The sequence below is a fragment of the Heptranchias perlo genome, chromosome 13 (genome assembly GCF_035084215.1).
Source record: "Heptranchias perlo isolate sHepPer1 chromosome 13, sHepPer1.hap1, whole genome shotgun sequence".
Taxonomy (NCBI): Eukaryota; Metazoa; Chordata; class Chondrichthyes; order Hexanchiformes; family Hexanchidae; genus Heptranchias; species Heptranchias perlo.
Window position 1 is genome coordinate 24,236,951 of NC_090337.1, and position 144,179 is coordinate 24,381,129.

General features: G+C 40.1%; 3 protein-coding genes and 9 long non-coding RNA genes across 14 annotated transcripts; all 12 read right to left on the minus strand.

Annotated features, from left to right (window-relative positions):
• Positions 1 to 4,405: 4,405 nt before the first annotated feature.
• Positions 4,406 to 9,428, minus strand: LOC137331407 (uncharacterized). The gene is made up of 3 exons (XR_010965465.1): positions 9,373 to 9,428; positions 7,171 to 7,296; positions 4,406 to 4,527 (listed from the first exon to the last, which is right to left on the minus strand). It is a non-coding gene; the product is annotated as an uncharacterized lncRNA (long non-coding RNA).
• A 275-nt stretch (positions 9,429 to 9,703) lies between these two features.
• LOC137331107 (uncharacterized) lies at positions 9,704 to 44,923 on the minus strand. Its single transcript, XM_067994712.1, has 21 exons — positions 44,887 to 44,923; positions 44,454 to 44,546; positions 43,958 to 44,065; positions 43,201 to 43,338; positions 42,568 to 42,675; positions 41,811 to 41,909; positions 40,398 to 40,484; positions 38,652 to 38,747; positions 36,198 to 36,302; positions 35,679 to 35,750; positions 31,201 to 31,389; positions 28,322 to 28,576; positions 27,062 to 27,337; positions 25,620 to 25,757; positions 21,494 to 21,616; positions 19,544 to 19,669; positions 17,331 to 17,441; positions 16,360 to 16,473; positions 14,565 to 14,675; positions 14,106 to 14,219; positions 9,704 to 9,759 (listed from the first exon to the last, which is right to left on the minus strand). The coding sequence occupies exons 1-21, from the start codon at positions 44,921 to 44,923 to the stop codon at positions 9,704 to 9,706; spliced, it is 2,556 nt and encodes an 851-aa protein (XP_067850813.1).
• Positions 44,924 to 45,214: 291 nt separating this feature from the next.
• On the minus strand, positions 45,215 to 46,580 carry LOC137331408 (uncharacterized). The gene is made up of 3 exons (XR_010965466.1): positions 46,470 to 46,580; positions 45,713 to 45,811; positions 45,215 to 45,316 (listed from the first exon to the last, which is right to left on the minus strand). It is a non-coding gene; the product is annotated as an uncharacterized lncRNA (long non-coding RNA).
• A 2,413-nt stretch (positions 46,581 to 48,993) lies between these two features.
• LOC137331404 (uncharacterized) lies at positions 48,994 to 50,852 on the minus strand. The gene is made up of 4 exons (XR_010965461.1): positions 50,753 to 50,852; positions 50,249 to 50,356; positions 49,492 to 49,590; positions 48,994 to 49,095 (listed from the first exon to the last, which is right to left on the minus strand). It is a non-coding gene; the product is annotated as an uncharacterized lncRNA (long non-coding RNA).
• Positions 50,853 to 62,664: 11,812 nt separating this feature from the next.
• LOC137331108 (uncharacterized) lies at positions 62,665 to 66,124 on the minus strand. Its single transcript, XM_067994713.1, has 7 exons — positions 66,112 to 66,124; positions 65,739 to 65,876; positions 65,235 to 65,342; positions 64,481 to 64,570; positions 63,971 to 64,078; positions 63,248 to 63,346; positions 62,665 to 62,876 (listed from the first exon to the last, which is right to left on the minus strand). The coding sequence occupies exons 1-7, from the start codon at positions 66,122 to 66,124 to the stop codon at positions 62,665 to 62,667; spliced, it is 768 nt and encodes a 255-aa protein (XP_067850814.1).
• A 1,641-nt stretch (positions 66,125 to 67,765) lies between these two features.
• LOC137331406 (uncharacterized) lies at positions 67,766 to 72,730 on the minus strand. The gene is made up of 4 exons (XR_010965464.1): positions 72,631 to 72,730; positions 71,539 to 71,646; positions 70,782 to 70,880; positions 67,766 to 67,867 (listed from the first exon to the last, which is right to left on the minus strand). It is a non-coding gene; the product is annotated as an uncharacterized lncRNA (long non-coding RNA).
• Positions 72,731 to 73,392: 662 nt separating this feature from the next.
• Positions 73,393 to 75,185, minus strand: LOC137331397 (uncharacterized). Its single transcript, XR_010965453.1, has 4 exons — positions 75,099 to 75,185; positions 74,589 to 74,696; positions 73,866 to 73,964; positions 73,393 to 73,494 (listed from the first exon to the last, which is right to left on the minus strand). It is a non-coding gene; the product is annotated as an uncharacterized lncRNA (long non-coding RNA).
• A 673-nt stretch (positions 75,186 to 75,858) lies between these two features.
• Positions 75,859 to 77,653, minus strand: LOC137331400 (uncharacterized). Of its 2 annotated transcripts, none has more exons than XR_010965458.1 (4): positions 77,564 to 77,653; positions 77,055 to 77,162; positions 76,332 to 76,427; positions 75,859 to 75,960 (listed from the first exon to the last, which is right to left on the minus strand). It is a non-coding gene; the product is annotated as an uncharacterized lncRNA (long non-coding RNA). The 2 variants fall into 2 exon arrangements; XR_010965457.1 differs by having other exon boundaries at positions 76,332 to 76,430.
• A 681-nt stretch (positions 77,654 to 78,334) lies between these two features.
• Positions 78,335 to 80,773, minus strand: LOC137331403 (uncharacterized). The gene is made up of 4 exons (XR_010965460.1): positions 80,674 to 80,773; positions 80,170 to 80,277; positions 79,416 to 79,505; positions 78,335 to 78,425 (listed from the first exon to the last, which is right to left on the minus strand). It is a non-coding gene; the product is annotated as an uncharacterized lncRNA (long non-coding RNA).
• Positions 80,774 to 84,547: 3,774 nt separating this feature from the next.
• On the minus strand, positions 84,548 to 86,341 carry LOC137331398 (uncharacterized). Of its 2 annotated transcripts, none has more exons than XR_010965455.1 (4): positions 86,245 to 86,341; positions 85,744 to 85,851; positions 85,021 to 85,116; positions 84,548 to 84,649 (listed from the first exon to the last, which is right to left on the minus strand). It is a non-coding gene; the product is annotated as an uncharacterized lncRNA (long non-coding RNA). The 2 variants fall into 2 exon arrangements; XR_010965454.1 differs by having other exon boundaries at positions 85,021 to 85,119.
• A 662-nt stretch (positions 86,342 to 87,003) lies between these two features.
• Positions 87,004 to 88,816, minus strand: LOC137331399 (uncharacterized). Its single transcript, XR_010965456.1, has 4 exons — positions 88,725 to 88,816; positions 88,215 to 88,328; positions 87,501 to 87,599; positions 87,004 to 87,108 (listed from the first exon to the last, which is right to left on the minus strand). It is a non-coding gene; the product is annotated as an uncharacterized lncRNA (long non-coding RNA).
• A 504-nt stretch (positions 88,817 to 89,320) lies between these two features.
• On the minus strand, positions 89,321 to 112,241 carry LOC137331109 (uncharacterized). The gene is made up of 12 exons (XM_067994714.1): positions 112,066 to 112,241; positions 95,686 to 95,799; positions 94,899 to 94,994; positions 94,396 to 94,503; positions 93,680 to 93,778; positions 93,177 to 93,284; positions 92,461 to 92,553; positions 91,958 to 92,065; positions 91,221 to 91,316; positions 90,718 to 90,828; positions 89,965 to 90,060; positions 89,321 to 89,571 (listed from the first exon to the last, which is right to left on the minus strand). The coding sequence occupies exons 1-12, from the start codon at positions 112,148 to 112,150 to the stop codon at positions 89,321 to 89,323; spliced, it is 1,365 nt and encodes a 454-aa protein (XP_067850815.1). The 5' UTR covers positions 112,151 to 112,241.
• Between the last annotated feature and the right edge of the window lie 31,938 nt (positions 112,242 to 144,179).

The window sequence follows — 144,179 nt, forward strand, 5'->3', positions numbered from 1 at the left end:
GCACATTTTTTGCAAGATGACTCTTAGCCCACAGGTCCTGCTAAAAAGAAAATTGCAGTAACTTAGGATCAAGTGAGAAACAGGACTAAACTCTGCCCAGTTGATTTCCTGATTTCTCTACAACCAATCCATACCAACTCGACCGGTCATTAAATCTATCCTTAGATCCTATTCGCAGATCCCTTTCATGCCTCCTATACTATTTTCTGCCACAAAGGTAAAGATAAAGGTACCTTCTATGACAATCCACTCCTGGCATAAAACTTCACATGCCAGGAGCACACATCAGGAGTCCTAAGTTGGCCCAAGTCACTTTCACCCCTTGTTGACCTACATTGGCTCCCGGTGCGGCAACGCCTCAATTTTAAAATTCTCATCCTTGTTTTCAAATCCCTCCATGGCCTCACCCCTCCCTATTTCTGTAACCTCCTCCAGCCCTACAAACCTCCGAGATCTCTGCGCTCCTCCAATTCTTGCCTCTTGTGCATCTTCGATTTTAATCACTCCACATTGGCGGCCATTCCTTCAGCTGCCCAGGCACTAAGCCCTGGAATTCTCTCTCTAAACCACTCAGCCTCTCCATCCTCCTTTAAGTCACTCCTTAAAACCTACCTCTTTGACCAAGCTTTTGGTCATCCACCCTAATATCTCCTTATGTGGCTTGGTGTCAAATTTTGATTGATAACACTCCTTTGAAGCGCCTTGGGATATTTTACTATGTTAAAGGCGCTATATAAATGCAAGTCGTTGTTGTTAATATTTGCCAAGAGTGCAAATCTGTAAAATCTACACTATGGTGTATTTGGTGTACAAATTTCTAGTTTGTGGAGGCTGATCTCTTGCGAGTGAGGGGGTCAGTTTGCACTGGAATGTGCAGAGTGTTGCTCAAACCTGACGTTGGTGTCAATTTGGAGGTAGTGGATCAGGATGGACTGTGTAAAGTGGAATTTTTCAGTCAGCCGTTGAATGGTCAATATTCGACTCTTGTGGAGAAGCTGGCCTTTTTTGATAAGGACTCTGTTTTGCCAGGTTCCAAATCTACTCTAGGCGAATGACTCTGAGAGTTCCTTGTCATGTCAAGGTGGGGCTGAGATACTTTAGGGTTCAGGATTGTGCCGGCCTCATTCTGGACTGGTTGCATTTAGACCTCTGCTGACACTTTGAGGGTCTATGAAGGGCAAGTTGCACAGGTGAACAGACAGGGAAGCTTTCGTTTTCAAGCTTGGCCTAGAAAAAAATCTAAATTTCACTTTGAATAGAAAAAGGTTATTTAAATTATCTTATACTAGCAAAAGCTTTGAAATTCAACATAAAGAACTTGATTAGTTTTTGAAATGGTAACATTTCTCAAGCATATGTACACAATCGGAATAGCAATGGAAAGCTGTAATAAGTTTCAAATTATAACGGCTTTATTGATTCATATATCCTCAGATAGTTATAAAAGCTAATTCTGTAACAAATATGAAATCTTATCCTCTATACCTGGTAGCAAATGGATCCTATTCCTCTTGTCAAGTCTGCATCATCCCAGAAAACAGCAATCATTGGTGGAGTCCCCCGATAAAAGTAGCGACTGAAACTCCAGAATGGATTTGAGTATATATACTGCAGGTAATCGTTGTGTCTTTGAAATATAATCAGTCCATTATCTGAAAACTATATGAAGATAGTTCATTATACAATTCTGTTGTTATAGTTTTAATAAAAGGAAAATCATTGGCTGTGTGCTTGTGATTTCTCGAAATGTGCTTCCTGCAGAATTAACAGCAGTGCTGTTGCCTGGAATAATGACAGGACAAACTTATATTGCTATGGGAGCTATTTTCACCCTACCCGTCTGGCAGATACTGGACGGTTGGGCAGTTAAAATCCACTAAGTTACTTATTCACCCTGGAGCCACCAGGTTCCAATTTTCACCTGCTCAGGATATCCGCCTATCGCCCCCGATGACATCAACGAGGCCCGAATGCAGTTTTTACTCGGCGGCCTAAGCGGGAAGTGGCTGCGAGTTTCCTACTAGGTCAACCCAGTGAGGAACCAGTTTTGAGCCAGAAGAGGCCCAAAAAGGTAAGTTTTAATATTTTTTTTTACTTTCCTTGTGGGGCTAGGAGGATCAGGATTGCTCTTCCGAGCCCCGCAAGAAAATCTTTGGCCCTCCCCTGCCACAATCTCCTCCTCATCCCCTCCCGATTGCGGGGACAGCCCAGCAGCCGATCCAGCCACTTACCTCCTGTTGGCAAGTGGCCTTTAACCATGATTTTCCACCACTTCCCTACGATTCTTGCCTGGAAGGTTTGGGAAGTCGGCTGGCGGGATTTAAATGAGGTCCAAGAGTTAAAATCCTGGGTCTCATTTTTGGAGCTGTGGGTCAGTTTTTAACTCCCACTGTTGCTCACCCACCCTAAACTAGATCAGAGTTAAAATCGGGGCTTATATCTGTTAGTGTTAGCTTACAAAATGTAACAATTAATTAGAAAGAGCAAAAATTACATTATTGTGCATAGTAAATGGAGAATATTCTTTCAAAATCCTGCTATAATTAACCTTAACTCATAGGCCCAAAAATGGCTGCCCATCTTAGCACCAGGCTGGAGACTCCATCCCAAATCCCAGGGAGAGTCATTTGCATGGCCAGGGTGGACCCTCAGCACCTGCAAGCTCATAGTTAGCATACAAAACAGCCAAGACATTAAACCCATACACCTCTTCATTTCTTTCTGAACAACATCATAGTTGGTCTGCACTGAGGGCTACTTCAAACTAAGGGTAAATTTCTTTGTAACAGTTGACTTGACACATGTAAAAGCTACCTACTAATCATTAAATTAAAATTAAGTTGCTTGCAATAAATCCTTGTTTTGAAGATTCTGGAGTCAATTTTAACACTGCCCGTCCAGCGGAAAACAGGCGGTGGACAGTTAAAAATGAACAGGTACTCACCCACTCAGATCTAACCATTTCCAACACTAACCTTTGGGGTTTTGCAGGCAGACGAGCTGCTCACCTCAAGCCGGTGGGCACCTCATAAATTTATGCAAATTAGGGTCCTATTAAATCAATAATTTTAGCCCGGGCCTGGGTGAGGAAGCCACTGCAGCTTTCCCACCAGGCAGAAGCAAGTTGCAGCTGATCTGCAGACAGAAGAAGCCCTCCAGGTGAGTATAAAACTTTCCTTTGTGGGGCCAGGAAAAGCAGGCTTCCCCGCCCCAAATTTTCCCCTCCCTTCTTTCCGCGAAATCCCCTTCCCCCTACTTACCTGGAAGCTGCTCTGCACCCTCTTCACGCCCGCTCTGGACTGGAACTGGACTTTAAATGAGGCCCAGCGATTAAAATCAGGAAACCCACTCTGAGCTAAAATCCATCCCTTTGTTTTTTTTTTCCTCCTTTCAATTTACTCCCCTCTTCTTGTCCTCTGACAGCACTGGGCTACAATTTTAAAGATGCTGCCTTTCTTTGAAACCTTACCTCTAAATGGCTAATTCTTGGCTGTGAGAGTTTTGGGAGATTTAATAGAGTTGTTCAAAATTATGAGAGGTTTTGATAAGAATAGATACGGAGAAACTGTTTCCACTGGCAGGAGGGTCGATAACCAGAGGACACAGATTTAAGATAATTGGCAAAAAATCCAGGGGGGAAAAGAGGAGAATTTTTTTTTTACGAGTTGTTATGATCTGGAATGCACTGCCTAAATAAATAGCGGAAGCAGATTCAGTAGTAACTTTCTAAAGGATATTGGATTTATACTTGAAAAGGAGAAATTTGCAGGGCTATGGGGAAAGAGCAGGGGAGTGGGACTAAGTGGATAGCTCTTTCAAAGAGCTGGCACAGACACGATGGGCTGAATGGCCTCCTTCTATGTTGTACGATTCTATGTCAGATTAGACAGTGAGTGTCGGCAGGCTGAACGCAGTGTGTCCTTACTCAGTTTTCACATGCATGCACTTTCCAACAAAAGTCATTAGTGTTCAGGAGTGGAAGCCCTGGCTGATTTTTCTTCTTCTTGGCCTGGGATGCTCAAACCGATGATTGGTGTCCCTTTCCTCACCCTCTGCACCGATCGTGGATCAAACCTACGCCCTGTGTGGTCAGTATGGCTCAATTCCAGATAAATCAGTGCACGTATTAAATGGATCACTGGGTAAACTTGATCCTCCACATTTTAAATATGGTTAACATCGTTAAACCCATGTATTAAAAGGGAAAATAGTAATTATGCTGTGAAATTAATTTTTCAAACTGTTTCATAATTAAATTTGATTTTCATTGAAATTGCAGAATATGTTCACTGAGTACGGTTTAAATAAACATCCTGGAAAGGCTTATGCCAGTGAGTGCTAAAGCAGGTTTTACTGTAAAGTTAACAGTTAAAAATAAAAATCTTAAACATACGTATAATCTGTAGTAAAATGCATCATCAAAGGGAAAGCCAAGTGGGATGTTGATGATTGGAGAGTTAAAGTCACGTGTTCTTCTGTGGAGTTTTATATCTCCAAATTCACCTCCATAGTTAAACAGCCGTTTCTCTATATTAAAAAACATTAGCACATCTGTCATTTAAAATCAAATGCAGTTAAGTAATTGTTACAAAATCACATTGAACAGTAAACCCTCATTTTATGCTAACATTTTTAATTGTTGGCAGCCTTAACTGGTAACTGCTAGGTAGAGAAACGAAGAGGAGGCCACTTAATAAAGAAATAAAGAGCAGTGTTCGAAGGGGATTACGAGAATGAGCGTTTTGCAACTGCTATTTAATAATCTTTTCCTGGTACTTTATTCCACAAATCTTTGTGCAGAAAAGTTTCACTTGACTTCCGTTCTTACTCCTAACTTTTAACTTTCATCCCTTTTGTATTTGAATTCTTTGGCATAGACAGGTTAGAAGAATATGGAATGCAAAGTGATACATTTTGGGGAAAACATCAATGGAACCACAATCTAAATGGTAAGATTCTTAACAGTGGGGCAAGCAGAGAGGACTAGGGATAGACTGTATAGATTTTTAAACACAACTATGCAGGTAAAAATACCCTAAAAAGGCAAATGGGATTTTGGGTTTTATACATAGGGAATTGAATATAAAAGCAAAGAAATGATATTGGATTTATGCCAGATTTTAAGACCACAGTTGGAGTATTGCATGCAGTACTGGGCACTTCTAGATAGGGAAGATATTAGAGCCATGGAAAGATTAGGGCAAAGAATCACTGGAATGATACCAGAAATGAGAAGTTACAGTTATGATGAAGAAAGGCTCTAAAAATTGGAATGTGACAACCTGGAATGACCCCTATCCAAAGACGTTCAATGCACAGGGATAGCTGCTCTTGCCATGGATTGTGGCATGAGGTTGTCCCTCCAGGGCACAAAGCTTCCTTATCACCTCCCAGTTAAAACAAAACCTTTGAAAGCACTTCGCCTCAGTAAGGTCTAAAAATGTTCTACTGGTCTGACAATCCCTGGATATAGGTAACATGGGTTCTCAAGTGATGCATAACCTCGCTGGCATCCAAAACTTGTTCCTCCTCCTTCTCTTCCTTCCCCAAATAAGCTAGGTTACAGTGGAATTCCAAAAGGTACCTCCACTGTGCTCTGCAACTGCAAACCTCTCCCACAGGATAGATTCAGGATTGAAAGTTGCTCACCTCCAACCAGAAAGCAAAAATCTTTTACAGTAAAATCAGCAAAATGCTCTGCTAATACTCTCTGGACAACTGCCATACACTTGCCCCAGAACTACACTGCAGGAAACCTGCACCCTCTTTTTACAGACAGACCTCACTCCTGACCTGTCAGCAATAGAAGTGTAGGGAAGCTGGTCGCAGGCAGGGGTCGCACCATTCGACCCCTATTTACATGTTATTTAAAAGGCTGCAATTATTTCAGGATCACCTAATCTCATGTGAAGCAGAGGCAGGTAGAAAAGTCAATCACAGCAAGGACAAAATGCAATTCTCCATCGTGGGTCAGCACTCAAATCTCCTGAAATTTATGCTCCTAAAATAGGCCCCACTGGAGCACAAGACCCAGCAAGCTCCAGCTGAAGAGCTGGCACCAGCACAGGCATGATGGGCCAATTAACCAAATGTGCTGTAATTTTAATTGGGGGTGAGGGGCAAGTGTGGAGCTGGCAGGGCAGACTCTCCCTGGCTAGCTGAGGTGAGGCACTGGTCATTTTAACTCCCGGGCTTCATTTAAATAAGTTAGGTCTGACTTGAAACTGTTGTCAGTGTCAATGGTGGACGGGAATGGGCAAGTGCAGCAGGAGGCCACTGGGGGGAACCCAAGGAAATGGTTTCTGGCATTGTATGAAGGGGGAGGGGGGAGGGAAGTCTCTGGGTGAATTCATATTTATTGAGTCCTTTCTTGGTCTTAGACTTTTATCCTGTACTGCATGTGGGCATAAAACACAATGGAGATTCATCCCTATCGATTACTCAATCTACTATGTAGATAATTAATATGTATGTACAATTATATTATGTTTAGGGCTCAATGTCTGGTGAATTTCAATATATTTGTAATTTTGGTAGCTGTTTCAACCTGAACAGCTCAGTAAAGATTAATTGTGAGAAATAGTGATTAAACACAATAATGTGATTTGAACCTTGAAAACACATGTTTACATTCACCATATTTAGAGTCAAAGATGGGTCAGTTTTTTAATTACTTACCTAATTATTAGTATATGTTTGGTGAATAATCATTCTATTGCCAGTATTTTTAAATTCAATTGTTACATTGAGGATAATCTTTTATAAATATATACCAATAAAAAGGAAGTCATATTTCACTCTAGGATTAATACAGGAATGTTATTGAACCAGTAAAATAATAGCAGATGGTTTCAAGACACATCCAATTTTAAAAATAATTAATAAAGATTAGTACATGAAAATTAACTGAACTATTTTAATCAGGACTTTTATTTTCTTGTTCTATTATTGCCGTCTATTTTTAGAGTTTTTTTTAGGATATACAACTTTCATAATTCATGATTCAAATGATCAATACCAAGGATTACTATTAAAATGTAATAAATTGCTTGTATGTTTTTTTATGTAAAGTTATTACAATGTATGCACAAAGATCTGAAATCACTGTACCGAATTGTGAATACAGTGCATTGCTATATTGATCGCATTAATTTTATAATGAAATTGTACCTTTGCAAGTGACGCCATCACCTTGATACCCTTTTTCACAGGAGCATATGTGGGATCCCATGGTATTATTACATATTCCAGCACGCCGGTCACAGTTGTGATTACCACGGGAACATTCATTCACATCTGAATCGGAAAGAAAAGTTTCAGAAATTTAAAAATGTTAAAATAAAATACCTTGATTTAACTGTCTGTTTAATCTATCTCTCTATTAATTAGCAACAAGCAACAAAAAAGCAATGTTCTAAAAATACTTGTTCTTTATTGCAACTATTCATATAAGGCACACATAGATAGATCGAGGGTAACAACTGTTAGCTTATATGAGAGCGAGCAATATGTCAAAGCAATCAAATTTGTTAGCAAACGTGATAAGAAGCTTTTTGGATAGAAGCATTGAAAAGAAACTCTTTCTCAAAGTACCAATTCTCTATTTCCTTCAGATCTATTCATGCTGTGCATTATTTTTTGTTGTAGAATGGTAGGGGTAGGTGCCTAACAGAGGCATGAGTGACAAATACTTTAATCTACCATTCCCTTCCCTTTGTCTGTGTGTGGAATAAATGCATTCTCCCCCTGGCCTCTACCCTGCCCCAAATGATAGAATTGGATTTAGGAACTCACCCATTCAAAATCCTGGCCACTAAACCTTCTTTATAAAACTCTCTGATACAATGGTCCCATTGGGGTAGAGAAGACACAAGTCTCATTTATGCCCAGTTTGGGGGAAGGGGGGGCCCAGAATATGGCTGGGAACCCAGATCCACCAGGATTCTGCCCCATTTAGACCGAACCTTTAAATTCTGGATGGGAGACTATAGGCGGATCTTCCACCTGCCTCCCCTACACAAGGGGGCATGTCAGGATTCCCAAGCTTCCCCGGGAAATTCCCCCCTTTACGCCCTTGAAAAGCCTCAGCAGAACTTGTACCACTTGAACCTGGAATGAGATTCCTTTGAGGCCTTCTGAAGGCTCCAAACGTTCATTAGAATAAGCTAATTGATCCTGGAGAGGATTGATTACCTGCTCTAGTTGGAGTGGCTCCAGTGTGAGCTGAAGAATTTGAATTATTTTTTTATCTCGGCCAATTTGGGCCTCAGGAAGGCTCCACTCCGCCTTCGAAGAGCGGATTGGCTCGCGCTGGGGTGACTGTCATTGATGCACTCTAGCATCACAGCCCAGCTATGCAAATGACCTTGCTCATGGGACTTGGGACGGGGTCACTGGCCTTGAGTGAGAGTGAGCAGGGGTTCTGCTCCGCTGCACTTACCCTAGTGGAGTATGAACCAAGGAACTGCCAAGCCAATGTGTTAGAACGCTAATTGTCAGCTTAACACATGACTCCTGAACAAGTTCTATTTCTGTACAGTTATTTCATAGTATCATAGTAGCACAGCACAGGAGGAGGCCATTCAGCCCACCGTGCCTGTGCTGGTTCTTTGAAAGAGCTATCCAATTAGTCCCATTCCTCTGCTCTTTCCCTACAGCCCTGTAAATTTTTTCCCTTCAAGTATTTGTTCAATTCCCTTTTGAAAGGTACTATTGAATCTGCTTCCAGCACCCTTTCAGGCAGTGCATTCCAGATCATTACAACTCGCTGTATAAAAAAAAATGTTCCCTCATTTTGCCTCTGGTTCTTTTGCTGCTCACCTCAAATCTGTGCCCTCTGGTTACTGGCCTTTCTGCCACTGGAAACAGTTTCTCCTTATTTACTCTGACAAAAACCGTTCGTGATTTTGAACACCTCTATCAAATCTCCCCTTATCCTTCTCTTTTATAAGGAGAACAACCCCAACTTCTCCAGTCTGCCCACATAACTGAAGACCCTCATGCCTGGTACCATTCTAGTAAATTTCTTCTAAACCCTCTCTAACATCCTTCCTAATGTGTGTTGCCCAGAATTGAACACAATACTCCAGCTGAGGTCTAACCAGTGTTTACAAAGGTTTAGCATAACTTCCTTATGCTTAATCGTTAAATAATGATTGGGAGTGCAAATTATAATTTTAAAAATGTGCTGTTTGATTGTTTATAAATAGCAAAAACAATTGTCATACATGGTAAAAATACACATCAACCATTTACTGATTTGCTTTAATATAATTCTCACTTTTTTTTGTTTCTTTGCCTTCCATGGTTTTATTTGTTTGCTTATAGTATTAAATGATATAAGAATAAAGTAAAATTATTTTCATACTGTACCAATATTGCAGTCTTTGCCTTCCCAGGTGACAGGACATATACAACTGTAGTTGTTAATGCGGTTGTGACAGAACCCATTATTTTGGCATGGCTTGCTGGCACAGTTATTAATTACTGTATTTAAACAAAGGAAAAGTTAATCATAGAATTACATAGAACGTACAACACAGAAAAAGGCCATTCAGCCCAAAAAGTCCCTTTAGTTGTTTATGCTGCACACCATCCTCCTCCCTCCCTACTTCATCCAACCCAAACAGCGTATCCTTCTATCCCTTTCTCCCTCATCTGTTTATTTGGTTCCCCTAAAATGCATCTATGCAAGTCAACTTAACTATTCCTTCTGGTAGCGAGTTCCATTTTCTGGGTAAAGAAGTTTCTCCTGAATTCCTGAATGGATTTATTAGTGACTATGTTATATTTATGGTCCCTAGTTCTGGTCTCCCACGCAATGGAAACATCGTCGTTGCATCTTCCCGATCAAACCCTTTCATAATCTTAAAGAATTCTATCAGATCACCTCTCAGTCGTCTCTTTTCTACAGAAAAGATCCCCAGCCTGCTAATTCTTTCCTGATAGGTATAACCTATTCTTTTTATATTCCTTGATAATTTACTTTCGTAGTTTCTCTTTGCTTTCCTAATTGTTTTTTTTTAACTTCTTTCCTAAACTTTTCATATTTCTTTTAGTCATCATCTCCTTTATTGTCTATGTACTTAATGTATGCCTTTTTGTTTAGTTTCAATTTTGTCCTTATTTCTTTATTCATCTATGGTGTATCATTACTGGCTAATTTGTTCTTGCTTTTTAATGGGATGTATTTCTCTTGGACTCTATTGATCACCATTTTAAATGTTTCACATTGCTGTTCTATTCCTTTGTTTATCAGTAAATATTTCCAGTTTATTTTCTCTAATTCCATTCTCATCCCCTGAAAATCAGCTTTTTTCCCATTTATTAATCAGACTGTTGTAATACAACAAAGGATTTGTTACGATTAACTTGCCAGCAAACTCGTTTTTTTCAGTGACTGGTATACCAATGCTTGAGAAGTTTACTTGAAATTCTTCTCTAGATCTTAACCACTGCTCCCATTTTCTCTTGGACATTGTGTAACCATTTACATCTCCTCTGGACCCATCTTTTGTTTCCACGTTTGTCACATTATCACCTCCTTTTGCCTTGCACCATCATTCCTTTGTAATTTAATCACTCCTGCCCTCCACCCTATCACAGATCTTTCCTGTTTGTTCTTTCCTTGTCCCCTCCTCCTTTCCCTGACTCTGTATTTGCTTACAAGCTGTTCATCTTGAGCATCTTCCAGTTCTGATGAAAGGTCATCGACCTGAAATGTTAACTCTGTTTCTCTCTCGACAGATGCTCCCCGACCTGCTGAGCGTTTCCAGCATTTTCTGTTTTTATTTCAGATTTACAGCATCTGCAGTATTTTGCTTTTATTTTAGGAAAGTGCAGGATGACAAAACAAATTGAATGTGCTGAAAAGACGTTTCTAGTTTCTACCTTATTGTTTCTTTCGGTTTTTAACTAAAATTTTCTAGTTTTTGGTCCCAAGATAAGCAAAACTTACAATATTAAATATATTGTTGATAATAGTAATGTTTCAAAATTCTTATTCAGGACAGTTAACAACTTTGTTTCCCAGGTATTGTTGATAGTACTGGAGACCTTTAGCCATCTATGCTAGATCAGAAGAATGACAAGGTACAAAGAAACTAATTCTCGACTTAAGTTGTAACGATTACAAAAAGATGGAGAAAAGATTAAAGTGTATAAAACAGCAACTAAACTGAATACCAACTGCCTTATGTTAGCAGCACTCTTGCCTCAGAGTTAGGAGGTTGTGAGATCGAGTCATGGCTTGAATACAATCTATGCTGGGAGAAAACTCCACTGTGTACTGAGGGAGGTGCTCTCCTTTTGGATGAGAACACCACGAGGACTGCAGTGGTTCAAGAAGAGGGCCTATCACTACTTTCTCATGGCAACTGGGAAGGACAATAAAATGTGGCCTTGTCAGAACTGCCCACATCCCAAGAACAAATTTTAAAATGGCTGGTCACTACACTTTAAATTAATTCATTGTCTGTGCAGAGTGTTGACACATTTGAGACTATTTATAATGGGCAACCTCAGTCTATTTTAAAGTTGTGCAACAACTTTAAGCTTGTACCATTAACTGGTTGATTGGATTCAGAATACATAATTCTGGGAGGAAAACACCACAGGAACACATCTTTCGCTCCTCTTCCCTTGATATTTATAAAACTTACAGGAAATGCCTGAATTAGCTTCAGTCTAAGTGCACCTACTAATCAATAGCCCATTATTCATCCACTACATTCTTTCAGTTTGCTCAGTAGAGCTGCCAGGACCACTGCTCTATAAGTGCTAACTATGCCTGCCTCCAAATGAGCTGATCTCGCATCATATTTTAAAGTGTTTGACATGTGTGGAGCAGCAAGGTTTGCGGACCTGAATGTCAGGCATCATCAGCAGCTGGTGAAGGGCTGCTAGCTGCCCTTACAGTGCTATCACTTTTTTTTTTCCTTCGGTGGGCACAAAAGCCCTATTGCTGTTCAGGGGCGACGGGGAGGCACTTAGGATAGCCCTATAAGGAGAGGGCAACCAAGGACTCCACTTTTAAAGTTTTTAAGCAGGCCTCTTCTTCAGTGCCCCCTGGAAATTGGCATTGCTCAGGCAGCACTAATTGGATGCTCACTAATATACATGGGATTTGGTGCTGTTAAGCCTCTGTTGTTGTGCAGGCTCCTGCATGCTACATGCTTTCTGTTGCCATTGCCCAGTGCTCTGTACATAGAATCATAGAATCATAGAAGTTTACAACATGGAAACAGGCCCTTCGGCCCAACATGTCCATGTCGCCCAGTTTATACCACTAAGCTAGTCCCAATTGCTTGCACTTGGCCCATATCCCTCTATACCCATCTTACCCATGTAACTGTCCAAATGCTTTTTAAAAGACAAAATTGTACCCGCTTCTACTACTGCCTCTGGCAGCTCGTTCCAGACACTCACCACCCTTTGAGTGAAAAAATTGCCCCTCTGGACCCTTTTGTATCTCTCCCCTCTCACCTTAAATCTATGCCCCCTCGTTATAGACTCCCCTACCTTTGGGAAAAGATTTTGACTATCTACCTTATCTATGTCCCTCATTATTTTATAGACTTCTATAAGTTCACCCCTAAACCTCCTACTCTCCAGGGAAAAAAGTCTCAGTCTATCCAACCTCTCCCTTTAAGTCAAACCATCAAGTCCCGGTAGCATCCTAGTAAATCTTTTCTGCACTCTTTCTAGTTTAATAATATCCTTTCTATAATAGGGTGACCAGAACTGTACACAGTATTCCAAGTGTGGCCTTACTAATATCTTGTACAACTTCAACAAGACATCCCAACTCCTGTATTCAATGTTCTGACCAATGAAACCAAGCATGCCGAATGCCTTCTTCACCACCCTATCCACCTGTGACTCCACTTTCAAGGAGCTATGAACCTGTACTCCTAGATCTCTTTGTTCTATAACTCTCCCCAACGCCCTACCATGAACGGAGTAGGTCCTGGCCCGATTCGATCTACCAAAATGCATCACCTCACATTTATCTAAATTAAACTCCATCTGCCATTCATCGGCCCACTGGCCCAATTTATCAAGATCCCGTTGCAATCCTAGATAACCTTCTTCACTGTCCACAATGCCACCAATCTTGGTGTCATCTGCAAACTTACTAACCATGCCTCCTAAATTCTCATCCAAATCATTAATATAAATAACAAATAACAGTGGACCCAGCACCGATCCCTGAGGCACACCGCTGGTCACAGGCCTCCAGTTTGAAAAACAACCCTCAACAACCACCCTCTGTCTTCTGTCGTCAAGCCAATTTTGTATCCAATTGGCTACCTCACCTTGGATCCCATGAGATTTAACCTTATGTAACAACCTACCATGCGGTACCTTGTCAAAGGCTTTGCTAAAGTCCATGTAGACCACGTCTACTGCACAGCCCTCATCTATCTTCTTGGTTACCCCTTCAAAAAACTCAATCAAATTCGTGAGACATGATTTTCCACTCACAAAACCATGCTGACTGTTCCTAATCAGTCCCTGCCTCTCCAAATGCCTGTAGATCCTGTCTCTCAGAATACCCTCTAACAACTTACCCACTACAGATGTCAGGCTCACCGGTCTGTAGTTCCCAGGCTTTTCCCTGCCGCCCTTCTTAAACACAGGCACAACATTTGCTACCCTCCAATCTTCAGGCACCTCACCTGTAGCTGTCGATGATTCAAATATCTCTGCTAGAGGACCCGCAATTTCCTCCCTAACATGGAGCACAGAGTAGGCCTGAGGTCCAATAATTACATTATTATGTAGAACAATAATCAGCATTGCAGAAATAAGATTTGGTACATTATAACTTAAGTGAATTCCTGGAATGGGTTAATGCAAACTTATGTTGCCACTGGGGTGGAGATCCTTCAAGAGACAGAAAAGACAACAGGAAATATTAAGCATTGAGGGTGGAGAAGGCCAATAGAGTGATGCTAAGGTCAAATAAAAACAACAGCTGTAGTCAGGAAGAAGTTATTTTATGAAACCCTTGATCAAATGGTATAATGAAATATTATCCTTCTCTCACAATATGATGAACTGCTTGTCTAGTCCACTATACTGTAATTCAATATATAACCCACCTTTTTGACATAGTGGGCCAGTATATCCAGGTGAACAGACACAGGCAAAGGCATTTATCAAATCCATGCAGGTAGCTCTATTTCTACATGGTTTGCTGGAACAGTCATCAATATCTGATAAGGTAAACAAAACAACATTTAAAATATGAAAATATTCACTTCATTAAAATAAATTCAGAATTTTCTGTTTCTATATAAAAAGACAGTAACATTAAGAACTGTAAAAGGAACGTGATTATAAGCTGTTCAAATCTTTAAATAGATTCATCTGTTTGTATGTACATCCCAGGTACAGATCATTTGCTTTAACTGTGACTCACACTGTTCCCAAATACTTGGTGTACAATAGTTCAAACTCTGAGTATGTTTGTAATGTGGCAGTGCACTGGATCATGGCTCTTTAAAGCACTTCTTTTAACCTTCATAAAAACAGAACAGAATTCAGAATGTACTGCATACCAGTTTCACAGTGTTGTCCCGTGAAGCCCCTGTAACATTGGCATTTGTAACTTCCTCGTGTATTTATACATGTTCCATTCATACAGGGATTAGAGGAACATTCATTCGCATCTGAAAACAAGAGTCACAATTAGTGCCCATTTAGTGAGTGCATCACTATTTAAAAAAGATAAAAATCTGCATTGCATATGATGGTTATAAATTGACTCAACAGTATAATAATACTTTTACACGTTATGTAAATTAAAATACCTATCTACTTTTTTACGTGAACAACGCATCATACCTGAAACTCAAACTCAAATAATAAATGACAATAAATTTCATGTTAATTTTAACATGCCAAAAATATTAATCAAGTGGAAATTTAATTTTTAAAATTGAATGAAAATATCAGATGTAAAACAAAGAATCTAATATGGCCATGTTTATGTGTTAGACCTGGATATATATATATATATATATATATATAAAAAAAGGGGAAGCAATCGGGAGGAAAAGGGAGCGATCTGGAGAGGGGGGAGTAGATATTAGAAGCATTTGCAAAAGCTATTAACATTTTTGTCCCCACATGAACAGCCACTTCTCTTGGCCCGGAAATTGCTTGTAAAATAATGGCGAGCTGAACAGGGCTCACCTTTATTTCTGGGAAAATGGAAGAGCAAGTTCTGGAGAGCACACCTGCACAGTCAAACGCGGAAATCCAGAAATTGCTCTACCTGATGCCCTGCTTCTCTGAAAGTTTCACGATAAAGAGATCTTGCTGGCTGGAACGAATGGACCAGCGCAAACTTGCTCTCCTGTCCTGCTGGAAACTAACTAATCTCTCCAGAAAAAAGGTAGGCTGAGTTATATCAGGTGTAAACTAACTTTTAACGGCATGGTAAGTATTAATGATGGCCAAATAACCTCTCTGCCACTGAAAATTAACTTTTAAAAATATGGAGTCTCATTCCTCCTGATATTAATTGTTGATGGACATTTAAAAAAGAATTTAAATTTAAAATTTTTATATTTTTACTTTATCTTTCTGTCTCTTTTATCTCAGTCTTTTAATCTTACTCTCTCTTTATTTTGCTTTCTCTAACTGATTTTACATTTGAATTCACTGTTGTAGCTTTCACTTCCTGGTTCTGACAGTGCGACTTGTCAAGGATGCTTCAAGTTGATTGGTTGAGGGGAGAGAGAGATCCTTTCCCTGCTTTCGCAGCTGACAGAAGCCCAGGAAAGAACGATGGACTTTTTGCAGCTCATCATTGAAGCAAGTTGGCGCCCAGAAGACAAGCGACGGGCACGGTTCGTTCGCCGCTCAGCGCAATTTCCGGGCCATTAAAGTGGCCACAACCTTTGAATTTTACCCATCACCCTTTTTGAATGGCTTATAATGCCAGGTGCAATGTGGACTGGAAACTTGCCCACATTATTTAAATGAAAGTGAGCCCACAAAATCAGGCAGGATTAGCATGTTGGGTGGATGCTAATAATACACCAGTGAATTATTGTGGACTGGCAGTCTGATCGGGAAGCTAACATTTTGTGCTGAGTTAGGCAATGTTAATGATTGATATCTTGTATAATTATGATGCATTAATTTGTAATTTTCTTCCACAAATATCATAACAAAAGAACATCCCGAGCTTTCACATTCCATACGATTATTAAATGTGGAAACTTATCTTTGATGCTATTTCAAAATGTTTTAGAAAAATTCTTATTACCAAAAACACATTCTGAGGCACTGAACACATGTGAAAATCTGTAGTTGATGTACTGTCTCTTTAATGGAATATCTTACCTTCTGAACATGTTTTCCCAGTCCAACCAGTTGCACATTTGCAGTGGAAGGAACCCTGCGTGTTGATGCAGGAACCTTTCCGGTTGCATGGATTTGATAAACACTCATTGATATCTGGGAGAAATATCACAGCATATTTCAGTACAGTGACAAATATAAAGACAATTTTATTTATTTTTCTTGCTAATTTTCAACTCCTATTTTCTCCCTGCTCCTTATTACTTAAACTCAGTGCTATGATATGTGCATCAGTCACTCCAGTACAAAGCTCATATGGCCATTATTTATGTGTGGTGCTTGACAATGTTGGCAAGCTACTTGACTCCGGGAGGCAGGGAAGGCACAGCATCAAGAGTCGAGCCTGATCTTGTCCTCAATTGACAACTACAAAAGTGTACTATCTTACTCCCAGCAGATGTTGCTGGATAATGGCCAGGAGCTGGAACTCTGGACATCTTTGCTTTTGCAAGAGATACTGAAATTATTTATTGCAACTTTACCACCACTCTGACTAAAATGAGTTTACTTAACACAGACTGGGGATCAAAGGTGTAATGTTCCTGTAAAGCCGAAATACTCGCTGGATAAACCTGCCGAGTCACAATTTTATTGTATAGTACATAAGACATATTTTGCATAATCTATATTTTTTGGTGCTGTCATGAACTTTAAACAATAAGGATAAATAAAAACAACCTGATCAAAAACTTTGTGAAACTGTGCTATTGGATAGATAGATGTAGGTTGTAATGTTACACTGATGTCTTGGAGCTTCTGCTTGATATCTTAAGTTTTTAGTTTCTTGGAAGGTTTATACATGATTATTCAACTCCTTTGTGAGAGGTTAAATAAAGAAGGTAGATAATATAATTGGGGAAATCATACATGGAAATGCTGAAAGTAAGGGCTTGACAAACTAAATTTCTTTATTTCACTTTATTCCTGTTAACTTCTTCTGTGCATAAACTAACCTTCATCACACCGTCTTCCTTTCCAGCCAGTTTGACAATTACATTCGTAATCAGTATTAGCATTAATACATCTTCCGTTAACACAGGGAGAGCTTTCACACTGATCAATATCTAAAACAAACAAAAAGCTTACTTTAAATAAGAATATTCAATACATTTGTTTGAGATTACATAAATAACTGAGCCAAAATAACACTTTATTATAATGTTTCAAAATACAAATCAGCAAAAAACCCTGTCACACATCATGCTGTGGTTGAGGGTTAAGTTCTATTATGGACTGTCTCTGAGATCCCCATCAAAACTCATGATGAAATTCATAAATTTTCCCATAAATTATACCAATCCTTTCTAGACATTAACAATGTTAGTAGGCACTTCGTTGTATATGTTCTGATGCTATCCATTCAATTAAAGTATGTATCATGTGCTATATTTAAGGTATCTTTATTGGAAAAGGAACTATAAAATAATCCTATTACATACACAATAGTTAAGGTTGGGCAAATCTAGTCTAGCTTACAGCCGGACTGATTATACTAAATGCGAACTCTAGTTTTGCTGCATCAAAAGTTTATTTGTATCAGAATTGCCATAATGTGGGTCATTTCAATTTACCTTTTTGTATAAAGTAGGAAGTAACAAAATATGATAAAGTATTTCTATTTTATTTTTACAGAATGTGATTTTTGGGCTTATTTTGATGATGTGGTTACAAGCCACCATTGTCTGATACATGACTTTGCCTGCGGAATAAGTGTAACACGTGAAAGGCTTCGTCCCGAGATCCCCACCATCACAGAAGCCGGTCTTCAGCCAATTCGATTCACTCCATGTGATATCAAGAAACGGCTGAGTTCATTGGATATAGCAAAGGCTATGGGCCCTAACAACACCCCGGCTGTAGTGCTGAAGACTTGTGCTCCAGAACTAGCTGCGCCTCTAGCCAAACTGTTCCAGTACAGCTACAACACTAGCATCTACCTGACAAAGTGGAAAATTGCCCAGGTATGTCCTGTCCACAAAAAGGACAAATCCAATCTGGCCAATTACCACCCCATCAGTCTACTCTCAATCATCAGCAAAGTGATGGAAGGTGTCGTTGACAGTGCTATCAAGTGGCACTTAATCACCAATAAGCTGCTCACCGATGCTCAGTTTGGGTTCCGCCAGGACCACTCAGCTCCAGATCTCATTACAACCTTGGTCCAAACATGGACAAAAGAGTTGAATTCCAGAGGTGAAGTGAGAGTGACTGCCCTTGACATCAAGGCAGCATTTGACCGATTGTGGCATCAAGGAGCCCTAGTAAAATTGAAGTCAATGGGAATCAGGGGGAAAACTCTCCAGTGGCTGGAGTCATACCCAGCACAAAGGAAGATGGTAGTGGTTGTTGGAGGCCAATCATCTCAGTCCCAGGATACTGCTGCAGGAGTTCCTCAGGGCAGTGTCCTAGGCCCAATCATCTTCAGCTACCTCATCAATGACCTTCTGTCCATCATAAGGTCAGAAGTGGGGCTGTTTGCTGATGATTACACAGCGTTCAGTTCCATTCGCAACCCCTCAGATAATGAAGCAGTCCGTGCCTGCATGCAGCAAGATCTGCTCAAGATCCAGGCTTGGGCTGATAAGTGGCATGCAACATTTGCGCCAGGCAAGTGCCAGGCAATGACCATCTCCAACAAGAGAGAGTCCAACCACCTCCCCTTGACATTCAACGGCATTACCATCGCCGAATCCCCCACCATCAACATCCTGGGGGTCACCATTGACCAGAAACTTAACTGGACCAGCCATATAAATACTGTGGCTATGAGAGCAGGTCAGAGGCTGGGTATTCTGCGGTGAGTGACTCACCTCCTGACTCCCCAAAGCCTTTCCACCATCTACAAGGCACAAGTCAGGAGTGCGACGGAATACTCTCCACTTGCATGGATGAGTGCAGCTCCAACAACACTCAAGAAGCTCGAAATCATCCAGGACAAAGCAGCCCGCATGATTGGCACCCCATCTACCACACTAAACATCCACTCCCTCCACCACCGACGCACCGTGGCATTATCCTAAGCAATCATTCTCTAAGGAGATGATCCTACCTTATATTCTGATTCCTAAGAATCCTTCAGTTTTGATGTCAAAACAATTTATTATCTTTCATAAATTACCATGTGATAGTTGTCTTTTCTATTTATTTTAGTGAAATTCAGACTCACCATTGCAACTTTTTTTGTCTCCTTGATCTAATAGGTAACCAGGCTGACATGAACATTGATAACTTCCAACAGTATTTGTACAAGTTTGATTACAATTGTTTAATTGTGGTTCACATTCATTGATATCTGTGTAAAGAGAGAAAGAATCAGTACTGTTTGAAAGCTGGTGACAGCATAGAGTAATGTTGCATTTAAGATATTTGTATTCAGATAAATATTGGAAGTTCATAGACAATACGCTTTGTAAGTTTTCATACATACATATATGTTCAATAAATTAGTGAAATGAAAAGGCAAAGAGAAACAACCTTCTCATTGCACTAATTTATATTAAATACTAAGCAAAAGGAAAAGTCCATTCATTCACATTCACAATCAACACTACTTTTATTTTGCTAGAGATAGATAAAATTTATTTATTAGCACAGCTATTTTGTACTTCACACTGTATCCACTTTCTTCCTTTGTTCGATAAAATATGAATGAATGCTTTATTTGCATGATTTATGTTAAATGCTAGTTGATCTTTAATGACATTGCACATGCTGGCATTAATTTTAACTCTTGGGCGGCCGGCTGGTGGAGAGTGCCAGCAGCCGATCCGTTCCAGCAGCAAAGAGACCTGAGACATTTTGAGGCCCGAGTCTCATTTAAATAGAACCGTGATCCCGGTGCAACTCACCAGATTCAGGCTGTTGCAATATTGGGCAGCCTGGAGGCCATCTGGCTGGCAGTATGGTATGTCCAGGGAAGAAGGCTCATGATTGCAGAAGGAGGGAAGCCTGTAGTACCAGCGATCCAGATTATTTTTATGGGTTTAAACAACTACCTCCTGCAGCCCACAATCATTCATTATATATTCCTACTGTGCCTTCCCTTACTCCAGTCTCATCACCTTGCATTTGTTCACATTAAATAATCCACCAATCTATCTATAAGCCCCTGTATTTGGTCTGCCTAATCCCAGTTATTTGCAGCACCTGATCACTGCTGAATGTCCCTTGCTAGAAGGTAAGTATGTGCGGACATTATGTGAGGACAGGGTCCATCTCAGCTATAAGATCCCTCAATGGATGAACAGTCTGCTAACACTGGCAAGTTCACATAAACCTAGAAATTGCCGTAAGCACAGAGTTTCCTGCTAGTTGTAATTATGCGTTACTGGCCCGCAAAGTCAAGAGCATGATTTAGTGCACACGCACATCACATTTCCAACACAAACAAAATTGCTGAAAGGAATCTTTGAAATGTGAGCACTGATGTATTCATTTTGTGCAATATGGCAATTAAAGCTTCAAATTGAGGAAGCTTCAAAGGGAAGAGATCCATAATTCACCAGTAATGCATTGTTGCTGTGATTTGTTTATCTTGCAGAAATGGAATAGCCATTACTGGAGAGGTGATGAGGAAAGCTGGCGTCTTCATCTACAGGTGAGTTGGTTCAAATTTTCTTTCTGCTTTCTAGGTTTTTGTAAATTATACAGATTGCATTCACTAGCAATAGATTTGGCAGAGGAGTATCAATAAGAACATGAAAGGGCTGCTCATGTGTTAGGTGGTATTTGTGGCATGCATTGAAGTCCTGGCCCTGTGTTACACAGTGGGTCTCCCTTACCAAGCATGGTTACCAGGTAATGACAGCAGAGAGATGCACAAAGAGGCTGAAGTTTGGCAGGGAAGCATTGTCAGCTATTACATTTCCTTCACAACATGTAGCATCAGTACAGCCCAGTTAGTGGCTGTCAAAGGCAGTAGGGCAACATAATTCACCAAACTGCTGGCTTTCCCAAAGCCCAGAGGATCACTGACTTGCACCGATGATGCTATTCAGGCTCATGCACACAATGCTACAATTAATCACATTATATAAACCTAGGAATACATGTTTTGTATCACCAAATAATTATCATATATTTAAAATAAGTAAAATTATTATTAATAATTCCCCACCTATGCAGACTGTATCTGATTTATCCAAAATATATCCTTTATTACACAGGCATGTTGGCTGATTGGAGGATGTGTCAATGAAACATTTCCCATTTGTACAACTTAGAGTGCAAGTGACAACAGCTGTAACGACAGAATCAGAATAACTTATTGAAAGGTTCAATCCATATTTATTCACCTTCTACATTCATGATATTTTTTTCCCTGCATGCAATCATAATGTGGATATAAATAGATAAACTTCTAAACCTTCCGGAGTGGCCACTAATTGTTCCACCCGACTGATGTGTGTAATGATTATTTTTTAGTATTAAAGTTGATCAGCAACAACCTAATTTCTTAACTTTTCAATGATTTTTGAAACATATTTTGTTTAATGATTATTGATTTAACACCCTTACATTATCAGGCTCAGTAATTCTTGTAAATTAATATCCTAAACACTGAAGCTTAGATTTTCCACATGAATTACATCAGCTCCTTGGTATATGGGGATTGGGCGGGAAAGTGGAGTTGAAGTCGAAGATCAGCCATGATCTTAGTGAATGGTGGAGCAGGCTCGAGGGGCTGTATGGCCTACTCCTGCTCCTACTTCTAATGTTCTTTGTTCTTATGTTCTTATAATTCACCTCGCCCCACCCCACCAACACCGGGATTTCCTACTGGAAGTGATCGAGGAATGGGCATTGTGTCTGCTCATATTTGGGTGATCGTATTGTTCTAATTTGGAAATGAGGCAAGTACATCATTCTATGCATTTTCCACCATTTGCATCATAGCAATGCTGGGTGCAAGGATCGTCACTGGCGTTCAGTGTTGCTATGGCAATGTTAGGGCCTTTAAAATTTAAATGGGCCAAAAGCCTGTAGGCTTTGATACCAGATTCCAAAAAAATTAAAATTATTTATTGAATTTATGCTGGCAGCATACCAATCCAACCAAAAGGAAACATTTTTTGGTTTAAATTTTGGTGACCAGCTCACTTCACAGTGCTACCAGCAAACCTACATTGTGGTACTGGGGATGGGGGCGCATCATTGTGGTGGTGGGAGACGGACCATGCCATAGACATGCCCCAATTCTACTGGCATAGAAAATCTAACCTCTAATGCTTAAATACAACAGTCAAAAACAAAACAACAAAAAGTGAATGGATATTGGGGATAATTTTGACTTTGTGTGATAGTGTAAAATGGGTGATAGCGAATCAGCAGCCCGTTCGACTTCTCTCCCGGTTTTTATTTCCATTGTGGAATGTACTATGGATGGATTAAATATTTTTACACTAATATCACCAAGTCATTTCTAAGCTGTAAGGACGTTTTAAAGTTATTGTGATATTGAAAATTATATATTAAAACAAATAGTATATTGAAATGATGAAGTTAATGGGCCGGATTTTGCTGCGAAAACAACAGCGAGCCTAACAGCGCTCACCGTTATTTCAGTGCAAATGGAGGAGCAACTTCTGGCGACCGCACAGGCGCAGTTAAACGCGGAAATCCGGAAGTTGCTCTACCAGATGCCCTGCTCCTCCATAAACCTCATGAGAACAGCATCTCGCCAGTTCAAATGAATGGAGCAGAGTGAAGTTCCCGTGCTGACCTGATGGCTACGAATTAATCTCACTTAAAAAAGGTACGTCAAGGCCTTTAAGTCTAAGCACCCTTTTAACGATGTGGTAATTGTTAATGACTGCCAAACAACTTTGGCACTGAACATTAACTTTACAAGCGTGGAGACTCATTCCTTCAGATTTTAATTGTTGTTGGGTAGTTTAAAAAAACATTTTTTTTACTTTTTCTTTCTATCTCTTTTATCTTTCTCTTAATTCAATAATTCTTATCCTCTCTTTATTTTGTTTTCTGTACCTGATTTGACATTGAATTCACTATTCCAACTTACACTTCCTGGTTCTGACGGTTTGCTGCGCATTAGATGCTTTAATCTGATTGGTTAAAGGGATAGTCAGTTGCTTGCCCCATTCACACAGGGTCCCAGCTGCCCTGTAGAGGGCGCCGTTTTGGATTCAATGCCCGAAGAGAGGAACTTGCCTTGAAAAAAAACAAGTAAAATCTATGGACAAATTTAAGTTTACCGAGCAGCGGTCGCCACTCAGAGGAAAATCCAGGCCATTGTATTACACTACATCAAGTTGCAAAATGTTTAATGGTTGTGTTCAGTCAGGAATCAGAATGATAGGCTATTTTACATTGATAGAAAGAAACTAACTACAAACATAGGAATGGCAAGTTTGCAATTCGGATTTGTGCCGGCAGAGTGGCGCCACAGGAATTTTGGCGCCTGTGTAGCCAGAGGGATTAAATATAAACACCTGGAATTTCTGCTGCAACTTCAGCAGAAGACCAGCGGCAACCTGGCGAAACTGGACTTGGGTGTACAGGGCACAATTTCAAAATTTGCAGATGACACAAAACTTGGAAGTGTAATAAACAGTGAGAGGAATAGTAATAGACTTCAAGAGGACATAAACAGGCTGGTGGAATAGGACGACACATGGCAGACAAAATTTAATGCAGAGAAGTGATACATTTTGGCAGGAAGAATGAGGAGAGGCAATATAAACTAAATGGTACAATTCTAAAGGGGGGTGCAGAAAGACCTGGTGGTATTTGTGCACAAATCTTTGAAGGTGGCAGGACAGGTTGAGAAAGTGGTTGAAAAAGCATACGGGATCCTGGGCTTTATAAATAGAGGCATAGAGTACAATAGCAAGGAAATTATGTTGAAACTGTCTAAAACACTGGTTCGGCCACTACTTGAGTATTGTGTCCAATTCTGGGCACCACACTTTAGGAAGGATGTGAAGGCCTTCAAGAGGGTGCAGAAAAGATTTGCTAGAATGATTCCAGTTACATGGATAGACTGGAGAAGCTGGGGTTGTTCTCCTTAGAGCAGAGAAGGTTGAGAGGAGATTTGATAGACGTGTCCAAAATCATGAAGGGTTTAGATAAAGTAAATAAAGAGAAACTGTTCCTATTGGCGGAAGGGTCGAGAACCAGAGAACACAGATTTAAGGTGATTGGTGAAAGAACCAATGGCGACATGAGGAAAAACTTTTTTATGCAGCGAGTAGTTATGATCTGGAATGCGCTGCCTGAAAGGGTGGTGGAAGCAGATTCAATCGTGGCCTTCAAAAAGGAATTGGATAAATACTTGAAGGGAAAAAATATGCAAGGCTATGGGGAAAGAGCGGGGGAAAGGGACTAACCTGATTGCTCTTACAAAGAGCAGGCATGGGCTTGATGGGCCGAATGGCCTCCTTCTGTGCTGTAATGATTCTATGATCTATTCTATGAAATGTCGTAAACCTTTGGTTTCCATCAATTGTTCGCCGAAGTTAGGTTGGCAGATTGGGGAAATCTAACCTAAATTCTAACCTAAAGTCTCAATGTTTATGTTGAAATAAATGGATCAATTAGAGATAGATACTTTGCCTTTCAGAAAGTGTTTGTTGAAGCCCTTTTCAAGATATTTGTGGATAATGTGATGCTCGTGGAGTCAAGAAAGAAATTTTAAATTTGGTCTAATTGGCGAGACATTCGGAAACAAGTAGCAGTTGTCAAAAAAAAGCAAATGTCATGCTAGTTTGAATTGGGTAGTTACGACTAGCAGACAGCCTCAAAGGTCAGCCTCGGGACTTCTGATGCTTAAAATCTGACCTCAGGAAGTGGATTGCAAATAGAAGAGCTGATTTTCTGAGGATATGCTGCTGGCGAGGAGCCTTGCCCACCAGACAAGATTTTCATAGTGTAAGACCAAGGAGTGACCAAACATGGTAAATTATGTCCATTTTTAATCTTTTTATTTTTTTCCCAAATAACCTAATCTATTTATTCTCTTAGAAAAAAAACTGATATAAAAATCTAAATACCTGTTTGATTTTTTTTGGATCCCTTTCAGGAGTTGGAAATTAACAAAAAAAAAGATTGCGATTGGCCAATCAAAAGCGCAAAGTCTAAAGATTGAGGTAGTCGCATCATAGCAAAAACCAGTGAGGAGATGTAATAAGTGGGGTGTTAATAATCATCATTGTCCGATGTATGGTACAAGTGTCAGATGATTAATATGAGAAAAATATTACCTGTTGCAGCTTCACTCTTACCTGTGCAACTTTTATTGTTTGAATTTAATTCAAACCCAGTTTTGCAATTGCATTCATAGCCTCGACTGTGTTCAAATTTATTACGTTCAATGCAGGTCTGTTCACATTGATTTTCTCCATTGCTACATTCATCTAAATCTGAAAGTTTAACAATACATACGAATCAGTTATATGAAAATTCCATTTCTGCAGTGTTTAATTACTGCCATTTGCGTTATTACCAGACGGTTAACTAAAAATGTCTATATAGTAACAAATAACTATTGTGACTCTGGGATCTTTCCCGAGGCTCCAGTGACTGAAAACCCACAGTTTGAAATGTAGCTTTCAGTACCTGCTTGGCTGCACAAATCACAGGATAAACGGCTGGGAGTGGAAATTCTTCTGGGCCCATTTTGGAGCACAGACTCGGCACTGCGCAGCACATGCCCCAACCATACGTGTTTTGCGCGAGCTGCTGGTACCTGTTGTGCCTCCACAGTTAGCTTGTGAATTGAGGATGGCCGCTTGCCTCACTGGTAGTGGCCCGAAGTGAAGTCCATGGAGTGGGGTTGAAGTGGGGGGCGGCGCGATCACAACAATTGTGGAATCGGGGGAGCAATACAGCAATACTGCTCCTCCTGGCTCCACAGAAAGGATTTTTTAAAATAAATTTTATTTTAAAATACACACTAGTCCTCCGAAGGGTGGTTGGTTGCGTTAAGGTTAATGTAATGTAAAAGTTATTGCAAGACAGCTCAAGCGAGCCAAATATAAGCATCTAATAATTCCCTAGATGTGGATAGTTAAATCTCTAGGTGGTTCTTTGACAGGGAATTAGGGGTTTAACTGGTCCTTTTTAGGTAACATAATCTGTAAGGTTTATGGCTTTACCAACTATAGCATTCTTCTTTTTACAGTTAGAACTGTGAATTGTGGCTATCTTGCAAGCCTGGTTAAATAACATCATTTCAATGAATCTGGAAATTAATTTACAATATGTCAATCTAGTTATGAAGTCAATGCTAACTATAAGCATTGATCAGTACATTTCTTGCATGTGTTCCCAAAATAACTTAAAGTGTTACGCACAATTTTCTAAAGTCACATTTGATTATTAATATCAGCCAATCTACAGCTAACTTAAATTATGACATTTAAATAAAAGTTAAGCCAAGGGGGAAACAATTCTGATACTATCTTAATAACAATATTAAGCTATGATGATATAATTAGCTTTGGAACAAGTTGTGACTTATGACATCATAAGTCATAAATCATAGAAGTTTACAGCACAGAAGGAGGCCATTCAGCCCATGATGTCTGTGCTGCTGTTTGCTAGAACAACCCAAGTAATTCCACTACCCCACAGAACCTTTATTACTTTATTATCCCTTCACATACAATGAACCACACCAGCCTATATTTTAAATGAAGGTCAGTAGTCATTCTCCATTAGTTACCTGTACTCTGCTTTATTGTCACTTCTTTACTGGACAAGTTGCCTCTTGTCATAGTTTCCACTGTGATGGTGTAATTACGTCCAGGTCGTAAATTAGAAAACTTAGCAGTTAACTTTTGGTTTGATTGTACAACAAGCTCCTGCTTCTCATTAAACAGTGATGTCAAGCAGATTCTGTATAAAAGCAGGTGTCCCTTTGCTGCTGCCCACGTAACTATTAGAGAGGTGTTTCGGATTCCAGTCGGTGGGAATGTGATATTCGTTACAATTGCTGGCACTACATTAAGCAAAATTGTTCACAAATTAATATCTAACAGCATGGTAATTATAATTTGTACTAGATAGACTAGATTTATGATTATTTAACCAGATAAACAAAATCAAAGTTAAAATAAATGCAACTTAATCATAATTCTGTAAATGTAGACAACACTGATTGCTATATTTGCTCTTCACTTTACCCAAAAGAGTTTTGCTTTTTCAGATCTCATTTTTTATTTGTATGCTTTTATTCATCTATTTTTCTTTATCAAATTTCTCTGCCAATTCTCTTCCCTCCTCACTTGAAGGCATTGACTCTAGGCCCAAAACAACTCATTCTGCTGGCATGAGTACTGTTGTGGGTCTAGTAAAGTCTCCAATCATGCAGGAGTGAAAGGTACTTGACCCCAGAGAGAATTGATTACATTTAAAAAGTTGCACCCTTGGGAACAAAAGAAAAATTGGAGGAATTTTTTTTTTGCGTCCCAGACCTAAGGAACCCAGTATCAGAATAGTTGAGTTCATCTGGCACGATTGGCTGACACACCTTTGATGCCTGCACCGATTATGGAAACAACCCAGTACTTGCGATTTGGGATGGAGTCTATGTTAATAGCCATGGGTAGCTGGGAATCCTGCTCCACCACACTTCCAGCGGTGGAGCAGATACTTTGAAATTGAGCCAGAAAGTATTCAGCGCGCACCTGTCATTATAATTGAATGAATTATGGAACAAATTGAATTAAAGAAAACATTTTAAGCTTGAGTTTATGGTGTATTGATAATATTCGGTTTATCATGCTGAGATATAATTGAGGTTTTTAGTAAATCTTGAGCTAACAGTGTTTAACTGTCCCCTGATGTTCAGCAGTAACATTAGTAATTTATTCATGCACCAATCATTTAAATATAGGATAAAGGGGGCTTAAGAGGAACACCTTAAGTCTGGAAGCATTAGCAATTTGGTAAGTACAAATTAGCTCCTATTTTATAACTTTACCTGTAGTAACATTCAAAGTACGTGTTAGACTTTTGTTGATTTTGTTGATGAAGTGAACGTTGAGTGTATAAGTTTGACCTGGACTTAAATCAACAAAATCACAGGTGTTTTTACTAAAGTTGAAAGTACAAAGAAAAGATCCATCTCCATGTGATGCCTCAATATTATAGCTTCCACACGATTTTAAGGTCTGATCCCACCATTTTAAAGTAAAACTCTTGTTTCTGATGTTTTCTGCTGAAATGGTTCCAAGATCTAAAATAAAATGTAATTAGACAAAAATAGAAATTATGAATAAAGACGTAAATGCATGGACTGACAACACTAAAAAGAAGGCAAGACAGCCAGCCCGGAAAGACTGCACACTAAGGTACTTTAGAAAGTGGTGAATTAAATTGGTTATGTTCTGACTGGTATTTTTAGGGATCATTGGAAACAGTAATAGATGCCGAGGACTGGAGAAGGACAAACATAACAACAGTTTATAAAAAGGGGCATAAAGAAAACTGCAAAGTAATAATCAGTGAGCCTGACATTTGCAGTTAATAAAATATTAGAGGGACTTCTGAAGGAGTGAATAATGGGGCACCTAGAGAAATTAAAGAGAGTCAGCATGGCTTTTTGTCAGGCAGGTTATATCTACCAAACCTATTAGGCTTTCTCAAGGAGTTAGTGGACAAGAGGAACTCAGTAGATGTTATGATGCCGAATATCCAAGATCCTGCTCTGTAGTGGTAACTATGTCAGAACAGAAATGAGATGCGAGTTTCACCCTGCTGGGGTTTCCATGGTCAGGTCATTTATATAAAACAGGTGGGTGCACAGGCCAGTATCAGCGCATCTTAGATGCCAGCTGGGGAGGAAGCGTTTGCCAGCTGCAAATGGGCAAAGCTGACAGGACTGGCTTGAAACATCTAACGAAGCTTGAAATTGGTCCCCTCTATACTTAGGCAGTCATTTCTTTATCAAAGTGTTCCAGGCCATGACCTTAGCCTGCAAAGCTCCTTTGGGCCCCAATTAAGAAATTCCACTCAACTGGTTGCCAGTTTCTTGCCAGTACCGAGTTCAGCAGAGAAGAAGGGTGCAAAGGGAGTTCTAACAAATGATGCAATCCCTCCATTCCTGCTTCCTTTCATATTCCAGTTCACAGGCAGATGGATGAAACTATCGCCCACCCCTACCTGAAGAGGAAACTCCCACAATCTGCTCTTCAGGGTGGAGACTTGACTTTACGGGGTCCTGCTGCATTTCCTGTCTGCACCTGCCGGGATTATTCTTCAGGACCCAACGAAATTCAGGGCTTATAGATTTAAATTTTAGCAGTGCTTTTGTTGCAGTACTCCGCAACAGATTTCTCCATGAAAAGGGAAATAAGGTGATGAGACTAAGGAAAGGGAATAAGCTGTGGGAATATGAGACTATAGGGGTAATTTTGTGAGCCTGTATTCCCAGCGGGGAGCTGCACTCACAGGGACCGTGGGTGGGAGATGCGGCTAAAATATTATGGGTTGATTTTCGACTTGGGTGGACATTGGGTGGGAAGTGGGTGGTGCAATCACATCACCTGTCCATTGTCGCTGGCGGAAGGCCCGATCAATTTTGATGATTGGGCCTCATTATAATAAAATTGACGAGTTTCCAGCAGTAAATGAGCGTTGACAGGTAACTCGGAAGCGGGGGGAGGGGCGGGGGGAGGGGAAGGGAAGGGAAATGCAGCGGCTCCTCTGTGGTGCTGAGCTGGCAGGACACTTTACGGCAGAGGAAGCAGGTGATTGCTGGGGGTTCTGCGGAAGGAATGGCAGTGGGCAGGATGATTATTGAGGGACCGGGGAATCATTCATGCCTTTTCTGGCCTGACAAAAAATAACTTACCGTGAATATTTTCCGAGAGGCTTCCAGTAATCCCTTTAAGGATCGCTGCTTTGGCCACTCTATGTTCTGTTCTACTGGGCGTGTCATGCGCAATGGGCACTCTGATCAGTGGAAGACCAAAGTTGCATTGGCGTCCTAAATACCTTATAGAATCCCAAATTAAATATAGTAATGAGGCTCCCACCTGTTTTGGGTGGGAGCTCTGGCTGCTTAATTAGAGGCCCATTCAAAATACGCACGTTCTCTAAAAAAGATTTTTGTCTCACTGCTACCCCATTCGCACTGAAAAAATGAAGCAGTAGTGAGATGAAAATTGCCCCCTGTAGCTCTGATTCCCTGACCCATCCTGTTTGTGAGTGCAACTCCCTGCTGAGAGCGTGTTTGCCAAATTACACCATATGAATAGTTTTAGACTGCACAGGAGAGAGAGTTAAAGGTTCTGATAGATTCCACAGTGAAGTCATCAGAAAGATAAGGGGGCAGAAGTTAATCTTGGACAGTACACAATACGAGTGGCATCATATCTGCCCCCAGTTATACTCACCACCTGATATTCAGCTCCATTGACTTCAATAGAATTGAATATTGAGCAATAATGCTCGTATAGCACTATCCTCCAGGACAAATTTCTACCCCAAAATTTTTGGGTGAATGGTCATAAGGCAGAGCCTAGGTTCCAGCGGGTAAGAACAGGTTTATAAATAGCTGTGGTTTGGTGTCAACTGGGGTGCTAGAGATATACTAGGGCATCTTTTTTGAACTTTGGCACTGGATAGTTAGGTTGCAAAGGTCTTTTCCATTCCAGTACATTACACTTAAACTGGCAAGAGCCAGGTCCTGTTTGTTGTTTTCCTATTAAGAACATTTGAAATCTCTGTTTATACTTTAGGGTAAAAGGAACACTGCAGATTTCATAATTTCTATACTTTTTCTGTCATAAAATCAAAGAAGGACAAATAATTGACATGATCAGAAATCATATATATGAGAAACATATCCTACAATACCTTGTTCAGTAAACTCAGGGCATGATGCTGTGGTAATTATCGTTTCTGCACTAGTAGGTAGAAAATGTTTAGTAATGACAATAGTGGAGTCAACGGTGGATGTTTCACTGATTGAAGATATAGTACTAAATTGTTGAGAAAATGATGTGAAGGTTGTTGATACTCCGGAAGTTGTCATATTCTGCATGACTGCGTAGAAAAGATTAAGAAAATTCTTTAAACTTAGTCATAATTAAAGCAAACAAACAGCTGGGACAAGGCAGTGCGGTGAATTAACACATTGTGCTTTCATTTCTGGGTCATGTATTGGGTGAAATATTATTCCATGTGCTAGCTCTAAGGGTTTCAATTTGAAATTAATTCAGATAGTGACAATCCGGTTCCTAATGGGTGTGGGAATGCAATACACAGCTACCCCGGAACTCACACAACTGGAACGAAAATCAACTTGGATGCAACTGAAAAGGGGTTCACATAGTACAATTCTAAACAGCAAAAGAGTTTAATAGGTGTGGTCATTAAAGATTTGTTCAAGTTGTATAATTTATGACTGATCCAACATTTTGATCGGAAAATTCCACGGAACTGCTCCTGCTCCACCACAGTAACTTCGTCAGTGACAGTTGCAGATGGTTCTGTTGACCTGCTTTATTCTGACATTAAAGATGATGATGTAGTGGCTGCTAATATTAAGAAAAATTTCAGTTAAAGAAAGCAAAGCTTTTACTGATACAGTTAAAGCTTGAGAAGATCGATAAAGGTAAGATTAATTATATTTTACAACAAATATAGTGCTCTGTAATAAGAATTGTTCTGTAATAAAAAAGTCTAATATTTTAAATTTTTTTTGGGGTGCAACTAGCCATTTTACATTTGATTGCTGCATAGTGTCAGAAAATTTTTCTGCTGCCTTGTCTTTGCTGACTTGCTTTGCCCATGTTGGGGAGGATACGATTCAATGTCTGATATGTAAAATGTCTGTTCAAAGGCAGATTAACACCACTGTTGAAAAAGAGACTATCCATGCGTACAAGAAACACAAGTTAACATGCGGGTACAGCAAGCAGTTAGGAAGGCAAATGGAATGTTGGTCTTTATTGCAAGGGGGTTGGAGTACAAGAGTAAAGAAGTTTTGCTACAATCATACAGGGCTTTAGTGAGATCTCATCTGGAGTACTGTGTACAGTTTTGGTCTTCTTATCTAAGGAAGGATATATTTGCCTTAGAGGCAGTCCAATGAAGGTTCATTAGATTGATTCCTGGGATGAGAGGGTTGTCCTATGAGGAGAGATTGAGTAAAATGGGCCTGTATTCTCTGTAGTTTAGAAGAATGAGAGATGATCTCATAGAAACATAAAAGATTCTGAGGTGGCTTGACAGGGTAGAGGCTGAGATGTTGTTTCCCCTGGCTGTAGAGTTTAGAACTAGGGGGCTTAGTCTCAGGATAAGGGGTGAGCCATTTAAGACTGAGATGAGGAGGAATTTCTTCACTCAGAGGGTTGTGAATCTTTGGAATTCTCTACCCCAAAGGGCTGTGGATGCTCAGTCGTTGAATATATTCAAGGCTGAGATAGATAGATTTTTGGGGTCTAGGGGAACCAAGGGATATGGGAATTGGGCAGGAAAATGGAGTTGAGGTCGAAGATCAGCCATGATCTTATTGAATGGTGGAGCAGGCTCAAGGGGCCATATGGCCTACTCCTGATCCTAATTCTTATGTTCTTATGGTCTTTCATACTCACTCAGGAAGGAAGACGTTATTCATGTGTAAGTGCATTTTGATTTCTGAACAACTTGAAACAACTTAATGTGAATTGCCTGCTCTATCCTAAAAATGATCAGTTGAAGGTAAAAGGCTTACTAACATGCAAATGGGCATGGATCAAGCATCCAGGCAGAGCTCTAGAACCATGGCCCCAAAATTCCTCGGGGTCTGCTCCGCCAGTGCAACTGTGGCGGAGCAGAACCCCCATCTGCCCTTGCCCAAACCCAGAGACCCTTTCCTAAATCTCATGGATGGGGTTATTTGCATAACCAAGGTGGATGCGCTGCACCTGAAAGGGCACTTCAACAGTGCCCACCCCAATTTGCTTGCTAGAAAGCAGAACAGCCTACAGCCACTCTGTCTGAGGTACCCATAGGTCCTTCTGAGCTGAAGGGGAAAAAAAGTCCCTTCAGAGTAAGGTAATCCATTCTGGGATCAATTACCTTTCTCTAGTAAAAGTCTGGGCCCTTTTTAAAGGCCTGCGTGGGATTCACACCAACTCTCAGATGTGAATTCTGCTGGAGTCTACCAAGGGAAACTGAGGAACGTCCCCCAGACACATCTCCTTGACTTGGGAGGCAGACAGAAGGTCCATCCACAGCCTCTTCACTGGAATTTAAAGACCCTGTGGGCAGAATTCAGTCTTTCTGGCCTCCAAAACTTTAAGACCTTTCACTTTAATTGAATAAGCTTTGTTCACTGTAAAAAATACAGTTTGATTTCTTTCAAAGACAAGGAGAGGTGTACCCTGGGCAGTGTGCTGCCAGCTGTTTATTTCTTCTAAGTCCATCAAGACTGAGGCTGGAGATACCATGTTGGTCGACAACCCTCACATATAAATAACGACTTGAATGCTGGCTCAGGTTCAATATAACAATACAGTTAGTAAAGTGTCATGTGTTGTTATTTTTGTACCCGAGGAGGTGGAAGAAACAGGTCTGTTTTGACTTTATGTTATTGTTCAACTTTAACTTTAAAAAAAAATTTGTTCATGGGATGTGGGCATCACTGGCAAGGCCAGCATCTATTGCCCCATCCCAAATTGCCCTTGAGATGGTGGTGGTGAGCTGCCTTCTTGAACCGCTGCAGTCCGTGTGGTGAAGATTCTCCCACAGTATTGTTAAGTAGGGAGTTCCAGGATTTTGACCCAGCGACGATGAAGGAACAGCAATATATTTCCAAGTCGGGATGGTGTGTGACTTGGTGGGGAACATGCAGGTGGTGTTGTTCCCATATGCCTGCTGCCCTTGTTCTTCTAAGTGGTACAGCTAGCGGGTTTTGGAGGTGCTGTCGAAGAAGCCTTGGTGAGTTGCTTCAGTGCATCTTGTAGATGGTACACACTGCAGCCACGGTGCGCCGGTGGTGAAGGGAGTGAATGTTTAGGGTTGTGGATGGGGTGCCAATCAAGCAGGCTGCTTTGTCTTGGATGGTGTCGAGCTTCTTGACTGTTATTGGAGCTGCACTCATCCAGGCAAGTGGAGAGTATTCCATCACACTCCTGACTTGTGCCTTGTAGATGATGGAAAGGCTTTGGGGAGTCAGGAAGTGAGTCACTTGCCGCAGAATACCCAGCCTCTGACCTGCTCTTGTAGCCACAGTATTTATGTGGCTGATTCCAGTTAAGTTTCTGGTCAATGGTGACCCCCAGGATGTTGATGGTGGAGGATTCGGCAATGGTAATGCCGTTGAATGTCAAGGGGAGGTGGTTAGACTCTCTCTTGTTGGAGATGGTCATTGCCTGGCACTTGTCTGTCGCGAATGTTACTTGCCACTTATCAGCCCAAGCCTGGTTGTCTTGCTGCATGCGGGCACGGACTGCTTCGTTACCTGATGGGTTGCGAATGGAACTGAACACTGTGCAATCATCAGCGAACATCCCCATTTCTGACCTTAATGATGGAACGAAGTTCATTGATGAAGCAGCTGAAGATGGTTGGGCCTAGGACATTGCCCTGAGGAACTCCTGGGGCTGAGATGATTGGCCTCCAACAACCACTACCATCTTCCTTTGTGCTACGTATGACTCCAGCCACTGGAGAGTTTTTAATAAGTTTAACTTCTAATTTAAGTCACATGGTCTGAGAGTCTTTATTTTTCTGCTATCTGAAATCTTTTGTCATTTCCAGCAAGCTAATTACAGGTAACATGGGATGGATTTTATCCCTACCTGTCTGGCAGAAATCGGGCGGGCTGTTAAAATTGATCAGATGACTTACCCATCAATGTCCCATCTGAATACTGCAGTGTTCAATTTCAAGCTGCTCTTCTGAGCAGGCAGCATAGGCAAAGGCCAGTAGGGTCCTTCTTTGAATATGCAGAGCGGGGTCCAATGACGTTATCGAACAATGACCATGATTTTAACTCCAACCTGAGTGGGGAAATCATTGCAGCTTTCCCGTCAGGTAAAGTCGATTGAGAAGAAAGCAGGACAGGCCGTTCAAGGTTAGTTTTTTTTATTTTTCTTTGTGGGGTTAGAAGGAACAGAAGTGCTATCTGGGCCGCACAGGGAAAGTGTAACCGTACCCTGCCCCGGACTCCCTTCCCCCACATCCCCCTCCCTTCCATGCCCCAAGACCCCCCTGGAACTATTAGGCACAAAATGTGGAGCCAGGGGTGGCTGCACATGTTGCGACAAGAAGCATAGTCACATCTACAGTCTTTGAGCGTGAAACCATTCTATGAGACAGGAGAATTAGATTGGAATGTTTGATACCTGTTGATGGTGGAACAGTTGTCGAAGGAGTTGTAGATGTTTCTGCTGAGGTGCTTGATTGTGGTGTCTCAACTGATGATATGGCAGTAGAAATGTAAAGTTAGTAACAGAAATGTAACTGAAAAGGCAGAAAGTCTTTTACTCTTTCCAAAACAATTTATGTATAATGGTCAAGGTAAGATTATTGTCTCTCGCTTGATTAAAAATTAATCAACAGTAAGAATGTAGATTGCATGCTAATGCAGCATTCCTATAATACTTATTGTAGGGTATAATTTCTATTGATCTATTCTAAAACAATGTCTATCAAAAATGAACAATATTCGTTGTTGAATGAAACATACAAGTGCACAAAACTATTATCAAAGAATTCACACTATAATAGGAATGCAAAAATATATACAGTCCTGTAGAACAATTCCTAACAGCAGAACTGTGTAACATTTGAGTCAAAAGAGTTATGATCAACTGTTAGATTTGTGACTGTTCTACTATGTAATAATTGGACATTGTGGATACCTGTTGGTTTAGTTGTTGTGGCTAAAGTGGTTGAAAAAGTGGCGACACTTGGAGATGGTTGTGCTGATGTACTTAATTTTGATGTTTGGGATGATGATGCAGTGGCTGTTGATATTAAGAGAAATGGCAGTTAAACAAAACAAAGCTCTTGCTGATTTCATTGCAAGTTGTGTAAAATCATGAAGATAAGATTAATGACCGGAATAGATTACCGGGTTTGGTGTTCTCCATTCTATGGACACAAACATTCTCCACACAACACAGAAATCTACTAGTGCTACTGGTCCTGGGAGTCATGTGACCGATGTGCAAAATGTGATGTCATAAACCTAATTGCCAAGATATGATTCTTTCATCCCACCCTCGAAACAGTCCGAGCATCATATCTGAACGCCTTAAGGTCATTTCATTTTGACCCTGGCGACTGTATCTAACATGATGAAATCCATATCAGATCCTGCAGGTATGGATGGGAGAGAACGTTGGGTGGGGATAATGCTCACAATAGAAGAATGAAGAAGACCCTACAAAGGTAGACTATCTACCTGTTTCATTCTGTATTCTCCATGCATCAATGAGACATGCCAAAGTAGTAAAATTTAAGCAGTGACAAACCTCTGCAATGAGTTTCAACACCAGCTGAAAAGATGCATCCGTGAAAAATAATTTTTTTGGAGAGTGTCAGAGCCAAAAATTATGCTTCATGAATGTAAAAGGTTTACTGCATGTAACAGTTTTACAAATAACATCAATGGGAACCTGGTTGGGAAAAGCTCAGGATATGGTCATGGAACGAATAGAGTAGCTTTTAGGTAAAAAGTTTAAAATGCTGGCAATCTGAAACAAAACAGAAAAAGCTGGAGACACACAGCAGGTCAATCAGCATCCGTGGGGTGGACAGTCAACATTTTGAGTGCGTACCATTTTTCAAAACTGAAAATGAAAAAATTAAGATATGGACGTGCATATTAATATAATCAGAAAAGGAGGAGGAGGAGCAAGTTATATATATACATATTTTTATCCATGTGAATCAATAACTGCTATGATTTAGGAAAGTGAACTGTGCATTTGGTATAAAACACCACAGCCCTTTGGGCATCTAAGTAATTATTTCACGTGTTCAAGAGCTGAAAGGATGGAATGCCAATATTGTGCCCTAAACGAAAGTGAAAAGTTATCTTGTGTAAGAAGTTAGGGTGTGTCCTAAGAAGTATATGGTCAGCGTACTAGACCAAAGAGGATTGGTCTATAATGAGGGCCTGCTACTCACTAAGTACATGATTAGTACATCACTAAGTACTTGATAAGTACATGCCACCAACAATGCAGTCTTCCATGAAATGGAAATTTAAATCAGATGTACACATAAGTTTGAATGAAGAATTGGGCATAAACTCCAGGTAGCCTTATCAATTGGATACCAATTGGAGATCCCTTAATGAACCAGAAAATAAGGGTTATGGAAGGCCAAAATTGCCACAATATCAACACTAATAGAACTGGGCTTCCGTCCAACTTGAAACAGATGCAGCAAGTAATATAAATAAGGTGAACATCTCCTGAAATAGGATTAACAGATTGCACGAAACACCATATCACAAACCTTTTTGACTTGGTATTATAAACTTTGATATTAGATGCTCTATGAGAACTGACTAAGTTATGCACAGCATAAAAGATGATGATGATGAAGATGGTGATGATGAAGTCGTGGCTGCAGATGTGAATAGAATTGTCAGTTAAACAAATCAAAGCTCTTTGTGATGTAATATTCCTATATTCATTATTGTCCGTAGAATTGCTATTGTTTGTTTCAGGGCGGTAAAAAAAATGTTTATCAAAGATGTGCAACATTCATTGCTGATTGATGCATGAGAGTGCACAAAACTACTTTGAAAGAATTAAAGCAATAACTGAAATATAGATTAACTTCAGCAGAATTGGACAGGAATGTGTGGAACAGTGGAATATGGGTGTCGGTAGCGACATGCTCAGTGTTGTACAATTTATGCCTATTCCAACATATTGCAGTTGGGGTGGTATTGTGGATACTTGTTGTTTAAGTTATTGAGGTTAAAGTAGTCGAAGAAGCAGTCACAGTTGTAGACCGTTCTCTTGATGTGCTTTGTTCTGATGTTAAAGTTCATGATCCTGATTAAGCTGTTGATGCTCAGAGAAATGTCAATTAAAGAAAACAGAACTCCTGCTGCTTGCAGCAAACATGCGTAAAATGAGAAAGGTTAGTTTAATGCCCTGAATTACAAACACGATAAGTAAGTGTTGTGCTGGGAACAATGATGATTCTGTGAAAATGGTGTGTTGATTTGATACTTAAAAAGCATCAGCGCTGGACAGCAGCGGTGGCGTTTGGTTTTGTGACAGGAAATATTATCAACATTAGTAATTTTTCCCTTCTGTGATGTTGGATTACTAGATTGCAATTGATTATACCTGTTGATGCTCGTGATGTTGCTGTGGAAGAGATGACAGTTGTAGTTGGTTCTGTTGAAGTGCTTCCTTCTGATGTTCCATATGATGTCGCAGCTGCTAATATGTATAGAAATATCAGTAAAACAGGGCAAAGCTCTTACAGATACCATCATAAATAGTGCAAACTGACCAGCACAGTTAATGAGCTTAACTGATACATTTAGATTAGAGTTGTGTTCACAAGTGTCATCATTATGCAAAAGTATAGTTTGGAACTGGAGTGAATGAGATGCTTATATTTTCTCACTGAAGGAGCCACCATGACATTTGATGCCAGATATCAACATTCATTAAACTTTGAGCTTCTTGTCAGAATTACCTGTTTTTCGACTAGTCAACTCCATTATTAGAGAGAATAAGAATGTAGCTGGATTAGTAGGCTAATTGATTGTATTGGGCCTCAAATTTGGAGGCAAGGAGTGAGTGGACATGTTGTGACAAGAAGCACAGTCAGATCTGTGTTTCTTGACATTGAAACCATTCGTTGAGATGGGAGAATGAGATTGGAACTTTTGAGACCTGGTGAAGGAATTAAAGTTGTTGATGGTTCTCCTAATGTGCAGAACACTGATGGCTCAACTGGTCGTATGGCAGTGGAAAATTAACGCTATTAACAGAAATGGAATTGTAAAGGCACAAAAGGCTTTTACTCTTTCCAAAAAAATGTTTACAATGGTCAAGGCAAGACCAAAGTCTGTTTCTTGATTAAATAATGATCTATCAATGAGTATGTTGAATTTTGACGATTGCGATGGCATTGTGTACACATGTTGTTTCACTTGTTGAGACTAAAGTAGTTGAAGAAGCGGTTACAGTTGTAGATGGTTCTGTTGATGTGCTTTGTTCTGATATTGAAGATGATGATGATGTAGCTATTGATGTTTAGAGAAATGTCAATAAAAGAAAACAATGCTCTTGCTGATTAAAGCATGTCAATTGACGAAGGTAAGTTTAATGATATGAATTAAAAACAAGATTGACATGAAAATGGTGTCATGGTTTGATGCGTATTATCAGAGTGATAATCACCTCAAAATTATGCACTTTGCATTAAATTGCAAGTATGTTGTTGCAGGGTTTTGTTTAATATAAATGTTATCATTATAGAGAGTATCAATTTGGTTGAGTGAGTGTCATTATTCACTTTTCAAAGCACCTGCTCTGGACAGCAGTGGTGGCATTTACTTTTATGTGGGACTTCAGTTATGTGGATAGACTGGGTTGTTCTCCTTAGAGCAGAGAAGGTTGAGAGGAGATTTGAAAGAGGTATTCAAAATCATGAAGGGTCCAGACAGAGTAGATAGAGAGGAACTGTTCCCATTGGCAGAAGGGTCAAGAACCAGAGGACACAGATTTAAGATGATTCGCAGAAGAGCCAGAGGCGACATGAGAAAAAATTTCTTTACACAGCAAGTGGTTATGATCTGGAATGCACTGCCTGAGGGGGTAGTGGAGGCAGATTCAATTGTGGCTTTCAAAGCAGAATTGGATCAGTACATGAAGGTAAAAAATTTGCAGGGCTACGGGCATAGGGCGGGGGAGTAGGACTAGCTGGGTTGCTCTTGCAGAGATCCGGCATAGACTCGACAGGCCAAATGGCTTCCTTCAAGCTGCAACCACTCTCTGATTCTATGAAAGGTGGTATTATCAACATTAGTAATATTTTCCTTCTATGATGTTGGATTACTAGATTGCAATTGATTATACCTGTTGATGTTGCTGATGAGGAATAGATCACAGTTGTAGTTGGTTCTGTTGAAGTGCTTTCTTCTGATGTTCCATATGATGTCAAAGCTGCTAATATGTGTAGAAATATCAGTAAAAGAGGGCAATGCTCTTACAGGTAACATCATAAGAAGTGCAAACTGTCCAGCACAGTTATTGTGCTGAACTCAATCATTTTGGCTACAGATGTGTTCGCAAGAATAATCATTATCCAAATTGTAGTTTGGAACTGAAGTGAATGAGATGCTTATATTTTCCCACTGAAGGAACTGCCACGATACTTGATGCGAGATAACAACATTCATTAAGCTTTGATATTCTTGTCAGAGTTACCTGTTTTTTGACTCGTCATCTCCATTCTTAAAGAATAAGAAAGTGGCTGCATTAGTATTTTAATTGATTGTACTCGGCATCAAATTTGGAGCCAAGAAGTTAATGTACATGTTGTGACAGGAAAAACAGTGATAACTGTGTTTCTTGACACCGAAACCTTTTGATGAGGTGGGAGAATGAGATTGGAACTTTAGAGAGCTGGCGAAGGAATCAGAGTTGTTAATGGTTCTGCTAATGTGCTCAACAGTGATAGGAACATAGGAACAGGAGTAGGCCAGTCAGCCCCTCGTGCCTGCTCTGCCATTTGATAAGATCATGGCTGATCTGTGATCTAACTCCATATATCGGTTGCCAAAAAGCTTTCTATCTCAGATTTAAATTTAGCAATTGAGCTAGGATCAACCAGCTGGCTCAACTGGTTGCATGGCAGTGGAAATGCAACACTGTTAACAGAAATGGAACTGTTAAGGTAAAAAAGGCTTTTACTCTTTCTAAAAAATTGTATACAATGGTCAAGGCCAGACTATATGGAGGGATGGCATTGAGGGATACCCGTTGTTTCACTTGTTGAGACTAAAGAGGTTGACCAATCGGTTACAGTTATAAATGGTTCTGTTGATGTGCATTGTTCTGACACTGAAGATGATGGTGATGATGTAGCTGTTGATTTTAAGAGAAATGTCAATATAAGAAAGCAGTGCTCTTGCTGATTGAAGCATAAAGCATGTCAATTGAGGAAGGTAAGTTTAATGACATGAATTAAACACATGACCGACGTGCAAGTGGTGTCATGGTTTGATGCGTATTTTCAGAGTGATAATCATCTCAAAGTTAAGCACCATACATTAAATTGCAAATATGTTGTTCCAGGAGTTTATTTTTAATACAAAGGTTACCATTATAGAGAGTATCAATTTGGTTGGGTTAATGTCATTATTGATTTTTGAGAGCAGCAGCTCTGGACAGGAGCAGTGGCACTTAGATTTATTAAAGGCCAAATGATCAACATTAGTAATTATTTCCTTCTATGATGTTGGATTAATAGATTGCAATTGATTATACCTGTTGATGCTGGTGATGTTGTTCCTGTGGAATAGATCACAGTTGTAGTTGGTTCTGTTGAAGTGCTTCCTTCTGATGTTCCATATGATGTCGCTGTTGCTAATGTGCATAGAAATATCAGTAAAACAGGGCAGAGTTCTTACATATACGATCATAAATAGTGCAAACTGACCAGCAGGATTAATGAGCTTAATTAATACATTTACACTAGAGTTGTGTTCACAACAATAATCATTATGCAAAAGTACAGTCTGGAACTGGAGTGAATGAGATACTTATATCTTCTCACTGATGGAGCCACTATGACATTTGATGCCAGATATCAACATTCATTAAACTTTGAGCTTCTTGTCTGAGTTATCTGTTTTTACACTAGTTGTCTTGATCATTAGAGGGAATTAGAATGTAGCTGGATTAGTAGGCTAATTGATTGTACTGGGCCACAAATTTGGAGCCAAGAAGTGACTGTACAAGTTGTGACAAGAAGCTCAGTCAGATCTGTGTTTCTTGACACTGAAACCATTCGTTGAAATGGGAGAATGAGATTTGAACTTTTGAGACCTGGAGAAGGAATCAAAGTTGTTGATGTTTCTGCTAATGTGCTGAACACTGATGGCTCAACTGGACGTATGGCAGTTGAAATGTAACGTTATTAACAGAAATGGAACTGGAAAGGCACAAAAGGCTTTTACTCTCGCCAAAAATTTGTTTACAATGGTCAAGGCCAGACTATATGGAGGGATGGAATGGTGGATACCTGTTGTTTCACTTGTTGACATTAAAGAGGTTGACGAAGCGATTACAGTTGTAGATGGTTCTGTTGATGTGCTTTGTTCTGAGACTGAAGCTGATGATGACGATGTGGCTGTTAATGTTAAGAGAAATGTCAATAAATGAATTGTAAACAATTTTACAACACCAAGTTATAGTCCAGCAATTTTATTTTAAATTCACAAGCTTTCGGAGACTTCCTCCTTCCTCAGGTAAACCCCAGTCCATCACCGGCATCTCCACATCAATAAATGAAAGCAGTGCTCTTGCTGATTGAAGCATAAAGCATGTCAATTGAGGAAGGTAAGTTTAATGACATGAATTAAAAACATGTTCGACATGGAAGTGGTGTCGTGGTTTGATGCATATTTTCAGAGTGATAATCATCTCAAAGTTAAGCATTGTACATTAAATTGCAAATATGTTGTTCCAGGAGTTTATTTTTAATACAATGGTTACCATTATAGAGAGTATCAATTTGGCTGGGTTAATGTCATTATTGACTTTTGAAAGCACCAGCTCTGGACATGAGTGGTGGCATTTAGGTTTATGAAAGGGCAAATGATCAACATTAGTAATTATTTCCTTCTATGAGGTTGGATTACTAGATTGATTATACCTGTTGATGCTGGTGATGTTGTTCCTGTGGAATAGATCACAGTTGTAGTTGGTTCTGTTGAAGTGCTTCCTTCTGATGTTCCATATGATGTCGCTGTTGCTAATGTGCATAGAAATATCAGTAAAACAGGGCAGAGTTCTTACATATGCCATCATAAATAGTGCAAACTGACCAGCAGGATTAATGAGCTTAATTAATACATTTACACGAGAGTTGTGTTCACAACAATAATCATTGTTCAAAAGTACAGTCTGGAACTGGAGTGAATGAGATACTTATATCTTCTCACTGAAGGAGCCACTATGACATTTGATGCCAGATATCAACATTCATTAAACTTTGAGCTTCTTATCAGAGTTTTCTGTTTTTAGACCAGTGATCTCCATTATTACGGAGAATAAGAATGTAGCTGGATTAGTAGGCCAATTGATTGTATTGGGCCTCAAATTTGGAGGCAAGAAGTGAGTGGACATGTTGTGACAAGAAGCACAGTCAGATCTGTGTATCTTGACACTGAAACCATTCGATGAGATGGAAGAATGAGATCGGAATTTTTGAAACCTGGTGAAGGAATCAAAGTTGTTGATGTTTCTGCTGATGTGCTGAACACTGATGGCTCAACTGGTCATATGGCAGTTGAAATGTAACGCTATTAACAGAAATGGAATTGTAAAGGCACAAAAGGTTTTTACTCTTTCCAAAAAATTGTTTACAATTGTCAAGGCAAGACTATATGGAGGGGTGACATTGTGGATACCTGTTGTTTCACTTGTTGAGACTAAAGAGGTTGACGAAGTGATTACAGTTGTCGATGGATCTGTTGATGTGCTTTTTTCTGATACTGAAGATGATGATGATGATGTAGCTGTTGATGTTAAGAAAATGTCAATAAGAGAAAGCAGTGCTCTTGCTGATTGAAGCATAAAGCATGTCAATTGAGGAAGGTAAGTTTAGTGACATGAATTAAAAACATGTTCGACATGGAAGTGGTGTCATGGTTTGATATGTACTATCAGAGCTATATTGATATCAAAGGTAAGCACCAGACATGAAATTGTAAATCAGTTTTTCCAGGAGTTTTTTTTAAAGTTACCATGATCGAGAGTATCAATTTGGCTGGGTTAACATCATTATTGACTTTTGAAAGCACCAGCTGTGGACAGGAGTGGTGGCATTTAGGTTTAGGAAAGGACAAATAATCAACATTAGTAATTATTTCCTTCCATGATGTTGGATTACTAGATTGATTATACCTGTTGATGCTGGTGATGTTGCTGTGGAATAGATCACAGTTGTAGTTGGTTCTGTTGAAGTGCTTCCTTCTGATGTTCCATATGATGTCGCAGCTGCAAATATGAAAAGAAATATCAGTAAAACAGGGGAGAGTTCTTACAGACGCCATCATGAATATTGCAAACTGACCAGCACAGTTAATAAGCTCAACTGATACATTGAGACTAGAGTTGTGTTCACAAGGATAATCATTATGCAAAACTGCAGTTTGGAACTGGAGTGAATGTGATGCTTATATTTTCCCACTGAAGGAGCCACCTTGACATTCGATGCCAGATATCAACATTCATTAAACTTTGAGCTTCTTATCAGAGTTTTCTGTATTTAGACTAGGGATCTCCATTATTATGGAGAATAAGAAGGTAGCTGGATTAGTAGGCCAATTGATTGTACTGGGCCTCAAATGTGCAGCCAAGAAGTGACTGTACATGTTGTGACAAGAAGCACAATCAGATCTGTGTATCTTGACACTGAAAACATTCGAGGAGATGGAAGAATGAGATTGGAACTTTTGAGACCTGGCGAAAGAATCAAAGTTGCTGATGTTTCTGCTAATGTGCTCAACACTGATGGCTCAACTGGCCGTATGGCAGTTGAAATGGAACGCTATTAACAGAAATGGAATTGGAAAGGCACAAAAGGATTTTAGTCTTCCCAAAAAAATTGTTTACAATGGTCAAGGCATGACTATATGGAGGGATGGAATGGTGGATACCTGTTGTTTCACTTGTTGAGACTAAAGAGGTTGACGAAGCGATTACAGTTGTAGATGGTTCTGTTGATGTGCTTTGTTCTGATACTGAAGATGATGGTGATGATGTAGCTGTTGACGTTAAGAGAAATGTCAATTAAAGAAAGTAGTGCTCTTGCTGATTGAAGCATAAAGCATGTCAATTGAGGAAGGTAAGTTTAATGACATAAATTATAAACATGATCAACATGAAAGTGGTGTCATGGTTTAATGAGTATTTTCAGAGTGATAAAGATCTCAAAGTTAAGTGCCATACATTAAATTGCAAATATGTTGTTCCAGGAGTTTATTTTTAATACAAAGGTTACCAATATAAAGAGTCTCAATTTGGTTGGGTTAATGTCGTTATTGACTTTTGAGAGCACCAGCTCTGGATTGGAGTGGTGGCACTGAATTTTAAGAAAGGACAAATGATTAATATTAGTCATTATTTCTTTCTATGATGTTGGATTACCAGATTGATTATACCTGTTGATGCTGCTGGTGATGTTGCTGTGGAATAGATCGCAGTTGTAGTTGGTTCTGTTGAAGTGCTTCCTTCTGATGTTCCATATGATGTATCAGCAGCTAATATGTATTGAAATAACAGTAAAAGAGGGCAAGGCTCTTACAGATACCATCAAAAATAGTGCAAACTGACCAGCAGAGTTTATGAGCTTAATTAATACATTTACACTAGAGTTGTGTTCACAATAATAATCATTATGCCGAAGTGCAGTCTGGAACTGGAGTGAATGAGATGCTCATATTTTCCCACTGAAGGAGCCACCATGACATTTGATGCCAGATATCAACATTCATTAAACTTTGAGCTTCTTGTCTGATTTATCTGTTTTTACACTAGTTGTCTTGATCATTAGAGGGAATTAGAATGTAGCTGGATTAGTAGGCTAATTGATTGTACTGGGCCACAAATTTGGAGCCAAGAAGTGACTGTACAAGTTGTGACAAGAAGCTCAGTCAGATCTGTGTTTCTTGACACTGAAACCATTCGTTGAAATGGGAGAATGAGATTTGAACTTTTGAGACCTGGAGAAGGAATCAAAGTTGTTGATGTTTCTGCTAATGTGCTGAACACTGATGGCTCAACTGGACGTATGGCAGTTGAAATGTAACGTTATTAACAGAAATGGAACTGGAAAGGCACAAAAGGCTTTTACTCTCGCCAAAAATTTGTTTACAATGGTCAAGGCCAGACTATATGGAGGGATGGAATGGTGGATACCTGTTGTTTCACTTGTTGAGATGAAGGAGGTTGACGAAGCGATTACAGTTGTAGATGGTTCTGTTGATGTGCTTTGTTCTGAGACTGAAGCTGATGATGACGATGTGGCTGTTAATGTTAAGAGAAATGTCAATAAATGAAAGCAGTGCTCTTGCTGATTGAAGCATAAAGCATGTCAATTGAGGAAGGTAAGTTTAATGACATGAATTAAAAACATGTTCGACATGGAAGTGGTGTCGTGGTTTGATGCGTATTTTCAGAGTGATAATCATCTCAAAGTTAAGCATTGTACATTAAATTGCAAATATGTTGTTCCAGGAGTTTATTTTTAATACAATGGTTACCATTATAGAGAGTATCAATTTGGCTGGGTTAATGTCATTATTGACTTTTGAAAGCACCAGCTCTGGACATGAGTGGTGGCATTTAGGTTTATGAAAGGGCAAATGATCAACATGAGTAATTATTTCCTTCTATGAGGTTCGATTACTAGATTGATTATACCTGTTGATGCTGGTGATGTTGTTCCTGTGGAATAGATCACAGTTGTAGTTGGTTCTGTTGAAGTGCTTCCTTCTGATGTTCCATATGATGTCGCTGTTGCTAATGTGCATAGAAATATCAGTAAAACAGGGCAGAGTTCTTACATATGCCATCATAAATAGTGCAAACTGACCAGCAGGATTAATGAGCTTAATTAATACATTTACACTAGAGTTGTGTTCATAACAATAATCATTATGCAAAAGTACAGTCTGGAACTGGAGTGAATGAGATACTTATATCTTCTCACTGATGGAGCCACTATGACATTTGATGCCAGATATCAACATTCATTAAACTTTGAGCATCTTATCAGAGTTTTCTGTTTTTAGACCAGTGATCTCCATTATTACGAAGAATAAGAATGTAGCTGGATTAGTAGGCCTATTGATTGTATTGGGCATCAAATTTGGAGGCAAGAAGTGAGTGGACATGTTGTGACAAGAAGCACAGTCAGATCTGTGTATCTTGACACTGAAACCATTCGATGAGATGGAAGAATGAGATCGGAATTTTTGAAACCTGGTGAAGGAATCAAAGTTGTTGATGTTTCTGCTGATGTGCTGAACACTGATGGCTCAACTGGTCATATGGCAGTTGAAATGTAACGCTATTAACAGAAATGGAATTGTAAAGGCACAAAAGGTTTTTACTCTTTCCAAAAAATTGTTTACAATTGTCAAGGCAAGACTATATGGAGGGATGACATTGTGGATACCTGTTGTTTCACTTGTTGAGACTAAAGAGGTTGACGAAGTGATTACAGTTGTCGATGGATCTGTTGATGTGCTTTTTTCTGATACTGAAGATGATGATGATGATGTAGCTGTTGATGTTAAGAAAATGTCAATAAGAGAAAGCAGTGCTCTTGCTGATTGAAGCATAGAGCATGTCAATTGAGGAAGGTAAGTTTAATGACATGAATTAAAAACATGTTCGACATGGAAGTGGTGTCATGGTTTGATATGTACTATCAGAGCTATATTGATATCAAAGGTAAGCACCAGACATGAAATTGTAAATCAGTTTTTCCAGGAGTTTTTTTTAAAGTTACCATTATCGAGAGTATCAATTTGGCTGGGTTAACATCATTATTGACTTTTGAAAGCACCAGCTGTGGACAGGAGTGGTGGCATTTAGGTTTAGGAAAGGACAAATAATCAACATTAGTAATTATTTCCTTCCATGATGTTGGATTGCTAGATTGATTATACCTGTTGATGCTGGTGATGTTGCTGTGGAATAGATCACAGTTGTAGTTGGTTCTGTTGAAGTGCTTCCTTCTGATGTTCCATATGATGTCGCAGCTGCAAATATGAAAAGAAATATCAGTAAAACAGGGGAGAGTTCTTACAGATGCCATGATCACCGGCATCTCCACATCATGACCAGCACAGTTAATAAGCTCAACTGATACATTGAGACGAGAGTTGTGTTCACATGGATTATCATTATGCAAAACTGCAGTTTGGAACTGGAGTGAATGTGATGCTTATATTTTCCCACTGAAGGAGCCACCTTGACATTTGATGCCAGATATCAACATTCATTAAACTTTGAGCTTCTTATCAGAGTATTCTGTATTTAGACTAGGGATCTCCATTATTATGGAGAATAAGAAGGTAGCTGGATTAGTAGGCCAATTGATTGTACTGGGCCTCAAATGTGCAGCCAAGAAGTGACTGTACATGTTGTGACAAGAAGCACAATCAGATCTGTGTATCTTGACACTGAAAACATTCGAGGAGATGGAAGAATGAGATTGGAACTTTTGAGACCTGGCGAAAGAATCAAAGTTGCTGATGTTTCTGCTAATGTGCTCAACACTGATGGCTCAACTGGCCGTATGGCAGTTGAAATGGAACGCTATTAACAGAAATGGAATTGGAAAGGCACAAAAGGATTTTAGTCTTCCCAAAAAAATTGTTTACAATGGTCAAGGCATGACTATATGGAGGGATGGAATGGTGGATACCTGTTGTTTCACTTGTTGAGACTAAAGAGGTTGACGAAGCGATTACAGTTGTAGATGGTTCTGTTGATGTGCTTTGTTCTGATACTGAAGATGATGGTGATGATGTAGCTGTTGACGTTAAGAGAAATGTCAATTAAAGAAAGTAGTGCTCTTGCTGATTGAAGCATAAAGCATGTCAATTGAGGAAGGTAAGTTTAATGACATAAATTATAAACATGATCAACATGAAAGTGGTGTCATGGTTTAATGAGTATTTTCAGAGTGATAAAGATCTCAAAGTTAAGTGCCATACATTAAATTGCAAATATGTTGTTCCAGGAGTTTATTTTTAATACAAAGGTTACCAATATAAAGAGTCTCAATTTGGTTGGGTTAATGTCGTTATTGACTTTTGAGAGCACCAGCTCTGGATTGGAGTGGTGGCACTTAATTTTAAGAAAGGACAAATGATTAATATTAGTCATTATTTCTTTCTATGATGTTGGATTACCAGATTGATTATACCTGTTGATGCTGCTGGTGATGTTGCTGTGGAATAGATCGCAGTTGTAGTTGGTTCTGTTGAAGTGCTTCCTTCTGATGTTCCATATGATGTATCAGCAGCTAATATGTATTGAAATAACAGTAAAAGAGGGCAAGGCTCTTACAGATACCATCAAAAATAGTGCAAACTGACCAGCAGAGTTTATGAGCTTAATTAATACATTTACACTAGAGTTGTGTTCACAATAATAATCATTATGCAGAAGTGCAGCCTGGAACTGGAGTGAATGAGATGCTTATATTTTCCCACTGAAGGAGCCACCATGACATTTGATGCCAGATATCAACATTCATTAAACTCTGAGCTTCTTGTCAGAGTTATCTGTTTTTACACGAGTTGTCTTTATCATTAGAGAGAATAAGAATGCAGCTGGATTGGTAGGCTGATTGATTGTACTGGGCCACAAATTTGGAGCCAAGAAGTGACTGTACAAGTTGTGACAAGAAGCACAGTCAGATCTGTGTTTCTTGACACTGAAACCATTCGTTGAAATGGGAGAATGAGATTTGAACTTTTGAGACCTGGAGAAGGAATCAAAGTTGTTGATGTTTCTGCTAATGTGCTGAACACTGATGGCTCAACTGGCCGTATGGCAGTTGAAATGTAACGCTATTAACAGAAATGGAACTGCAAAGGCACAAAAGGCTTTTACTCTCGCCAAAAATTTGTTTACAATGGTCAAGGCCAGACTATATGGAGGGATGGAATGGTGGATACCTGTTGTTTCACTTGTTGAGATTAAGGAGGTTGACGAAGCGATTACAGTCGTAGATGGTTCTGTTGATGTGCTTTGTTCTGAGACTGAAGATGATGATGACAATGTAGCTGTTGATGTTAAGAGAAATGTCAATAAATGAAAGCAGTGCTCTTGCTGATTGAAGCATAAAGCATGTCAATTGAGGAAGGTAAATTTAATGACATGAATTAAAAACATGTTTGACATGGAAGTGGTGTCTTGGTTTGATGTGTATTTTCAGAGTGATAGTCATCTCAAAGTTAAGCATTGTACATTAAATTGCAAATATGTTGGTCCAGGAGTTTATTTTTAATACAATGGTTACCATTATAGAGAGTATCAATTTGGCTGGGTTAATGTCATTATTAACTTTTGAAAGCACCAGCTCTGGACAGGAGTGGTGGCATTTAGGTTTATGAAAGGGCAAATGATCAACATTAGTAATTATTTCCTTCTATGATGTTCGATTACTAGATTGATTATACCTGTTGATGCTGGTGATGTTGTTCCTGTGGAATAGATCACAGTTGTAGTTGGTTCTGTTGAAGTGCTTCCTTCTGATGTTCCATATGATGTCGCTGTTGCTAATGTGTATACAAATATCAGTAAAACAGGGCAGAGTTCTTACAGATGCCATCATGAATAGTGCAAACTGACCAGCAGGATTAATGAGCTTAATTAATACATTTACATGAGAGTTGTGTTCACAACAATAATCATTATGCAAAAGTACAGTCTGGAACTGGAGTGAATGAGATACTTATATCTTCTCACTGAAGGAGCCACTATGACATTTGATGCCAGATATCAACATTCATTAAACTTTGAGCTTCTTATCAGAGTTTTCTGTTTTTAGACCAGTCATCTCCATTATTACGGAGAATAAGAATGTAGCTGGATTAGTAGGCCAATTGATTGTACTGGGCCACAAATTTGGAGGCAAGAGGTGACTGTACATGATGTGACATGAAGCACAATCAGATCTGTGTATCTTGACACTGAAAACATTCGAGGAGATGGGAGAATGAGATTGGAACTTTTGAGACCTGGTGAAGAAATCAAAGTTGCTGATGTTTCTGCTAATGTGCTGAACACTGATGGCTCAACTGGCCATATGGCAGTTGTAATGTAACGCTATTAACAGAAATGAAATTGTAAAGGCATAAAAGGATTTTACTCTTTCCAAAAACATTTTTACAATTGTCAAGGCAAGATTATTTGGAGGGATGGAATGGTGGATACCTGTTGTTTCACTTGTTGAGACTAAAGAGGTTGACGAAGTGGTTACAGTTGTAGATGGATCTGTTGATGTGCTTTGTTCTGATACTGAAGATGATGATGATGATGCAGCTGTTGATGTTGAGAGAAATGTCAATAAAAGAAAGAAATGCTCTTGCTGATTGAAGCATAATGAATGTCAATTGAGGAAGGTAAGTTCAATGACATAAATTGTACCTTGATCGACGTGAAAATGGTGTCATGGTTTGATGCGCATTATCAGAGTGATAATGACCTCAAAGTTAAGCATAATGCATTAAATTGCACATATGTTGTTGCAGGAGATTTTTTTTTAATACAATGGTTACCATTATAGAGAGTATCAATTTGGTTAGGTTAATGTCATTATTGAATTCTCAAAACACCAGCTCTGGACAGGAGAGGTGGCACTTAGCTTTATGAAAGGCCAAATGATCAACATTAGTAATTATTTCCTTCTAAGAGGTTGGATTACAAGATTGCAATTGATTATACCTGTTGATGCTGGTGATGTTGTTCCTGTGGAATAGATCACAGTTGTACTTTGTTCTGTTGAAGTGCTTCCTTCTGATGTTCCATATGATGTTGCTGTTGCTAATGTTTATAGAAATATCAGTAAAACAGGGCAGAGTTCTTACAGATGCCATCATCAATAGTGCAAACTGACCAGCAGAGTTAATGAGCTTAATTAATACATTTACACTAGAGTTGTGTTCACAATAATAATCATTATGCAGAAGTGCAGCCTGGAACTGGAGTGAATGAGATGCTTATATTTTCCCACTGAAGGAGCCACCATGACATTTGATGCCAGATATCAACATTCATTAAACTCTGAGCTTCTTGTCAGAGTTATCTGTTTTTACACGAGTTGTCTTTATCATTAGAGAGAATAAGAATGCAGCTGGATTGGTAGGCTGATTGATTGTACTGGGCCACAAATTTGGAGCCAAGAAGTGACTGTACAAGTTGTGACAAGAAGCACAGTCAGATCTGTGTTTCTTGACACTGAAACCATTCGTTGAAATGGGAGAATGACATTTGAACTTTTGAGACCTGGAGAAGGAATCAAAGTTGTTGATGTTTCTGCTAATGTGCTGAACACTGATGGCTCAACTGGCCGTATGGCAGTTGAAATGTAACGCTATTAACAGAAATGGAACTGCAAAGGCACAAAAGGCTTTTACTCTCGCCAAAAATTTGTTTACAATGGTCAAGGCCAGACTATATGGAGGGATGGAATGGTGGATACCTGTTGTTTCACTTGTTGAGATTAAGGAGGTTGACGAAGCGATTACAGTCGTAGATGGTTCTGTTGATGTGCTTTGTTCTGAGACTGAAGATGATGATGACAATGTAGCTGTTGATGTTAAGAGAAATGTCAATAAATGAAAGCAGTGCTCTTGCTGATTGAAGCATAAAGCATGTCAATTGAGGAAGGTAAATTTAATGACATGAATTAAAAACATGTTTGACATGGAAGTGGTGTCTTGGTTTGATGTGTATTTTCAGAGTGATAGTCATCTCAAAGTTAAGCATTGTACATTAAATTGCAAATATGTTGTTCCAGGAGTTTATTTTTAATACAATGGTTACCATTATAGAGAGTATCAATTTGGCTGGGTTAATGTCATTATTAACTTTTGAAAGCACCAGCTCTGGACAGGAGTGGTGGCATTTAGGTTTATGAAAGGGCAAATGATCAACATTAGTAATTATTTCCTTCTATGATGTTCGATTACTAGATTGATTATACCTGTTGATGCTGGTGATGTTGTTCCTGTGGAATAGATCACAGTTGTAGTTGGTTCTGTTGAAGTGCTTCCTTCTGATGTTCCATATGATGTCGCTGTTGCTAATGTGTATACAAATATCAGTAAAACAGGGCAGAGTTCTTACAGATGCCATCATGAATAGTGCAAACTGACCAGCAGGATTAATGAGCTTAATTAATACATTTACACGAGAGTTGTGTTCACAACAATAATCATTATGCAAAAGTACAGTCTGGAACTGGAGTGAATGAGATACTTCTGAAGGAGCCACTATGACATTTGATGCCAGATATCAACATTCATTAAACTTTGAGCTTCTTATCAGAGTTTTCTGTTTTTAGACCAGTGATCTCCATTATTACGGAGAATAAGAATGTAGCTGGATTAGTAGGCCAATTGATTGTACTGGGCCACAAATTTGGAGGCAAGAGGTGACTGTACATGATGTGACAAGAAGCACAATCAGATCTGTGTATCTTGACACTGAAAACATTCGAGGAGATGGGAGAATGAGATTGGAACTTTTGAGACCTGGTGAAGAAATCAAAGTTGCTGATGTTTCTGCTAATGTGCTGAACACTGATGGCTCAACTGGCCATATGGCAGTTGTAATGTAACGCTATTAACAGAAATGAAATTGTAAAGGCATAAAAGGATTTTACTCTTTCCAAAAACATTTTTACAATTGTCAAGGCAAGATTATTTGGAGGGATGGAATGGTGGATACCTGTTGTTTCACTTGTTGAGACTAAAGAGGTTGACGAAGTGGTTACAGTTGTAGATGGATCTGTTGATGTGCTTTGTTCTGATACTGAAGATGATGATGATGATGCAGCTGTTGATGTTGAGAGAAATGTCAATAAAAGAAAGAAATGCTCTTGCTGATTGAAGCATAATGAATGTCAATTGAGGAAGGTAAGTTCAATGACATAAATTATACCTTGATCGACGTGAAAATGGTGTCATGGTTTGATGCGCATTATCAGAGTGATAATGACCTCAAAGTTAAGCATAATGCATTAAATTGCACATATGTTGTTGCAGGAGATTTTTTTTTAATACAATGGTTACCATTATAGAGAGTATCAATTTGGTTAGGTTAATGTCATTATTGAATTCTCAAAACACCAGCTCTGGACAGGAGAGGTGGCACTTAGCTTTATGAAAGGCCAAATGATCAACATTAGTAATTATTTCCTTCTAAGAGGTTTGATTACAAGATTGCAATTGATTATACCTGTTGATGCTGGTGATGTTTCTGTGGAATAGATCACAGTTGTCATTGGTTCTGTTGAAGTGCTTCCTTCTGATGTTCCATATGATGTCGCTGTTGATAATGTGTATAGAAATATCAGTAAAACAGGGCAGAGTTCATACAGATGCCATCATAAATAGTGCAAACTGACCAGCAGAGTTAATGAGCTTAATTAATACATTTACACTAGAGTTGTGTTCACAATAATAATCATTATGCAGAAGTGCAGTCTTGAACTTGAGTGAATGAGATGCTTATATTTTCCCACTGAAGGAGCCACCATGACATTTGATGCCAGATATCAACATTCATTAAACTTTGAGCTTCTTGTCTCAGTTATCTGTTTTTACACTAGTTGTCTTGATCATTAGAGAGAATAAGAATGTAGCTGGATTGGTAGGCTAATTGATTGTACTGGGCCACAAATTTGGAGCGAAGAAGTGACTGTACAAGTTGTGACTAGAAGCACAGTCAGATCTGTGTTTCTTGACACTGAAACCATTCGTTGAAATGGGAGAATGAGATTTGAACTTTTGAGACCTGGAGAAGGAATCAAATTTGTTGATGTTTCTGCTAATGTGCTGAACACTGATGGCTCAACTGGCCGTATGGCAGTTGAAACGTAACGCTATTAACAGAAATGGAACTGCAAAGGCACAAAAGGCTTTTACTCTCGCCAAAAATTTGTTTACAATGGTCAAGGCCAGACTATATGGAGGGATGGAATGGTGGATACCTGTTGTTTCACTTGTTGAGATTAAGGAGGTTGACGAAGCGATTACAGTCGTAGATGGTTCTGTTGATGTGCTTTGTTCTGAGACTGAAGATGATGATGACGATGTAGCTGTTGATGTTAAGAGAAATGTCAATAAATGAAAGCAGTGCTCTTGCTGATTGAAGCATAATGAATGTCAATTGAGGAAGGTAAGTTCAATGACATAAATTATACCTTGATCGACGTGAAAATGGTGTCATGGTTTGATGCGTATTATCAGAGTGATAATGACCTCAAAGTTAAGCATAATGCATTAAATTGCACATATGTTGTTGCAGGAGTTTTTTTTTAATACAATGGTTACCATTATAGAGAGTATCAATTTGGTTAGGTTAATGTCATTATTGAATTCTCAAAACACCAGCTCCGGACAGGAGAGGTGGCACTTAGCTTTATGAAAGGCCAAATGATCAACATTAGTAATTATTTCCTTCTAAGAGGTTTGATTACAAGATTGCAATTGATTATACCTGTTGATGCTGGTGATGTTTCTGTGGAATAGATCACAGTTGTCGTTGGTTCTGTTGAAGTGCTTCCTTCTGATGTTCCATATGATGTCGCTGTTGATAATGTGTATAGAAATATCAGTAAAACAGGGCAGAGTTCATACAGATGCCATCATAAATAGTGCAAACTGACCAGCAGAGTTAATGAGCTTAATTAATACATTTACACGAGAGTTGTGTTCACAACAATAATCATTATGCAAAAGTACAGTCTGGAACTGGAGTGAATGAGATACTTATATCTTCTCACTGATGGAGCCACTATGACATTTGATGCCAGATATCAACATTCATTAAACTTTGAGCATCTTATCAGAGTTTTCTGTTTTTAGACCAGTGATCTCCATTATTACGAAGAATAAGAATGTAGCTGGATTAGTAGGCCTATTGATTGTATTGGGCATCAAATTTGGAGGCAAGAAGTGAGTGGACATGTTGTGACAAGAAGCACAATCAGATCTGTGTATCTTGACACTGAAACCATTCGAGGAGATGGAAGAATGAGATCGGAATTTTTGAAACCTGGTGAAGGAATCAAAGTTGTTGATGTTTCTGCTGATGTGCTGAACACTGATGGCTCAACTGGTCATATGGCAGTTGAAATGTAACGCTATTAACAGAAATGGAATTGTAAAGGCACAAAAGGTTTTTACTCTTTCCAAAAAATTGTTTACAATTGTCAAGGCAAGACTATATGGAGGGATGACATTGTGGATACCTGTTGTTTCACTTGTTGAGACTAAAGAGGTTGACGAAGTGATTACAGTTGTCGATGGATCTGTTGATGTGCTTTTTTCTGATACTGAAGATGATGATGATGATGTAGCTGTTGATGTTAAGAAAATGTCAATAAGAGAAAGCAGTGCTCTTGCTGATTGAAGCATAAAGCATGTCAATTGAGGAAGGTAAGTTTAATGACATGAATTAAAAACATGTTCGACATGGATGTGGTGTCATGGTTTGATATGTACTATCAGAGCTATATTGATATCAAAGGTAAGCACCAGACATGAAATTGTAAATCAGTTTTTCCAGGAGTTTTTTTTAAAGTTACCATTATCGAGAGTATCAATTTGGCTGGGTTAACATCATTATTGACTTTTGAAAGCACCAGCTGTGGACAGGAGTGGTGGCATTTAGGTTTAGGAAAGGACAAATAATCAACATTAGTAATTATTTCCTTCCATGATGTTGGATTACTAGATTGATTATACCTGTTGATGCTGGTGATGTTGCTGTGGAATAGATCACAGTTGTAGTTGGTTCTGTTGAAGAGCTTCCTTCTGATGTTCCATATGATGTCGCAGCTGCAAATATGAAAAGAAATATCAGCAAAACAGGGGAGAGTTCTTACAGATGCCATCATGAATATTGCAAACTGACCAGCACAGTTAATAAGCTCAACTGATACATTGAGACGAGAGTTGTGTTCACGTGGATTATCATTATGCAAAACTGCAGTTTGGAATTGGAGTGAATGTGATGCTTATATTTTCCCACTGAAGGAGCCACCTTGACATTCGATGCCAGATATCAACATTCATTAAACTTTGAGCTTCTTATCAGAGTTTTCTGTTTTTAGACTAGGGATCTCCATTATTATGGAGAATAAGAAGGTAGCTGGATTAGTAGGCCAATTGATTTTACTGGGCCTCAAATGTGCAGCCAAGAAGTGACTGTACATGTTGTGACAAGAAGCACAATCAGATCTGTGTATCTTGACACTGAAAACATTCGAGGAGATGGAAGAATGAGATTGGAACTTTTGAGACCTGGCGAAAGAATCAAAGTTGCTGATGTTTCTGCTAATGTGCTCAACACTGGTGGCTCAACTGGCCGTATGGCAGTTGAAATGTAATGCTATTAACAGAAATGGAATTGGAAAGGCACAAAAGGATTTTAGTCTTCCCAAAAAAATTGTTCACAATGGTTAAGGCATGACTATATGGAGGGATGGAATGGTGGATACCTGTTGTTTCACTTGTTGAGACTAAAGAGCTTGACGAAGCGATTACAGTTGTCGATGGATCTGTTGATGTGCTTTTTTCTGATACTGAAGATGATGATGATGATGTAGCTGTTGATGTTAAGAAAATGTCAATGAGAGAAAGCAGTGCTCTTGCTGATTGAAGCATAAAGCATGTCAATTGGGGAAGGTAAGTTTAATGACGAATTAAAAACATGATCGACGTGAAAATGGAGTCATGGTTTGATGCGTATTATCAGAGTGATAATGACCTCAAAGTTAAGCACAATGCATTAAATTGTACATATGTTGTTACAGGAGATTTTTTTTAATACAGTGGTTACCATTATGGAGAGTATCAATTTGGTTGGGTTAATGTCATTGTTGAATTTTCAAAACACCAGCTCCGGACAGGAGAGGTGGCACTTAGCTTTATGAAAGGCCAAATGATCAACATTAGTAATTATTTCCTTCTAAGAGGTTGGATTACAAGATTGCAATTGATTATACCTGTTGATGCTGGTGATGTTGTTCCTGTGGAATAGATCACAGTTGTACTTTGTTCTGTTGAAGTGCTTCCTTCTGATGTTCCATATGATGTTGCTGTTGCTAATGTTTATAGAAATATCAGTAAAACAGGGCAGAGTTCTTACAGATGCCATCATAAATAGTGCAAACTGACCAGCAGAGTTAATGAGCTTAATTAATACATTTACACTAGAGTTGTGTTCACAATAATAATCATTATGCAGAAGTGCAGCCTGGAACTGGAGTGAATGAGATGCTTATATTTTCCCACTGAAGGAGCCACCATGACATTTGATGCCAGATATCAACATTCATTAAACTCTGAGCTTCTTGTCAGAGTTATCTGTTTTTACACGAGTTGTCTTTATCATTAGAGAGAATAAGAATGCAGCTGGATTGGTAGCCTGTTTGATTGTACTGGGCCACAAATTTGGAGCCAAGAAGTGACTGTACAAGTTGTGACAAGAAGCACAGTCAGATCTGTGTTTCTTGACACTGAAACCATTCGTTGAAATGGGAGAATGACATTTGAACTTTTGAGACCTGGAGAAGGAATCAAAGTTGTTGATGTTTCTGCTAATGTGCTGAACACTGATGGCTCAACTGGACGTATGGCAGTTGAAATGTAACGCTATTAACAGAAATGGAACTGCAAAGGCACAAAAGGCTTTTACTCTCGCCAAAAATTTGTTTACAATGGTCAAGGCCAGACTATATGGAGGGATGGAATGGTGGATACCTGTTGTTTCACTTGTTGAGATTAAGGAGGTTGACGAAGCGATTACAGTCGTAGATGGTTCTGTTGATGTGCTTTGTTCTGAGACTGAAGATGATGATGACGATGTAGCTGTTGATGTTAAGAGAAATATCAATGAACACTTCAGCAGTCAAGGACATTCAGCCACCGACCTTCGGGTAAGCGTACTCCAAGCCGGCCTTCGAGACACTCGACAACGCAAAATCGTCGAGCAGAAATTGATAGCCAAGTTCCGCACCCATGAGGACGGCCTCAACCGGGATCTTGGGTTCATGTCACGCTGCACTTTACCCCACCAGCGAACAAATGTTATCTGTTTTTAATATAACGGGTCAATTGCTGTCTTTTCCTTCCGGATGTTTCTGCTTCTCTCTCTCTGTTCTTTTAATTGGCATCTCCACATCATCTGTTTTTTTTAGTTCTGGCCGTTTGTATATTCGGTGGCCCTGTAGGTAACACCTATCTGTCTGAACACTTTGGTTGCCTTGGCAACGGGCAGTTGAAAAGACTATCTGTAATCACCAGGCATTGTTCTGTGATTTATAAATGCGAGAGGTTCCAGGATCTCTTGACATTCACCTGAGGAATGAGGAAGCCTCCGAAAGCTTGTGAATTTTAAAATAAAATTGTTGGACTATAACTTGGTGTTGTAAAATTGTTTACAATTGTCAACCCCAGTCCATAACCGGCATCGCCACATTAATAAATGAAAGAAATGCTCTTGCTGATTGAAGCATAATGAATGTCAATTGAGGAAGGTAAGTTCAATGACATAAATTATACCTTGATCGACGTGAAAATGGTGTCATGGTTTGATGCGCATTATCAGAGTGATAATGACCTCAAAGTTAAGCATAATGCATTAAATTGCACATATGTTGTTGCAGGAGATTTTTTTTTAATACAATGGTTACCATTATAGAGAGTATCAATTTGGTTAGGTTAATGTCATTATTGAATTCTCAAAACACCAGCTCTGGACAGGAGAGGTGGCACTTAGCTTTATGAAAGGCCAAATGATCAACATTAGTAATTATTTCCTTCTAAGAGGTTTGATTACAAGATTGCAATTGATTATACCTGTTGATGCTGGTGATGTTTCTGTGGAATAGATCACAGTTGTCATTGGTTCTGTTGAAGTGCTTCCTTCTGATGTTCCATATGATGTCGCTGTTGATAATGTGTATAGAAATATCAGTAAAACAGGGCAGAGTTCATACAGATGCCATCATAAATAGTGCAAACTGACCAGCAGAGTTAATGAGCTTAATTAATACATTTACACTAGAGTTGTGTTCACAATAATAATCATTATGCAGAAGTGCAGTCTTGAACTTGAGTGAATGAGATGCTTATATTTTCCCACTGAAGGAGCCACCATGACATTTGATGCCAGATATCAACATTCATTAAACTTTGAGCTTCTTGTCTCAGTTATCTGTTTTTACACTAGTTGTCTTGATCATTAGAGAGAATAAGAATGTAGCTGGATTGGTAGGCTAATTGATTGTACTGGGCCACAAATTTGGAGCGAAGAAGTGACTGTACAAGTTGTGACTAGAAGCACAGTCAGATCTGTGTTTCTTGACACTGAAACCATTCGTTGAAATGGGAGAATGAGATTTGAACTTTTGAGACCTGGAGAAGGAATCAAATTTGTTGATGTTTCTGCTAATGTGCTGAACACTGATGGCTCAACTGGCCGTATGGCAGTTGAAACGTAACGCTATTAACAGAAATGGAACTGCAAAGGCACAAAAGGCTTTTACTCTCGCCAAAAATTTGTTTACAATGGTCAAGGCCAGACTATATGGAGGGATGGAATGGTGGATACCTGTTGTTTCACTTGTTGAGATTAAGGAGGTTGACGAAGCGATTACAGTCGTAGATGGTTCTGTTGATGTGCTTTGTTCTGAGACTGAAGATGATGATGACGATGTAGCTGTTGATGTTAAGAGAAATATCAATGAACACTTCAGCAGTCAAGGACATTCAGCCACCGACCTTCGGGTAAGCGTACTCCAAGCCGGCCTTCGAGACACTCGACAACGCAAAATCGTCGAGCAGAAATTGATAGCCAAGTTCCGCACCCATGAGGACGGCCTCAACCGGGATCTTGGGTTCATGTCACGCTACACTTTACCCCACCAGCGAACAAATGTTATCTGTTTTTAATATAACGGGTCAATTGCTGTCTTTTCCTTCCGGATGTTTCTGCTTCTCTCTCTCTGTTCTTTTAATTGGCATCTCCACATCATCTGTTTTTTTTAGTTCTGGCCGTTTGTATATTCGGTGGCCCTGTAGGTAACACCTATCTGTCTGAACACTTTGGTTGCCTTGGCAACGGGCAGTTGAAAAGACTATCTGTAATCACCAGGCATTGTTCTGTGATTTATAAATGCGAGAGGTTCCAGGATCTCTTGACATTCACCTGAGGAATGAGGAAGCCTCCGAAAGCTTGTGAATTTTAAAATAAAATTGTTGGACTATAACTTGGTGTTGTAAAATTGTTTACAATTGTCAACCCCAGTCCATAACCGGCATCGCCACATTAATAAATGAAAGAAATGCTCTTGCTGATTGAAGCATAATGAATGTCAATTGAGGAAGGTAAGTTCAATGACATAAATTATACCTTGATCGACGTGAAAATGGTGTCATGGTTTGATGCGCATTATCAGAGTGATAATGACCTCAAAGTTAAGCATAATGCATTAAATTGCACATATGTTGTTGCAGGAGATTTTTTTTTAATACAATGGTTACCATTATAGAGAGTATCAATTTGGTTAGGTTAATGTCATTATTGACTTTTGAAAGCACCAACTCTGGACAGGAGTGGTGGCATTTAGGTTTATGAAAGGGCAAATGATCAACATTAGTAATTATTTCCTTCTATGATGTTCGATTACTAGATTGATTATACCTGTTGATGCTGGTGATGTTGTTCCTGTGGAATAGGTCACAGTTGTAGTTGGTTCTGTTGAAGTGCTTCCTTCTGATGTTCCATATGATGTCGCTGTTGCTAATGTGCATAGAAATATCAGTAAAACAGGGCAGAGTTCTCACATATGCCATCATAAATAGTGCAAACTGACCAGCAGGATTAATGAGCTTAATTAATACATTTACACTAGAGTTGTGTTCACAACAATAATCATTATGCAAAAGTACAGTCTGGAACTGGAGTGAATGAGATACTTATATCTTCTCACTGAAGGAGCCACTATGACATTTGATGCCAGATATCAACATTCATTAAACTTTGAGCTTCTTCTCAGAGTTTTCTGTTTTTGGACAAGTGATCTCCATTATCACAGAGAATAAGAATGTAGCTGGATTAGTAGGCCAATTGATTGTACTGGGCCTCAAATTTGCAGGCAAGAAGTGACTGTACATGTTGTGACAAGAAGCACAATCAGATCTGTGTATCTTGACACTGAAAACATTCGAGGAGATGGGAGAATGAGATTGGAACTTTTGAGACCTGGTGAAGAAATCAAAGTTGCTGATGTTTCTGCTAATGTGCTGAACACTGATGGCTCAACTGGCCATATGGCAGTTGTAATATAACGCTATTAACAGAAATGTGATTGTAAAGCACAAAAGGCTTTTACTCTTTCCAAAAACATTTTTACAACGGTCAAGGCAAGATTATTTGGAGGGATGGAATAGTGGATACCTGTTGTTTCACTTGTTGAGACTAAAGAGGTTGACGAAGTGGTTCCAGTTGTAGATGGATCTGTTGATGTGCTTTGTTCTGATACTGAAGATGATGATGATGATGCAGCTGTTGATGTTGAGAGAAATGTCAATAAAAGAAAGCAGTGCTCTTGCTGATTGAAGCATAAAGCATGTCAATTGTGGAAGGTAAGTTTCATGACATGAATTAAAAACATGTTCAACATGGAAAATGTATCAGAGCGATAATGATCTCAAAGGAAAGCACCATACATTAAATTGCAAATAAGTTCTACCAGGAGTTTTTTTTTTAAGATTACCATTATAGAGAGTATCAATTTTGGTGGGTTATCGTCATTATTACCTTTTGATAGCACCAACTCTGGACAGAAGTGGTGGCATTTAGGTTCAGGAAAGGACAAATAATCAACATTAGTAATTACTTCCTTCTATGATGTTGGATTACTAGATTGATTATACCTGTTGAGGCTGGTGATGTTGTTCCTGCGGAATAGATCACAGTTGTTGTTGGTTCTGTTGAAGTGCTTCCTTCTGATGTTCCATATGATGTCACAGCTGCTAATTTGTATAGAAATATCAGTAAAACAGGGCAGAGTTCTTACAGATGCCATCATGAATAGTGCAAACTGACCAGCACAGTTAATGAGCTTAACTGATACATTTAGACTCGAGTTGTGTTCACAAGTATAATCAATATGCAAAACCGCAGTTTGGAACTGGAGTGAATGACATGCTTATATTTTCCCACTGAAGGAGCCACCTTGATATTTGATGCCAGATATCAACATTCATTAAACTTTGAGCTTCTTATCAGAGTTATCTGTTTTTACACTAGTCATCTCCATTATTAGAGAGAATAAGTATGTAGCTGGATTAGTAGGCTCATTGATTGTACGGGCCACAAATTTGGAGCCATGAAGTGACTGTGTTTCTTGACAATGAAACCATTTGATGAGATGGCAGAATGATATTGGAAATTTTGAGACCTGGAGAAGGAATCAAAGTTGTTGATGTTTCTGTTAATGTGCTGAACACTGATGGCTCAACTGGTCGTATGGCAGTTGAAATGTAAAGCTATTAACAGAAATGGAATTGTAAAGGCACAAAAGAATTTTACTCCCGCCAAAAATTTGTTTACAATGGTCAAGGCCAGACTATATGGAGGGATGGAATGGTGGATACCTGTTGTTTCACTTGTTGAGATTGAAGAGGTTGACGAAGCGGTTACAGTTGTAGATAGATCTGTTGATGTGCTTTTTTCTGATACTGAAGATGATGATGATGATGTAGCTGTTGATGTTGAGAGAAATGTCAATAAAAGAAAGAAATGCTCTTGCTGATTGAAGCATAATGAATGTCAATTGAGGAAGGTAAGTTCAATGACATAAATTATACCTTGATCGACGTGAAAATGGTGTCATGGTTTGATGCGTATTATCAGAGTGATAATGACCTCAAAGTTAAGCATAATGCATTAAATTGCACATATGTTGTTGCAGGAGATTTTTTTTTAATACAATGGTTATCATTATAGAGAGTATCAATTTGGTTAGGTTAATGTCATTATTGAATTCTCAAAACACCAGCTCCGGACAGGAGAGGTGGCACTTAGCTTTATGAAAGGCCAAATGATCAACATTAGTAATTATTTCCTTCTAAGAGGTTTGATTACAAGATTGCAATTGATTATACCTGTTGATGCTGGTGATGTTTCTGTGGAATAGATCACAGTTGTCGTTGGTTCTGTTGAAGTGCTTCCTTCTGATGTTCCATATGATGTCGCTGTTGATAATGTGTATAGAAATATCAGTAAAACAGGGCAGAGTTCATACAGATGCCATCATAAATAGTGCAAACTGACCAGCAGAGTTAATGAGCTTAATTAATACATTTACACTAGAGTTGTGTTCACAATAATAATCATTATGCAGAAGTGCAGTCTGGAACTGGAGTGAATGAGATGCTTATATTTTCCCACTGAAGGAGCCACCATGACATTTGATGCCAGATATCAACATTCATTAAACTCTGAGCTTCTTGTCAGAGTTATCTGTTTTTACACGAGTTGTCTTTATCATTAGAGAGAATAAGAATGCAGCTGGATTGGTAGGCTAATTGATTGTACTGGGCCACAAATTTGGAGCCAAGAAGTGACTGTACAAGTTGTGACAAGAAGCACAGTCAGATCTGTGTTTCTTGACACTGAAACCATTCGTTGAAATGGGAGAATGACATTTGAACTTTTGAGACCTGGAGAAGGAATCAAAGTTGTTGATGTTTCTGCTAATGTGCTGAACACTGATGGCTCAACTGGCCGTATGGCAGTTGAAATGTAACGCTATTAACAGAAATGGAACTGCAAAGGCACAAAAGGCTTTTACTCTCGCCAAAAATTTGTTTACAATGGTCAAGGCCAGACTATATGGAGGGATGGAATGGTGGATACCTGTTGTTTCACTTGTTGAGATTAAGGAGGTTGACGAAGCGATTACAGTCGTAGATGGTTCTGTTGATGTGCTTTGTTCTGAGACTGAAGATGATGATGACAATGTAGCTGTTGATGTTAAGAGAAATGTCAATAAATGAAAGCAGTGCTCTTGCTGATTGAAGCATAAAGCATGTCAATTGAGGAAGGTAAATTTAATGACATGAATTAAAAACATGTTTGACATGGAAGTGGTGTCTTGGTTTGATGTGTATTTTCAGAGTGATAGTCATCTCAAAGTTAAGCATTGTACATTAAATTGCAAATATGTTGTTCCAGGAGTTTATTTTTAATACAATGGTTACCATTATAGAGAGTATCAATTTGGCTGGGTTAATGTCATTATTAACTTTTGAAAGCACCAGCTCTGGACAGGAGTGGTGGCATTTAGGTTTATGAAAGGGCAAATGATCAACATTAGTAATTATTTCCTTCTATGATGTTCGATTACTAGATTGATTATACCTGTTGATGCTGGTGATGTTGTTCCTGTGGAATAGATCACAGTTGTAGTTGGTTCTGTTGAAGTGCTTCCTTCTGATGTTCCATATGATGTCGCTGTTGCTAATGTGTATACAAATATCAGTAAAACAGGGCAGAGTTCTTACAGATGCCATCATGAATAGTGCAAACTGACCAGCAGAGTTAATGAGCTTAATTAATACATTTACACGAGAGTTGTGTTCACAACAATAATCATTATGCAAAAGTACAGTCTGGAACTGGAGTGAATGAGATACTTATATCTTCTCACTGAAGGAGCCACTATGACATTTGATGCCAGATATCAACATTCATTAAACTTTGAGCTTCTTATCAGAGTTTTCTGTTTTTAGACCAGTGATCTCCATTATTACGGAGAATAAGAATGTAGCTGGATTAGTAGGCCAATTGATTGTACTGGGCCACAAATTTGGAGGCAAGAGGTGACTGTACATGATGTGACAAGAAGCACAATCAGATCTGTGTATCTTGACACTGAAAACATTCGAGGAGATGGGAGAATGAGATTGGAACTTTTGAGACCTGGTGAAGAAATCAAAGTTGCTGATGTTTCTGCTAATGTGCTGAACACTGATGGCTCAACTGGCCATATGGCAGTTGTAATGTAACGCTATTAACAGAAATGAAATTGTAAAGGCATAAAAGGATTTTACTCTTTCCAAAAACATTTTTACAATTGTCAAGGCAAGATTATTTGGAGGGATGGAATGGTGGATACCTGTTGTTTCACTTGTTGAGACTAAAGAGGTTGACGAAGTGGTTACAGTTGTAGATGGATCTGTTGATGTGCTTTGTTCTGATACTGAAGATGATGATGATGATGCAGCTGTTGATGTTGAGAGAAATGTCAATAAAAGAAAGAAATGCTCTTGCTGATTGAAGCATAATGAATGTCAATTGAGGAAGGTAAGTTCAATGACATAAATTATACCTTGATCGACGTGAAAATGGTGTCATGGTTTGATGCGCATTATCAGAGTGATAATGACCTCAAAGTTAAGCATAATGCATTAAATTGCACATATGTTGTTGCAGGAGATTTTTTTTTAATACAATGGTTACCATTATAGAGAGTATCAATTTGGTTAGGTTAATGTCATTATTGAATTCTCAAAACACCAGCTCTGGACAGGAGAGGTGGCACTTAGCTTTATGAAAGGCCAAATGATCAACATTAGTAATTATTTCCTTCTAAGAGGTTTGATTACAAGATTGCAATTGATTATACCTGTTGATGCTGGTGATGTTTCTGTGGAATAGATCACAGTTGTCATTGGTTCTGTTGAAGTGCTTCCTTCTGATGTTCCATATGATGTCGCTGTTGATAATGTGTATAGAAATATCAGTAAAACAGGGCAGAGTTCATACAGATGCCATCATAAATAGTGCAAACTGACCAGCAGAGTTAATGAGCTTAATTAATACATTTACACTAGAGTTGTGTTCACAATAATAATCATTATGCAGAAGTGCAGTCTTGAACTTGAGTGAATGAGATGCTTATATTTTCCCACTGAAGGAGCCACCATGACATTTGATGCCAGATATCAACATTCATTAAACTTTGAGCTTCTTGTCTCAGTTATCTGTTTTTACACTAGTTGTCTTGATCATTAGAGAGAATAAGAATGTAGCTGGATTGGTAGGCTAATTGATTGTACTGGGCCACAAATTTGGAGCGAAGAAGTGACTGTACAAGTTGTGACTAGAAGCACAGTCAGATCTGTGTTTCTTGACACTGAAACCATTCGTTGAAATGGGAGAATGAGATTTGAACTTTTGAGACCTGGAGAAGGAATCAAATTTGTTGATGTTTCTGCTAATGTGCTGAACACTGATGGCTCAACTGGCCGTATGGCAGTTGAAATGTAACGCTATTAACAGAAATGGAACTGCAAAGGCACAAAAGGCTTTTACTCTCGCCAAAAATTTGTTTACAATGGTCAAGGCCAGACTATATGGAGGGATGGAATGGTGGATACCTGTTGTTTCACTTGTTGAGATTAAGGAGGTTGACGAAGCGATTACAGTCGTAGATGGTTCTGTTGATGTGCTTTGTTCTGAGACTGAAGATGATGATGACGATGTAGCTGTTGATGTTAAGAGAAATGTCAATAAATGAAAGCAGTGCTCTTGCTGATTGAAGCATAATGAATGTCAATTGAGGAAGGTAAGTTCAATGACATAAATTATACCTTGATCGACGTGAAAATGGTGTCATGGTTTGATGCGTATTATCAGAGTGATAATGACCTCAAAGTTAAGCATAATGCATTAAATTGCACATATGTTGTTGCAGGAGATTTTTTTTTAATACAATGGTTACCATTACAGAGAGTATCAATTTGGTTAGGTTAATGTCATTATTGAATTCTCAAAACACCAGCTCCGGACAGGAGAGGTGGCACTTAGCTTTATGAAAGGCCAAATGATCAACATTAGTAATTATTTCCTTCTAAGAGGTTTGATTACAAGATTGCAATTGATTATACCTGTTGATGCTGGTAATGTTTCTGTGGAATAGATCACAGTTGTCGTTGGTTCTGTTGAAGTGCTTCCTTCTGATGTTCCATATGATGTCGCTGTTGATAATGTGTATAGAAATATCAGTAAAACAGGGCAGAGTTCATACAGATGCCATCATAAATAGTGCAAACTGACCAGCAGAGTTAATGAGCTTAATTAATACATTTACACGAGAGTTGTGTTCACAACAATAATCATTATGCAAAAGTACAGTCTGGAACTGGAGTGAATGAGATACTTATATCTTCTCACTGATGGAGCCACTATGACATTTGATGCCAGATATCAACATTCATTAAACTTTGAGCATCTTATCAGAGTTTTCTGTTTTTAGACCAGTGATCTCCATTATTACGAAGAATAAGAATGTAGCTGGATTAGTAGGCCTATTGATTGTATTGGGCATCAAATTTGGAGGCAAGAAGTGAGTGGACATGTTGTGACAAGAAGCACAGTCAGATCTGTGTATCTTGACACTGAAACCATTCGAGGAGATGGAAGAATGAGATCGGAATTTTTGAAACCTGGTGAAGGAATCAAAGTTGTTGATGTTTCTGCTGATGTGCTGAACACTGATGGCTCAACTGGTCATATGGCAGTTGAAATGTAACGCTATTAACAGAAATGGAATTGTAAAGGCACAAAAGGTTTTTACTCTTTCCAAAAAATTGTTTACAATTGTCAAGGCAAGACTATATGGAGGGATGACATTGTGGATACCTGTTGTTTCACTTGTTGAGACTAAAGAGGTTGACGAAGTGATTACAGTTGTCGATGGATCTGTTGATGTGCTTTTTTCTGATACTGAAGATGATGATGATGATGTAGCTGTTGATGTTAAGAAAATGTCAATAAGAGAAAGCAGTGCTCTTGCTGATTGAAGCATAAAGCATGTCAATTGAGGAAGGTAAGTTTAATGACATGAATTAAAAACATGTTCGACATGGATGTGGTGTCATGGTTTGATATGTACTATCAGAGCTATATTGATATCAAAGGTAAGCACCAGACATGAAATTGTAAATCAGTTTTTCCAGGAGTTTTTTTTAAAGTTACCATTATCGAGAGTATCAATTTGGCTGGGTTAACATCATTATTGACTTTTGAAAGCACCAGCTGTGGACAGGAGTGGTGGCATTTAGGTTTAGGAAAGGACAAATAATCAACATTAGTAATTATTTCCTTCCATGATGTTGGATTACTAGATTGATTATACCTGTTGATGCTGGTGATGTTGCTGTGGAATAGATCACAGTTGTAGTTGGTTCTGTTGAAGAGCTTCCTTCTGATGTTCCATATGATGTCGCAGCTGCAAATATGAAAAGAAATATCAGCAAAATAGGGGAGAGTTCTTACAGATGCCATCATGAATATTGCAAACTGACCAGCACAGTTAATAAGCTCAACTGATACATTGAGACGAGAGTTGTGTTCACGTGGATTATCATTATGCAAAACTGCAGTTTGGAATTGGAGTGAATGTGATGCTTATATTTTCCCACTGAAGGAGCCACCTTGACATTCGATGCCAGATATCAACATTCATTAAACTTTGAGCTTCTTATCAGAGTTTTCTGTTTTTAGACTAGGGATCTCCATTATTATGGAGAATAAGAAGGTAGCTGGATTAGTAGGCCAATTGATTTTACTGGGCCTCAAATGTGCAGCCAAGAAGTGACTGTACATGTTGTGACAAGAAGCACAATCAGATCTGTGTATCTTGACACTGAAAACATTCGAGGAGATGGAAGAATGAGATTGGAACTTTTGAGACCTGGCGAAAGAATCAAAGTTGCTGATGTTTCTGCTAATGTGCTCAACACTGGTGGCTCAACTGGCCGTATGGCAGTTGAAATGTAATGCTATTAACAGAAATGGAATTGGAAAGGCACAAAAGGATTTTAGTCTTCCCAAAAAAATTGTTCACAATGGTTAAGGCATGACTATATGGAGGGATGGAATGGTGGATACCTGTTGTTTCACTTGTTGAGACTAAAGAGCTTGACGAAGCGATTACAGTTGTCGATGGATCTGTTGATGTGCTTTTTTCTGATACTGAAGATGATGATGATGATGTAGCTGTTGATGTTAAGAAAATGTCAATGAGAGAAAGCAGTGCTCTTGCTGATTGAAGCATAAAGCATGTCAATTGGGGAAGGTAAGTTTAATGACGAATTAAAAACATGATCGACGTGAAAATGGAGTCATGGTTTGATGCGTATTATCAGAGTGATAATGACCTCAAAGTTAAGCACAATGCATTAAATTGTACATATGTTGTTACAGGAGATTTTTTTTAATACAGTGGTTACCATTATGGAGAGTATCAATTTGGTTGGGTTAATGTCATTGTTGAATTTTCAAAACACCAGCTCCGGACAGGAGAGGTGGCACTTAGCTTTATGAAAGGCCAAATGATCAACATTAGTAATTATTTCCTTCTAAGAGGTTGGATTACAAGATTGCAATTGATTATACCTGTTGATGCTGGTGATGTTGTTCCTGTGGAATAGATCACAGTTGTACTTTGTTCTGTTGAAGTGCTTCCTTCTGATGTTCCATATGATGTTACTGTTGCTAATGTTTATAGAAATATCAGTAAAACAGGGCAGAGTTCTTACAGATGCCATCATAAATAGTGCAAACTGACCAGCAGAGTTTATGAGCTTAATTAATACATTTACACTAGAGTTGTGTTCACAATAATAATCATTATGCAGAAGTGCAGCCTGGAACTGGAGTGAATGAGATGCTTATATTTTCCCACTGAAGGAGCCACCATGACATTTGATGCCAGATATCAACATTCATTAAACTCTGAGCTTCTTGTCAGAGTTATCTGTTTTTACACGAGTTGTCTTTATCATTAGAGAGAATAAGAATGCAGCTGGATTGGTAGCCTGTTTGATTGTACTGGGCCACAAATTTGGAGCCAAGAAGTGACTGTACAAGTTGTGACAAGAAGCACAGTCAGATCTGTGTTTCTTGACACTGAAACCATTCGTTGAAATGGGAGAATGACATTTGAACTTTTGAGACCTGGAGAAAGAATCAAAGTTGTTGATGTTTCTGCTAATGTGCTGAACACTGATGGCTCAACTGGCCGTATGGCAGTTGAAATGTAACGCTATTAACAGAAATGGAACTGCAAAGGCACAAAAGGCTTTTACTCTCGCCAAAAATTTGTTTACAATGGTCAAGGCCAGACTATATGGAGGGATGGAATGGTGGATACCTGTTGTTTCACTTGTTGAGATTAAGGAGGTTGACGAAGCGATTACAGTCGTAGATGGTTCTGTTGATGTGCTTTGTTCTGAGACTGAAGATGATGATGACGATGTAGCTGTTGATGTTAAGAGAAATATCAATGAACACTTCAGCAGTCAAGGACATTCAGCCACCGACCTTCGGGTAAGCGTACTCCAAGCCGGCCTTCGAGACACTCGACAACGCAAAATCGTCGAGCAGAAATTGATAGCCAAGTTCCGCACCCATGAGGACGGCCTCAACCGGGATCTTGGGTTCATGTCACGCTACACTTTACCCCACCAGCGAACAAATGTTATCTGTTTTTAATATAACGGGTCAATTGCTGTCTTTTCCTTCCGGATGTTTCTGCTTCTCTCTCTCTGTTCTTTTAATTGGCATCTCCACATCATCTGTTTTTTTTAGTTCTGGCCGTTTGTATATTCGGTGGCCCTGTAGGTAACACCTATCTGTCTGAACACTTTGGTTGCCTTGGCAACGGGCAGTTGAAAAGACTATCTGTAATCACCAGGCATTGTTCTGTGATTTATAAATGCGAGAGGTTCCAGGATCTCTTGACATTCACCTGAGGAATGAGGAAGCCTCCGAAAGCTTGTGAATTTTAAAATAAAATTGTTGGACTATAACTTGGTGTTGTAAAATTGTTTACAATTGTCAACCCCAGTCCATAACCGGCATCGCCACATTAATAAATGAAAGCAGTGCTCTTGCTGATTGAAGCATAAAGCATGTCAATTGAGGAAGGTAAGTTTAATGACATGAATTAAAAACATGTTCAACATGCAAGTGGTGTCATGGTTTGATGTGTATTTTCAGAGTGATAATCATCTCAAAGTTAAGCATTGTACATTAAATTGCAAATATGTTGTTCCAGGAGTTTATTTTTAATACAAAGGTTACCATTATAGAGAGTATCAATTTGGCTGGGTTAATGCCATTATTGACTTTTGAAAGCACCAACTCTGGACAGGAGTGGTGGCATTTAGGTTTATGAAAGGGCAAATGATCAACATTAGTAATTATTTCCTTCTATGATGTTCGATTACTAGATTGATTATACCTGTTGATGCTGGTGATGTTGTTCCTGTGGAATAGATCACAGTTGTAGTTGGTTCTGTTGAAGTGCTTCCTTCTGATGTTCCATATGATGTCGCTGTTGCTAATGTGCATAGAAATATCAGTAAAACAGGGCAGAGTTCTCACATATGCCATCATAAATAGTGCAAACTGACCAGCAGGATTAATGAGCTTAATTAATACATTTACACTAGAGTTGTGTTCACAACAATAATCATTATGCAAAAGTACAGTCTGGAACTGGAGTGAATGAGATACTTATATCTTCTCACTGAAGGAGCCACTATGACATTTGATGCCAGATATCAACATTCATTAAACTTTGAGCTTCTTCTCAGAGTTTTCTGTTTTTGGACAAGTGATCTCCATTATCACAGAGAATAAGAATGTAGCTGGATTAGTAGGCCAATTGATTGTACTGGGCCTCAAATTTGCAGGCAAGAAGTGACTGTACATGTTGTGACAAGAAGCACAATCAGATCTGTGTATCTTGACACTGAAAACATTCGAGGAGATGGGAGAATGAGATTGGAACTTTTGAGACCTGGTGAAGAAATCAAAGTTGCTGATGTTTCTGCTAATGTGCTGAACACTGATGGCTCAACTGGCCATATGGCAGTTGTAATATAACGCTATTAACAGAAATGTGATTGTAAAGCACAAAAGGCTTTTACTCTTTCCAAAAACATTTTTACAACGGTCAAGGCAAGATTATTTGGAGGGATGGAATAGTGGATACCTGTTGTTTCACTTGTTGAGACTAAAGAGGTTGACGAAGTGGTTCCAGTTGTAGATGGATCTGTTGATGTGCTTTGTTCAGATACTGATAATGATGATGATGATGTAGCTGTTGATGTTGAGAGAAATGTCAATAAAAGAAAGCAGTGCTCTTGCTGATTGAAGCATAAAGCATGTCAATTGTGGAAGGTAAGTTTCATGACATGAATTAAAAACATGTTCAACATGGAAAATGTATCAGAGCGATAATGATCTCAAAGGAAAGCACCATACATTAAATTGCAAATAAGTTCTACCAGGAGTTTTTTTTTTAAGATTACCATTATAGAGAGTATCAATTTTGGTGGGTTATCGTCATTATTACCTTTTGATAGCACCAACTCTGGACAGAAGTGGTGGCATTTAGGTTCAGGAAAGGACAAATAATCAACATTAGTAATTACTTCCTTCTATGATGTTGGATTACTAGATTGATTATACCTGTTGAGGCTGGTGATGTTGTTCCTGCGGAATAGATCACAGTTGTTGTTGGTTCTGTTGAAGTGCTTCCTTCTGATGTTCCATATGATGTCACAGCTGCTAATTTGTATAGAAATATCAGTAAAACAGGGCAGAGTTCTTACAGATGCCATCATGAATAGTGCAAACTGACCAGCACAGTTAATGAGCTTAACTGATACATTTAGACTCGAGTTGTGTTCACAAGTATAATCAATATGCAAAACCGCAGTTTGGAACTGGAGTGAATGACATGCTTATATTTTCCCACTGAAGGAGCCACCTTGATATTTGATGCCAGATATCAACATTCATTAAACTTTGAGCTTCTTATCAGAGTTATCTGTTTTTACACTAGTCATCTCCATTATTAGAGAGAATAAGTATGTAGCTGGATTAGTAGGCTCATTGATTGTACGGGCCACAAATTTGGAGCCATGAAGTGACTGTGTTTCTTGACAATGAAACCATTTGATGAGATGGCAGAATGATATTGGAAATTTTGAGACCTGGAGAAGGAATCAAAGTTGTTGATGTTTCTGTTAATGTGCTGAACACTGATGGCTCAACTGGTCGTATGGCAGTTGAAATGTAAAGCTATTAACAGAAATGGAATTGTAAAGGCACAAAAGGCTTTTACTCCCGCCAAAAATTTGTTTACAATGGTCAAGGCCAGACGATATGGAGGGATGGAATGGTGGATACCTGTTGTTTCACTTGTTGAGATTGAAGAGGTTGACGAAGCGGTTACAGTTGTAGATAGATCTGTTGATGTGCTTTTTTCTGATACTGAAGATGATGATGATGATGTAGCTGTTGATGTTGAGAGAAATGTCAATAAAAGAAAGAAATGCTCTTGCTGATTGAAGCATAATGAATGTCAATTGAGGAAGGTAAGTTCAATGACATAAATTATACCTTGATCGACGTGAAAATGGTGTCATGGTTTGATGCGTATTATCAGAGTGATAATGACCTCAAAGTTAAGCATAATGCATTAAATTGCACATATGTTGTTGCAGGAGATTTTTTTTTAATACAATGGTTATCATTATAGAGAGTATCAATTTGGTTAGGTTAATGTCATTATTGAATTCTCAAAACACCAGCTCCGGACAGGAGAGGTGGCACTTAGCTTTATGAAAGGCCAAATGATCAACATTAGTAATTATTTCCTTCTAAGAGGTTTGATTACAAGATTGCAATTGATTATACCTGTTGATGCTGGTGATGTTTCTGTGGAATAGATCACAGTTGTCGTTGGTTCTGTTGAAGTGCTTCCTTCTGATGTTCCATATGATGTCGCTGTTGATAATGTGTATAGAAATATCAGTAAAACAGGGCAGAGTTCATACAGATGCCATCATAAATAGTGCAAACTGACCAGCAGAGTTAATGAGCTTAATTAATACATTTACACTAGAGTTGTGTTCACAATAATAATCATTATGCAGAAGTGCAGTCTGGAACTTGAGTGAATGAGATGCTTATATTTTCCCACTGAAGGAGCCACCATGACATTTGATGCCAGATATCAACATTCATTAAACTTTGAGCTTCTTGTCTCAGTTATCTGTTTTTACACTAGTTGTCTTGATCATTGGAGAGAATAAGAATGTAGCTGGATTGGTAGGCTAATTGATTGTACTGGGCCACAAATTTGGAGCCAAGAAGTGACTGTACATATTGTGACAAGAAACACAGTCAGATCTGTGTTTCTTGACACTGAAACCATTCGTTGAAATGGGAGAATGAGATTTGAACTTTTGAGACCTGGAGAAGGAATCAAAGTTGTTGATGTTTCTGCTAATGTGCTGAACACTGATGGCTCAACTGGACGTATGGCAGTTGAAATGTAACGTTATTAACAGAAATGGAACTGTAAAGGCACAAAAGGCTTTAACTCTCGCCAAAAATTTGTTTGCAATGGTCAAGGCCAGACTATATGGAGGGATGGAATGGTGGATACCTGTTGTTTCACTTGTTGAGACTAAAGAGGTTGACGAAGTGGTTCCAGTTGTAGATGGATCTGTTGATGTGCTTTGTTCAGATACTGATAATGATGATGATGATGTAGCTGTTGATGTTGAGAGAAATGTCAATAAAAGAAAGCAGTGCTCTTGCTGATTGAAGCATAAAGCATGTCAATTGTGGAAGGTAAGTTTCATGACATGAATTAAAAACATGTTCGACATGGAAAATGTATCAGAGCGATAATGATCTCAAAGGAAAGCACCATACATTAAATTGCAAATAAGTTCTACCAGGAGTTTTTTTTTTAAGATTACCATTATAGAGAGTATCAATTTTGGTGGGTTATCGTCATTATTACCTTTTGATAGCACCAACTCTGGACAGAAGTGGTGGCATTTAGGTTCAGGAAAGGACAAATAATCAACATTAGTAATTACTTCCTTCTATGATGTTGGATTACTAGATTGATTATACCTGTTGAGGCTGGTGATGTTGTTCCTGCGGAATAGATCACAGTTGTTGTTGGTTCTGTTGAAGTGCTTCCTTCTGATGTTCCATATGATGTCACAGCTGCTAATTTGTATAGAAATATCAGTAAAACAGGGCAGAGTTCTTACAGATGCCATCATGAATAGTGCAAACTGACCAGCACAGTTAATGAGCTTAACTGATACATTTAGACTCGAGTTGTGTTCACAAGTATAATCAATATGCAAAACCGCAGTTTGGAACTGGAGTGAATGACATGCTTATATTTTCCCACTGAAGGAGCCACCTTGATATTTGATGCCAGATATCAACATTCATTAAACTTTGAGCTTCTTATCAGAGTTATCTGTTTTTACACTAGTCATCTCCATTATTAGAGAGAATAAGTATGTAGCTGGATTAGTAGGCTCATTGATTGTACGGGCCACAAATTTGGAGCCATGAAGTGACTGTGTTTCTTGACAATGAAACCATTTGATGAGATGGCAGAATGATATTGGAAATTTTGAGACCTGGAGAAGGAATCAAAGTTGTTGATGTTTCTGTTAATGTGCTGAACACTGATGGCTCAACTGGTCGTATGGCAGTTGAAATGTAAAGCTATTAACAGAAATGGAATTGTAAAGGCACAAAAGGCTTTTACTCCCGCCAAAAATTTGTTTACAATGGTCAAGGCCAGACTATATGGAGGGATGGAATGGTGGATACCTGTTGTTTCACTTGTTGAGATTGAAGAGGTTGACGAAGCGATTACAGTTGTAGATAGATCTGTTGATGTGCTTTTTTCTGATACTGAAGATGATGATGATGATGTAGCTGTTGATGTTGAGAGAAATGTCAATAAAAGAAAGAAATGCTCTTGCTGATTGAAGCATAATGAATGTCAATTGAGGAAGGTAAGTTCAATGACATAAATTATACCTTGATCGACGTGAAAATGGTGTCATGGTTTGATGCGCATTATCAGAGTGATAATGACCTCAAAGTTAAGCATAATGCATTAAATTGCACATATGTTGTTGCAGGAGATTTTTTTTAATACAATGGTTATCATTATAGAGAGTATCAATTTGGTTAGGTTAATGTCATTATTGAATTCTCAAAACACCAGCTCCGGACAGGAGAGGTGGCACTTAGCTTTATGAAAGGCCAAATGATCAACATTAGTAATTATTTCCTTCTAAGAGGTTTGATTACAAGATTGCAATTGATTATACCTGTTGATGCTGGTGATGTTTCTGTGGAATAGATCACAGTTGTCGTTGGTTCTGTTGAAGTGCTTCCTTCTGATGTTCCATATGATGTCGCTGTTGATAATGTGTATAGAAATATCAGTAAAACAGGGCAGAGTTCATACAGATGCCATCATAAATAGTGCAAACTGACCAGCAGAGTTAATGAGCTTAATTAATACATTTACACTAGAGTTGTGTTCACAATAATAATCATTATGCAGAAGTGCAGTCTGGAACTTGAGTGAATGAGATGCTTATATTTTCCCACTGAAGGAGCCACCATGACATTTGATGCCAGATATCAACATTCATTAAACTTTGAGCTTCTTGTCTCAGTTATCTGTTTTTACACTAGTTGTCTTGATCATTGGAGAGAATAAGAATGTAGCTGGATTGGTAGGCTAATTGATTGTACTGGGCCACAAATTTGGAGCCAAGAAGTGACTGTACATATTGTGACAAGAAACACAGTCAGATCTGTGTTTCTTGACACTGAAACCATTCGTTGAAATGGGAGAATGAGATTTGAACTTTTGAGACCTGGAGAAGGAATCAAAGTTGTTGATGTTTCTGCTAATGTGCTGAACACTGATGGCTCAACTGGACGTATGGCAGTTGAAATGTAACGTTATTAACAGAAATGGAACTGTAAAGGCACAAAAGGCTTTAACTCTCGCCAAAAATTTGTTTGCAATGGTCAAGGCCAGACTATATGGAGGGATGGAATGGTGGATACCTGTTGTTTCACTTGTTGAGATTAAGGAGGTTGACGAAGCGGTTACAGTTGTAGATGGTTCTGTTGATGTACTTTGTTCTGAGACTGAAGATGATGATGCCGATGTAGCTGTTGATGTTAAGAGAAATGTCAATGAACACTTCAGCAGTCAAGGACATTCAGCCACCGACCTTCGGGTAAGCGTACTCCAAGGCGGCCTTCGAGACACTCGACAACGCAAAATCGTCCAGCAGAAATTGATAGCCAAGTTCCGCACCCATGAGGACGGCCTTAACCGGGATCTTGGGTTCATGTCACGCTACACTTTACCCCACCAGCGAACAAATGTTATCTGTTTTTAATATAACGGGTCAATTGCTGTCTTTTCCTTCCGGATGTTTCTGCTTCTCTCTCTCTGTTCTTTTAATTGGCATCTCCACATCATCTGTTTTTTTTAGTTCTGGCCGTTTGTATATTCGGTGGCCCTGTAGGTAACACCTATCTGTCTGAACACTTTGGTTGCCTTGGCAACGGGCAGTTGAAAAGACTATCTGTAATCACCAGGCATTGTTCTGTGATTTATAAATGCGAGAGGTTCCAGGATCTCTTGACATTCACCTGAGGAATGAGGAAGCCTTCGAAGGCTTGTGAATTTTAAAATAAAATTGTTGGACTATAACTTGGTGTTGTAAAATTGTTTACAATTGTCAACCCCAGTCCATAACCGGCATCGCCACATTAATAAATGAAAGCAGTGCTCTTGCTGATTGAAGCATAAAGCATGTCAATTGAGGAAGGTAAGTTTAATGACATGAATTAAAAACATGTTCGACATGCAAGTGGTGTCATGGTTTGATGTGTATTTTCAGAGTGATAATCATCTCAAAGTTAAGCATTGTACATTAAATTGCAAATATGTTGTTCCAGGAGTTTATTTTTAATACAAAGGTTACCATTATAGAGAGTACCAATTTGGCTGGGTTAATGCCATTATTGACTTTTGAAAGCACCAGCTCTGGACAGGAGTGGTGGCATTTAGGTTTATGAAAGGCCAAATGATCAACATTAGTAATTATTTCCTTCTATGATGTTGGATTACAAGATTGCAATTGATTATACCTGTTGATGCTGGTGATGTTTCTGTGGAATAGATCACAGTTGTCGTTGGTTCTGTTGAAGTGCTTCCTTCTGATGTTCCATATGATGTCGCTGTTGATAATGTGTATAGAAATATTAGTAAAACAGGGCAGAGTTCATACAGATGCCATCATAAATATTGCAAACTGACCAGCAGAGTTAATGAGCTTAATTAATACATTTACACTAGAGTTGTGTTCACAATAATAATCATTATGCAGAAGTGCAGTCTGGAACTGGAGTGAATGAGATGCTTATATTTTCCCACTGAAGGAGCCACCATGACATTTGATGCCAGATATCAACATTCATTAAACTTTGAGATTCTTGTCAGAGTTATCTGTTTTTACACTAGCTGTCTTGATCATTAGAGAGAATAAGAATGTAGCTGGATTGGTAGGCTAATTGATTGTACTGGGCCACATATTTGGAGCGAAGAAGTGACTGTACAAGTTGTGACTAGAAGCACAGTCAGATCTGTGTTTCTTGACACTGAAACCATTCGTTGAAATGGGAGAATGAGATTTGAACTTTTGAGACCTGGAGAAGGAATCAAATTTGTTGATGTTTCTGCTGATGTGCTGAACACTGATGGCTCAACTGGCCGTATGGCAGTTGAAATGTAACGCTATTAACAGAAATGGAACTGCAAAGGCACAAAAGGCTTTTACTCTCACCAAAAATTTGTTTACAATGGTCAAGCCCAGACTATATGGAGGGATGGAATGGTGGATACCTGTTGTTTCACTTGTTGAGATTAAGGAGGTTGACGAAGCGATTACAGTCGTAGATGGTTCTGTTGATGTGCTTTGTTCTGAGACTGAAGATGATGATGACAATGTAGCTGTTGATGTTAAGAGAAATGTCAATAAATGAAAGCAGTGCTCTTGCTGATTGAAGCATAAAGCATGTCAATTGAGGAAGGTAAATTTAATGACATGAATTGAACACATGTTTGACATGGAAGTGGTGTCTTGGTTTGATGTGTATTTTCAGAGTGATAGTCATCTCAAAGTTAAGCATTGTACATTAAATTGCAAATATGTTGTTCCAGGAGTTTATTTTTAATACAATGGTTACCATGATAGAGAGTATCAATTTGGCTGGGTTAATGTCATTATTAACTTTTGAAAGCACCAGCTCTGGACAGGAGTGGTGGCATTTAGGTTTATGAAAGGGCAAATGATCAACATTAGTAATTATTTCCTTCTATGATGTTCGATTACTGGATTGATTATACCTGTTGATGCTGGTGATGTTGTTCCTGTGGAATAGATCACAGTTGTAGTTGGTTCTGTTGAAGTGCTTCCTTCTGATGTTCCATATGATGTCGCTGTTGCTAATGTGTATACAAATATCAGTAAAACAGGGCAGAGTTCTTACAGATGCCATCATGAATAGTGCAAACTGACCAGCAGGATTAATGAGCTTAATTAATACATTTACACGAGAGTTGTGTTCACAACAATAATCATTATGCAAAAGTACAGTCTGGAACTGGAGTGAATGAGATCCTTATATCTTCTCACTGAAGGAGCCACTATGACATTTGATGCCAGATATCAACATTCATTAAACTTTGAGCTTCTTATCAGAGTTTTCTGTTTTTAGACCAGTGATCTCCATTATTACGGAGAATAAGAATGTAGCTGGATTAGTAGGCCAATTGATTGTACTGGGCCACAAATTTGGAGGCAAGAGGTGACTGGACATGATGTGACAAGAAGCACAATCAGATCTGTGTATCTTGACACTGAAAACATTCGAGGAGATGGGAGAATGAGATTGGAACTTTTGAGACCTGGTGAAGAAATCAAAGTTGCTGATGTTTCTGCTAATGTGCTGAACACTGATGGCTCAACTGGCCATATGGCAGTTGTAATGTAACGCTATTAACAGAAATGAAATTGTAAAGGCATAAAAGGATTTTACTCTTTCCAAAAACATTTTTACAATTGTCAAGGCAAGATTATTTGGAGGGATGGAATGGTGGATACCTGTTGTTTCACTTGTTGAGACTAAAGAGGTTGACGAAGTGGTTACAGTTGTAGATGGATCTGTTGATGTGCTTTGTTCTGATACTGAAGATGATGATGATGATGTAGCTGTTGATGTTGAGAGAAATGTCAATAAAAGAAAGAAGTGCTCTTGCTGATTGAAGCATAATGAATGTCAATTGAGGAAGGTAAGTTCAATGACATAAATTATACCTTGATCGACGTGAAAATGGTGTCATGGTTTGATGCGTATTATCAGAGTGATAATGACCTCAAAGTTAAGCATAATGCATTAAATTGCACATATGTTGTTGCAGGAGTTTTTTTTTAATACAATGGTTACCATTATAGAGAGTATCAATTTGGTTAGGTTAATGTCATTATTGAATTCTCAAAACACCAGCTCCGGACAGGAGAGGTGGCACTTAGCTTTATGAAAGGCCAAATGATCAACATTAGTAATTATTTCCTTCTAAGAGGTTTGATTACAAGATTGCAATTGATTATACCTGTTGATGCTGGTGATGTTTCTGTGGAATAGATCACAGTTGTCGTTGGTTCTGTTGAAGTGCTTCCTTCTGATGTTCCATATGATGTCGCTGTTGATAATGTGTATAGAAATATCAGTAAAACAGGGCAGAGTTCATACAGATGCCATCATAAATAGTGCAAACTGACCAGCAGAGTTAATGAGCTTAATTAATACATTTACACTAGAGTTGTGTTCACAATAATAATCATTATGCAGAAGTGCAGTCTGGAACTGGAGTGAATGAGATGCTTATATTTTCCCACTGAAGGAGCCACCATGACATTTGATGCCAGATATCAACATTCATTAAACTTTGAGATTCTTGTCAGAGTTATCTGTTTTTACACTAGCTGTCTTGATCATTAGAGAGAATAAGAATGTAGCTGGATTGGTAGGCTAATTGATTGTACTGGGCCACAAATTTGGAGCGAAGAAGTGACTGTACAAGTTGTGACTAGAAGCACAGTCAGATCTGTGTTTCTTGACACTGAAACCATTCGTTGAAATGGGAGAATGACATTTGAACTTTTGAGACCTGGAGAAGGAATCAAATTTGTTGATGTTTCTGCTAATGTGCTGAACACTGATGGCTCAACTGGCCGTATGGCAGTTGAAATGTAACGCTATTAACAGAAATGGAACTGCAAAGGCACAAAAGGCTTTTACTCTCGCCAAAAGTTTGTTTACAATGGTCAAGGCCAGACTATATGGAGGGATGGAATGGTGGATACCTGTTGTTTCACTTGTTGAGATTAAGGAGGTTGACGAAGCGATTACAGTCGTAGATGGTTCTGTTGATGTGCTTTGTTCTGAGACTGAAGATGATGATGACGATGTAGCTGTTGATGTTAAGAGAAATATCAATGAACACTTCAGCAGTCAAGGACATTCAGCCACCGACCTTCGGGTAAGCGTACTCCAAGCCGGCCTTCGAGACACTCGACAACGCAAAATCGTCGAGCAGAAATTGATAGCCAAGTTCCGCACCCATGAGGACGGCCTCAACCGGGATCTTGGGTTCATGTCACGCTACACTTTACCCCACCAGCGAACAAATGTTATCTGTTTTTAATATAACGGGTCAATTGCTGTCTTTTCCTTCCGGATGTTTCTGCTTCTCTCTCTCTGTTCTTTTAATTGGCATCTCCACATCATCTGTTTTTTTTAGTTCTGGCCATTTGTATATTCGGTGGCCCTGTAGGTAACACCTATCTGTCTGAACACTTTGGTTGCCTTGGCAACGGGCAGTTGAAAAGACTATCTGTAATCACCAGGCATTGTTCTGTGATTTATAAATGCGAGAGGTTCGAGGATCTCTTGACATTCACCTGAGGAATGAGGAAGCCTCCGAAAGCTTGTGAATTTTAAAATAAAATTGTTGGACTGTAACTTGGTGTTGTAAAATTGTTTACAATTGTCAACCCCAGTCCATAACCGGCATCGCCACATTAATAAATGAAAGCAGTGCTCTTGCTGATTGAAGCATAAAGCATGTCAATTGAGGAAGGTAAGTTTAATGACATGAATTAAAAACATGTTCAACATGCAAGTGGTGTCATGGTTTGATGTGTATTTTCAGAGTGATAATCATCTCAAAGTTAAGCATTGTACATTAAATTGCAAATATGTTGTTCCAGGAGTTTATTTTTAATACAAAGGTTACCATTATAGAGAGTATCAATTTGGCTGGGTTAATGCCATTATTGACTTTTGAAAGCACCAACTCTGGACAGGAGTGGTGGCATTTAGGTTTATGAAAGGGCAAATGATCAACATTAGTAATTATTTCCTTCTATGATGTTCGATTACTAGATTGATTATACCTGTTGATGCTGGTGATGTTGTTCCTGTGGAATAGATCACAGTTGTAGTTGGTTCTGTTGAAGTGCTTCCTTCTGATGTTCCATATGATGTCGCTGTTGCTAATGTGCATAGAAATATCAGTAAAACAGGGCAGAGTTCTCACATATGCCATCATAAATAGTGCAAACTGACCAGCAGGATTAATGAGCTTAATTAATACATTTACACTAGAGTTGTGTTCACAACAATAATCATTATGCAAAAGTACAGTCTGGAACTGGAGTGAATGAGATACTTATATCTTCTCACTGAAGGAGCCACTATGACATTTGATGCCAGATATCAACATTCATTAAACTTTGAGCTTCTTCTCAGAGTTTTCTGTTTTTGGACAAGTGATCTCCATTATTACAGAGAATAAGAATGTAGCTGGATTAGTAGGCCAATTGATTGTACTGGGCCTCAAATTTGCAGGCAAGAAGTGACTGTACATGTTGTGACAAGAAGCACAATCAGATCTGTGTATCTTGACACTGAAAACATTCGAGGAGATGGGAGAATGAGATTGGAACTTTTGAGACCTGGTGAAGAAATCAAAGTTGCTGATGTTTCTGCTAATGTGCTGAACACTGATGGCTCAACTGGCCATATGGCAGTTGTAATATAACGCTATTAACAGAAATGTGATTGTAAAGCACAAAAGGCTTTTACTCTTTCCAAAAACATTTTTACAACGGTCAAGGCAAGATTATTTGGAGGGATGGAATAGTGGATACCTGTTGTTTCACTTGTTGAGACTAAAGAGGTTGACGAAGTGGTTCCAGTTGTAGATGGATCTGTTGATGTGCTTTGTTCAGATACTGATAATGATGATGATGATGTAGCTGTTGATGTTGAGAGAAATGTCAATAAAAGAAAGCAGTGCTCTTGCTGATTGAAGCATAAAGCATGTCAATTGTGGAAGGTAAGTTTCATGACATGAATTAAAAACATGTTCGACATGGAAAATGTATCAGAGCGATAATGATCTCAAAGGAAAGCACCATACATTAAATTGCAAATAAGTTCTACCAGGAGTTTTTTTTTTAAGATTACCATTATAGAGAGTATCAATTTTGGTGGGTTATCGTCATTATTACCTTTTGATAGCACCAACTCTGGACAGAAGTGGTGGCATTTAGGTTCAGGAAAGGACAAATAATCAACATTAGTAATTACTTCCTTCTATGATGTTGGATTACTAGATTGATTATACCTGTTGAGGCTGGTGATGTTGTTCCTGCGGAATAGATCACAGTTGTTGTTGGTTCTGTTGAAGTGCTTCCTTCTGATGTTCCATATGATGTCACAGCTGCTAATTTGTATAGAAATATCAGTAAAACAGGGCAGAGTTCTTACAGATGCCATCATGAATAGTGCAAACTGACCAGCACAGTTAATGAGCTTAACTGATACATTTAGACTCGAGTTGTGTTCACAAGTATAATCAATATGCAAAACCGCAGTTTGGAACTGGAGTGAATGACATGCTTATATTTTCCCACTGAAGGAGCCACCTTGATATTTGATGCCAGATATCAACATTCATTAAACTTTGAGCTTCTTATCAGAGTTATCTGTTTTTACACTAGTCATCTCCATTATTAGAGAGAATAAGTATGTAGCTGGATTAGTAGGCTCATTGATTGTACGGGCCACAAATTTGGAGCCATGAAGTGACTGTGTTTCTTGACAATGAAACCATTTGATGAGATGGCAGAATGATATTGGAAATTTTGAGACCTGGAGAAGGAATCAAAGTTGTTGATGTTTCTGTTAATGTGCTGAACACTGATGGCTCAACTGGTCGTATGGCAGTTGAAATGTAAAGCTATTAACAGAAATGGAATTGTAAAGGCACAAAAGGCTTTTACTCCCGCCAAAAATTTGTTTACAATGGTCAAGGCCAGACGATATGGAGGGATGGAATGGTGGATACCTGTTGTTTCACTTGTTGAGATTGAAGAGGTTGACGAAGCGGTTACAGTTGTAGATAGATCTGTTGATGTGCTTTTTTCTGATACTGAAGATGATGATGATGATGTAGCTGTTGATGTTAAGAGAAATGTCAATTAAAGAAAGAAGTGCTCTTGCTGATTGAAGCATAAAGTATTTCAATTGAGGAAGATAAGTTTAATTACATGAATTATAAATATGATCGGCATGAAAGTGGTGTCATGGTTTGATGCGTATTTTCAGAGTGATAATCATCTCAAAGTTAAGCACTGTACATTAAATTGCAAAAATATTGTTACAGAAGTTTTTTTTAATACAAAAGTTGCCATTATCGAGTCTCAATTTGGTTGGGTTAATGTCATTGTTGACTTTCGAGAGCACCAGCTCTGGATAGGAGTGGTGGCATTTAATTTTATGAAAGGACAAATGATTAACATTGGTAATTATTTCATTCCATGATGTTGGATTACTAGATTGATTATACCTGTTGATGCTGGTGATGTTGCTGTGGAATAGATCACAGTTGTCGTTGGTTCTGTTGAAGTGCTTCCTTCTGATGTTTCATATGATGTAGCAGCTGCTAGTGTGTATAGAAATATCAGTAAATGTGGGCAATGCTCTTACAGATACCATCATAAATAGTGCAAACTGACCAGCACAGTTAATGAGCTTAATTAATATATTTACACTGGAGTTGTGTTCACAATAATAATCGTTATGCAAAAGTACAGTCTGGAGCTGGAGTGAATGAGATGCTTGGATTTTCTCACTGAAGGAGCCACCATGACATTTGATGCCAGACATCAACATTCATTAAACTTTGAGCTTCTTATCAGAGTTATCTGTTTTTACATAAGTCATCTCCATTATTAGAGAGAATACGAATGTAGCTGGTTTAGTAGGCTAATTGATTGTACGGGCCACAAATTTGGAGCCATGAAGTGACTGTACATGTTGTGACAAGAAGCACAGTCAGAGCTGTGTTTCTTGACAATGAAACCATTTGATGAGATGGGAGAATGAGATTGGAAATTTTGAGACCTGGCGAAGGAATCAAAGTTGTTGATATTTCTGCTAATGTGCTGAACACTGATGGCTCAACTGGTCGTATGGCAGTTGAAATGTAAAGCTGTTAACAGAAATGGAATTGTAATGGCACAAAAGGCTTTTACTCTTTCCAAAAGCATTTTTACAATGGTTTAGGCAAGAATATTTGGAGGGATGGAATGGTGGATACCTGTTGTTTCACTTGTTGAGACTAAAGAGGTTGACCAATCGGTTACAGTTGTCGATGGTTCTGTTGATGTGCTTTGTTCTGATACCGAAGATGATGATGGTGATGATGTAGCTGTTGACGTTAAGAGAAATGTCAATTAGAGAAAGAAGTGCTCTTGCTGATTGAAGCATAAAGCATGTCAATTGAGGAAGATAAGTTTAATGACATGAATTATAAACATAATCGACATGAAAGTGGTGTCATGGTTTGATGCGTATTTTCAGAGTGATAATCATCTCAAATTAAGCACTGTACATTAAATTGCAAAAATATTGTTGCAGGAGTTTTTTTTAATACAAAGGTTGCCATTATAGAGTCTCAATTTGGTTGGGTTAATGTCATTATTGTCTTTTGAGAGCACCAGCTCTGGATAGGAGTGGTGGCATTTCGGTTTATGAAAGGGCAAATGATCAACATTAGTAATTATTTCCTTCTATGACGTTGGGTTACTAGATTGATTATACCTGTTGATGCTGGTGATGTTGTTGCTGTGGAATAGATTACAGTTGTACTTTGTTCTGTTGAAGTGTTTCCTTCTGATGTTCCATATGATGTCGCTGTTGCTAATGTGTATAGAAATATCAGTAAAACAGGGCAGAGTTCTTACAGATGCCATTAAAAATAGTGCAAATTGACCAGCAGAGTTAATGAACTTAACACATTTACACTAGAGTTTTGTTCACAATAATAATCATTATGCAAAAGTACAGTCTGGAGCTGGAGTGAATGAGATGCTTGAATTTTTTCACTGAAGGAGCCACCATGACATTTGATGCCAGACATCAACATTCATTAAACTTTGAGCTTCTTATTCGAGTTATCTGTTTTTACACTTTTTAGTAGGCTAATTGATTGTACGGGCTACAAATTTGGAGCCATAAAGTGACTGTTCATGTTGTGACAAGAAGCACAGTCAGATCTGTGTTTCTTGACAATGAAACCATTTGATGAGATGGGAGAATAAGATTGGAAATTTTGAGACCTGGCGACGGAATCAAAGTTGTTCATTTTTCTGTTAATGTGCAGAACACTGATGGCTCAACTGGTCGTATGGCAGTTGAAATGTAAAGCTATTAACAGAAATGGAATTGTAATGGCACAAAAGGCTTTTACTCTTTCCAAAAGCATTTTTACAATGGTTAAGGCAAGAACATTTGGTGGGATGGAATGGTGGATACCTGTTGTTTCACTTGTTGAGACTAAAGAGGTTGACCAATCGGTTACAGTTGAAGATGGTTCTGTTGATGTGGTTTGTTCTGATAATGAAGATGATGATGATGATGATGATGTAGCTGTTGACGTTAAGAGAAATGTCAATTAAAGAAAGAAGTGCTCTTGCTGATTGAAGCATAAAGCATGTCAATTGAGGAAGATAAGTTTAATGACATGAATTATAAACATAATCGACATGAAAGTGGTGTCATGGTTTGATGCGTATTTTCAGAGTGATAATGATCTCAAAGTTAAGCGCCATAAATTAAATTGCAAAAGTGTTGTTCCACGAGTTTATTTTTAATACAAAGGTTACCATTATAGAGAGTATCAATTTGGCTGGGTTAATATCATTATTGACTTTTGAGAGCACCAGCTCAGGACAGGAGTGGTGGTATTTAGGTTTATGAAAGGGCAAATGATCAACATTAGTAATTATTTCCTTCTATGATGTTGGATTACTAGATTGATTATACCTGTTGATGCTGGTGATGTTGCTGTGTAATAGATCACAGTTGTAGTTGGTTCTGTTGAAGTGCTTCCTTCTGATGTTCCATAAGATGTCGCAGCTGCTAATATGCATAGAAATATCAGTAAAACAGATGCCATCATGAATAGTGCAAACTGACGAGCAGTTAATGAGATTAATTGATACAATTGGACTGGAGTTGTGTTCACAAGAATAATCATTATGCAAAAGTATAGATTGGAACTGGAGTGAATGAGATGCTTATATTTTCCCACTGAAGGAACCATCATGACGTTTGATGCCAGTTATCAACATTCATTAAACTTTGAGCTTCTTGTCAATGTTACCTGTTTTTAGACTAGTGACCTCCATTATTATGGAGAATAAGAATGTCGCTGTATTGGTCGGCCAATTGATTGTACTGGGCCACAAATTTGGAGCCAAGAAGTGAGTGTACATTTTTTGACAAGAAGCACAGTCAGATCTGTGTATCTTGACACTGAAACCATTCGTTGAGATGGGAGAATGAGATTGGAACTTTTGAGACCTGGTGAAGGAATCAAAGTTGTTGATGTTTCTGCTAATGTTCTGAACACTGATGGCTCAACTGGACGTATGGCAGTTGAAATGTAACGCTATTAACAGAAATTGAATTGTAAAGGCACAAAAGGCTTTTACTCTTTCCAAAAAATTGTTTACAATGGTCAAGGCAAGACCACATGGAGTGATGGCATGTTGCATACCTGTTGTTTCACTTGTTGAGACGAAAGAGGTTGACCAATCGGTTACAGTTGTAGATGGTTCTGTTGATGTGCTTTGTTCTGACACTGAAGATGATGATGATGATGATGTAGCTGTTGATTTTAAGAGAAATGTCAATAAAAGAAAGCAGTGCTCTTGCTGATTGAAGCATAAAGCATGTCAATTGAGGAAGGTAAGTTTAATGACATGATTTAAAAACATGATAGACATGCAAGTGGTGTCATGGTTTGATGCGTATTTTCAGAGTGATAATCATCTCAAAGTTAAGCACTGTACATTAAATTGCAAAAATATTGTTACAGGAGTTTTTTTTAATACAAAAGTTGCCATTATCGAGTCTCAATTTGGTTGGGTTAATGTCATTGTTGACTTTCGAGAGCACCAGCTCTGGATAGGAGTGGTGGCATTTAATTTTATGAAAGGACAAATGATTAACATTAGTAATTATTTCATTCCATGATGTTGGATTACTAGATTGATTATACCTGTTGATGCTGGTGATGTTGCTGTGGAATAGATCACAGTTGTAGTTGGTTCTGTTGAAGTGCTTCCTTCTGATGTTCCATATGATGTAGCAGCTGCTAGTGTGTATAGAAATATCAGTAAATGTGGGCAATGCTCTTACAGATACCATCATAAATAGTGCAAACTGACCAGCACAGTTAATGAGCTTAATTAATATATTTACACTGGAGTTGTGTTCACAATAATAATCGTTATGCAAAAGTACAGTCTGGAGCTGGAGTGAATGAGATGCTTGGATTTTCTCACTGAAGGAGCCACCATGACATTTGATGCCAGACATCAACATTCATTAAACTTTGAGCTTCTTATCAGAGTTATCTGTTTTTACATTAGTCATCTCCATTATTAGAGAGAATACGAATGTAGCTGGTTTAGTAGGCTAATTGATTGTACGGGCCACAAATTTGGAGCCATGAAGTGACTGTACATGTTGTGACAAGAAGCACAGTCAGATCTGTGTTTCTTGACAATGAAACCATTTGATGAGATGGGAGAATGAGATTGGAAATTTTGAGACCTGGCGAAGGAATCAAAGTTGTTGATATTTCTGCTAATGTGCTGAACACTGATGGCTCAACTGGTCGTATGGCAGTTGAAATGTAAAGCTGTTAACAGAAATGGAATTGTAATGGCACAAAAGGCTTTTACTCTTTCCAAAAGCATTTTTACAATGGTTTAGGCAAGAATATTTGGAGGGATGGAATGGTGGATACCTGTTGTTTCACTTGTTGAGACTAAAGAGGTTGACCAATCGGTTACAGTTGTCGATGGTTCTGTTGATGTGCTTTGTTCTGATACCGAAGATGATGATGGTGATGATGTAGCTGTTGACGTTAAGAGAAATGTCAATTAGAGAAAGAAGTGCTCTTGCTGATTGAAGCATAAAGCATGTCAATTGAGGAAGATAAGTTTAATGACATGAATTATAAACATAATCGACATGAAAGTGGTGTCATGGTTTGATGCGTATTTTCAGAGTGATAATCATCTCAAATTAAGCACTGTACATTAAATTGCAAAAATATTGTTGCAGGAGTTTTTTTCAATACAAAGGTTGCCATTATAGAGTCTCAATTTGGTTGGGTTAATGTCATTATTGTCTTTTGAGAGCACCAGCTCTGGATAGGAGTGGTGGCATTTAGGTTTATGAAAGGGCAAATGATCAACATTAGTAATTATTTCCTTCTATGATGTTGGATTACCAGATTGATTATACCTGTTGATGCTGGTGATGTTGTTGCTGTGGAATAGATCACAGTTGTCATCGGTTCTGTTGAAGTGCTTCCTTCTGATGTTCCATATGATGTAGCAGCTGCTAATATGTATTGAAATATCAGTAAATGAGGGCAATGCTCTTACAGATACCATCTTAAATAGTGCAAACTGACCAGCACAGTTAATGAGCTTAATTAATATATTTACACTAGAGTTGTGTTCACAATAATAATTATTATGCAAAAGTACAGTCTGGAACTGGAGTGAATGAGATGCTTATATTCTCTCGCTGAAGGCGCCACCATGACATTTGATGCCAGACATTAACATTCATTAAACTTTGAGTTTCTTATCAGAGTTATCTGTTTTTAGACTGATGATCTCCGTCATTACGGAGAATAAGAATGTAGCTGGATTAGTTGGCCAATTTTGGAGGCAAGAAGTGAGTGGACATGTTGTGACAAGAAGCACAGTCAGATCTGTGTATCTTGACATTGAAACCATTCGATGAGATGGAAGAATGAGATTGGAACTTTTGAGACCTGGTGAAGGAATCAAAGTTGTTGATGTTTCTGTTAATGTTCTGAACACTGATGGCTCAACTGGTCATATGGCAGTTGATATGTAAAGCTATTAACAGAAATGGAATTGTAAAGGCACAAAAGGCTTTTACTCTTTCCAAAAGATTGTTTACAATGGTCAAGGCTAGACTATATGGAGTGATGGAATGGTGGATACCTGTTGTTTCACTTGTTGAGACGAAAGAGGTTGACCAATCGGTTACAGTTGTAGATGGTTCTGTTGATGTGCTTTGTTCTGACACTGAAGATGATGGTGATGATATAGCTGTTGACGTTAAGAGAAATGTCAATAGAAGAAAGCAGTGCTCTTGCTGAGTGAAGCATAAAGCATGTCAATTGAGGAAGGTAAGTTTAATGACATAAATTATAAACATGATCAACATGCAAGTGGTGACATGGTTTGATGCGTATTTTCAGAGGGATAATGATCTCAAAGTTAAACGTCATACATTAAATTGCAAATATGTTGTTCCAGGAGTTTTTTTTAATACAAAGGGCACCATTTTAGAGAGTCTCAATTTGGTTGGGTTAATGTCATTATTGACTTTTGAGAGCACCAGCTCTCAATAGGAGTGGTGGCATTTAATTTTATGAAAGGACAAATGATTAACATTAGTAATTATTTCCTTCTATGATGTTGGATTACTAGATTGATTATACCTGTTGATGCTGGTGATGTTGTTCCTGTGGAATAGATCACAGTTGTAGTTGGTTCTGTTGAAGTGCTTCCTTCTGATGTTCCATATGATGTCGCTGTTGGTAATGTGTATAGAAATATCAGTAAAACAGGGCAGAGTTCTTCACAGATGCCATCATAAATAGTGCAAACTAGAGTCGTGTTCACAATAATAATCATTATGCAAAAGTACAGTCTGGAATGGAATGAATGAGATGCTTATATTTTCTCACTGAAGGAGCCACCATGACATTTGATGCCAGATATCAACATTCATTAAACTTTGAGCTTCTTGTCAGAGATATCTGTTTTTACACTATTCGTCTCCATTATTGGAGAGAATAAGAATGTTGCTGGATTAGTAGGCTAATTGATTGTACACGCCACAAATTTGGAGCCATGAAGTGACTGTTCATGTTGTGACAAGAAGCACAGTCAGATCTGTGTTTCTTGACACTGAAACCATTCGATGAGATGGGAGAATGAGATTGGAAATTTTGAGACCTGGCGAAGGAATCAAAGTTGTTGATATTTCTGTTAATGTGCTGAACACTGATGGCTCAACTGGTCATATGGCAGTTGAAATGTAAAGCTATTAACAGAAATGGAATTGTCAAGGCACAAAAGGCTTTTACTCTTTCCAAAAAATTGTTTACAATTGTCAAGGCAAGAACATATGGACGGATGGAATGGTGGATACCTGTTGTTTCACTTGTTGAGACTAAAGAGTTTGACCAATCAGTTGCAGTTGTCGACAGTTCTGTTGATGTGCTTTGTTCTGACACTGAAGATGATGGTGATGATGTCGCTGTTGATTTTAAGAGAAATGTCAATAAAAGAAAGCAGTGCTCTTGCTGATTGAAGCATAAAGCATGTCAATTGAGGAAGGTAAGTTTAATGACATAAATTATAAACATGATCAACATGCAAGTGGTGACATGGTTTGATGCGTATTTTCATAGTGATAATGATCTCAAAGTTAAGCACGATACATTAACTTGCAAATTTATTGTTACAGGATTTTTTATTAATAAAAAGGTTACCATTATAGAGAATATCAATTTGGCTTCATTCATGTCATTGTTGACTTTTGAAAGCACCAGCTTTAGACAGGAGTGGTGTAATTTAGTTTGATGAAAGCACAAATGATCATCATTAGTAATTATTTCCTTCTATGATGTTGGATTACTAGATTGATTATACCTGTTGATGCTGGTGATGTTGTTCCTGTGGAATAGATCACAGTTGTCGTCGGTTCTGTTGAAGTGCTTCCTTCTGATGTTCCATATGATGTCGCTGCTGCTGATGTGTATAGAAATATCAGTAAAACAGGGCAGAGTTCTTCACAGATGCCATCATAAATAGTGCAAACTAGAGTCGTGTTCACAATAATAATCATTATGCAAAAGTACAGTCTAGAATGGAATGAATGAGATGCTTATATTTTCTCACTGAAGGAGCCACCATGACATTTGATGCCAGATATCAACATTCATTAAACTTTGAGCTTCTTGTCAGAGATATCTGTTTTTACACTATTCGTCTCCATTATTGGAGAGAATAAGAATGTTGCTGGATTAGTAGGCTAATTGATTGTACACGCCACAAATTTGGAGCCATGAAGTGACTGTTCATGTTGTGACAAGAAGCACAGTCAGATCTGTGTTTCTTGACACTGAAACCATTCGATGAGATGGGAGAATGAGATTGGAAATTTTGAGACCTGGCGAAGGAATCAAAGTTGTTGATATTTCTGTTAATGTGCTGAACACTGATGGCTCAACTGGTCATATGGCATTTGAAATGTAAAGCTATTAACAGAAATGGAATTGTCAAGGCACAAAAGGCTTTTACTCTTTCGAAAAAATTGTTTACAATTGTCAAGGCAAGAACATATGGACGGATGGAATGGTGGATACCTGTTGTTTCACTTGTTGAGACTAAAGAGTTTGACCAATCAGTTGCAGTTGTCGACAGTTCTGTTGATGTGCTTTGTTCTGACACTGAAGATGATGGTGATGATGTCGCTGTTGATTTTAAGAGAAATGTCAATAAATGAAAGCAGTGCTCTTGCTGATTGAAGCATAAAGCATGTCAATTGAGGAAGGTAAGTTTAATGACATAAATTATAAACATGATCAACATGCAAGTGGTGACATGGTTTGATGCGTATTTTCATAGTGATAATGATCTCAAAGTTAAGCACTATACATTAACTTGCAAATTTATTGTTACAGGATTTTTTATTAATAAAAAGGTTACCATTATAGAGAATATCAATTTGGCTTCATTCATGTCATTGTTGACTTTTGAAAGCACCAGCTTTAGACAGGAGTGGTGTAATTTAGTTTTATGAAAGCACAAATGATCATCATTAGTAATTATTTGCTTCTATGATGTTGGATTACTAGATTGATTATACCTGTTGATGCTGGTGATGTTGTTCCTGTGGAATAGATCACAGTTGTCGTCGGTTCTGTTGAAGTGCTTCCTTTTGATGTTCCATATGATGTCGCTGCTGCTGATGTGTATAGAAATATCAGTAAAACAGGGCAGAATTCTTACAGATGCCATCGTAAATAGTGCAAACTGACCTGTACAGTTAATGAGCTTATATAATACATTTAGACTAGAGTTGTGTTCACAAGGATAATCATGCAAAACTTCAGTTTGGAACTGAAGTAAATGAGATGCTTATATTTTCCCACTGAAGGAGCCAGCTTGATATTTGATGCCAGATATCCACATTCATTAAACTTTGAGCTTCTATTTAGAGGTGTCTGTTTTTTGACTAGTCATCTCCATTATTAGAGAGAATAAGAATGTAGCTGGATTAGTATTTTCATTGATTGTACTAGGCATCAGATTTGAAACCAAGAAGTGACTGTACATGTTGTGACAAGAAGCACAATCAGATCTGTGTATCTTGACACTGGAAACATTCGAGGAGATGGAAGAATGAGATTGGAACTTTTGAGACCTGTTGAAGGAATCAAAGTTGTTCATTGTTTTGCTGATGTGCTTATTCATGGTGGCTCAAACGCTGGTATGTCAGTATTAATATAACCTTATTAACAGAAATGAAACTGTCAAGGCATGAAAGAAAATACTTATAATGGTCAAGGTAAAATTGTTGCCGGTTTCTTGATTCAAAATGATTTTTCAGTGATAATGTTGACTGTTGACATTTGGGATGGCATTGTGTGTACCTGTTGTTTCACTTGTTGAGTCTAACGTGGTTGACCAAGCGGTTACATTTGTTGGTAGTTCTGTTGAATTGCTTTGTTCTGACATTGAAGATGATGGTGATGATGATGATGCAGCTGTTGATGTTAAAAGAAATATCAATAAAAGAAAGCAATACTCTTGCTGATTGCAGCATAAAGCATGTCAAATGAAGAAGGTAAGATTAATGATGTGAATTAAAAACATGATCGACATGAAAATGGTGTCAAAAGTAAAATACTGCAGATGCTGGAAATCTGAAATGTAAACAGAAAATTCTGGAGAAGCTCAGCATGTGAGCAGCATCTGTGGAGAAAGAAACAGTTAACATTTCAGGTCAAGGACCTTTCGCAGAACTGGAAGATATTAGAATTAAAGTTGCATGAAAATGGTGTGATGGTTTGATGTGTATTATCAGAGTGTTCATGATCTCAAAGTTAAGCACTATGCATTAAAATGCAAGCATGTTGTTACATCCCAGCACAGTTATTGTGCTCAACACAAACATTGACTATAGTTGTGTTCACAAGAATAATCATTTGTAAAAGTGAGCTTTGGAACTGCAGTGAATGAGATGCTTATATTTTCCCACTGAAGGAGTCGCCATGATATTTGATGCGAGATATCAACATTCATAAAACTTTGAGATTCTTGTTAGTGTTATCTGTTTTTAGACTCGTCTTCTCCAATATTAGAGAGTAAGAATGTGGCTGATTTAGTATTTTCATTGATTGTATTAGGCATCAAATTTGGAGTCAAGAAATGACTGTTCACATTGTGACAAGAAGTTCAGTCAGATCACTGTTTATTGACACTGAAACCATTCGATGAGATGGGAGAATGAGATTGGAACTTTTGAGACCTGTTGAAGGAATCAAAGTTGTTGGTGGTTCTGCTGATGTGCTGAACACTGTTGGCTCAACTGGTCGTATGGCAGTGGAAATGTAACATTATTAGCTGATATAGAATTGTAAAGACACAAAAGGCTTATACTCTTTTGTTACAGTGGTCATAGTAAAACTACTGTCTGTTGTTTGATTTAAAAAGTTAATTAATAGCGAGAATGTTGAATGTTGGCAATTGGAATGGCATTTTGAGCACCTGTTGCTTCAGTTGTTGAGGCTAAAGTGGTTGAATTAGCTGTGACATTTGTTAATGTATTTTTTCTAATGTTAATGATGAAGATACTCCTGATGGAAAGAGAAATGTCAGTTAAACAATGCAAAGCTCTTGCTAATGTTTCATTCCTACAATACTTATTGCCATGTTTTTTTTTATTTGTTCATGGGATGTGGGCGTCGCTGGCAAGGCCAGCATTTATTGCCCATCCCGAATTGCCCTTGAGAAGGTGGTGGTGAGCCGCCTTCTTGAACCGCTGCAGTCCGTGTGGTGAAGGTTCTCCCACAGTGCTGTTAGGTAAGGAGTTCCAGGATTTTGACCCAGCGACGATGAAGGAACGGCGTCTTTGTCGTATCCGGTGCCTAGTGGTCCAATGCCGGGAGGTCCGTTCGGTTTAATGTAGATCCGCTATTGCTAGTTTCAGTAATGTAAAAACATTTGTCTAAAAAAAATAATATTCAATGCTAAGTGAAGCATTAGAGTGGATAATACTGTTTGAAATTGATACAATAACCAAAATCTAGATTCATTTCAAGAGAAAATGGTGTTGCTGCCATTGCCTATGCAAATTGAGGGCCTAATGCCTAATTCAGATCACTTTCCAAAATTTGGTCGTGCATGCTGCAGTAAGTTTTCTCAGGTGCACAAAGCAGTGAAACCAAAGGTTTTTAAGGTGTCTGGAGGCTGCCACCAAAAAGGTAAGTAAATCATTTTTTACTTACCTGAATGTGGAGCCAGGACAAGCAGGAATGCCACTCCTTACTCCATTTTACAACTGCCGGCTGCTACTGGTCTCTGCTCACTCAGCTCCAAATTGCCTTTGGGCTCGTGACGAACGCCTGCAACTCGCCGATACTCTATTAGTGAGGCCGGCGCATCAATTTCCCGTGGTGTTGCCACCAGCCTCTTTAAACACGTGCAGCGTGCGCTGTACCCAGATCCTGCCTTAATTCGGGCGTGATCCAGTTTCTAGGCTGCCGTCTCTGCCTCAACTATTCCCAGTTATTAAGCATTCCATCCTTTAACAATTATCTATGTGAAAAAAATTGCTCCTGATCTGTCTCATCACTCTCTTAGTCAGTTTTAAATTGATGGCCCCTTGTTGCTGACTCCCCAACCAGAGGAAATAGTCCAGGAGATTTTAATTCCCTCCGCCTTGTGGAAATGGGGCAGCAGTGGAAGGTGCCCACCTAAAAATCTATGGGGTCCTATGATGTATACAGGATCCCGATGCCAATTTAACTGCCTACTAGACAGAGCATCAACAGAATAGCAGAAGAGGCCCTAAAAGGTAAGTGATAAAATTATTTTTATGGGACCAGGAGGAGCAGAAATGCTCATCCAGGCTGCACAAGAATAATGTGGGTCGTTACTGCCCGACTCCGCCTCTCCGTGATTGTGATCCCCAGGGCCTTACCTTTTCCTGGCTGGATCTACCTGCGGGACCCCCCGATATTGCGCTGGCTTTGAGCATACATCAGGATGCCCATTTGGAACCCGCAGCCTGCAACATATATGTTTATGAAATCCAGCCCTCAAAATGGACCAGGCCTGCTGCCAACACTGTCGGATATCCAATAGTTAAAATTTACCCCGATCTTTCCCTATTCATCCTATCAAAACTCCTCATAATAATTGAATGTCTTCTCTTAGTCATTTCTCTTCCAGTGTAAAATTCCCAATATCTCAAATCTCTCCTCATAATTATAGTTTCTCATTCTTTGGTATTATTCTGGTGAATCTGTACTACATGTACATTCTCTGTAGTTTTAATGGACTGAAGATCTGCATTGTCATTTGGGCTGCATTAATACTGGCAGAGTAGGACTTTCACCTGCTGGTGAATTGCATTAATAACCACCAGAATTTGTTGGATCAACTTATTTAAATATTGAATTGCAGGCCAGGAGCACAACTCCCATGAGATATGGGTGTAAGTCACTGGGGGAGGGGGAGAAAATTTTCTGCTGCAGGATTTAAAAGCCTTCAGCAACTTAAAATGGCAGCAGATCCTTAGAAGCACAGCGGGTTTGTGGTATGTTTCACCTTTGGCATTTGTCCAAATGTTCAACAGCAGTGATTTCTTACCAAAGGATTCTTTGGTAATTTCTCAAGACTTCATCATGGCTTCAACTTCATACTGGTGGCTTGCATGGAAGGGTTCAGGCAAGTGGTGGCAGAAAGAGGCAAACCCAGAATTTTTGAAGAGATCTGTCAGAGGAGAGACCACCTGCTGAGCTCACAAGGAAGGACGCCATGTAAATCAGTCATTAGAGCCACGTGGAGGGAGGTGACAGCACTGTTGAGAGGCACTTCTCTCATCCCAGGACTCTGGAACAGTATCGCAAAAAGTTTAATGACCTGATGAGAGTAGCCAAGGTAAGAGGACTGCAAACTTTTCACTTTAGCAACACCAGACTCTCTCCACCGATCACCCTCCCTTCTTAAATGGAACAATAAGTCTTTATTCACAGTGCCCCATAGTTCAATGGCTCACTAATGGTTCTACCTGGAACCTGTGTCTAGAACTCTCCTCCGTTCTTGCATACTGCCTTTTACAATTTCAACCTCTTATGTAACAGGGTCCTGCTAGCACTTGTTCTTTTGTTTAAATCAGCTGTCTGATGCCACCAGGGAGATTTTCTTCAGATGCTCACCTTCACCTAATGCATTAAAATTGTCCCAGGAGAAACTGGCTTACAATGCCTGACAGATGAAGACTATCAGTGGAAGTAAGGGAACTGACAGATTTCGAGCTTCATGGGAGGCAAGCTGCTTTAGTGGTCTGTGATGGTAAAGTTGGTTGGCCAGTGCCAGCTGCAGGTGAGTGGGTGTTAAGCAATACCTATTCCTGCTACAGCACTTTAATGGAACAAGTTGGAATTGAACTCCAGGCTGTCTGTATCTTGTTACCTTCTCTAGGTGTTGCACACCCATTCTTACATCATTTTCCCTTTTCTACAGGCACTGCACAGCAAGCAGGGTAACAGAAGAAAAAGGATGATGATGTTGATGACGATGGCAATGAGGGCGACGACAATCAGGAGGAGGAGGTGAAACTCCTTCCATATTATTAGATGACAATGATGATAATAATGACAAGAATCATGATGATGACCACCCATCCTTTCTATCTCTTGTGCCCATGTCCCTTTCCCCCGTATTACATCACCTTCATTACCCCTCTTATATGTCCTACACACCAACTCAGAGACTTTCATCTGGGGACATCTAGATATTGCGGATAAGGATAGTGCTTCGATTGGCTCACTGAGCATGAGGGAGTCGGATGTACAGAGAATGAATGAGGACCTGGCTTTACCCAGCAGAAGATATGGAGACACCATATCTACATTCTCCATAACTCAGTTCTTCCCTTCATCCCCTAGCAGTGCGTACTAGTTTTTTTAGTTAAAACTTTTAATCATTATCCATGGAATATTATCTGTTAATTCACTTCATCTGTCAATTTCACCTTATAAGGATATATTTATTTTTTACTATATCCATCTCATTTTTGAAGATTTGTCACTGCTGATCTATCATCCTATTTGCTAACTTTCTGCCCAGTTATTTTGGACCAAACCCCTTTTTACCTCACTGATCCTTGCCTTTTTCCAGTCCGTCATCCTTATGTTTGACTTTTCATTATCCTTTTCTATTTTCATATTGAACTTTAACTATATTGTGCTTGTTATTTCCAAATTGTTTTCCTACTCTTCCATCAGGTATTTGTTCCACTTTATTTTCCAGAACTAAATCAAGCAAATGTTGGACTAGAGGTATGGTGATCCATTTAAACTACATACATTACCTTTGTTCCAGCCCATTTTGGGATAGTTAAAAGCACTCAATATTATTGCCCTTTTGTTTTTCCATATCTCTCTGACTCACCTTTAAGTCATTCCTTCTATCTCATCCGCATTGTTTAGTGGCCTGTAATGTACTCCAACAATGGTGTCATTTTCTTTCCTAATTCTTAGCTCTATTTATATGGATTCTGTTTCAATACATAATACATCCTTGCATTTTTATTTACTTGTTTACTTTTCTCTCCCCCTTCTCTAAAACCTTTCTTCTTTTTCACATAAAGGATAATTTTCCTCCTCGTTACTCCCCATGTAAAGATACCACTCGTGTTGCTTTGTATCAGGAAGTTGTTCCCACTGTCAGGTGTCCAGTGACCAGCACCTTGAACACTTATCATCCTCTGAAGCTGGTTAACTGATTGACTTCAGCCACAATATCGGAGCACAGCATCAAAGCTGCTCATAAACATCCTTCTCTAGTCCTAGAGACACAACATAATCTCATTCCAAACCAAACCGTTAGCTCAGAATTTTTATAATGGCTTAAACTATATACTATATATAAAATACTGAAAATAAGAAATTTCTTTATTTTTGATTCTTTTTCTTATTGCATGCACTTCATGGTTGTTGCCTTCAAATTTTCCATATTAGTTGTGGAGCGAATGTGAGTGAGAAAGGGGGGCTATGGACTCAAAGTTCGATATAGTGGGCCGAGGGTGCAGGGACTTGCACATCATATATGGGTGGACTATTCAGTGAAGCAGAAACTATTAAAGGGCCACTGTTCACTTTAAAAGGGAGCTGCACTAGAGAACTAGACACAGGATTTAAGTTACATGGAGAGTAGAAGGCCAGGGTGCAAAACTGCTTCATTTGAGAATGCTAATCTCGAGTTATTGCTCCAGGAGATGTAACAAAGGACTGATTGCCTTCTTTGGAGCATTACCCTGTTATCAGGAGCAGTGTTCTAAATGCCTGGATGGAAGTAGCCAATTGAGCAAATGCAAAATGAAAGTTGTGAGGAATTAGGAGGATTGCCAAAGTAACTGTACCCAGAATTTGCCTACTCTAAGTATATTGCCATAGGGCGCATGCCACCTCCAGAGTTTTCCCTCAACTGGATGCTGCTTCTCTGAGACAGCATTCAAATCAACCTTTCACCTCTTCCAAATATGCACATACATGCCCATTTTGCTGCTGGGCGGACTTTGTTACTGATACTGAAAGATGCCTCTAATGTGTGCACCTATATCTTGCAAGTTGTGACCACCAATCAAGCTACCAACAAAAGCTACTTGCATGCTGGATGTTCATGGACGAACATAAGATGGCATGTCGGGCGGGGACTTGGGTGACACTATCTCTGCTCTTCCAATTTTCACCATCTGTATGTTTTGTATATGCATACGTAACAGGTTGCAATGGCAGACGAGATCTGCACTCACCTTGAGCTACACTGCGTTTCCAGACTCAAAAAGTCCAATTAGGAAAGAGGATGACATAATTTTGCCTGCACACTGTTTCCTGACATTTCTGCATCCAAGATTTTGAGTGCTCTTCACGCCCACATATAATAGCCATCCAGGATTGCTTGGGGATCAGCTATGTAAGGATATTCATTTAAAGGTAAGAAGATTCTGTAAACAGTTTTTAGGCCATTTATTTACAGTTTTTCTTAATCTTTCCTGCTTTTTCTTGATATTATTTAAGTTTCAGGAACTCTGATGCTGCATTTTTCCCCCTACAGCTTCAGTAGTGACACAGTGGATTGCTCAATGGGACTCTCCCTTTATGGGAGTTTTTTGGAGGAAGAGGAGGACCAATAGAGAGAGGCAAGGCAAGTCACAATGCAACAGATCTATTCTGTGGCCACTCACTGGTATTCTCACACGTGCATCTACAGACTGGGGTGCACATACCTCACTTTATCGGAGTATTAGTACACAGCTGTGCATGATCACTTAATAGAACTGCAGTCCACCATGGAAGATGTCACTATTTGAACTCCATTGCCAACTGCAGCAGAATCTCTATTACCTAAATTCTCAAGTACAGCCACAGTTTCTCTCCTCAATGCTCCCGCCTAAGCTATAGAAATCAAGGGCGCCATTGTGCAGGAGTCTTTCTTGTCTAGATTCAACATGTTGGGGGATTGGATTGAGAGACCCTGAAGCAGGGTTTGAACAATCACAATGCTGCCCAGTGGTCTGCTCAGTTCATAGGATGAGGGAGCACCCTGTAGCAGGAAAATGACTGGAATAAGAAAGCTGACTCTCTGAATGGTGCCAGGTCCAGCCCATCCACATGTGTGCCAGAAAATAGGCTTGCCATGGCAGCAGTGGACATGGCAGAACCAGTTGGAAAACCATCTAGTGGCTCAGCTCAGGAGAGCTGCATAATGACCTCAATCTCAAGAAGCTGTCATTGACATCCAACAGCCAGCCATCTCACTTACTCCTCCCACTGGGGAAGCAATAGGCTAAATTCCAAGAAAACACAAACCATTCTTTGTCACTGAGGGGAGACACTAAAGTAAAACACACTAGGCACGTTATACATTCAGCAGTTCAAGAGTGTTAGGGGTCAATTTTAATCCTGCCCGTCTGGCAGAAACCAGACTTGTGGGACTTACCTACCAAGGTCCCACTTTCTTCCCACAGGTTCCAATTTTAACCTGCTGTTCTGAGCAGGCAAAATGGACATCTGCTGGAAACCCATGGTGTCCTTCTTTAAATATGTGGATTGGGATCCGATTACATTATCGGGGCCCGACTGCAAGTTTCACCAGAGGCCTATGTGACGAAGCTGTTGTGGTTTTCCCACTCGGCCAATTTAGTGGGAAGAAGAATTGGGGCCAGAAGAGGCCCAAAAGGTTTTATGTTTTTTGACTTTCCTTGTGGAGCCGCTTGAGTTTTTGCTCCATCGGCCGTTCCCGCTGAGAGGGTTAGGTTAAAATCGGGGCTTTTATCTCTCAGAGCCAGACATACTACTCTTGTTGCTGGCAGAGGTGTTTTAGTGAGGATATCGTCCGAGTCATTGTCAGTGTCCAGAGGCGGGCAACTGGTCAGGAATTCATACAGTTTTTGCAAATTTATAAATGTAAAATGCGAATTTGCGATGTCGCCAAATGCTTTCTATTTTTTCCCTCAGCTGAATTTAGCCATTTCAATTTTGTGTGCTTAATAACTACTGTTTACAGTGCTGCAGATGATGCCTAACTCCAAAATCAGCTAATAGCAGCACTGATGGCAATCTTTTCTAAATCTGCAAAATTGAAACCGGTAAAATCAGACATGGGCAGGTTAAGATTGTGGACAGATATGTAGCAAATGCCATTCAATATAAATAAATGTGAAGTAATACATGTTGGGACAAATTCAACAAAAAGAAATATACCCTAAGCCATAAAATTATTAATGGAGTCGATGAACATTAAGATCTAGCAGCGTTGACGGGCAAATCACAAAGATTTAAAAGCAAAATGGAAAGACCATAAAAAGCACAAATGGGATTCTCCATTTTATATATAGGAGCATGGAATATGAAAGTAAGGAGCTGATGATAAATCTATACAAAACATTGATTTGGCCACAGTAGGTGCACTTTGCGCAGTTTTGGGTACCACATTATAGAAAGGATATTGAAGCCACAGAAAAAGTGTAATATAGTTTCACTGGGATGGCGCCAACTATGAGAAGATTTGTCGTTAATGAAAGGCTTGAAAACCCACATGTTCCTTGCACCTTATTAATGCACAAATGACAGGAAATACGTCATATGGGTCAACTTCTCATTACATCTTATTATAATACAGCTGACATCACTACTAGCAGGAAATCTTTGAACTTGCAATGAGTGGCAGGGAGCTGGCAGAACACCAGCTTGATTTCCCCACTCCCCACTCCCCAGTACACTAGCTTATTGCCTTAACTCACCAGGACAATTGGCCTTATTGTTTGCAAGCTGAAGGGAAAGGGATTTAAAGTATCGTTTCTAAAAGTATAAACCCTAGATAGAATTATGGGAGCAAATGAGTAGTTGGCCAGATGGCACATGTTGGAAGCTGTTATATTTATAGATAACTGGGATTGTGTTGGGGGCAAAAGAGGAATGATAGGCTGGGCGCTAAATTGGGCCGTGTGGCTCCCATTGTTTCGGCGCTACACAGCCCCTCCGACATCCAAGATGGTATCTTGCATGCACACACACGTTTCCAGCGTGACTTGCGCCGGACGCCATCTTGGTATCGGAGTTAGTGCAGGCGCAGATAACGAACGCCGGAATCATGTAAAGTAGGGAGAAAATGGCTCCAATCAGTGTGTAACGCTGATTTAAAGTGATAGACACCATTTTGGGACTTAACGCTCAACTCAATGCACAGTCTTAACCCTCATCATCTGAACATGTCTTAGAGTGCCTGGAGGGCCCGCCACCAGTGCTATTTAAAGGGACCATGCAAGATTTACAGGTTAGTGGCTGGATTATTGCTTCTGGCTGCCGAGACATTTGTAACTGTTCTTGGAAGTCTCCTATACTTGAACACTAGGACGCGGGGACATAATCTAATGTTTAGAGCCAGGACATGCAGGAGTGAAGTTAGGAAATGCTTCTACACACGAAGGGTGGGAGAAGTTTGGAATGCTCTTCTGCAGACGGCAGTTGATGCTAGCTCACTTGCGAAAGTTAAATCTGAGATTGATAGATTTCTGTGAACCAAGGGTATTAAGGGATATGGAGCTAAGGCGGGTATATAGAGTTAGGTCACAGGTCCACCATGATCTCATTGAATGGTGGAACAGGCTCGAGGGGCTAAATGGCACTGCCACTTGCTGTCTCTTGATATGCGCCACCTTCTCCTGCAAGAAAGTGCGACGTGTGTCTGGGTGATGTGCCTGTCATGACTGAATAGCTGCCAGAGTGTGTGGCCTGCGAGTTGTGGGTGGGCGGCTTGAAACAGTGGAAATGTGAACGGGTGAGATGAAGCATCTGATTGGAAGAGTTGAGCACTGATGGAAAGAGTTTGTTGGTTTGTGGGGGATGGGGGCTGCAATGCGTGGTACAGTTGGTAGGAGACACCACTTGACAGTTGACCTCACTCATCTTGACTGCTCATGTCAAAGCATTGAACTTCTTCCTGCACTGCATCCATGTTCATGATGCTGTGCGCCTGGCATTGACTTCCTCCCCCGCTGCCTCCGACTGCCTTTTGAATATATGTCTGGAGGACCTCTTGCCACCCCCCCGCAACTCCCTCCCCCCCGCCGTGGATATAGGATGTCCCTCCTTCTGACCACCTCTTGCACCAAGGTCTCTGGTGCATTAGCAGAGAACCTTGGTACATGCACTCTCACAGACCTGGTACCAACTCAGACCAGCAGATTGGTGAGGTCTGGCTTGCAGATTGGAGGATGTGGGACTTAGTAGTGCGCAACCTTTATTCAATGTTTTAACATAACTCATCAGTGTGTAAACATAGGGATGGGACCTACATCTGTGTTTTACACGTGTGATATCTGATCTCTGTTCAGACTCCGTGCAGACAGTAGACTGTTATTTTCAGCAAATAACAGGTACCAGCTACCTTTAAGAGATTTCTAAGACACATCCTCCCTTTAAGAGATTGAGCTCCCTCTCGTGGTGGAAAGTGCAAATTGCATTGATTCCCGGAATGTACACTGATTGCAGGTAAGTTCTCCGGTCGGCTGAAACTTGCGTCTTGTCTGCGCAGGAGCCATTGGGCGTGGTGTAATAGCACATCACGCTACCTACCTACCAAAAATGGCCCCTATCCAATTTTTCCCCCTCTGCATCTTAACCAGAGTGGAGCAGACGTACTACATACTAATATAGAAAATTAACTGACCAGTTCTTTTTCATGCTAGTGCAGAACAGTTGCAGGATATTACGGGGGATGCCTAGAGCCTAGAGGAAATGCTTACAAGTGAATGCGAGGAACAAGAACAGAAGGCAAAACAGAGAGATAGAAATAATAAAACAGACAGGGAAGATCTAAGTATTTTTATACTAATGTCTTTAATTCCTCATCCCTCCCTATCTCTGTAACCTCCTATGCCCCTGCAATCCTTTCCTGGCACTGGCCTAATGTCTATACCCTCACCCCCAATCAGCCCACCATTGGCAGCCTTGCCTTCAGCCACCTAGGTGCTACCCTGCCTAAACCTCTCCACCTCTCTCCTCCTTTAAGACCCTCCTTTAAATTTACCTCTTTGTGAAAGTTTCTGGTTAAACCCACCCTGAATAAATTTTCCTTCTTTGGCTCTTGTACACTTTCCCCCTGCCTCTGTGAAAACCTTGGGACATTTTTCTACATTAAAGGTGTTGTATAAGTGCAAGTTATTCTTGTTGAGCACATGAAACAAATCTGCAGAACTAGGAACATGTTTTTAAAAAACTGTGATTTAGTTGGATAACAGAAACTTGGTTATACCAGGACACTGTGTGTGGATGATCAAAATACCAGGGTATCGATGTTACTGACAGCAAAACCTGTACGGGTAAACTAGAGGAGGTGGAAGGGTGATAATATGGGTAGGAGGGGACACTACAACCATAGATGTAATACAAATACTTTGGCAGCTTCAGCAAGAGTGCAGATAGAAGTCATGAATAGAAAAAGAAAGGTAACAGTGGATGTTGTTTTAGATCTGGATGGGAAAGGGGAAGACAGGGAAATGTAGAAGGATTGTTTCTTCACTCAGTTTGCTGTACAATCAAAATGATACCAGGATGGTCTGGATCTAATCTTTAGTAATGACCAGGAATATCAAATAAATTAGAAATAGTGGAATGTGTAGGATCTCATAGTTATATCATTAGAATTACAATAATCATTAAGTTAAATGAAAATAAAAATGTAGAAGCTTAAAATAGCTTACTTTGACTTAATGCAAATGTTAAAATAAAGGTTTGTTGGAACACAATAATGGTTAGGAAATCAACAGTAGAACTATAAAAACTATTTAAGAAACTTGATAAGGCTGTTTAACTGTGTTCTAGCTGAGCCAAAATGGATAAAAGGACAACAAAGATCAATGTGGCTAAGAAAAGATGTAAACATGTAAGTCAAGGGTTAATGTCAGTGGTCCCAGCAGGTTCTTGGCATTGTTTTATTACTAAGAGTGAGTGAAATTTCTCCTAACATCCTATTGTGCTGTGGCCTAAGATTGGGTGTCACAGATCTAATGTTTGGTGGTGTTGCTGCACTTCTTTCTCATCCCCTGTGGCTCACTGCCCTTTTTATCATCCCCTGTGGCTCACTGCACTTTTTATCATTCCCTGTGGCTCACTGCACTTTTTATCATCCCCTGTGGCTCACTGCACTTTTTATCATCCCCTGTGGCTCACTGCACCTTTTTATCATCCCCTGTGACTCACTGCACTTTTTATCATTCCCTGTGGCTCACTGCACTTTTTATCATTCTCTGTGGCTCACTGCACTTGTTATCATCCCCTGTGGCTCACTGCAATTTTTATCATTCCCTGTGGCTCACTGCACTTTTTATCAGCCCCTGTGGCTCACTCTACTTTTTATCATCCCCTGTGACTCACTGCACTTTTTATCATTCCCTGTGGCTCACTGCACTTTTTTATCATCCCCTATGGCTCACTGCACTTTTTATCGTTCCCTGTGGCTCACTGTACATTTGTCATTCCTTGTGGGTTGATGCACTTTTCCATGGGAAAGGTGACAATCCTATTCCCTGCCTATACCAGCAGTCAGTGACTTCCTCTCACTAAGTTTCAGAAAGAAGCTTTGCAAAAGCTTATGAAAACAAAAACTCTATAAAGGCAGAACTTTCCAAATTCGAAATGAGGAAAATGTTGCAGGACCGGTTTTCCCACCTTACCCTTCTCCATTCATGCACAAATACATTTCATGCCATCTGAGTCACACTGATTATGGCTGCTGCATTTCACAACTTTAACTGCCTCACCTCCAGGATGAAAGAACTGTGGCAGAAAAAAGCAGGGGAAGATTAAAAAAAGTAAGAAAAGCAAAATTATTTTGAAGGTCAGGTAGCCTTGGGAGTAAAACTGTGTAAAACAAATAGCGGGAATAAACATTTTTGTATATCAGGATAATTAAAGGTCCTTTGATAGTTTTACTATATGTAAGGTTCCCATCTGGACATAATCAGAAAGAGTTTTCCTCTCTCATAGAGCTCGCATTAAAACAATCATGTTCTAGTAAAGCACATATTGCTCACCACACATTTTATACCAGCTCACCAATGTATTAAATAGATGAACTATTTACCTCACCAGTTCCATTGTTCAATTCAACGGCTGTACATATAGTGTATACAAATTCCACCATTGGGAAATTTAGAGAACACAACTTAATTATCTTTGGGACAATTCTTTATCGCAGATTTCCTTCCTCTTAGTTTACTTGTTTCTCATTTTGGTATTTCTGCTCTGTAATTCTAGGCTGACCACCATGAAATTTCTTTTCAGTTCACCAAAATATCAGACTATTACAAAATTGTACAAAACAGCAAACTAGAAACCAAGAGGGCGCAGTCATTTGTGACCTTCTTAAACCAACATGAAGCATGACTGATAATAAAACTCTCAAATTTTGATTCCTATAGGATAATCTGATTCAAACTGGCCTTCACTATTTTCAGCTCCTCTTGAAACAGTATTATACAAATTGTTCAACCTCATGAGTGGGAATTCATCAATCTCATCACACTGAGGAGAAGAACACAAGGAGTCTGCAAAGAGATATAGACAGGGTAAGCGAGTGGACAAGAAGATGGAGTATAATGTGGGGAAGTGTGAGGTTATTCACTTTGGTCGGAAGAATAGAAAAACAGAATATTTTTTAAATGGTGAGAAACTATTTGATGTTGATGTTCAGAGAGACTTGCATGTCCTCGTACATGAAATACAAAAAGTTAGCATGCAGATACAACAAGCAATTAGGAAGGCAAATGGCATGTTGGCCTTCATTGCAAGGGGGTTGGAGTACAAAAGTAAGGAAGTCTTACTACAATTGTTCAGGGCTTTGGTGAGACCTCAACTGGAGTACTGTGTACAGTTTTGGTCTCCATATAGAAGGAAGGATATACTTGCCTTAGAGGTGGTGCAGCGAAGTTTCACTAGATTCATTCCTGGGATGAGAGGTTTGTCCTGTGAGATGAGGTTGAGTAGAATGGGCCTATACTCTCTGGAGTTTAGAAGAGTGAGAGGTGATCTAATTGAAACATATAAGATTATGAGGGGGCTTGACAGGGTAGATGCTGAGAGGTTGTTTCCCATGGCTGGTGAGTCTAGAACTACGGGGCATAGTCGCAGGATAAAGGGGTCAGCCATTTAAGACTGAGATGAAGAGGAATTTCTTCACTCAGAGGTTTGCGAATCTTTGGAATTCTCTACCCCAGGGGGCTGTGGATGCTGAGTCATTGAATATATTCAAGGCTGAGACAGACAGATTTTTGGACACTAGTGGAATCAAGGGATATGGGGTTCAGGCAGGAAAGTGGAGTTGAGGTCGAAGATCAGCCATGATCTGATTGAATGGCGGAGCAGCCTTGAGGAGTTATGTGGCCTACTCCTGCTCCTATTTCTTATGTCTTATGTCTTATTGAAGACAAAACACACACTTCCTAATATTACTTTATTCAAGATGTGGAGATGCCGGTGATGGACTGGGGTGGACAAATGTAAGGAATCTTACAACACCTGGTTATAGTCCAACAATTTTATTTTAAAATCACAAGCTTTCGGAAATTATCTCCTTCGTCAGGTGAGTAGTGAATACTCAGGTGAGTACTCACCTGACGAAGGAGATAATCTCCGAAAGCTTGTGATTTTAAAATAAAATTGTTGGACTATAACCTGGTGTTGTAAGATTCCTTACTTTATTCAAAGTCAATATTGTGTGAGATCACTGTATGATGACTTATCTGCCAATTTTCCTTTAGTCCTTGGGAAGACCTGCCTTGCTTCCACTTGTAGTCTTCTATTGTCTTACCAAGGTCAGGATCTTCAGTGATAAAATTTTCTCCATTTAGATTATATTTAATAAAGTTTCAATTATCTAATTAGTCCATTGAGAGGAAATTTGATTGAGGTATTTAAAATTCATGAAGGGCCTTGACAGAATAGATGGAGAGAAACTGTTCCCATTGGCGGAAGGGTCAAGAACCAGAGGACATAGATTTAAGGTGATTGGCAAAAGAACCAAAGGTGACATGAGAAAAAACTTTTTTACACAGCGAGTGATTATTATCTGGAATGCACTCCCTGAGGGGATGGTGGAGGCAGATTCAATCATGGCTTTCAAAATGGAACTGGATAAGTACTTGAAAGGAAAAAATTTGCAGGGCTACGGGGAAAGGGCGGGGGAGTGGGACTAGCTGGATTGCACTTGCATAGAGCCCAGGCGGACTCGGTGGGCTGAATGGCCTCCTTCTGTGCTGTAACCTTTCTACGATTCTACGATTTGTGACAATGGGCATTTGTATAGTCTGGTTATTGGTCATCATCATTAAACCACCTGCCTACAAGAAAATAAGTATAATATGGACCAGTTATAATGCACAATTTTCATCAATTCAATGTTTTTGCACTGCACCAACACATAATCTGTAATTTAATTAAATTTCATCGTTAACTGATTAGAATGGAAATCGCTTTATCAGCAGTGGTGCGATAGCACCTGGAAGAGGTGCTTTGACTTCACACCAGTTCCAGGATAACTGCAATTATTGTAATGCCAAACTTTGAAACAGGACAGTCCGTTGCTTACTAATATTAAAAATGGCTTTTAGACAAACGGACCGAGGCGAACAACGCTCTGCTTTGAGTAAGAAACGATGTGAATAGGCAATATAACTCAGAATTGTCCCTTCACACTGTCAAGCAGTTACTCGTGCACTAAAATGACAGAATCAAACTAATAAAATTAGATCTGTTCAGAGTAGAATGCATCAAAAATAATCACTAATAACTGGGAATAATAAATAACTGAACAAAAACAAATTCTGAGACTATCTAGGATGAGATAACAGATTGCTACCGCCTTATTAGACGTTCAGATCGTTTCTTTTCATTAAAATGTTTGTTTTCAGTTTGTTCTTTGGTGTATTTTAAACATTATTGAAAACTTTGTAGAACATGTATCTTCGAGAAATTTTGCCAAAAAAAACACAAAACCAATGCAAACCGTTGAGAAATCACAGAATTGAGAACTGAGGCTGTTCAATGACTGACTCTGAAGGATATTATTTAATTATTGTCAAAAACGAAAAAAGGTCCGGCTGGTTAAACATTTCCCAGAAATGCTCAGCACACTTATAAGGCTACAAAACGTGTTGTTCCTGAAGCTGAAGACAAAATATACTTATTCAAAGCATTAATTGCTCAACGATGCTTACAGTTTCCAACATAATTAATTCTTACCCTGAGTGTTGTTTTGAGACGAACATGAGGAAGCACTACATGGCTTCTGAGCCAAGGCAAATAACAGAATGCAGCAAAACCACATCTTGTCCACAGCCTCTGTATACTTCAACTCTTCTCAAACGTTCTTTCTATGGAAATGCTAGAAAATAAGAAACGGTAAATACCATCTGAAACGAGTTAACAAGTGCACCTGCCTGTTATGCCAGAGTTGAGACTTTTTTTCCGGGTTGGCCATTTATATTCCTTGAATAAAGGCGGAGTTTTGATGTTTTTGTATTATTCATACTATTATCTCCTATCTGTGTGTCAATATCAGACCGGTTTTATTTGGCTTATTTTACGTGAGTGATTCTCTACCTGCTAGATGAACATTTGGACTCACTCCCCAATCTCCTTTACTTTTTAAAGTCTAATATTAAGGTTCTTGATTTGTTGTAATTACCAAAGGAGATACACGGAGTCACATCTTATTTAAGGCTTCATCGAAACTGGTTTCCCTTGTTCGCGATAGATTTCTTATGGTCTTAAGTGTGTGTGGAGAGAAGTGGGTGGATATTTAAACAATCTTAAATTGCATTTTGAAAATTATTTCGTGTGTATGAATTTTTAAGGCATTAAACCTTAACTTATATCTTGTGTCAGACATATGCCTCGAATCTGAGAGTGTCAGTTAAAAGGGTCGCTAAAAACTTATCAAAATACAGAAAATAAGTTTACAGAAAGATATAGTAACTCATTTGAAGTATAATTTGCTCTGAAGTTGTTTAGGGTGAGCAAACCCTAACATAATTTGAAATATGTGATTTCACCCGCATTATTTGAATTGTATTTGGTTTAATGTTTGCCATTTGGTTAATATAATTGCCGAAAAGTAAAATGTTGTTAATTAACGGGCTATTTTATTATGAATGGATTTTTATGAATTAGGTGCAGGCTGTAAGAAGTATAAACACTAAATTCTACACAATGCGCAAAATACTGTATCAGAAAATCTCAATATGTAACTCACAGAAACGGACAAATCTTCCCCTTCACTGTCTCACGTACACAAGCAATATATACTTATATATGAAAATTCGATCTGGATTTACCACTTATGCCTAAAGTTTCCACATATGATGCTTAAATTAATCTGCTTTGCAACATCTTACAAAACCCTGGCCAAAATATATGGATTATTGACTAAGCCATGGTCAATTGCAGTACAACACTGAGTGATATACAACATAACTCTTGCCAAAGAATGAGTCATACACAAACACTAATTTATTCTACTACCTCTATTACAATATGATTAACCTCATTATAAGGTTTTGTATCAGTGATGACTGTAAAACTGAGCAGATATAGAAATAAAACAGAAAAAACTATTTAGCATGGCAATATCTCAGGCTTCAAGATAAATACAGTAAAACAAAACATTTCATGTTGAAGATTGCAGTATGGACTTATCAAGGTTAAGTTCACCATCTAGATTTAACTGGTAGGCCTGCAGTCTTAAAGTGTTTCCCTTGGGCAACATGACCATTAAAGCAGACAAGCTCTTTCCTCAGATAGTAAGTTGACTGTAATATTGTGTAGCTCTATCTTTCTCTGTGATACTCAGGTTTCACCTCTGGGGCATGTCTGCAGTGAGGCATCATTCACGGTCGTCATCTTTCCTTACAAAATCTACCGAATATTGCTGTAACAAAAATATAATTCCCTGTCTGTGATTATATTGCTGATTTCAATTCCTTATTGCAGGAAAGAAAAGGTTAACTGTGGACTTTTTCTGCAAGGTACAGAATATATACATTTTGGTCAGGCAGGCAAAGGTTCATTAATATCCATTTTGGTCTTAGTTTCTGTCAAAGACATTCTAATATGTTAATGTTAAGAGACATAGAAGACAATTTTCACTTTCACTGCTTGAGCAGTAATTTGGCAGAACGGCTCACCCAACTGATATTAAAGCCTCCCGATTTTCAGTAATATTGTGACTGTTTACATAACCAAGGAAATTCTTCCCTGAGCTCACCTGTTTTGTATACCTCTGGCTCATACACTGTGATCCTTGACAAACAAACACTTTCTTATTGCTATACTCAGACACTATGTCCAACTCTAAACTACACTAAAGCTAGAATTTTAAATAAAAGTAAACCAATGAAACAGGAGCAGCGGGGAGAGCGGACCAGAGAGAACAAGAGGAGCGGCGGGGAGAACGGACCAGAGAGAACAAGAGGAGCGGCGGGGAGAACGGACCAGAGAGAACAAGAGGAGCGGCGGGGAGAACGGACAAGAGAGAACAAGAGGAGCGGCGGGGAGAACGGACAAGAGAGAACAAGAGGAGCGGCGGGGAGAGCGGGCCAGAGAGAACAAGAGGAGCGGCGGGGAGAACGGACCAGAGAGAACAAGAGGGGCGGCGGGGAGAACGGACCAGAGAGAACAAGAGGAGCGGCGGGGAGAGCGGGCCAGAGAGAACAAGAGGAGCGGCGGGGAGAACGGACTAGAGAGTGGAGAGAAGTGGTGCAGAGCATCAGGGGAGGCGCCCCAGGTATCAGTACAAAAGCGGGAGCGGAGTGGAGTAGAGAGAAGCGGGACTGAGACCAGGGGAGGAGCCCCATTTCCCATTCACTAAAAACAGAGAGTGACATCACAGTGAAGTCACACTGAACAGAGAGGAGGAGCTGTGAGAGACCTGAAATAAAAGGGTCGGTTAATCGGGGTAAGTAAACAGTAAGTAAATTAATAATAATTGAGTGTCTGAAGGGCGTTTAGAAAAAAAAAGTTTCCAAGTATAATAGACGGGTAGCTGAGGCCCATTGCCTGCAATTCCTGCACCATGTGGGAACTTCAGGACGCTTCATGTATCCTGGAGGACCATATGTGCAGGAAATACCTCCAGTTGCTCGAGCTCAAGCTGAGGGTTTCTGAGCTCGAGGGGTGGCTGGAGTCACTGCAGAGTGTAAGGGAGGCTGAAGGTTTCCTGGATCGTACGTTCCAGGAGGTGGTCTCCCCACAGCCACAGAGAGTTCAGGATAGCAAGTAGGTGGCCATCTGAAAGGGTAGGAAGAGGCAGGCAATGCAGGAATCTTCTGGGTGTGTGGCACTCTCAAACCGTTTTTCAGCATTGAATACCAGTGAGCGTGACGACAGCTCGAAGGAGTGCAGTCCTGAGAATGGCACCATGGGGCAAAGGACTGCACAGGAGGTCACAGTGAAGTGCAGAAAAGCAATCATCATAGGGGATTCAATATCGCTTCAGTCAAATCACTTCAATGATAAAAGAGGATATAATGAGGGATAAGCAGCCAACAGAGACCTTATGGGTTGAATTGAGAAATAGGAAAGGATCTAAGACTATAGTGGGAGTTGTGTATAGGACCCCTGGCAGCAGCTCTGAAGTGCTAGATTGTATAAATGCAGAGATTAGACAAGCGTGTAAGAAAGGCATAGTGGTCTTAATGGGGGACTTTAACCTTCACATAAATTGGGAAAAGCAGACGAGCAACTGTCAGAAAGGTAGTGAATTTCTTGAGTGTGTCCGGGATAGTTTTCTTCAGCAGTATGTCCTAGAGGCAACAAGGGGGCAAGCCATACTAGATTTAGTAATGAGTAATGAACCAGATTTAGTTAACAGCTTAACTGTATGCGAACATCTATCCAATAGCGATCATAACATGATCGAGTTCAATGTAGTGTTTGAAAGGGAAAAAAAGTGAATCAGCTACTAAGATTCTAGACTTGGGTAAGGCCGACTTCAATGGGATGAGACAGAGACTGTCCACAGTAAACTGGGCAAATCTGTTAATGGGTAAAATGACTGATGATCAGTGGGAAATGTTTAAAGAATCATTTAACGTGATACAGAATCGGTTTATACCCCTGAGGGGCAAGAACTCTACTTGCCAAAAAAAACAGCCATGGACAACTAAAAAGGTAAGGGACAGTATAAGACATAAGGAAAGGGCATACAAAAAGGCAAAAAACGGCACAGATCCTGGCGAATGGGAAAGATACAAAGAGCAACAAAGGGTCACACAACAGATATAAGAGCCACAAAAAGAGAGTATGAAAAGAAACTTACAAGGGATATCAAAACCAATAGGAAGAACTTTTATAGTTACATTAGGAAAAAGAGGGTGGTCAGGAGCAGTGTTGGCCCCTTAAAAACTGAAAGTGGGGATATTGTCATTGACAATGGGGAAATGGTGGACATGTTGAACGATTACTTTGGATCAGAATTTACAGTAGAAAAAGAGGATAGCATGCCGGAAATCCCAAGAAAACTAATATTGAATCGGGGACAGGGACTCGATAAAATTAAGATATGTAAAGCAACAGTAATGAAGAAAATAATAGCACTAAAGAATGACAAATCCCCAGGACCAGATGGTTTCCATCCCAGGGTTTTAAAGGAAGTAGCTGAACAGATTGCAGATGCTCCAACTATAATCTTTCAAAGTTCTCTAGATTCAGGAACTGTCCCTCTAGATTGGAAAATTGCACATGTCACTCCGCTTTTTAGGAAAGGAGAGAGAGGGAAACCGGGGAATTATAGACCAGTTACCCTAACATCTGTTGTGGCAAAATTGCTGGAGTCTATAATTAAGGATAGGGTGACCGAACACCTCGAGAATTTTCAGTTAATCAGAGAAAGCCAGCATGGATTTGTGAAAGGTAAGTCGTGCCTGACAAACCTGATTGAGTTTTTTGAAGAGGTGACTAAAGTAGTGGACAGGGGAATGTCAATGGATGTTATTTATATGGACTTCCAGAAGGCATTTGATAAGGTCCCACATAAGAGACTGTTAGCTAAGATAGAAGCCCATGGAATCGAGGGAAAAGTACAGACTTGGTTAGGAAGTTGGCTGAGCGAAAGGCGACAGAGAGTTGGGATAATGGATAGGTCCTCACATGAGCAGGATGTGACTAGTGGAGTCCGGCAGGGATCTGTCTTGGGGCCTCAATTATTCACAATATTTATTAACGACTTAGATGAAGGCATAGAAAGTCTCATATCTAAGTTTGCCGATGACACAAAGATTAGTGGCATTGTAAGCAGTGTAGATGAAAACATAAAATTACAAAGCGATATTGATAGATTAGGTGAATGGGCAAAACTGTGGCAAATGGAATTCAATGTAGACAAATGTGAGGTTTGGATCAAAAAAGGATAGAACAGGGTACTTTCTAAATGGTAAAAAGTTAAAAACAGTGGATGTCCAAAGGGACCTAGGGATTCAGGTGCATAGATCATTGAAGTGTCATGAACAGATGCAGAAAATAATCAATAAGGCTAATGGAATGGTGGCCTTTATGTCTAGAGGACTAGAGTACAAGGGGGCAGAAGTTATGCTGCAGCTATACAAAACCTTGGTTAGACCGCACCTGGAGTACTGTGAGCAGTTCTGGGCACCGCACCTTCGGAAGGACAAATTGGCCTTGGAGGGAGTACAGCGTAGGTTTACTAGAATGATACCCGGACTTCAAGGGTTAAGTTATGAGGAGAGATTACACAAATTGGGGTTGTATTCTCTGGAGTATCGAAGGTTAAGGGGTGATCTGGTTGAAGTTTATGAGATATTAAGGGGAACAGATAGGGTGGACAGAGAGAAACTATTTCCGCTGGTTGGGGATTCTAGGAGTAGGGGGCACAGTCTAAAAATTAGAGCCAGACCTTTCAGGAGCGAGATTAGAAAACATTTCTACACACAAAGGCTGGTAGAAGTTTGGAACTCTCTTCCGCAAATGGCAATTGATACTAGCTCAATTGCTAAATTGAAATGTGAGATAGATAGCTTTTTGGCAACCAAAGGTATTAAGGGATATGGGCCAAAGGCAGGAATATGGAGTTAGATCACAGATCAGCCATGATCTTATCAAATGGCGGAGCAGGCACGAGGGGCTGAATGGCCTACTCCTGTTCCTATGTTCCTAAAATAGTCAGGGGGACCGACAGGCCTTTCTGTGACCACCAATGTGAGTCCCGCATGGTGTGTTGCCTCCCTGGTGCCAGGGTAAAGGACATCACGGAGAGGGTGCAGAAAATTCTGCGGGGGTAGGGGACCACCAGAAGTAGAGGTCCGTGTGGGTACCAACGAAATAGGAAAGAAAAGGGATGAGGTCCTTCGGTCAGAGTTTCACGAGCTGGGGAGGAAGTTAAAAAGCAGGACCTCAAAAGGTAGTAATCTCTGGATTACTCCCAGTGCCAGACGCGAGTGAGTACAGAAATAGGAAGATAAGGCAGGTTAATGTGTGGCTAGAGACAAGGTGCAAGAAGGAGGGCTTCTGATTCTTGGGACTAGTTCTGGGGCAGGAGGGAGCTGTTCAAGACGGACGGGTTGCACCTTAACAGAGCTGGGACCAATATCCTCATGGGGAGGTTCACTACTGCTGTGAGGTAGGGTTTAAACTAATTTGGCAGGGGTATGGGCACCAGGATGTAGCATTAGAAAGGAAAATCAAGGTGCACAAAGGATTGGGAGAGACAGATAGTACTAGAGTAAGAAATAGTACAGTATTAAGTGGGATCAGACTAAGAGGGAATATTAGAAGGTCTATAATAGGTTTAGAGTGCATGTGTGTAAACGCACAAAGCATGGTAAATAAGGTTGGTGAGCTGCAGGCGCAAATAGCCACATGGGGATATGATGTAGTGGCGATAACGGAGACCTGGCTCGAAAAAGGGCAGGATAAGGTACTAAGGGTTCCTGGATACAAGCTGTTCAGGAAAGACAGGGAAGGAAAAAAAGGAGGGGAGGTGGCAGTATTGACTAAGGAGAATATTGCAGTACTGGAGAGAGAGGCTATCCTTGAAGGGTTAAAGACAGAATCTATTTGGTTAGAGTAAAGAAACAATGGAGGTGCCATTACACCACTAGGTCACCAACTAGCAGGAAGGGTATGGAGGAGCAAATTTGCAGGGAAATTACAGAGAGGTACAAGAACTATAGAGTAGTGATAATGGGGACTTCAACTATCCTAATATAGACTGGGATAGCAATAGTGTAAAGGGCAAAGAGGGGGAGAATTTCTGAAATGTGTTCAGGAGAACTTTCTTGATCAGTATGTTTCCAGCCCAATGAGGGTGGAGACATACTTCTCAGCCCCAGGAGATTGCTGCAGGAGTTCCTCAGGGCAGTGTCCTGCGCCCAACCATCTTCAGCTGCTTCATCAACGACCTTCCCACCATCATAAGGTCAGAAATGGGGACGTTTGATGATGATTGCACAGTATTCAGTTCCATTCACAACCCCTCAGATAATGAAGCAGTCCGTGCCCACATGCAGCAAGACCCTGGACAACATGCAGGCTTGGGCTGATAAGTGGCAAGTAACATTCGCGCCAGACAAGTGCCAGGCAATGACCATCTCCAACAAGAGAGAGTCTAACCACCTCCCCTTGACATTCAACGGCATTACCATCGCCGAATCCCCCACAATCAACATCCTGGGGATCACCATTGACCAGAAACTTAACTGGGCCAGCCACATAAATACTGTGGCTACAAGAGCAGGTCAGAGGCTGGGTATTCTGTGGTGAGTGACTCACCTCCTGACTCCCCAAAGCATTTCCACCATCTACAAGGCACAAGTCAGGAGTGTGATGGAATATTCTCCACTTGCCTGGTTGAGTGCAGCTCCAACAACACTCAAGAAGCTCAACACCATCCAGGACAAAGCAGCCTGCTTGATTGGCATCCCATTCACCACATTAAACGTTCACTCCCTTCACCACCGGCGCACCGTGGCTGCAGTGTGTACCATCTACAGGATGCACTGCAGCAACTCGGCAAGCTTCTTCGACAGAACCTCCCAAACCCTCGACCTCTACCACCTAGAAGGGCAAGGGCAGCAGGCACATGGGAACAACACCACCTGCACGTTCCCCTCCAAGCCACACACCATCCTGATTTGGAAATATATCACCGTTCCTTCATCGCGCTGTGTCAAAATCCACCATCGCACATGGACTGCAGTAGTTCAAGAAGGCGGCTCACCACCACCTTTTCAAGGGAAATTAGGGATGGGCAATAAATGCTCGCCTTGCCAGCGACACCCACATCCCATGAACGAATAAAAAAAATGTTCTGGGGAATGAAATGGGTCAAGTGGAGCAAGTGTCAGTGGGGGAACATTTGGGTATCAGTTATCACAGTATCATAAGGATTAGATAAGTTATGGAAAAGGACAAGGAGTAATCTAGAGTAAAAATACTTAATTGGAGGAGGGCCAATTTCAATGGGTTGAGAACGGATCTGGCCCGGGTAAATTGGAATCAAAGATTGGCAGGCAAAACTGTAATCAAACAATGGGCGGCCTTTAAAGAGGAGATGGTTCGGGTGCAGTCTAGGTACATTCCCATAAGGGGGAAATGATGATGTGGAGATGCCGGTGATGGACTGGGGTTGACAATTGTAAACAATTTTACAACACCAAGTTATAGTCCAGCAATTTTATTTTAAATTCACAAGCTTTCGGAGGCTACCTCCTTCCTCAGGTGAACGATGTGGAAATGAAGTCCTCGAAATGAAGTCGCATTTATAATTCACAGAACAATGCTTGGTGATAACAGACAGTTTTTTCAACTGCCCGTTGCCAAGGCAATCAGTGTGCAGACAGACAGGTGTTACCTGCCAGGTCTCAGAATATACAAATCACCAAAAAAAACAACAAACAAAAAAAAAACAGAGATAGAGAGGTAGAAACATAGAAAAGACAGCAACTGACCCGTTATATTAAAAACAGATAACATTTGTTCGCTGGTGGGGTAACGTGTAGCGTGACATGAACCCAAGATCCCGGTTGAGGCCGTCCTCATGGGTGCGGAACTTGGCCATCAATTTCTGCTCGACGATTTTGCGTTGTCGTGTGTCTCGAAGGCCGCCTTGGAGTACGCTTACCCGAAGGTCGGTGGCTGAATGTCCTTGACTGCTGAAGTGTTCCCCGACTGGGAGGGAACCCTCCTGTTTGGCGATTGTTGCGCGGTGTCCGTTCATCCGTTGTCGCAGTGTCTGCATGGTCTCGCCAATGTACCATGCTCTGGGGCATCCTTTCCTGCAACGTATGAGGTAGACAACGTTGGCCGAGTCACAGGAGTATGAACCATGCACCTGGTGGGTGGTGTCCTCTCGTGTGATGGTGGTATCTGTGTCGATGATCTGGCATGTCTTGCAGAGGTTACCGCGGCAGGGTTGTGTGGTGTCGTGGACGCTGTTCTCTTGAAAGCTGGGTAATTTGCTGCGAACGATGGTCTGTTTGAGGTTGGGTGGCTGTTTAAAGGCGAGTAGTGGAGGTGTGGGGATGGCCATAGCGAGGTGTTCGTCGTCATAGATGACATGTTGAAGGCTGCGGAGAACATGGCGTAGTTTCTCCGCTCCGGGGAAGTACTGGACGACAAAGGGTACTCTGTTGGTTGCGTCCCGTGTTAGTCTCCTGAGGAGGTCTATGCGATTTTTTGCTGTGGCCCGTCGGAACTGTCGATCGATGAGTCGAGCGTCATATCCCGTTCTTACTAGGGCGTCTTTCAGCGTCTGTAGGTGTCCATTGCGTTCCTCCTCGTCTGAGCAGACCCTGTGTATTCGCAGGGCCTGTCCATAGGGGATGGCCTCTTTGACGTGGTTAGGGTGGAAGCTGGAAAAGTGGAGCATCGTGAGGTTGTCCGTGGGCTTGCGGTAGAGTGAGGTGCTGAGGTGCCCGTCTTTGATGGAGATTCGTGTGTCCAAGAAAGAAACTGATTCTGAGGAGTAGTCCATGGTGAGCTTGATGGTGGGATGGAACTTGTTGATGTTATCGTGTAGTCTCTTCAGTGATTCTTCGCCGTGGGTCCATAGAAAGAAAATGTCGTCGATGTATCTGGTGTATAGTGTTGGTTGGAGGTCTTGTGCAGTGAAGAAGTCCTGCTCGAACTTGTGCATGAAAATGTTGGCGTATTGGGGTGCGAATTTGGTCCCCATGGCTTCTGTCGCGACACTACAGCTTTCCTACAAAAACTCAGTACCCACGGACCAGTTGAACCAGGAACACTTCTCACCACGATGGACGTCTCGGCACTCTACACCAGTGTCCCCCACGATGACGGCATCGCTGCGACAGCATCAATACTCAACACCAACAACAGCCAATCTCCGGACACCATCCTACAACTCATCCGCTTCATCCTGGATCACAATGTCTTCACCTTCGATAACCAGTTCTTTACCCAAACACACGGAACAGCCATGGGGACCAAATTCGCACCCCAATATGCCAACATTTTCATGCACAAGTTCGAGCAGGACTTCTTCACTGCACAAGACCTCCAACCAACACTATACACCAGATACATCGACGACATTTTCTTTCTATGGACCCACGGCGAAGAATCACTGAAGAGACTACACGATAACATCAACAAGTTCCATCCCACCATCAAGCTCACCATGGACTACTCCTCAGAATCAGTTTCTTTCTTGGACACACGAATCTCCATCAAAGACGGGCACCTCAGCACCTCACTCTACCGCAAGCCCACGGACAACCTCACGATGCTCCACTTTTCCAGCTTCCACCCTAACCACGTCAAAGAGGCCATCCCCTATGGACAGGCCCTGCGAATACACAGGGTCTGCTCAGACGAGGAGGAACGCGATGGACACCTACAGACGCTGAAAGACGCCCTAGTAAGAACGGGATATGACGCTCGACTCATCGATCGACAGTTCCGACGGGCCACAGCAAAAAATCGCATAGACCTCCTCAGGAGACTAACACGGGACGCAACCAACAGAGTACCCTTTGTCGTCCAGTACTTCCCCGGAGCGGAGAAACTACGCCATGTTCTCCGCAGCCTTCAACATGTCATCAATGACGACGAACACCTCGCTATGGCCATCCCCACACCTCCACTACTCGCCTTTAAACAGCCACCCAACCTCAAACAGACCATCGTTCGCAGCAAATTACCCAGCTTTCAAGAGAACAGCGTCCACGACACCACACAACCCTGCCGCGGTAACCTCTGCAAGACATGCCAGATCATCGACACAGATACCACCATCACACGAGAGGACACCACCCACCAGGTGCATGGTTCATACTCCTGTGACTCGGCCAACGTTGTCTACCTCATACGTTGCAGGAAAGGATGCCCCAGAGCATGGTACATTGGCGAGACCATGCAGACACTGCGACAACGGATGAACGGACACCGCGCAACAATCGCCAAACAGGAGGGTTCCCTCCCAGTCGGGGAACACTTCAGCAGTCAAGGACATTCAGCCACCGACCTTCGGGTAAGCGTACTCCAAGGCGGCCTTCGAGACACACGACAACGCAAAATCGTCGAGCAGAAATTGATGGCCAAGTTCCGCACCCATGAGGACGGCCTCAACCGGGATCTTGGGTTCATGTCACGCTACACGTTACCCCACCAGCGAACAAATGTTCTCTGTTTTTAATATAACGGGTCAGTTGCTGTCTTTTCTATGTTTCTACCTCTCAATCTCTGTTTTTTTTTTGTTTGTTGTTTTTTTTGGTGATTTGTATATTCTGAGACCTGGCAGGTAACACCTGTCTGTCTGCACACTGATTGCCTTGGCAACGGGCAGTTGAAAAAACTGTCTGTTATCACCAAGCATTGTTCTGTGAATTATAAATGCGACTTCATTTCGAGGACTTCATTTCCACATCGTTCACCTGAGGAAGGAGGTAGCCTCCGAAAGCTTGTGAATTTAAAATAAAATTGCTGGACTATAACTTGGTGTTGTAAAATTGTTTACAATTGTCAACCCCAGTCCATCACCGGCATCTCCACATCTTGATAAATAGAGGCATATAGTACAAAAGCAAGGAAGTTATGTTGAACCTTTATAAAACACTGGTTCGGCCATGGCTGGAGTGTTGAGTCCAATTCTGGGCACCGCACTTTAAGAAGGACTCGAAAGCCGTATAGAGGGTGCAGAAAAGATTTACTAGAATGGTTTCAGGGATGACAGACTTCAGTTACGTGGATAGACTGGAGAAGCTGGAGTTGTTCTCCTTAGAGCAGAGAAGGTTAAGAGGAGATTTGATAGAAGTGTTCAAAATCATGAAGGGTTTAGATAAAGTAAATAAAGAGAAACTGTTCCCATTGTTCGAAGGGTCGAGAACCAGAGGACACAGATTTAAGGTGATTGGTTAAAAAAACCAAAGGTAACGTGAGGAAAAACTTTTTTACGTTGCGAGTAGTTGTGATCTGGAAAGCGCTGCCTGAAAGGGTGGTGGAAGCAAATTCAATCGTGGCTTTCAAAAAGGAATTGGATAAATAATTGAAGGGAAAAAATTTGCAGGGCTACGGGGAAAGAGCAGGGGAATGGGACGAACTGGATTCCTCTTACAAAGAGCTGGCACAGGCTCAATGGGCTGAATGGCCTCCTTTTATGCTGTAACCATTCTATGATTCTAACTTGCTGTTCAATTTTTCCGTCTATTCTCCTAGTCCTATATATATTTTAAAATTATAGGATCATGGAATTGCACAGCAGAGAAAGAGGCCATTCAGGCATTGCACCTGTGCTTGCTCTCCAAAAGAGCTATTGACGTCTTTGCATTCCTCTGCCATTTCCCCATTGCCTTTTAAATTTTTCTTTCTCAAATATTTATCCACTTCCCTTTTAAAAACTATTTTAGATTCTGCTGCCACCAGTTTTTTTGGTACGGCTGTCCATGTCTCAACAACCATCTATGTAATAGAAATGTCTTTGTTCTTTGGTGATAATCTTGTAGTTACCAATTCACTGACCAGTGGAAATAGTTCTCCTCCTCCCACCTCCCACCCCCCTGATTTACCGAAATGAAACTCCTCATGATTATGAGCACTTCTATCAGATCTCTTAACCATCTTTGTTCTAAGGAAACCACCCCAATTTCTGCAGTCTCTCCTCATAACTAAAGCCTGGTATAATCCTAATCAATCTCTTCTGCTTTCTCTCCATGGCCTTGAGATCTTTCCGAAAGTAGGGCACCCAAACCATGATCCAATATCCTGACTGCACACTAACCAATGATTTGTGTAGGTTTAGCATTACTTCTTTATGTGCCCCATTTAGAAAATCTAGAATCCCATATGTTCTTTTTTTACATTTTATCAAACTGTCCTTGCACTTTGAAAGATTGTGTGCCTTAACCCCAAAGTCTCTCTGCTTCTCTACTCCTTTTAAAATTTTAACACATACGTCCTCTCCCTAATCTTCCTCCCAAAATATATCACTTCACATTTCTCCACATTAAATTTCATCTGACATCAATCTGCCCAATTTATTAACCTGTCTATGTCCTCTTGAAGTCACTTGCATTCCTCTTCACAGTTAATCATGCTCCTTATTTTTGAGTTGTGTACAAATTTTGATATTCCCAGTACAGCTAATTTATATATATGAGAACAGCAACACTGACTCCTAGGGGAACACAACTCTTTAGATCCCTCAGGGCCAATAACATGCATTAACCACTGCACTCTCTTTTCTGTTCTTTAACTAATTTCCTATCCATGTTGCCATATCCCCTTTAATACTGTGTGTCTTCATTTTATCAATATGTTTCCTATTCCACACCATATCAAATGCTTTTTGAAAATCCATTTCAAGAACATCCAGTGCTTTTCTTTTATCAATATTTGTCAGACACAACTTGTCTTTACAAATCCATACAGGCTGTCTTTAATAAAACTGTGTCTTTATAGGTGAGTATTAATGTTATCCCATATTATGGTCTCTATAAGTTTACCAACTCCCAGTGTTAGGCTGATTGGTCTAAAGTTACCTAGATTATCCCTTTCTCACTTTTTGAACAGAGGTGCTACATTGACAACCTTCTGGATGATACCAGAACTGAGAGGATATACTTATCAGGAAAGACTAAACAGGCTGAGGCTCTTTTCATTAGAAAAGAGAAGGCTGAGGGGTGACTTGATAGAGGTCTTTAAGATAATGATGGGGTAGATGTAGAGAAAATGTTTACATTTGTGCGGGGAGTCCAAAACTAGAGGTCATCAATATAAGGTTGTCACTAATAAACCAATAGGGAATTCAGGAGAAACATCTTTACCCAAAGAGTGGTAAGAATGTGGAACACGCCACCACAAGGAGTAGTTGAGGCAAATAGCATAGATGCATTTAAGGGAAACTAGATAAGCACACAAGGGAGAAAGGAATAGAAGGATGTGCTGATAGGGTTAGATGAAATCGGGAGAGAGGAGGCTCGTATGGAGCATAAACACCTGCATAGACAAGTTGGGCCGAATGGCCTGTTTCAGTGCCGTAGACCCGTTGTAACTCGATGTAACCTTCCAATCCTTTGGCTCAACTTCCATATTCAAATTTAATTTTACTCTTTCCCTGTCTAATCTATTGTACTGACTTTTTTCTAATATTACTAATTTTAAAATATTTCACTTTCTTTTCTTCTGTTTCTTTGCAATGATCAATTATTTGAGAGAACTCTTGAAAAACAATGCCATTTGATTGTCTAAAACTCCAAAGGCTATTTTTTGTCTGCCAATCAAATGGCAAAGATTTCAAGATTGATACAGTCACATCATAAATATGGAAGAACAAATAAATCTCATGATATCCAAATAGGAAAGGCCTATTGATGGGCATATATATATTTATTGTCAGTCCCCAAAAGGGGCCTTATGGCCACAGAAGTAAACTTGTCTGTAGCAAGCCAAGTGTTAAAATGCTGAAATGTTCAAGTCCTCTGTTCATCCACATTATTCAATCAAAATCCAAAAAGAGCATTTCCTTAGCAATCTCCATTCACCATTGGCATTACCCTAATTTTCCCTGTGCTTTATTCTCTTGTAAGAGAAGCTCAAATTAAAGGTTAGTTCTTGCATTTTATATATATGTCCTGATGCAGACTCATTAGCCCATTACTACTGTCAAAGGTGAACTGTCAATACTGAACTAAAAAGGCAGATCGATGTGCCATGGCCCTTGGGCTAATAGCATTGTTAAGAGGCCTTGAGAGTACATCATCAGTATTGCATGTCTGCCTGGTGATTTACACAATGCTAGAAAAGAGGAAGGAATAAAATATTTGGAATTTTTTTTGTGAACTTTGATTGGATTACTTAAGACTCTTCAAATGAGCTAATTAAGGCATTATATAAGAAATACTGGACATAAATGATAAATCCTGGTCCGAGGTAAATTTTCTGGTCCAAATGCTAAGACTTGTGCCTAGCCTGAATGAGATCTTCTGCTGACAACTCACATAGAAACATAGAAAATAGGAGCAAGAGTAGGCCATTCGACCCTTCGGGCCTGCTCCGCCATTCAAAATGATCATGGCTGATCGTCTAACTCAGTACCCTGTTCCTGCTTTTTTCCCATATCCCTTGATCCCTTTAGCATTAAGAAATATATCTATCTCCTTCTTGAATACATCTAATGACTTGGCCTCCACTGTCTTCTGTGGTAGAGAATTCCACAGGTTCACCACCCTCTGAGTGAAGAAATTTCTCCTCATCTCGGTTCTAAATGGCATACCCTGTATCCTGAGACTGTGACCCCTCGTTCTGGACTCCCCAGCCATCGGGAACATCCTCCCTGCATCTAGTCTGTTGAGTCCTGTTAGAATTTTATATGTTTCGATGAGATCACCTCTCATTCTTCTAAACTCTAGTGAATATAGGCCTAGTCGACCCAATCTCTCCTCATACGTCAGTCCTGCCATCCCAGGAATCAGTCTGGTAAACCTTTGTTGCACTCCCTCCATGGCAAGGACATCCTTCCTCAGATAAGGAGACCAAAACTGCACACAATACTCCAGATGTGAGCCAAATAGGTCGGGGAGAGGAAGAATATCTGGTGAGTTAGCAGTCCTTAAAGGGTTGTAGCTAGAATTTAAAAGGGCACAGCCGCTTAAAGAACAACAATCACATGTGCACCATTTGTGGCCAATATGTTCAAGTGACATTCTTCCATTCACTATTTTAATGAAATTGGTAACTCATTTAAAATAAAGATAAATACATTGAAGTAGCTAATTAAGGATTTTCACCCAAACATGTTAACAGATTTGTTACATGGATGAATTCCTTATGTATCACTGCACTCTTAAATAGTAAATGTGCCAAATTGCAATCAAAGGACACAAAAGCTCCCCCTTTTTAAATTGTAATCACCCATAATATATTCAGGTATAATGTATTGTCTATTATCAGAAAACAACAGTTCATATATATTCCAGATTATTATGTACAGAGCTAGATTACAGGATACTGCTATTACAAAATTTGGGTCTGCCCCAGATATACTCCTGGGTTCGGTTGTACAGGTCACTCCCGTAAGCAGTTCGAGTGTCTTGTATCCAGTATTGTTCCTGTACTGCCCAATGTCTAATTATGTGATAGTGCAACCCAAGGATGTAACAGTCAGACCTTCTTGTGATCTGAACTGGATATCACAGCCTACAAATTCAATTGCCTTCCTAATGCTTTTGTACATTACTCCACTTGCCCGATTATCTCAAAAAATATCAGGGTAGAAATTGGGTATGGCCCATTTTCAAACATATAAACAGAGAGTGCCCCAAGCTGGAGGCCCAAGGCTCATTTCACATTGGTACTGGGGGGCCAACAAAGGGACTATTAAAGCTGAGGAGCCTCACCCCAGCAGTTTGGAAATTGTTCTGAGTAATTTTTTCCTAAATCTCACATTTTAGTGCTGTTCGTGTCTGAAGGCAATTACGTTCAGGGCCCCCACCTACTTCTACATGTAAGGAAGGTGAAAGCTTTGTAATGGCCTATCAACATAAGAACATAAGAAATAGGAGCAGGAGTAGGCCACATGGCCCCTTGAGCCTGCTTCGCCATTCCATCAGATCATGGCTGATCTTCGACTCAGCTCCACCTTCCTGCCCAATCCCCATATCCCTTGATTCCCCAAGAGTCCAGAAATCTGTCTATCTCAGCCTTGAATATATTCAACGACTCAACATCCACAGCCCTCTGGGGTAGAGAATTCCAAAGATTCATAACCCTCTGAGTGAAGAAATTCCTCCTCATCTCAGTCTTAAATGGTCGACCCCTTACTCTGCAACTATGCCCCCAAGTTCTAGACTCTCCAGCCATGGGAAACAACCTCTCAGCATCTACCCTGTCAAGCCCCCTCATAATCTTATATGTTTCAATTAGATCACCTCTCATTCTTCTAAACCTCAGAGAGTATAGGCCCATTCTGCACAACCTCGCCTCATAGGACAACCCTCTCATCCCAGGAATTAATCTAATGAACCTTCGCTGCACCACCTCTAAGGCAAGTATATCCTTCCTTATTTAAGGAGACCAAAACTATACACAGTACTCCAGGTGAGGTCTCACCAAAGCCCTGTACAATTGTAGTAAGACTTCCTTACTTTTGGACTCCAACCCCCTTGCAATAAAGGCCAACATTCCATTTGCTTTCCTAATTGCTTGCTGTACCTGCATGCTAACTTTTTGTGCTTTTTGTACGAGGACACCCAAGACTCTCTGAACATCAACATTAAATAGTTTCTCACCATTTAAAAAATATTCTGTTTTTCTATTCTTCCTACCGAAGTGAATAACCTCACATTTCCCCACATTATACTCCATCTGCCACCTTTTTGCCCATTCACTTAACCTGTCTATATCCCCTTGCAGAATCTTTGTGTCCTCCTCACAGCTTACTTTCCCACCTAGCTTTGTATCGTCAGCAAAGTTGGAAACTTTGCACTTAGTCCCTTCATCTAAGCCGTTAATATAGATTGTAAAAAGCTGAAGCCCAAGCATCGATCCTTCTGGCACCCCACTAATTATAGCCTGCCAGCCTGAAAATGACCCATTTATCCCTACTCTCTGTTTTCTGTCCGTTAACCAATCCTCTATCCATGCTAATACGTTACCCCCAAGCCCATGAGCCCTTGCGTAACAACTTTTTATGTGGCACTTTATCGAATGCCTTTTGAAAATCCAAATATACGACATCCACTGGTTCCCCTTTATCTACCCTGCTAGTTACATCCTCAAAAAACTGTAATAGGTTTGTCAAACACGATTTCCCTTTCATAAAACCATGTTGACTCTGCCTAATCATATTATGATTTTCTAAGTGCCCTGTTACCATTTCCTTAATAATGGATTCCAGCATTTTCCCGACGACTGATGTCGCCAGCCTGTCTATATTCTCTTGAAGTCTATCACTATCCTCCTCACTGTTTACTACCCTTCCAAGTTTTGTGTCATCTGCAAATTTTGAAATTGTGCCATGTACACCCAAGTCCAAGTCATTAATAAATATCAAGAAAAGCAGTGGTCCCAGCATCGACCCCAAGGGAACATCATTGTACACCTCCCTCCAGTCCGAAAAACAACCATTCACCACTACTCTCTGTTTCCTGTCCCTTAGCCAATTCTGTATCCATGTTGCTACTGCCCCCTTTATGCCATGGGCGGCAATCTTAATGATAAGCCTACGACGCGGCACTTTATCAAACCTTTTGAAAGTCCATTTACACCACATCAACTGCATTGCCCTCATCTCCCCTCTCTGTTCCCTCATCAAAAAACTCTATCAAGTTAGTTAAATACAATTTGCCTTTAACAAATCCGTGCTGGCTTTCCCTAATCAATCCACACTTGTACAAGTGATTGTTAATTCTGTCCTGGATTATCGTTTCTAAAAGTTTCCCCACCACCGAGGTTAAACTGACTGGCCTATAGTTGCTGGGTTTATCCTTACACCCTTTTTTAACAAGGGTGTAACATTTGCAATTCTCCAGTCCACTGGCACCACCCTTGTATCTATGGATGTTTGGAAGATTATGGCCAGTACCTCCGCAATTTCCACCCTTACCTCTGCAAACTAGGATGCATCCCATCTGGACCGGATAACTTATCTACTTTAAGTACAGCCAGCCTTTCAAGTACCTCTTCTTTATCAATTTTTAACCCATCCAGTATCTCAACTATATCTTCCTTTACTGAGACTCTGGCAACAACTTCTTCCTTGGTAAAGACAGATTCAAAGTACTCATTTAGTACCTCGGCCATCCCCTCTGCCTCCATGACTAAATCTCCTTTATGGTCCCTAATCATCTTACTACTCGTTTACTGTTTACATGCCTGTAGAAGACTTTTGGATTCCCTTTTATGTTGGCCGCCAATCTATTCTCATACTCTCTGTTTGCCCCTTTTATTTCCTTTTTCACTTCCCCTCTGAACTTTCTGTATTCTGCTTGGTTCTCACTTGTGTTATCAACCTGACATCTGTCATATGATTTATTTTATTACACAATGCTCATAAATCATTGGCTCCTTTTCAAGGTGTTTAGGCACTAGATCACAGTATACTCTGTAATGAATTCCCTGGCCCCTCATTTGGCATATGTAGACATAGGTAGAAAGAGGGATGAGGTCCTGCAGACAGATTTTAAGGAGTTAGGAAAGAGATTAAGAAGCAGGACCTCAAAGGTAGTAATCACCAGATTACTCCCAGTGCCATGCGCTAGTGAGTATCGAAATAGGAGGATAGAGCAGATGAATATGTGGCTGGAGAGATAGTGCAGGAGGGAGGGTTTTGGATTCCTGGAGCATTGGGACCGGTTCTGGGGAAGGCAGGACCTGTACAGGCCAGACGGGTTGCCCCTTTTTTCCTTTTCATCTTACTCACTATCTCTTTTGTCATCCAGGGAGCTCTGGCTTTAGTTGCCCTACCTTTCTGCCTCGTGGGAATGTGCCTAGCTTTTGCACCTCTCTGTAATTTCCCTGCAAATTTGCTCCTCTATATCCTTCCCACTAGTTGATGGCCTGTAGAATAAACCTAGTAATGGTACCTCTTTTATTTCTTAACTCTAACCAAATAGATTCTGTCCTTGACCCCTCCAGGACATCCTCTCTCTCTAGTACTGCAATATTCTCCTGACTCAATACTGCCACCCCACCTCCTTTCTTTCCTTCCCTATCTTTCCTGAACACCTGGGGCGCGAAATTGGGCCGTGCAACGCCCATTGTTTCGGCGCTACACGGCCTCTCCGACATCCAAGATGGCGACTTGGATGCGCACGCACGTTTCCAGCGTGACGTGCGCCAGACGCCATCTTGGTATAGGAGTTAGCGCAGGCGCAGATAACGAACGCTGGAATCATGTAAAGTGGGGAGAAATGGCTTCAATCAGCGGACAACGCTGATTTAAAGTGATACACACGATTTTGGGACTTAATGCTCAACTCAACACACAATCTTAACCCGACCATCTGAACGTGTCTTAGAGTGCCTGAAGGACCCTCTAGCACCGCTATTTAAAGGGACTATGCAGGATTTACAAGTTAGTGGCTGGATTATTACTTCTGGCTGCCCACACATGTACAACTGTTTTTGGAGGTCTCCTACACTTGAATATGAGGACGCAGGGACATTGCCTAATATTTAGAGCTAGGAAATGCAGGAGTGAAGTTAGGAAATGCTTCTACATGAAAAGGTTGGGAGAAGTTTGGAACACTCTTCTGCAAACGGCAGTTGATGCTAGCTCAATTGTGAATTCTAAATATGAGATTGATAGATTTCTGTGAACCAAGGGTATTAAGGGATATGGGGCTAAGGCAGAAATATGGAATTAGGTCACAGCTCCACCATGATCTCATTGAATGGCGGAACATGCTCGAGGGGCTGAATGCCGCTGCCACTTGCTGCCTACTGATATGCGCTACCTTCTCCTCAAGAAAGCGGGATGTGGGTCTGGGCAATGTGCCTGTCATTTATGAATAGCTGCCAGTGTGTGTGGCCTGTGAGTTGTGGTTCGGCAATCCAGCTAGTCCCACTTCCTCGCCCTATCCCTGTAGCCCTGCAAATGTTTTACTTTCAAGTACTTATCCAGTTCCCTTTTGAAGGCCATGATTGAATCTGCCTCCACCACCCCCTCAGGCAGTGCATAAGTACTTGAAAGGAAAAAAATTGAAGGGTTACGGGGATAGGGTGGGGGAGTGGGACTAGCTGGATTGCTCTTGCATCGAGCCGGCACAGACTCAATGGGCCGAATGGCCTCCTTCCGTGCTGGAACCTTTCTATGATTCTATATGGATTCTGTTTCTATCTTAATATTAGTTATGTCCCTTTTTTCTACTGTCATTATGTTGTCTCTAATTAGTACAGGAACCACCCCACTCCCCCCCCCCTCCAACCCCCCACCCCCCGGTTCTTAATGTTACTCAATACAAGCGAGATGGGTTACACCCGAGCAGGACCGGGACCAATGTCCTCGCGGGGGTGTTTGCTAGTGCTGTTGGGGATGGTTTAAACTAGAGTGGCAAGCAAATGGGAACCTGAGCGGGGAGTCAGAAGGGATTAAAGTTGAGAGCAGCAAGAGAGGGGAAGACCCAGGGGAAATTTACAATCCAAATAGTACAAATAGTTGTTCACGAACAAGTGAAAGGGAAAAGCATAAAGCAGCAGAAAGAAAGTGTACTTTAGGCACAACAGATAAAGTGAAAACTCGAAGGTGTAAGGCAATTAACCCAGCATCAAAGTTGAAGGTCAGGCTAGGGTGTGTGGCCCAACTAAGAGTTCTATATACAAATGCATGGAGTATAAGGAATAAATTAAATGAACGACAGGTTCAAATTCAAATTGGAGGGGATGACATGATAGCTATTACTGAGACGTGGCTGCAGGATAGTCAGGATTGGGAACTAAATATACCGGGTTATAAGGTCTACAGGAGAGATCGGGAAAATGGAAGAGGGGGAGGAGTAGCCTTAGTGATTAGAGATGAAATCACTTCAATGATAAAGGAGGATATAACGAGAGGTAAGCAGCCAACAGAGACCTTATGGGTTGAATTGAGAAATAGGAAAGGATCTAAGACTGTAGTGGGAGTTGTGCAAAGGAGCCCTGGCAGCAGCTCTGAAGTGCTAGATTGTATAAATGCAGAGATTAGACAAGCTTGTAAGAAAGGCATAGTGGTCTTAATGGGGGACTTTAACTTTCACATAGATTGGGAAAAGCAGACGAGCAACTGTCAGAAAGGTAGTGAATTTCTTCAGTGTGTCCGGGATAGTTTTCTTCAGCAGTATGTCCTAGAGGCAACAAGGGGGCAAGCCATACGATGTTTAGTAATGAGAAATGAACCAGATTTAGTTAACAGCTTAACTGTGCGTGAACATCTATCCAATAGCGATCATAACATGATCGAGTTCAATGTAGTGTTTGAAAGGGAAAAAAGTGAATCAGCTGCTAAGATTCTAGACTTGGGTAAGGCCAACTTCAATGGGATGAGACAGAGACTGTCCACAGTAAACTGGGCAAATCTGTTCATGGGTAAAACGACTGATGATCAGTGGGAAATGTTTAAAGAAACATTTAACATGATACAGAATCGGTTTATACCCCCGAGGGGCAAGAACTCTACTTGCCATAAAAAACAGCCATGGACAACTAAAGAGGTAAGGGACAGTATAAGACATAAGGAAAGGGCATACAAAAAGGCAAAAAACGGCACAGATCCTGGCGAATGGGAAAGATACAAAGATCAACAACGGGTCACAAAACAGATGGTAAGAGCTACAAAAAGAGAGTATGAAAAGAAACTTGCAAGGGATATCAAAACCAATACGAAGAACATTTATAGTTACATTAGGAAAAAGAGGGTGGTCAGGAGCAGTTTTGGCCCCTTAAAAACTGAAAGTGGGGATATTGTCATTGACAATGGGGAAATGGCGAACATGTTGAATAATTACTTTGCGTCAGTATTTAGAGTAGAAAAAGAGGATAGCATGCCGGAAATCCCAAGAAAACTAATATTGAATCGGGGACAGGGGACTCGATAAAATTAACATAAGTAAAGCAACAGTAATGAAGAAAATAATAGCACTAAAGAGTGACAAATCCCCAGGACCAGATGGTTTCCATCCCAGGGTTTTAAAGGAAGTAGGTGAGCAGATTGCAGAAGCCCGAACTATAATCTTTCAAAGTTCTCTAGATTCAGGAACTGTCCCTCTAGATTGGAAAATTGCACATGTCACTCAGCTTTTTAAGAAAGATGAGAGAGAGAAACCGGGGAATTATAGACCAGTTAGCCTAACATCTGTTGTGGGGAAAATGCTGGAGTCTATAAATTAAGATAGGGTGACTGAACACCTTGAGAATTTTCAGTTAATCAGAGAGAGCCAGCATGGATTTGTGAAAGGTAGGTCGTGCCTGACAAACCTGATTGAATTTTTTGAAGAGGTGACTAAAGTAGTGGGCAGGGGAATGTCAATGGATGTTATTTATATGAACTTCCAGAAAGCATTTGATAAGGTCCCACATAAGAGACTGTTAGCTAAGATAGAAGCCCATGGAATTGAGGGAAAAGTACAGACTTGGTTCGGAAGTTGGCTGATCGAAAGGTGACAGAGAGTAGTGTCGGTACTCACATTGGCAGGATGTGACTCGTGGAGTCCCGCAGGGATCTATCTTGGGGCCTCAATTATTCACAATATTTATCAACGACTTAGATGAAGGCATAGAAAGTCTCATATCTAAGTTTGCCGATGACACAAAGATTGGTGGCATTGTAAGCAGTGTAGATGAAAACATAAAATTACAAAGCGATATTGATAGATTAGGTGAATGGGCAAAACTGTGGCAAATGGAATTCAATGTAGACAAATGTGAGGTCATCCACTTTGGTTCAAAAAAGGATAGAACAGGGTACTTTCTAAATGGTAAAAAGTTAAAAACAGTGGATGTCCAAAGGGACTTAGGGGTTCAGGTACATAGATCATTGAAGTGTCATGAACAGGTGCAGAAAATAATCAATAAGGCTAATGGAATGCTGGCCTTTATATCTCGAGGACCAGAGTACAAGGGGGCAGAAGTTATGCTGCAGCTATACAAAACCCTGGTTGGACCGCACCTGGAGTACTGTGAGCAGTTCTGGGCACCGCACCTTCGGAAGGACATATTGGCCTTGGAGGGAGTGCAGCGTAGGTTTACTACAATGATACCCGGACTTCAAGGGTTAAGTTACGAGGAGAGATTACGCAAATTGTGGTTGTATTCTCTCGAGTTTCGAAGGTTAAGGGGTGATCTGATCAAAGTTTATAAGATATTAAGGGGAACAGATAGGGTGGATAGAGAGAAACTATTTCCGCTGGTTGGGGATTCTAGGAGTCGGGGGCACAGTCTAAAAATTAGAGCCAGACCTTTCAGGAGTGAGATTAGAAAATATTTCTACACATAAAGGCTGGTAGAAGTTTGGAACTCTCTTCCGCAAATGGCAATTGATACTAGCTCAATTGCTAAATTTAAATCTGAGATAGATAGCTTTTTGGCAACCAAAGGTATTAAGGGATATGGGCCAAAGGCAGGTATATGGAGTTAGATCACAGATCAGCCATGATCTTATCAAATGTCAGAGCAGGCACGAGGGGCTGAATGGCCTACTCCTGTTCCTATGTTCCTACGCTCCTAATATCACTGTTACACTGGTCTGTGATTGAAGTCTGGTACCAAAATGATGCATTTCAGTTTGTGGTATAGTTTTGCTTATTGTGACAGTGGGTGGGCAAATTTCAATGAGATGAGAACAGACCTCTGGCTTTTCACCCTCCCCCTCCAGAATGTTCTGTGGCCGCTGAGTGTCATCCTTGATCCTGACACCAGGGAGGCATCATACCATCCTGGAGTCACGTTTGTGGCCGTAGAAACGCCTGTCTGTTCCCCTATCTATAGAATCGCTTATCAGTAGTGCGCTCTTGACCTTTCTCCTCCTCCCCACCTACAGCTGAGCCACCCATGGTGCTGTGGCCTTGGCTCTGGCTGCGCTCCCCAGAGGAACCCTCTCCCTCACCAGTATTGAGAACTAAATACTGATTAGAGAGCGAGATGCCCCCGGGGGACTCCTGCACAACCTGCCTGGTCCTCCTTGTCTGTCTGGCGGTCACCCAGTCTCTGCCTGCACTCTCTTAAGCTGCATGGTGACCACCTCCTGAAACATGCTATCCACGTAGCTCTCAGCCTCGTGGATGCACTGCAGTGACGCCAGCTGTTGCCCAAGCTCCAAAACCCGGAACTCGAGCTCCTCCAGCTGGCGACATCACGTGCACATGTGGTTTTTGAGGACACAGGAAGCATCCTAGAGTTCCCACATGTGCATTTAACGGGTCTGAGCTGCCCTGCCATGCCTCAATTTATTTGATTCTTTACTAAACTTAACAAAATATGGATTGAGACCAAGGATAAGAAGGGATCGAACATGTTAATGGGTATAGTGCACAGACCATCCAATAGTGGAAGGGAAGGGGAGGAAGAAATGTGTAGGCAAATCTATGAAATGAGTAAAAAACATCAAATAATAATCATGGGAGATTTCAACCACCCCCAAATAAACTGGCAAGAGAGGTAGGTGAAGGGGAAAAGGGAATGGAGTTTTTACAGTGTGTAAAAACACTTTCTTACCCAGTATGTGAGAAGCCCAACAAGCAAGGAATCACTGCTGGATCCAGTAATGGAAAATGAACCGGAGCAGATAAGAGAAGTAAGCATAAGGGATTATCTGGGCAACAGCGATCAAAACATAACAAAATTTAAAATAATGATTAAGAAAGACATAAGTAAGACAAAGACCAAAGTAATAGATTGGAAAGTAGCTAATTTTGAGGGGATGAGAATGGAACTGTGGAATGTAAACTGGAAAAAAAATTGACAGACAAGGAGAGGAACAGCAGTGGGAAATATCTAAAACAGTGATCAATAGAGTTCAGGAGAAATATATTCCTCCAAAAAACGTGAATAAACTAGCCAATAATGAAACACATGGATGAATAAAGAGATAAGGGTAAAAATGAAACTAAAGAAAAAAGGCATTGTCTAAGTACATAGACAATAAAGGAGAGGGTGACGAAAGGGAATATGAAGAGGTTAGGAAAGAAGTAAAAAAAAAATTAGGAAAGCAAAGAGAAACTATGAATTTCAATTATCAAGGAATATAAAAAGAAATAGTAAAGTGTTCTACAGACACATAAATAACAAAAGAAAAATCAATACCGAGGAAGTAGGCTCCGTACTTGCTCAAAAACTTTAACTCTTTTAACATTTTCCAGTTCTGACGAAAGGTCTTCGACCTGAAATGTTAACTCTGTTTCATTCTCCACAGATGCTGCCTGACTTGCTGAGCTTCTCCAGCATTTTCTGTTTTTATTTCAGATTTCCAGCGACTGCAGTATTTTGCTTTTGAAAAGAAAAATCAGGATGCAAGATAAACTCACAGGTAATGACAGTGAAAGGCAGTAATATTGAATTGTTACTTTGCCTCAGTATTTATCAGGGAGACTAACATGGTGGGCATGACATTAGAAGAAGACAGCAAAAAAGATTTAAAGAAGTTTAAGATAGAAAGGGGGGAGGTAATTGATAAACAAATCAAACTTAGGGAGGATCCAGATGGATTGCATCCACAAATATTAAAAAAAGCTGGGGAAGAGATAGCAGGGGCACTATTACAAATATATAAAAATTCATTAGAAAAGGGAATAGTGCCAGAGGACTGACAGATAGCTAATGTTATTCCTATATTTAAAAAGGGAGATAGAACAAGTCCAGGGAACGATAGATCAGTTAGCTTAACGTCAGTGGTAGGAAAGATAATGGAATCTTTACTCAAAGATGTATCTAGAAAACAAAAATATAATGAAGAATAAACAGCACGGATTTCAAAAGGGAAAGTCATGCTTGACCAACCTTATTGAATACTTTGAAAGAGTAACAGAAAGAGAAGACAAGGGTAACATAGTAGATGTAATATATTTGGATTTTAACGGGTGCGGTAGCATAGTGGTTATGTTACTGGACGAGTAATCCAGAGGCCTGGACTAATTATCTGGAGTCATGAGTTCAAATTCCGCCATGGCAGCTGGGGAATTTAAATTCAATTAATTAAATAAAATCTGGAATAAAAAAAAACTAGTATCAGTAATAGTGGCCATGAAACTACCGGATTGTCGTAAAAACCCATCTGGTTCACTAATGTCCTTTCAGGGAGGAAACCTGCTGTCCTTACTCTGTCTGGCCAAAATGTGACTCTAGACCCAATGAAATGGCCAAGCAAGCCACTCAGTTGTAAGATCTGGCTACAGAAAGTCACAATAAGAATAAAACCGGATGTTCCACCCGGCAACGGACCACTAGGCACCGGACACGACAAAGGCAAACCAAGCCCAGTCGACCCTGCAAAGTCCTCCTCACTAACATCTGGGGACTTGTGCCAAAATTGGGAGAGCTGTCCCACAGACTAGTCAAGCAACAGTCTGACATAGCCATACTCACAGAATCAAACCTTTCAGCCAACGTCCTAGATTCTTCCAATACCATCCCTAGGTATTTCCTGTCCCACCGGCAGAACAGATCTACCAGAGGTGGTGGTACAGTGATATACAGTCAGGAGAGAGTCCTCAACATTGACTCCGGACCCCCTGAAATCTCATGGCATCAGGTCAAACATGGGCAAGGAAACTTCCTGCTGATTACCACCTACCGCCCTCCCTCAGCTGATGAATCAGTCCTCCTCCATGTTGAGCACCACTTGGAGGAAGCACTGAAGGTAGGAAGGGCACAGAATGTACTCTGGGTGGGGGACGTCAATGTCCATCAGCAGGAGTGGCTCGGTAGCACCACTACTGACCGAGCTGGCCAAGTCCTGAAGGACATAGCTGCCAGACTGGGTCTGCAGCAGGTGGTGAGCAAACCAACACGAGGGAAAAACCGAATTGACCTCGTCCTCACCAATCTACCTGTCGCAAATGCATCTGTCCATGACAGTATTGGTAGGAGTGACCACCGCACAGTTCTTGTGGAGACAAAATCCCGTCTTCGCACTGAGGACACCATCCAACGTATTGTGTGGCACCACCACCGTGCTAAATGGGATAGATTCAGAACAGATCTAGCAGCTCAAAACTGGGCATCCATGAGGCGCTGTGGGCCATAAGCAGCAGCAGAATTGTATTCCAACACAATCTGTAACCTCATGGCCTGGCATATTCCACACTCTACCATTACCAACAAGCCAGGGGATCAACCCTGGTTCAATGAATAGTGTAGAAGAGCATGCCAGCAGCAGCACCTGGCATCCCTAAAAATGAGGTGCCAACCTGGTGAAGCTACATCACAGGACTACATGCAAGCAACATGCTTTAGGCAGAGATAAGCGATTACACAATCAACAGATCAGATCAAAGCTCTGCAGTCCTGCCACATCCAGTCGTGAATGGTGACGGACAATTAAACAACTAACAGGAGGAGGAAGGATCTGAAAAAACATTCCCATCCTCAATGATGGCAGAGTCAGCACATGAGTGCAAAAGGCAAGGCTGAAGCATTTGCAACCATCTTCAGCCAGAAGTACCGAGTGGATGATCCATCTCGGCCTCCTCCCGATATCCCCACCATCACAGAAGCCAGTCTTCCGCCAATTCGATTCACTCCACGTGATATCAAGAAACGGCTGAGTGCACTGCATACAACAGAGGCAATGGGCCCCGACAGCATCCCGGCTGTAGTGCTGAAGACTTGTGGTCCAGAACTAGCTGCGCCTCTAGCCAAACTGTTCCAGTACAGCGACAACACTGGCATCTACCCAACAATTGCCCAGGTATGTCCTGTCCACAGAGAGCAGGACAAATCCAATCCGACCAACTACCGCCCCATCAGTCTACTTTCAATCATCAGCAAAGTGATGGAAGGTGTCGTCGACAGTGCTATCAAGCAGCACTTACTCACCAATAACCTGCTCACCGGTTCCGCCAGGACCACTCGGCTCCAGACCTCATTACAGTCTTGGTCCAAATATGGACAAAAGAGCTGAATTCCAGAGATGAGGTGAGAGTGACTGCAAGGCAGCATTTGACCAAGTGTGGCACCAAGGAGTCCTAGTAAAATTGAAGTCAATGCGAAGCAGAGGGAAAACTCTCCAGTAGCTGGAGTCATACCGAGCACAAAGGAAGATGGTAGTGGTTGTTGGAGGCCAATCATCTCAGCCCCAAGACATTGCTGCAGGAGTTGCTCAGGGCAGTGTCCGAGGCCCAACCATCTTCAGCTGCTTCATCAATGATCTTCAAAAGGTCAGAAATGGGGATGTTCACTGATGATTGCACAGTGTTCAGTTCCATTCGCAACCCCTCACATAATGACGCAGTCCGTGCCTGCATGCAGCAAGACCTGGACAATATCCAGGCTTGGGCTGATAAGTGGCAAGTAACATTCATGCCAGACAAGTGCCAGGCAATGACCATCTCCAACAAGAGAGAGTCTAACCACCTCCCCTTGACATTCAACGGCGTTACCATCGCCAAATCCCCCACCATCAACAACCTGGGGGTCACCACTGACCAGAAACTTAACTGGACCAGCCACATAAATACTGTGGCTACAAGAGCAGGTCAGAGGCTGGGTATTCTGTGGCGAGTGACTCACCTCTTGACTCCCCAAAGCCTTTCTACCATCTACAAGGCACAAGTCAGCAGTGTGATGGAATACTCTCCATTTGCCTGGATGAGTGTAGCTCCAACAACACTCAAGGAGCTCGACACCATCCAGGACAAAGCAGCCCGCTTGATTGGCACCCCATCCTCCACACTAAACATTGACTCCCTTCACCCCCGGTGCACCGTGGCTGCAATGTGTACCATCCACAGGATGCACTGCAGCAACTCTCCAAGGCTTCTTCGATAGCACCTCCCAAACCTGCGACCTCCACCATCTAGAAGAACAAGGGAAGCGGGCACATTGGAACAACACCACCTGCACGTTCCCCTCCATGTCACACACCATCCCGACTTGGAAATACATCGCCGTTTCTTCATCGTCGCTGGGTCAAAATCCTGGAACTCCCTAACTAACAGCTCTGTGGGAGAACCTTCACCACACGGACTGCAGCGGTTCAAGAAGGTGGCTCACCATCACCTTCCCAAGAGCAATTAGGAATGGGCATTGAATGCTGGCCTTGCCAATGACGCCCACATCCCATGAACCAATAAAAGATAAAAGAAAGGGCCTTTGATAAGGTACCACTTTGTAGACTCATGACTAAGGTCAGAGCAAGTGGAGTCAGGGGACAGGTAGCAGAATGAATAGCAAGCTGGCTACAAAACAGAAAACATCGAGTAGCGGTTAAGGGTGATTACTCAGACTTGCAAAAGGTGGGAAGTGGTGTTCCACACGGATCGGTGCTGGGACCACTGTTGTTCAAAATTTACATTAACGATTCAGACTCAGGAATCGGAAGTACAATTTCAAAATTTGCAGACAACACCAAGTTGGGGGTTGCAGCTGATACAAAGGAAGACAATGACAAAATCGAAGAAGACATTAATAAACTTGCAGAATGGGCGTGCAATTGGTAAATGAATTTCTATAAGTGAGGTGGTGCATTTTGGTAGGAAGAATCAAGAGGCCAGGTCCAACTTGGATAATAAGAGTCTAAATGGAGTAGAGGAGCAAAGGGGTACAGATACACAAATCACTAACAGTAGCGACGCAGGTTAATGAGGCCAAAAACAGGCAAACCAACCACGGGTTCATTTCTAGAGGGAATTGAAAAGAGATTGAAAAGCAGAGAAGTTATGTTAAATTTGTATAGAACCATGGTTGGACCACACTTGGTGTACTGTGCACAGTTCTGATCTCCATATTATAAAAAGGATGCAGAAGCACTGGAAAAGGTGCAAAAAAGATTCACAAGGAATATACCAGAACCGAGAGGATATTCTTATCAGGAAAGGCTGAACAGGGTGGGGCTCTTTTCTCGAGAAAGGAGGAGGCTGAGGGGTGACCTGATAGAGGTCTTTAAGATAATGAAATGGCTTGATAGGGTAGACATATGGAAAATGTTTCCACTTGTGGGGAGTCCAAAACTAGAGGTCATAGATATAAGATAGTGACTAATAAATCCAATCGGGAATTCAGGAGAAACCCCTTCACCCAAAGAATGGTAAGAATATGGAATGAGCTATCACAAGGTGTAGTTGAGGCAAATAGCATAGATGCATTTAAGGGGAAGCTAGATAAGCACACTAGGGAGAAAGGGTATGCTGATAGGGTTAGATGAAGAGGGGTGGGAGACTCTTGTGGAGCATAAACACCAGCATAGTGCAGTTGGGCTGAATGGCCTGTTTCTGTGCTGTAGATTTGATGTAACTCGATGTAGCATGCACCCTGCAGTAAAGGAAAACATTAACAGCACAACAATTTGCACTTTGTTTGCAACAATAAACAAATGTTACACATACAACTATCACAAAAAATGTTTTGGAAATGTGATTAGCAATTGTTCATAAAATTTACATATTTTATGTTAACAGAAATACTTAAGTTTATTACAAATTAAAAATCAACACTGTAAGAACACTGGGATATATACCCTGACAAGAATATTTATCAATGCCATCAGCCTTCATGGTTAAAGTACCATTCGCCCTTTCCCTTCCTAGAATTCAGTCTGACTCCTGACTCCATTTTGAGGACACATTTAAGGCAATTCTTAAGGCATTTCTCGTACAACATGCCATTCTTTCCTCCCCTTACCTGACCATGTCTGTGTAAAGCCAGACATGTGCACTTACTATTAGATTAAATTAATTAAAAAAGGTTTATTAATTTTACTTTGTTTCTTAGCATCTTCTTGTTCATCATAATATTTGTGATTTTATTAGACGTAGCAAATATAGGAAATCTTCCCCCTTTATTTACAATATCACTCCACAGTCAGATGAGGTGAAAAATAAAGATATGAGTGGTAATCTGAGAGCTAAATAATATTATGATGAAAAATGACAAGAAACGAGGGATAGATTTTCACCTTGCCACCAGGGTGTAAAACTGACGTAGCAGATCGGTCGCACAGCATAGAAACTGCCTAATTTTTATATCCATTGATTTAATTTGAAATGAAAATTGAGCGGTTTCGAAACAAGCGCCAATCCTCAAAGCCAGTTTTACACCCAATCTACAGCAATAAAAGAAAATAAAATTCCTCATGAAATGAAACCAACACAGCAAAAGGCAGAGCATCTTGGAAGAGCTTGTGATTGACTACCTTATGGATGTGATGGTAAAATCAGAATTAAGAAAGGCTTAAAAAAGGAAAATATGCAGAGCTGAGATGC

Bases quoted from the DNA above. Each gene is read 5' to 3' on its own strand.
- LOC137331108 (XM_067994713.1), bottom strand. The intron at 64,571-65,234 runs GTATCCACCATT...CATTATCAACAG, and splicing joins CTCAACAAGTGAAACAACAG to CGACATCATATGGAACATCA. The intron at 64,079-64,480 runs GTATAATCAATT...CAACATCAACAG, and splicing joins AACATCACCAGCATCAACAG to CTACATCATCATCATCATCT.
- LOC137331107 (XM_067994712.1), bottom strand. From the start codon at position 44,923: ATGTACAGTCACTTCTTGGCTGCACATTTGAGGCCCA. The intron at 36,303-38,651 runs GTATAATCAATT...TAATATCAACAG, and splicing joins AACATCACGAGCATCAACAG to CCACTGCATCATCATCCCAA. The intron at 31,390-35,678 runs GTATCAAACATT...TTTTCTACGCAG, and splicing joins AACTGTTCCACCATCAACAG to TCATGCAGAATATGACAACT.
- LOC137331109 (XM_067994714.1), bottom strand. From the start codon at position 112,150: ATGTGGTTTTGCTGCATTCTGTTATTTGCCTTGGCTCAGAAGCCATGT. The intron at 92,554-93,176 runs GTATCCACCATT...CATTACCAACAG, and splicing joins CTCAACAAGTGAAACAACAG to CGACATCATATGGAACATCA. The intron at 89,572-89,964 runs GTATAATCAATC...TAAAATCAACAG, and splicing joins AACATCACCAGCATCAACAG to CTACATCATCATCATCATCA.